The sequence below is a fragment of the Artemia sp. Qi Xiang Cuo genome, chromosome 2, assembly GCF_049724085.1.
Source record: "Artemia sp. Qi Xiang Cuo chromosome 2, ASM4972408v1, whole genome shotgun sequence".
Classification (NCBI taxonomy): Eukaryota; Metazoa; Arthropoda; class Branchiopoda; order Anostraca; family Artemiidae; genus Artemia; species Artemia sp. Qi Xiang Cuo.
In genome coordinates, this window is record NC_142795.1 from 60016706 (window position 1) to 60160884 (window position 144179).

The 144179-nt window shown below is 35.0% G+C and overlaps 3 protein-coding genes across 4 annotated transcripts in view; 2 read left to right on the forward strand and 1 right to left on the reverse strand.

Annotated features, from left to right (window-relative positions):
- Positions 1-3176: 3176 nt before the first annotated feature.
- Positions 3177-33450, forward strand: LOC148955450 (uncharacterized). Its single transcript, XM_089108210.1, has 3 exons — positions 3177-3365; positions 14342-14540; positions 32389-33450. Exons 1-3 carry the CDS (start codon positions 3220-3222, stop codon positions 32872-32874), a joined length of 831 nt encoding a protein of 276 aa, XP_088964336.1. The 5' UTR covers positions 3177-3219; the 3' UTR covers positions 32875-33450.
- A 3183-nt stretch (positions 33451-36633) lies between these two features.
- Positions 36634-90246, reverse strand: LOC148955451 (SWI/SNF-related matrix-associated actin-dependent regulator of chromatin subfamily A containing DEAD/H box 1-like). 2 transcript variants are annotated; one of them, XM_089102313.1, is made up of 14 exons: positions 90148-90246; positions 88764-88946; positions 87222-87374; positions 85536-85694; positions 77499-77706; positions 74350-74613; positions 68793-69100; positions 64935-65166; positions 62291-62515; positions 53882-54128; positions 49394-49535; positions 45883-46094; positions 40530-40712; positions 36634-39071 (listed from the first exon to the last, which is right to left on the reverse strand). In XM_089102313.1, exons 1-14 carry the CDS (start codon positions 90157-90159, stop codon positions 38894-38896), a joined length of 2706 nt encoding a protein of 901 aa, XP_088958439.1. In that variant the 5' UTR covers positions 90160-90246; the 3' UTR covers positions 36634-38893. The 2 variants fall into 2 exon arrangements, with proteins under 2 accessions (XP_088958439.1, XP_088958443.1); XM_089102317.1 differs by lacking the exon at positions 90148-90246 and adding an exon at positions 89845-90110.
- A 48764-nt stretch (positions 90247-139010) lies between these two features.
- barc (RRM1_TatSF1_like and RRM2_TatSF1_like domain-containing protein barc) overlaps positions 139011-144179 on the forward strand; it is a 178427-nt gene continuing 173258 nt past the window's right edge. Inside the window, exon 1 of the mRNA XM_089102330.1 lies at positions 139011-139029. The gene's annotated coding sequence lies outside the window, so the exon portion shown is untranslated. The remainder of the gene's footprint in view (positions 139030-144179) is intronic.

The following is a 144179-nucleotide window of genomic DNA, read 5'->3' on the forward strand; positions in this document are numbered from 1 at the left end:
AAACTGTATTTACACTGAGCTGATCTGAATTTTGGAGCTTTTGAAAACTGGAAGATTAGAAGTTTCCACTGTGACCATGAATTACATAAAATTGACCGTTCTCGTGTTATCTGTTTTATCACGATTTGAAATTGAAAAAGCTCGAACAACGTTCAATTGCATTGGATTTTAATTATGCGTCAATAATTTTTTTGAATGAATTTCAAAAGAAAAGAATAAATTTGATTTTTAGAGGCTACCTTCGTGTATTTATCGCTTCACGTTATATTTTCTCAGTTTTTTGAAAATTCTGTCAAATAGAAAACATGGTCTTTAAATTGCAAGATTTTCTTGGACCTCCAAATAAAAGCCTTATTTACTTTTTTCATGGGATCCTTGGATTGACTTGGATTTTTCTTCCAAGTGGTTTTTGGGTGCCTTTTTATATCTAGACTTGAGAATAAGATTCCAGGGTAGATGTCTATGTAAGCGAATTTCTTCAAGCTTGGAAGCCCTTGTTCAAAGGGGAGAAATTGTTCAGGAGTACATCTGGAGTTTTAACCAAGGCCGGGGAAAGTGTTCTCAAGGATTGGACATAGAAGCGTGAAAACAGCTCCATATACCCTAAATGGGACTTTAGATTTATTCCTGAAAGTTTGTCATTTAGTTTGGGAATCTTTCAAGATAACCAACAGGCCCTCAGCTAGACATTTAAGATTCAAAACATGTCTGACTCGATTCCCATTTGTAAAAAAAATATTTTGGCTGGTAAGAATGTTGATTTGTTGTGGAAATATACAATTAAAGTATACCATTTGGAATGGTATTTCCAATTACAATATAGAAAGTAAAGTTTTGCAGATGTACTGAGGCGTCATTTTGGAGCGACCTAGCGGTGCGCTAAAGTGTGGCTTTAATTTTTTAGTTTTTAAATGTAACCCAGGATTAAACAGGCATGATTAATACTTGAATTTATCGTTGAATCTGACATTAAGCAAAAAATTGTTATTTTTACTTTAAAATATTTTTGAGATCACATAAAATATTTTACAGCAGCCTCTTATGGCAAGGAGAAATTTGTTATTATGATTATTTCAAGTAATCTCAATTTTACTATTTATGCTTAATCTCTTATCACTTTCTCAATGCTCATTTTTTTTTAATATATAATTTTGTTTCTATTAAGCTTGTCTGTAGCTTTAACATTGTGAATTATTGTCGAAGCTAAAATCATCCAACTTCAGCGTATTTTTTTAAAAATCTTCAGAATTAACCACATAATCGGGTGAAAGAGAACGAATATCGCTGTTACTCGCGTAAAATCATGGCTTTATAAACTTTGTCAAACAGTATTTTCCGTTGTTTTCCACGCATAATTGCTCGGTTTTGTTCGGAGCATAATTCATCCGTTGAGTTTATTTTTTTGCTTCTTGTAGTTGAATCTAGTTTCAATAACGTTGCTTCCATTTTTTTTCGCAAAACAGAGAAATGGATTGGATACGAAGCTCTGGAGTGATTTAAGACCAAGTAACAGTTACACAAACAAAGCAAGTTTTTTCTTGTTAGGCAACGTGCAAGTTGCTTTTAATGTTGTTTTTAATGTTGCAGTTGCTTTAAGTTGTTTTTAATGCTCTTATAGAGGAGGTCAGAGGAGAGAATTGGAAAATGTTTAAATCGTTGATGTAAACCAAGTTAGGAGACCCCTGATTTAGATACTATTAGGGAATTTCCTTAGGTCTAAAAAGAACATAAGTAATTTTGGTTCATTATCAATATTACAGTTTGTTTTCCTTGCCTTTTTTAACTAAAACGAATGGTTTTTATGGATACATATCATTTTTCGCAACCGTTCTGTGTTTTTTCTTATGCTTACGCAAGCGTTATGCTCAATATTTTTCATTATTAACTAATGAGTGTATGCACCACAGAGAACAAATTTACAAAGAGCTTTAACGGTTACCATGGCCGATTTGATCTATTAAACTTTTGAGATTAAAAAAGAAATGGATTTCTCTTCAGATTTGGGGACGAGTGAAAGGACTGTTATTTTGCTAGTCAAAGCCACTACTTATTTTAGAATATGGCTCAAACAAAACAAATTTTCAAGCATATATTTTAAATATTGCGGAGAAAGTTTTTACGATAAGCAGTTGCGCACCCTTTTGATTTAGCCGTCTTTCAACAGCCGCTAGACCGAGATACTCCTAGTTTGCCATCTACGCTTAATAATTTGAGTGACTGTCACTTTGATTTTTTTTTAGTTGAAGTTTATTCTACTTAGATAATGTCACTCAAAAATTGTGTTAGTCATCAAAGACTAACACAATTTTTTCTCCATAAACTGCTTAGACCTATATTTATAATATAAATAGCAAAACAAAATATTTTCAAGTTGATGATGAAAGGTTAAAATTTGTGTTACCAAAAAATATTGAATAGATTACTAAAATAATTTTTCTTAACCAGAAGTGAATTCTCACTCAATTTTCTTATTTTAAATTACACAACATCTTTGTTTAATGTCTACAGTTCTGTTTTTGATGTGTTTGGGCACTTTATAAACCTATTGACTTGTCCATCTTCATTTTGTTAATCTGATAAGTTTTCTCAAAGAAAGAAACAATCAATATGAATGCCAAAAATATGCTGGAAACACATACAAATAGTATTTTCTTATGCTTTAAAAAAGATGAACATTAATGTTTTCCAGGCAAAGAAAGAGACCGTAAGGTCTGTGTCTGACTTATGGTTCGTTTACACATTGCGGAAATCCATGCGGAAATCCGTCCGTTTCTGTTCGAACTTTGGCTAAAATAACGCTGCATTTTAAGGCAAAGATTTCAAATTATTGCAACAGCATGACCTATGTTCTTACCCTCTTCTGAAATCTGTTGAGCAATAGAGAGACAAGTGACACCATTTTTTTAGTTTTCTTATAGCCTGGGTGCACAGGATCATAGAAGGTGAGGTAGCCTTGAACCAAAGTTATAAGGTCGTGTAGTTTTTGATAATCCATACTCATGATTTTATTCATTTAAAAATCTTGCCAAGATCCTGATTTGACCAAAACGCTGCGGAAAGCTAGAGATTTTTTCTAGCACGAAAACGGACGGAATTTCCGCATGGATTGCTAAATCCGCATGAATTTCCGCAATGTGTAAACGAACCATTAGTGCTGTAACAATCCGGAGAGCGCTAGCTAATATATTTTGAAAAAATTGGCTTTATATCGATAGAAAAATGAGAGATTATTGTGTTCTAGCTGAATTTTCAGAAATTCATGGTCCTTCAACGTTAATTTGTGTTCCATCTGACCCACAATTTCAGTCGAAAATCAACTCTATAGTATTAAGAATTATGACAGTTGACTATCAGCCTCCTGGAAGGTAAGTTAAGCATAGTTCTTATATTTTTTCTCAACAGCTAGACCTACTTATAGCCTGATTCTGTTTAATCTCTGAATGGTTGTATCTGTGCATTGTGTATAGGTTGTAGTTTAGCTACTTTTTGCTATCTTGGAAAAGGGGTTAAGTTAGGAAAATGAAGCTTTCAGGGATAGGTATACAGACTAAAATATGTCCCAGGAAGGTATTTTGAAGTAGCCTACCTACCCCCACTCCTTTCCCTTCTAGAGGGTTCTGACCTTTGATGACCTTAAAAATATTTGTGTTTTGAAAGTGAAACCTTGTAAAATAGATCTTCTGCTTAAATGAAGTATAAAAATCTAGTTTAGCTACTCTTTGCTATCTATCTGCTGGCAAATCTAGCTTGGTATAAATGTATGACCATGCCAGGTTGTAACTAGACATGCTAAGAAAACAATTCTTGCTTCATGATATGCAAAATTATCCTAGTTAACACATTTTTCAGGAAGATCACCTTTATCCTCACTATTTTCACTGTTGTACAATTTTTTTTATATAATTGTGAAAAATAAACAGATTTCACTGCATTTATCCATTTTCAAACAATCTATTTATGAAAATTAAACACCATCACTGCCATCTACCAAAAAGATACAAATAGGCAAATATTCATTAATTTAGGTTAAGTTAGGTTTGATTAACTAGATGGCTCTTAGGTGTTTGTCTTATAAACAATTTTCAAGACTTAGAGAATAGGCATCAAAATGAAAAATATGATTGAAAAACAAGGAAAATAGTGAGGATAAAGGCAGGGATATCCTGAGGCTCATATTATTTGGGGGGCAATCTTCATAAATTTTACTGAATTGCTACCTGATGTATGCTGAATTTTCTACAGAAATCAAGAATTTTGCTAAATTTCAGCCATTTTTGCAAAATTTCTGCAAAAATTTTCACCTTCGGCAAAAATTTTACTGAGTGTCAAAAAAGGTGAGGGGGGCAGTGTGCCTCCTCCCCCTCAGGACACCCCTGGATAAAGTTGCTCCCCCTGGAAAATATGTTAACTAGTATAATTTTGAATATTATGGAGTAAGAATTGTTTTCTTAACATGTCTCCTTATGACCTGGTGTGGTCATACATTTGTACTTCTAGCTCCTCTCCTTTGTGCTCAGATTCTGATTCAGGTGACTGTGCTTATTCTGAAGCCCCCCCCCAACAAAAGTTCTGGATACATTCCTAAGGATTATATATTAATTTCTACCTCCAACCTCTCCTTGTCTCTCCCTTAGAACTAATTCTGTATTTATCTTAATATTCTTTCAAATCAACTACTGAAAAACAACTCAGTTGTTACTGACATAGTCAGTAACAACTCATTTAGTTACAATTGGTCAAAAAGCAGGCTAAATCTTAGAAAAGAGTGCTGGACTTTTCAATTGACTGAGCCCCCTCCAAAGTTTATTCAACCACCCCTTCAACATGAAGTGCCTATAGGAAAAAATAAATGAACAAATATGAATACTTTGAACCCTTGTGTGTTTTTAATATAGGCAATGCTATATAAGTGCCTCTGACTTAAGCAGATAAGTAGAAATTTCAATTTCCCTTCTAATGAAGACTCAGAATTATCCAGGGGGAAATAGTGGGGGCATTTTCCATGGTGGAGGGGATAAATATCAGCTCCAAGGGAGAAATGACATGAATACAAGATTACTTTGGGATGTGAAATTAAAAATAAAGATATTGATTCTGTTTAGGCCCTCCACATCATTAAAAATCTAGATCATTTAGTTCTTTTTGATGAGGCAACATTAATATCTGAAGCAAATAGCTTCCCACATTCTTTTAGGAAGGCAATTGAAATTAAAAAGTCCATAAATAACAGACCTTGCTTTAAATAGAGATACTAGAGATATCTCTATAAACCCAATTTACAATAACTTAAAGGACTTAAATAACATTTTTTCTTCAGTTTAAATTAAGATCATATGACCACACTTTTAATCAGAATTAGGTCAGTAGACAAGCTAAGTCAATCACTAAGCAGAAAATTTGTACCCAATCTAAGATGAATAGTCTTTCACTTATTCTGGCTTGGCTTGTTTGATTCAGTCTTTCCCCTGCTATGTTACTTCAAAAGGTTAGTTTTCCTTTAGACAGAAGTCCTTGACAAAATATATGCTTTTGTCATTTTATCTTCTTTTCTGTCCACAGGCTGACATTACCCTTGCTTTTCTCAGCCATTTAATTTCATTATTTTTCTTGTTTGTCATATGCCAATCCTGCTTGTAGCCTTTTCTGTCTTTAACAGCTCACATAAGTAATATAATTTTATTTTGGCTAACATTTCACCATTTTAAAATTATAATTACTTGCACTGTAATACATTTTATTATTCTAATATCAAATGACAGAAGTCAGACAGACATCCTTTTAAACTAGGTAGTACAGCTATACACAAAACAAAATCATATCCAAACCTGTTACTGTCAGCCTGTTTGTGCTGTGAAAATTGCAAGCCCTTGTAAAATATGTAACATACCAGTAGAATAGGTAAAATGCCAGTTTTACAGGGATGTGTAAAATTAGGGTAAAATACATAAAATACCCTATTTTAGCAGCTACAACACTACCCCAAACAGCTGATGTTTTTGGACATAGGTAAACATCTGATGCCTTTTTTAAACTGGATAGCTCATTCTTTGTAAAGCTTAGAATCAAGTTAAATCCCAGACACCTGTTTGCCTACATGTAAGATTAATTATTCCAAAAAGCCTATTTGAAAACATATATAAATTTTAAATGCAATTTAAATTTTATTTTAGTGGCTTGGTTTCATTCATGCACCATGAAACTTGAGGGGTTTTTGTAAATTATTGTGCTTCTGAAATTCATTTGTGTAAGTCTTTTCACAGTGATGAGGGCCTCTTCACATGTTGGGGCTATTGTTGGCCTTATCTAGATTTTTCATATGGTGGTAGCAACAGCAATCATTTCTCTGAAAATAAAAATATATCATTATAAACAATTAAACATATAAGGAATAAAAAGTCATCTGTTTTACTTTTGATTGATTTTTCTATATAGAAGTTGGGCAGTATAATGTTTTCTGTATAACATTTAGTGCATTGTTTATATGACAGCAGTGCATGACTTTATTTATATTGCTTTATAATAGAATAAGGTATTAAAAATTCTTCTGTATGACTTCATTTAGGCTGCTTTATAATATTACAAGGTGTAAAAAGTCATATGCAAGACTTTCTTTTATCCTTATCATAGACAGCACAATAGCACTGCCTAAGTAAAGAACAATGTTGGCACAATGTATTATTGATACTTTTTTATTTTATTTTTTGGTTTTAGACCAGGGCACCTTGTATCAAAGGAGTTGTCGTAGAAACTTTGAAAGGGGCTCATTTGACTGGAAATTAGATTGGCTTGTGCCCTTTTTAATAGTCAAAAGTGATTGGAAGGTAACTAAAACACCTTCCATGCCCACCATTTCCCCAAACACATTGCATCAAAATTTTGAGATAGCCATTTCGTTCAGCATAGTTGATTTCCAAATAGAAATTATATTTTTGGGGAGAACATTCCCCTACAGCCCTCATGGAAAGGGTTATAAGTTCTGCCCTGGGGGCACATAAGGTTTTTATAGAAACCATAGTCGTATAAACTTCAAAAAGGGCTCATTCAAGTGGAAATTCAAAGGGCTAGTGCCCTTTTTAATAGTTGAAAGTAATTGGAGGGCAACTAACCCCCTCTCACACCCATCTGTTCCCCAAACACATCCAATCAAAATTTTGAGATAGCCATTTTGTTCAACATAGCTTAAAGTTCTGAAAATTAGGTCTTTGAGGATGACAACCCCTCCCCCCCCCCCCACGGCCCACAGGGCAAGGGTTGTAAGTTATGCCCTGGAGGCATATAAGGTTTTCATAGAAAGTGTTGTTGTAGAAACTTCAAAAAGGGCTCATTTGATTGGAAATTGAAATGGCTAGTCCCCTTTTTAAAAGTCAAAAGAGATTGGGAGGCAACCAACATCCCTTCCATGCCCACCATTTTCCCAAAAACATCCAATCAACATTTTGAGATAGCTATTTTGTTAAATGAAGTTGAATGTTCTGGAAATTATGTCTTTCAGCAGGAGACTCCCCCCACAATCTTCAGGGCAAGGGTTATAAGCTATGCCCTGGGGGCATATAAGGTTTTTATTGAAATCTTTGTTGTAGAAACTTCAAAAAGGGCTCATTCGATTGGAAATTCAAAGGGCTAGTGCTCTTTTTAATAGTTGAAAGTGATTGGAGGGCAACTAACCCCCCTCTAACGCCCACCTTTTCTCCAAACACATCCAGTCAAAATTTTTAGATTGCCATTTTGTTCAAGGTAGTTGAAAGTTTTGGAAATTAGGTCTTTAAGGATGACAGCCCTCAGGGCAAGGGTTGTAAGTTATGCCCTGGAGGCGTGTAAGGTTTTTATAGAAAGTGTTGTTGTAGAAACTTCAAAAAGGGCTTATTTGATTGAAAATTGAAATGGCTAGTGCCTTTTCTAATAGTAGAAAGTAATTGGAAGGCAACTAACCCCCCTCTTACGCCCACCGTTCCCCCAAACAAAAACAATCAAAATTTTGAGATGGCCATTTTTTGTCAACATAGTTGAAAGTTCTTGAAATTAGGTCACAACCCTCAGGGCATGGGTTGTAAGTTATGCCCTGGGGACATAGCCTATATGGTTTTTATAGAAAGTTTTGTCATAGAAACTTCAAAAAGTGCTCATTTTGAAGTGCTTCAGAAAGTGAATGGAGAACAACTACCCCCCCCCTCTCATGCCCACCATTTCCCCAAACACATTCAATCAAAGTTTTGAGATAGCCTTTTATTCAACATAGTTCTAAGTTTTGGAAATTATTTATTTGAGGATCAAAAACCCCCTACAGCCCCCAGGACATAGGTTTTAAGATATGCCGTAAGGGTTTATAAGGTTTTAATAGATAGTATTGTCGTAGATATATTAAAAGAAGCTCATTTAACTAGACATTGAGAGGGCTATTGCCCTTTTTAATAGTCAAAAGTGGTTGGAAGGCAACTAGCTCCCCGCTCACGCCCACCATTGTCCCAGACACATACAATCAAAGTTTTTAGATAGCAAGTTTGTTCAACGTAGTTGAAGTTCTGGAAATTAGGTCTTTGAGGATGACACTCCCCCCAGAGCCCTCAGGGCTAAGGTTGTAAGTTATGCCCTTGGGGTATATAAGGTTTTTAATGAAAGCTTTGTTGTAGAAATTTGAAAAAGGGCTCATTCGACAAGAAATTCAAAGGGGCTAATGCCCTTTTAAATAGTCAAAAGTGATTGGAGGGAAACTACCCTCTCTCTCACGCCCACCATTTCCCCAAACACATTCAATCAAAATTTTGAGATAGCTTTTTTTTTTCAATGTAGTTGAAAGTTTGGGAAATTAGGACTTTGAAAATTACACCCCCCCACAACCCTCAGGCTAAGGGTTGTAAGCTATGCCCTGGGGGCATATAAGGTTTTTATAGAAATTGTCTGTAGAAACTTCAAAAAGGGCTCATTCAATTGGAAATTGAAAGGGCTAGTACCCTTTTTAAATGTCAAAAATGATTGAAGGGCAACTAACCCCCCTCTCACAGCCATTATTTCCTCAAACACATTCAATCAAAATTTTGAGATGGCCATTTTGTTTAACGTAGTTTCAAGTTCTAGAAATTGGGTCTTTGAGGATGACACCCCCCCCCCCCCAAAAAAAAGACCCTCATGGCAAGGGTTGTAAGTTATGCCCTTGGGGCATATAAGGTTTTATTATTATGGAATTGAGAGGGCTAGTGCCCTTATTAATAGTCAAAAGGGATCGGAGGGCAAATGCCCCCACCCCATACCCATCATTTCCCCAAACACTTCAGATCAACATTTTGATATAGCAATTTTTTTGAATGTAGTTGAATGGTCCGTAAATTATTTTTTTAAGTATGACAACCCCCCAGAGCCCTCAGGGCTAAAGTTGTAAGTTATACCCAGGGGGCATATAATGTCATAGAAAGTGTTGCTGTAAAAACTTAAAAAAAATGCTCTTTCGATTGGAAATTGAGAGGGCTACCTTTTTAATAGTCGAAAGTAATCAGAGGGAGAATTGCCCCCCCCCTCCATGCCCAACATTTTCAATCAACATTTTGATATGTCCATTTTGTTCAACTTAATTGAAAGGTCTGTAAATTATGTCTTTGAAGATGACAACCCTCCCCCCATAGCCCTCAGGACAAGGGTCGTAAGTTATGCCCGGGGGCATTTAATCAGAGGTAGAATCGCCCCCCCCTCCATGCCCAACATTTTCAATCAACATTTTGATATGGCCATTTTGTTCAACGTAGTTGAAAGGTCTGTAAATTATGTCTTTGAAGATGACAATCCTCCCCCCCATAGCCCTCAGGACAAGGGTCGTAAGTTATGCCCTGGGGGCATTTAACGTTTCTATAAAAATTTTGTTGTGGAAGCTTCAAAAAGGGCTCATTCAACTGGATATTAAGAAGACGAGTACCTTTTTTATTAGTCGAAAGTGATCAGAGGGCAAATGTCTCCCTCCACGCCTATCATTTCCTCAAACACTTCCAATCAAAATTTTGATATAGCCATTTTGTTAAGCGTATTAGAAAGGACTGGAAATTATGTCTTTGAGGATAAAAAATCCCCCCAGCCCTCAGGGCTAAGGTTGTAAGTTATGCCCTGGGGGCATATAATGTCATAGAAAGTGTTGTAGTAAAAACTTAAAAAAATGCTCTTTCGATTGGAAATTGAGAGGGCTACCTTTTTATTAGTCAAAAGTAATCAGAGGGAGAATCGCCCCTCCCCATGCCCAACATTTCCCCAAAAATTTCCAATCAACATTTTGATATGGCCATTTTGTTCAACGTAATTGAAAGGTCTGTAAATTATGTCTTTGAAGATAACAACCCTCCCCCAATAGCCCTCAGGACAAGGGTAGTAAGTTATGCCCTGGGGGCATTTAATCAGAGGGAGAATCGCCATCCCCCCTCCATGCCCAACATTTTCAATCAACATTTTGATATGGCCATTTTGTTCAACGTAGTTGAAAGGTCTGTAAATTATGTCTTTGAAGATGACAATCCTCCCCCCCATAGCCCTCAGGACAAGGGTCGTAAGTTATGCCCTGGGGGCATTTAACGTTTTTATAAAAAATTTGTTGTGGAAGCTTCAAAAAGGGCTCATTCAATTGGAAATTAAGAAGACTAGTACCTTTTTTATTAGTCGAAGGTGATCAGAGGGCAAATGTCTCCCTCCACGCCTATCATTTCCCCAAACACTTCCAATCAAAATTTTGATATAGCCATTTTGTTAAGCGTATCAGAAAGGTCTGGAAATTATGTCTTTGAGGATAAAAAATCCCCCCAGCCCTCAGGGCGAGGGTTGTAAGTTATGCCCTGGGGGCATATAATGTCATAGAAAGTGTTGTAGTAAAAACTTAAAAAAATGCTCTTTCGATTGGAAATTGAGAGGGCTACCTTTTTATTAGTCGAAAGTAATCAGAGGGAGAAACGCCCCTCCCCATGCCCAACATTTCCCCAAACATTTCCAATCGACATTTTTATATTGACATCTTGTTGAACGTAGTTGAAAGGTTTGTAAATTATGTCTTTGAAGATAAAAACCCTCCCCCCACAGCCCTCAGGACAAGGGTTGTAAGTTATGCCCTTGGGGCATTTAACTTTTTTATACAAATTTTTGTTGTAGAAGCTTCAAAAAGGGCTCATTCGATTGGAAACTAAGAGGACTAGTACCTTTTTTATTAGTTGAAAGTGATCAGAGGGCAAATGTTTCCCTCCATGCCTATTATTTCCTCAAACACTTCCAATCAAAATTTCGATATAGCCATTTTGTTCAGCCTATCTGAAAAGTCTGGAAAATATGTCTATAAGGATGACGGATCCCCCCAACCCTCAGGGGAAGGGTTGTGAGTTATTCCCTGGGGACATATGGGTTTTTTATAGAAAGTGTGGTCATATAAACTTCATAGGGGGCTCATTGGATTGGTAATCAGACGCTCTAGTGCCCTTTTTAAGAGTTAGAAGGGATGGTTGTTTAACTTCAGAAGAGGCTCAAGCTTTCTCCCTAGAAAAGACTATGTCAATATAAAACAAACAGAAATTAATCGAAAAAACTTTTCGCACAAAATAAATTTTTCGAAAAAAAAGTGAAGACCTCCATTAGACCAAAAATTAGCTAAAATAGGATAAGATAATTCACTAAGCACACAGATACACCAAGTCAGTAGCGATAAATAAATAAAACCCAGAGCATATAGAAATTAAAATGAGTGTAACTACAAGCAAGACATAATAAACCTCATTAGATTGTGGAGCCCTCTGCTTTTCAAAAGTCATAATTTTATTTTTGGTTTACTGAAAAATATCCTTTTAAATGTTTTCACTTTTATAACTTTAAGAAATCAAAAATTAATTAGGATTTTAATATACAGCATATGTATATTAAACTGACAATGCACATTTTTTTCAGTAAATTCATTTGAATTTTTTTGTAGCCCAGGGCTAAATATAGGCCCATTAAGGGGGGGGGGGCGGGGATATAATTGCAAAGCAAGTAATTATAATATTTAGAAAGATCATTCATTTTTTTCTGTCTTATAATTTAAATTTACCAGATTAGGAGCAGTTTTCAAGATTTTTTGGCAGTTACCATTTGGTGGTTCTCTGACTTAGGTGCAATTGAAAGTTAGGCAGAAATATTTTTGGTATTACTCTACAGTTAGGCCCACTCAACAGAAAACACAATAAAATTCTGAGAACAGCTTTAAAAAATCCTGAAATAGTTACTTATATCATTCCTAAAAACACTTTACTTTACCCCCACCTTAACATGTAATTATATAGCCCAAATTATATATTTCCTATACATTTTTCCATTTCTTCATTATGTCACTCTTTTATTCAAATATTTAATGGCAAAGAAGCAGTGTTGTGAAAATCAAGCAACAAAAGCATACATGGGAAATATTTGATTTGGGCTATATGTTTGCACTTTAGGAGGTGGGTGGGAGCAATTCTTGGGCAAAGGAGCGCCCCCCCTCTACAAGTGATCATTTCTTGCATGTTTGTTTATTGAGTATTAATATTAACACTGCAGTTATTTTTTTTTTACCATCTTTGAAAGCTAGGTAAAATAAACTTTAAGAAAGGATCTACAACCCAACATTGCATGCAAAGATATTTAGTATAGTCAGGATTAAACAGCTGCTGCAGTCAACAATCTTGGCTGCTGATCAACCATTTATTAGTAGATAGCATGTCTGGCCTATAAATTGTATGCTAATAAATAAACATATGCTTGATACCATACTTGAATACAGAGAGCCCCCCCCAGAGATTTATCTATTTGACCCCCTCCAAGAAATTTGAAATAAAATGCACTGTTTTTATACCTTTGGACCAGGTAAGTTTGGCTCTGGATCCTTTTTTCTGCATGCACAAATGAAAGTAGATGCCATGGACCATGCATGCTGAGCATTTATGAAAATGGAAACAAGCACTAATTGACATTTGTTTCGTTAATTCATTTGTTTGTGTTTAATAATCTTAATTAGGTGAGATAAAAGAATAAAATTGCAAAAAATCAGAGAAGCATGATATACAACAATCTTGACAGGTTACAAACTATTGGCTATTGGCTTGCCTTTCTGGTGTATAGTTTGTATGTTAGTACATGAACATGTATCTGATATCTTAAATGGATGTAAAGGGAATCCCTTCACAGATTTATCTATGGGACCCCCTCCTGAAAATGTGGCATAGAAGACTGTTTCGATTTTTACGTAGGCTATAACTACTATCCTACAAAACCAAATACAGGCAATATTTTCCCTATAAGGCTGTTCACTCTAGTCACTTACTCTTGATAAAAATTATGCAATGAAAACATTTATTTATAAATTTAATTTAATTTTATTTCCTACTGATATATCTATCTGATTCAAAAACCCAAATTTTGGTGAGTCCTTAAAGCCTTGGGTTTAAATATGTTAATTATTGCTATTATTTACATTTACTGTAGTAGCCCTGTGTAAGTATAATCAATGCAAGAGCATTGCTTGACAAATTCGGTGTTCTTCCTCCTGAAAGTTTATTTTAGCACATCTTGTTTTAGATACGAGTATTTTACTCATTCCTGATTTTTTGGTTATTCTCAGTTTGCTAAGTTTCTTAAAGGATGCACCAATGAAACTTACATTATATTGACTCTTGGAGCACCAAAAGAGTTTAATGCAACATTATTTCATGGTTTGTAGTAGTATTTCATGGTTTGTACATTATGTCAGGCACTGTAGTAGCCTTTATGTTGCAATGTGAAAATACCTTAAAACTGATAATTGAAGTAAAAAGCTAAAGGTGTTTTGTTTGGTAAATTTTACTAAATGTAATTGCTTCATTAAATAGAACCAAAAAGTGAGGGCTTGAAAAATATGGCTGCTTTAGTCAAATGAAGTAATTCTGGGCTTCTCTCCAAATTTAAGGCCTTTTCTATACCTGTCACATGATGTTGAAAGTGTCTATTTTAATTTTGATGTATCTATTTGTCTACAGAATTTGCTGAGTTCAAAAGAATGTATACAAAATAGTTAGGAAGCTCTTTTCTAAAGTAGTCAAAGTGTTATAATTTTCTTAATTAGTTTGAGTCATTTTTTGAACCTGTCCCCCAAGTAAAAATCTTGCAGCCCCTCCTCCCTAAAGGTTGAACCTGTATTTAGCTATGTTTATGACCTTGCTTACACATAGATTGGGTTGGGCAGGTCCTCACTGACACTGACCCAAAGGCTGAAAAAATGCAGTCTAAAAATGGACTCTTAAAATTTTCACCCATCTCATGGATCAGACCTGTGCATGCCCATGATTATGAAAAATTTCTGTGAATTTTCGTGAATCAAATCCCATTTTTGCGAATTTTCCAGGTTGCACTCTCGCCTACTGTACAACACGTATGCTCTTTTGAATCATATCGTACCTGGGGTAAATGCGTTCGTCACATATTTTACTCTTTATGACCCTGATGCAAGAGGATTTGTTCGTCCAGCCTGCCTTCTATTTCTTTCAAAGTGCTACGAGAAACTAAGTTTTGTTATGAAGGAACTACGTGCTGACATGGTCAAGGTCTGATTTGTTTTCTCTTTATTCATTTACTTTTGTATCCTACCCCATTGATACATATGCAAAGAATTTGACTAAGAGCAGCTAAAAATCGGATTTTTGATTTTCATCAAGTTCCTATCAAGCAACTTATTCAAATGTAATGTGATGGGTTTTCTGAGCCTGTCCAATGCTTAAGTAAAAAAAAGGCATAAGTGCACCACCTCCAGAGGTTTGAAAATTTAGTATATTGAAATGTTACATTATGTATTTCCTAACCCTGTACAACTTTTATAGTTAGACACCTTAAGTGTGTTACAGCTGTTTCTACAACAAATACAAAAAGTTGCACTTAAAAAAAAGAAAGAAGAAGCTTCATAGCACCAAATGATGAATTACAAAAGTTAGTCTCATGTCCTCAAAACATTTGCTCTTTCAATTGCCAATGCTTAGAATTATTGTATACACGGCAATACAGAAGTTATAAAAAAAAAGAAAAAAGAAATGCTTTGAATCATGCTTCAAATACTGCCATGGTCTATCTTAATGCTTAAACCATGTCTCCATTTTTTTTGCTCTATGATAGAGATGCTGCATGCAGCAAAAGTTTGGTGACAGATTTGAGGGCAAAATCCTTGTGCCTGATTTGAGAGACTTTTGTGTGAGGATTTCTTGCAAGATAGTTTGTTATTAGCATCGGTGAATGCATCCTAAACCTGTCAAAGAGTTCTTGTCGAGGCTCATTTGGAGGAAACATGGCCGATGCAGATCCAGAACAGGCAAGGCCGTACCCAGAGGGGGGGGTTAGGGGGGTTTAAACCCCCCTAACTTAAGGCAACATTTAGTTTTTAAACATAATGGGCAAATGAGAGGGTGGGCGTGGGAGGGGGATTAGTTGCCCACAAATAATTTTCGACAATTAAAAACTGCATCAGCCCTTTCTATTTTCAATCGAATGAGTCATTTTCGAAGTTCCCACGACAACTCCTTCGATACGAAGTGCCCTGGTCTAAACAACAACAACAACAAAAATAATACACTATACCCACATCGATCTTTACTATAAAAATGTCAAGCATACATACCTTCCGATACCTTCATACACATACCTTCCGATCCATCATATTGAATGATAATTTGAACAACGCATATACTTTATCAGGTGGGTTTCAGTTTTTCATTATTGTTGACTAAGACTTGATTCTTCATTTTCTTGTTTTTTAAGTTGTATTTTTCATTGAAATGGATTAGTTCATAAGTAAGAAGTTCTTCTGTTTATTTTTTTTTTATGATTAATCCAATACTTTGTTGTCACTTTCGACTATTAAAAAGGGCACTAGGCCTTTCGATTTCCAATCGAATGAGCCCTTTTTGAAACAACAACGCTTTCCATAAACACCTTAAATGCCCCCAGGGCATAAATTACAACCCTTGCCCTAAGGAATGTAAGGGCGGTTGGCCTTCTCGTAAACTTAGTTTCAGGAACCTTTCACAGCGTTAAACAATAGATCCATATCAAAATTTTGATTCAAAGTGTTTGGGATAATGGTGGGCGTGTGTGGGGCGGTAGTAAGACTTCCTTCATTGCCATCTACGAAGAAAGAAACCATCACTTGGAATTTTCAGTCAATTGAGCTCTTTTGAAGTTTCTACGACAACACTTTCACTAAAAACCTTATATGCCCTAAGGCCATAACTTACAACCCCTGCCCTGAGGGCTGGGGAGGGGGTGTCATTCTCAAAGACCTACTACTTTTATCCCGGTAGCCATCTGAAAATGTTCATTGAATGTGTTTGGGGGAATTGTGGGCGGTAGAAGTGGGGTTAGTTACCCTTCTAGCAATTACACCTATTAAAAAGAGCAATAGTTATATAGGTGACAACTTTACCTCGCTTCAGTTGATGTCTTTAGCGACAACTCTATCTATAAAAACCTTATATGCCCTCAGGGCATAACTAACTACCTTTGCCCTGGGGGCTGTTGGGGGTTTGTCATCCTTAAATGGTGGGCGTGAGAGGAGGGTTAATTACTCTCCACTCGCTTTCGAATATTAAAAAGGGCAATTTCAATTTCTAATCAAATGAGTCCTTTTTGAAATTTCTACAACAACTTTCTATACAAACCTTATATGCCCCCAGAGCATAACTTAAGACCCTTGCACTGAGGGCTCTGAGGGGGTTACCATCCTGAAAGATCTAATTTTCAAAAGTCTCAACTAAGTTTAACAAAATAGATGTCTCCATACTTTGGTAAGATGTTTTCGGGAAAATAGCGGGCTCCAGAGGAGCGTTATTCACTCTTCAATCACTTTCAACTATAAAAACAGCAATAGGCCTTTTAATTTCCAATTAAATGAACCCTTTTGAAGTATTTCCAACAAAGGTTTCAATAAAAACCTTATATGCCCCCAGGGCATAACTTACAACTCTTGCCCTTAGGGCTGTGGGGGGAGGGGTTGTCATCCTTAAAGACCTAATTTTCCAAAACTTTCAACTTCGTTGAATAAAATGGCTATCTAAAAATTTTGATTGGATGTGTTGGGGGAAAAGGTGGCCATGAGAGGGGTTAGTTGCCCTCAAATCGCTTTCGACTATTAAAAAGGGCACTAGCCCTTTGAACTCCTAATTGCATGATCCCTTTTTAAGTTTCTTCGACGAAGATTTCAATAAAAACCCTATATGCCCCCAGGATATAACTTACAACCCTTGTCCTGAAGATGTGGGGGGAGTGTCCTGCTCAACGGTATAATTTCCTGAACTTCAAACTGGGTGGAACAAAATGACCATTTTAAAATTTTAATCGGATGTTTCTGGGAAAATGCTAAGCGTGGATGGAGTGTTAGTTGCCTTATATTTATTTTTGACAATTAAAAACAGAGCTAGCCATTCCAATTTCTAATAGAATTAACCATTTTCGGAATTTCCATGACTAAGCTTTCTCTGAAAACCTTATATGCCCCCAGGTAATAACTTACAACCCTTGTCCTGAGGGCTGCGGGGGTTGTCATCCTCAAAGACCTAATTTCCAGAACCTAAAACTACGTTGAATAAAATGGCTAGCTCAAAATTTTGATTGGATGTGTTTCGGGAAATGGTGGACGTGGAAGGGGTGTTAGTCGCCTTCCAATCACTTTCGGCTATTAAAAAGGGCACAAGCCACTCCAATTTCCAGTTGAATGAGCTCTTTTCGAAGTTTCTACGACAACTTCTTCGACACGAAATGCCCTGCTCTAAAGGAAAAAAATAATAAATAATACATTGTGCCAACATCGTTCTTACATACCCCATGGGCATAACTTAAATCCCTTGCCCCGAGGGTTGTGGGGGAGTGTCCTCCTCAAAAATATATTTTTATCCAGAAATCAACTACGCTGAACAAAATGGCTTTCTCAAAATTTTGATTGGATGTGTTTGGGGGAACGATGGGCATGGGGGGGGCTAGTTGCCCTCCAATCACTTTCGACTATTAAAAAGGGCACTAGCCACTCCAATTTCCAATCGAATGAGCCCTTTTCGAAGTTTCTACAACTCCTTCGATACGAAGTGCCCTGGTATGGAAAAAGAAAACAAAAAAATAATAATACATTGTGCCAACATCGTTCTTACTTAGGCAGCGCTATTGCCCTGCCTATGATACGGTCAGTCAAATACGGTTGCGCTGCCTATGATACGGTCAGCCACGCTTCAGAACCATGCTTGACCACTGTCATCACTGTATCTTCCAATAATCGAATCTTGGTTTGTTGACTTATCTTCCTATTTTTCCATTTTTTTTCAACTGTAAAAAAACAGCCTGGGCATTCGCTATTCTACTTTTAACATATTCATTACATTCACCATCTTTACTAATAATACTACCTTGGTAAGTGAATCTGTCCGCATGATCGATCTTCTCGTTACCCAGCATAAGCTCTTGACTTTCAGTTATGCCTGGTCATAGCGACTTAACATTAATTTCAAACCTATTCTTGCCCCCTTATCTCTCAAAACCCCAAAAATTCATTTATCAGTCTAACATTTTCATTTAGGATGCTTAAGTAATCGGCAAAATCCAAGTCTAGTAGGGTTTTACCTCCCTAATGTGGTTCCGTGTTCTTCCATTGCCTTTGCTGTGCTCCTTACGACAAATTCCATCAAAATGGTCCATATAAATGAGGATAGAACGCCTCCCCGCTTAACTCCTGATTTAATATGAAACCAGCAACTAAGCTCATTTCCCACCTTAACCACAGCAATGCTGTTCTCGTACATAACACTAATCACTTTTATGTATTTATCTGGTATACTATATAAAGATAAGAACTTTACTGAAGCTACCCTATCAGCCGAATCAAACACTTGCTCATAATCTATAAAACTAAGGACTAGAGGGGTTTGATGACTCAGGGACTTCTCCTGTATTAGTTTAAGAGTGAAAATTTGGTCAATGCATCCTCTGCCCTTCCTAAACCACGCTGTTCTTCTCTTAAAATTTTATCTACATAATCTCTAAGTCTAAAATGTATCGTCATGCTATGTAATTTGCTTCCTACAAAAACCAAGCTAATGCCCCTATGATTTCGAAACTCACTCTTATCACCTTTCTTATAGAGAGGTTTAATTAAAGTTTTTTCTAAATAGCTAGGTACTTCCCCCTTTAAATTTTTTTTTTCATAATCCTCAGTAATTTATCTGTAACTTCACGACCACCATATTTAAAATAACTCATTTACCACTCTATCTGAATCTGGGACCTTATTTATTTTTTTTAATGTTTTTATTACTGTCACTAATTCATCATCACAAAATAAATTTCCCTTTACATCCGAAGTGTCACAAACCTTTTCATTCTATTCTATATTGTTTCCTGTAACTCTATCATGGTTTAGCACATTTAGCACTCTTGAACCCTTCCCTTATCACTAATTGTGGCGCCTCTTCTATTTTTAACTGGGAAAAAGTCCAGATTGACTAATCCCTCTCAATTTATTAATATGCCGGTACAATATTGTTCTATTATGCCGCCAGGCTGCATCTTCCTGATCCTCAGCAATTTTATCCCCGGCCTCCATTTCACGGCCTTTTTACTTTCATATGATCTATCACTCAAATAATTTTTGTATAAGCCACTCCTCCACTCCATCAAACTTAAACCATTTTCACTGATGTTCCCAGCTGCGTTGCTAACTTCATTCGCTAAGACTCCATCAGCGACTTAACAAACTATTTTCATAAAAATACTCCATCCATCTTCTATATTGTAAAATTTTAGACTCTTGAGTTTAGTATTCAACTGTTCCTGGATATTGTCTCTCAAATTCTCATCCTGGAGTCTACCAACGTCATAGGTTCCAGGAAGGTAGTTACCCTTCCTAAATTTCAGGTTAGGTTAACCCTAGATACCACTAAATGGATCTTTACTTTTAACATCAATAACAGCATTCTTTTATACCCTAGTATCTTTTGTCGGTCCAACGGCCAGTCGTTGGTTTACAATAACATAACCAATAAGGTTATTCGAATGCCTTACCATCATTTGAATACCATGTTAATTTATGGGCCGTTTTATGATCAAGTACTGTATTGGTTATAACTAGATTGTTATACCTACAAAATTGCAGCGGTCTATAATCATTTCTGTTTTCTTCTCTTGTACCAAATTTACCTTGGCTAGGATACCGTCTACGTATTCTAGGATACCAGACTAGGATCATATGAATACCAAGTTAACTTATGAGCCATTTTGTAACCAAATTGTGTATTGGTTATAACTAGATTGTTATACCTACATTTTGAGAATGTGCTAAACTGGGATAGAGTTACAGAAGAACATATAGAGGAAAATGAAAAAGTATGCGACACTTTGGATGTGAAGAAAGATTAGTTCCGTGAGGAAGAATTAGTGACAGTTCTAAGAAGATTAAAAAATAAGAAGGCCCCAGATGCTGATAGTGTGATAAATGAGTCTCTTAAATATGGTTGTTATGACGTTAGAAATAAGTTACTGAAGATTGTGAATGTGGTTTTTGAAAAAGGGGAGGTACCTAGTGATTTTAGGAAAACCCTAATTTCCCTGTATAAGAAAGGTGATAAGAGTGAGTGTGGTAATTATAGAGCCATGAGCCCGGTCTCTGTACATAGCAAATTACTTAGTATGATGATACTTTTTAGAGTTGAGATACTCTAGACAAAGTTTTAAGAGAAGAGCAGTGTAGTTTTAGGAAGGGTAGAGGATGTGTCGGCCAATTGTTTCCTCTTTGGCTAATAATTGAGAAGTGCCTGAGCCATCAAACACCTTTAGTCCTCAGTTGTATAAAACCTGAGCAAGCGTTTGATGCAGCTGATACAAGAGCTTTAGCAAAGGTCTTATACTTGTATGGTATACCAGACAAATACATTAAAGCGATTAGTGCTATGTACGAGAATAACCCTGCTGTGGTTAAGGTAGGAAATAAGGTTAGTTGCTGGTTTTGAATAAAATCAGAGTCAAGCAGGGCTGTGTTCTATCCCCGTTTATATGGATCATTTTGATGGACTTTTTTTTAGAGAGCACAGGAAAGGCAATGGGAGAACACGGAATCAAATGGGGAAGTAAATTTTCCTGGACTTAGATTATGCTGATGATTTAAGCATCCTAGATGAAAGTGTGAGCAAAATGAATGAACTTTTAGAGGCTTTACGTGTTCAGGGTGCTAAAATATTTTGAAAATTATTGTTAAGAAAACTAAGTTGCTAAGACTAGGAATAAGTCAAGGTGAAAAGGTGATGCTGGGTAACAAAAGATAGATCAAGTGGACAGCTTCACTTATCTTGGTAGTTTTATTAGTAACCACGGTGGGTGCAGTGAAGATGTTAAAAGTAGAATAGCCAAGGCCCAAGGCGTTTTTTCGCAGTTGAAAAAAGTTTGGAAGAATTGGAAGAGAATTCTGCGAACCAAGATTAAAATATTGGAAGCTACAGTGATGACTGAGGTCAAATATGGTTCTGAAGCGCTTCTGGGCGCTCCCAAAAAAGGAGGAAAATTTGCTAGACGAAAGATTTGCCTACCAAAGACCAATTGACTACCCATTGTAGTTTTGGGTACCCCACTCACTGACCCTATTTCAAACAGAAGGCTTTACGAAAAGTGTGGTTTATAACCGCTTTCTAGTGATATTAAATAAAAAAAACTAGTTTTTTTTAACTGAAAGTAAGGAGCGACATTAAAACTTAAAACGAAGTCCCCTCCTCAACGCCTTGCTCTTTACGCTAAAGTTTTTTATTGTTTAAAAAAAAAATAGAGTTGTGAGAAAGTCAAACTTTAGCGTAAAGATCGAGGCGTTGAGGAGGGGACAGCCCTTTTCATATACGGAATAATTTCTGTTCGTTTTAAGTTTTAATGTCGCTCCTTACTTTCAGTTAAAAAAACTTGTTTTCTTTATTTAATTTATGAACGTTTTTGACAAATTAAAACAAAATTTATTTTAATAATTAAAACAAAATTTATTATAATAAAACAAAATTTAATAAAATTAAATTTTTAAAACAAATTATTAAAAAAAAATTCATAATTAAAACAAAAATTTATATATTAATTTACTTTTATTTGGTTAAATGGCTTTCTCGAAACTTGTTTCATTTTATTTACGAACGTTTTTATTAGTAATAAATATACGTAACTTACGAATTAATTTACGTAACGAACTTCTATATTCATAAATTTTAAATACGTATATTAGTGGGCTCGCCCCTTAGTCAATACCTTGCTCTTTAAGCGAAAGTTCGAATTTTGTTCCAATTCTCTAAAACTAACCGCTTAATCACAAATGCCGTTAATTATAAAAAATAGCTCTTATGAAAGTACTAAAAAATTTCTGGCTTAAAGAGTGAGGTGGTGACTAGGGGGTGAACCCAATCATATATGTAATATTTTTTGTTCGTTTAAAGTTTTGATGTTGCTGCTGTTGCAGTTGAAAAACTTGTTTTTTTATATTTAATTTCTGATCTTTTTTTAAATAATGCTGGGACGTCCGGCGTCCCCTTCATAGCAATGACCCTTCCCCCATTAAAAATTCCTTCATGAAAAGATCTTCCTACCAAACCACCGACCCCCTCCCCACTACCAGGAAAAATCTCCCCTGAAAACGTCTGTACTGTATACTTCCCAATAACCAATACTATATGTTAATATTGGGTAAAGTTCATAACTTTCAGCCCTCCTCCCGGGAACTTCGGGGGATTAAGTCATCCTAAAAGACATACTTATAATATTTTGGAACATGGTGAACAAAATGACTGTCTCAAAATTTTGATCAGATGACTTTGGGAAAAAATGAGCGTGGGAGGGGGCCTATTTGACCTCCATTTTTTTTGGTCACTTAAAATGGGCACTAGAGCTTTTGATTTCCGTTCCAACGAGCCTTCCCATAATATTCTAGGACCACTGGGTTGATATGATCACCCCTGGGAAAAAAACCCAAATGAACACGCATCCGTGATCTTTCTTCTGGCAAAAAATGTAAAATTCCATATTTTTGTAGATAGGAGCTTGAAACCTCTACAGTAGGGTTCTCTGATACGCTGAATAGGATGGTGTGATTTTCATTAAGGTTTTGTAACTTTTAGCGGGTCTTTTCCCCTTTTTTCGAAAATCAGCCAAATTTTCTCTGGCGCGTACCTTTTGATGATTAGGATTAAACTTGATGAAATTTATATATTTGAAATCAGCATTGAAAGTCCGATTCTTTTGATGTATCTATTTGTATCAAAATACCGTTTTCTAGAGTTTCGGTTACCATTGAGCCGGGTCCAAATAACCAATACTATATGTTAACATTGGGTAAAGTTCATAACTTTCAGCCCTCCCCCTGGGGGCTTCGAGGAATTAAGTCATCCTAAAAGACATAGTTATCATATTTTCGACCATGCTGAACAAAATGGCTATCTCAAAATTTTGATCGGGTGAATTTGAGAAAAAAATGAGCGTGGGAGGGGGCCTAGTTGCCCTCCATTTTTTCGGTCACTTAAAAAGGACACTAGAACTTTTAATTTCTGTTCCAATGAGCCCTTCCATGATATTCTAGGACTACTTGATCGATACGATCAACCCTGAAAAAAAACAAAAAATAAAAAGGCATCCGTGATCTTTCGTCTGGCAAAAAATGGAAAATTCCACGTTTATGCATATAGGTGCTTAAAACCTCTTCAGTACGATTGTGTGATACACAGAATATGATCCTGTGATTTTCATTAAGATTCTATAATTTTTAGGTTTTAGATTTTTATACTTTTTTGAACATCTGTAAAATATTCTCAGGCTCGTAACTTTTGATAGTTAAGACTTAACTTAATGAAACTTATATATTTGAAATCAGCATTAAAATTTAATTCTTTTGATGTATCTATTGGTATTAAAATTTCGTTTTTTGGAGTTTCGGTTACTATTGAGCCGGGTCGCTTCTTACTTACAGTTCGTTACCACGAACTGTTTGATAATGAGAGAAAGGTTGAGATGGCTAGAGCGCATTCTGTGGATGAACGATGATATATTGCCAAAGGTTGTCCTTTTCGGCCAACCATCTAGGGATAAACAGAAAGCAGTTCGTCCTCGGTTGGTGAGGGAGGATATCAAGATTTAAGGGAAATGAAAACTTCTTGGGAGGATGTAAAGAGGGAGTCTTTTAATAGATTGGGATGGAGGAGGAGCGCAAGTAGCTGTGTTGCCCTCAGGCGACTTGGTGCTGTGGTGAGTTGTTAGTAGTAGTAGTATAGCTACAAAATTGCAGCAGTCTATAACTATTACAGTTTTCTTTTCCTAGAACGAATTTACCTAGGCTATGATACCATCTATCCCTATTTTTAGAGACCTGGCCATTTTCTGCCATATCTTTCTGCCTTCTGTAACTGTAAGGAAAATTCATTTGAGTCACTACTATCTTTATCAGTCGGTTCTACTGGGGCATATACTACTATGACTGGTACCCTGCACTTTTTAGTCATAAAACGAGCAACTGGCATTCTATTTTTAATAACTTCCCAACCTATACAAGACTTAGCAGTTTCCTCATTCATCATGAGCCCTACTCCCTGCCTATGCACTCCATCCTTCCGAGTAAATAAAATTCTATATCACCTAATTTCATGTTTCTTACCCCTGGGATATAAGTTTCTGAAATTCCTAGAAGTCCGGTTCGAAGCGTCTGAATTCGTCAGTCAAAATGAGGATACGGTAGCTGTTTTTTAACGTTGTAACATTCCAAGTTGCAATTTCAGTATTCTTTAAAACATTAAAATTATTATGACCACAGGAAAAGCAATGGTCCCTGAATCAGTGCAGGACGGGGACTAAAACATCTTCTCAAGTCTACACTAAGCGCTTAAGCCGGCAAACAACTAGACAGCAAGAAGTCCCTGGGACCTCCACTTGAATAGAGGCTCTGCGCAATCCTGGGCCTATCTTGGTCATAGCATGGTTTTCCATACTTGGCGATGCTGTTCTATCATCAAGAGTCGAAATCCTGTACAAGCAATTTCAAGCCTATTTTCTCTGACTCATTATGTATTCATGCCTACAAATAATATTCTACTACGGGGAGGCAACCTATAATAGATAAATTAGCTAGGAAGAAATTTTTCATCCCAAAAGCCCGGCAAAAACAGGCCAAATCCAGAAGAATTATCTGTTTATCAGAATCCTTTGCAAAGGCTGTTTCATTTACTATGCTTTAATTTCCTCGAGGGGTTCCACTCCTCAAAGTCACCCTGCAGCGTTGTAAACAGTCACGGTTTTGGTCCAGAAAGCTCATGAAAGCTCCACCCTGAGGCCACGTAAGTAGGATTTCCCTGTCAGGGATACGGACGAAGAAAGGAGCATATGATGGAGCAGAGACCCGAAACAGCTCATACCACCGAAACAGCTCCAACCTTTTATACCCAGCCTATCCTCCTCAGGCCATTCGTCAGGGATCCATCAGATTGTACCTAAGAATTGTAAGTCCCCTATCAAAGGGATCCTGATGTGGAATAATCATTTTAGTTTGTCAGCATGGGCCCACCAAAAATGGGACCTTGCAAATGGATTTTTTTTTTGGATCTGCTTGAAACTTTTATAGTTAAATCCTTGGGCAATAGGGATCTTATACAGAAAAAATCGATTATCCCGAAACTGGCGCAAGAAACAGAGCCCAAAATTTTTTTTTTTAGCTAGGACACGCTCCGCCCCCCCCCCCAAAAAAAAATATTTAAGCTGAAGAAATGTAAAAGTTTTTTTTTGGTTGACTGAAACTTTTTAAGGGTTGTTGTGTGGGTTAAGGGGGGCAAAAAAGATTTTCGGAGGGAGAACAGTGTTGGGGGGGGGGGAGCTGGAAATCGACAAAAACTCGTTTCCTCTAATCAGTTTGAACAGCCATAAGTCAAAAGAATCTAATGTAAAAAAAAAATAGAACCTAATGTAGTGGGCCAAAGGGAACTTAATGTAAAAAAAAGTTTAGGGCATGCTTCCCTCCAAAAAGGCCCAAAACATTTTATGATCGGTTCGAAAATTATAGCCATAAGTCCTTGTGTCAAGGGGATTTCAATGCACAAAAAAGAATATTCCTCTCCCCCTCCTAAAGATAATTGTTATTAAGAATTGTTGAGTGGGCTAAGGGGGGGGCAGAAGGGTGTTGGGGGCCTAGAAATGGAGCAAAACAACTCGTTATCTCCAAATATTTTAAACAGCCGTAAGTCCCTGGGCCAAAGGCATCCTAATCTGAAAAATGAGACCGAAAACTCTTTGGGTCAAGAGGACCCCAATGCACAAGAAAAAATATTGCCGATCCCCCCAGAAAAAGGACAACAAAATATGAACTAACCTGTAATAACTGTAATCTGAACGCTTTGTTTAGAGGCGTCCTTTCAAATTATAAGTCTTAAAAGGGCTATAGAATCATATCTCAGCAAGCACAATGTTTTGCCGTCAAACAATTGCCTTCAATTAAAACAATATTCTGTAGTCCATTCTTTATTAAACACGCGGCTTTCATCCTCATTCCCCCCTTTTTTAAATAGCACTCATTGTTAATTAAACGTATATGTCAATCCATAACTATATAATACTTACATACACTTTTCAACATAAAGCTAAACCCATGCTGTACGTTATTTTGTACTGTCAGTTGAGTAGAAATGCTTTCAAACTGTCACAACTTCCGAAATAACTTGTATGGTTCTTGGTAACACCCCCCCCCCGCGGCCCCCGAGATAAATTACTGTGTAGCTAGCTTTAATTGCTTAGCTTATGTGCTTTTAAAAAATGAAGTAAGAATTATATCCTAAAATTATCGAATAAATCCACAAGGAAACACACTTTAGCTCTGAACTGCTAAGACTTATTTTAATTGTAAGTATGTCAGACAGCACATAATTTAACAGACTCCACAGTAAATTGAGTTATAGAACCCAAGCTTTCAAAACCTTTTTTGTTTGAATGCATTTGAATATATATTATTATTATTATTATTATTATTTTTATTACCCATTATTAAACATACAAATGTTGTAAATGGAGTACAAGAAAAGAAAGAAAAAAGAAAAATATCCGTAGAAAACTCCAACTACAGAAAAACAAGATTAAGAACATTCCTACGACAAACAAAAAAGGCAAATTTAAGTTATTGCGACATATAATGAAGAGAGGCTTGGTTCAAACGCCTTTGCAAATTGAACACGGCGATTCAGTACAGCTATAAGTGGTTCGGCTATGCAATACTTCAGATACATTGAAATTCCTAATCCAAACCGGAAGACGAAGCAGATACTTGCCATATCTGTAGAAAACAGACCGAATATTGCGGTGATCAGATAAGGTAAATATTTTCCAAAACGGGGATAGGGCTAGCACATGTGGCAGAACAAAAGCATTATATACCCTTGCAAGTAGAAAACGGTTAAAGTGGCTCTTCATTGAAACGAGAATTCCATAAGCTCTGCGTGTCTTTACAGCGAACAACGAAACAAGGCAATCGCGGGTTTCTTTAAGATCGCTACAAATTGGAAGGCCGAGGTACATAATCTCAGACGAAGACTTAATCGTATAAATTCCGAAAACAACATCAACTGGTACACTATCTTTAACACGGCTATTAAATACGAGAACTTCACTCTTCTGGGGATTGAAAGAAACACCTATGTTACCATACTCCTTACTCAAAATACGGAAAGTCTCTTAGATGCCTATAAGTGTTCTACTCGCGTTCAAAATGTCGTCGGCATAATCGATCAGCGAAACATTGATACCTCTAAAGATACATATAGACTGAAACAGTTCTTGCGATGAAATAATACTATTATTGAATGGCTGTGGTGAAGTAAGTGCTCCTTGGCGTATTCCCTTCTCTACGGGTATAAGACTAGAAGATAGGGTTAAAGCATTAACACAAGGTACATTTACACGCACTTTTAAATTACTATACATATTCCTCAGTGCGCGTATAATAGACTTATCCACGCCACGTTCCGGGCCGACAACAATATCTGAGGGTGCACACCGGAATCAAACGCGCGGTTGACATCGTGACCGGCAAAATACAAAGTCTCATTTGAATCATCGGCGTCAATCAACAAATTAGCAATCAAATAATGCGCGTGTTCTCTACTCATTTGCTTCTTGAAACCAAATTGGTTATCTGGCGTGTTACATGTAGCACTAAGCATATTTACAACAAGCAATTCAAATAACTTGCACATTATAGGCGCGAAAGTTATCGGGTGGTGAGAAGAATACTGCCCCGCGTCTTTTCCCTTCTTTAGTACAGGAATAATCATACCTATGCAAAATAGGTCTAGGGTAATCCCAGCTTTACAAATCATTTGGTAAAGGGAACAAAGGTGCTCAACAGGGTTCTGAATTCCCACTTGTAGATACACTCCACACAGGTTATCTACCCCCCTCGACAACTTCATCTTCAGTTTCGAGAGCGCCTAACCGACTGACGAATTAGACACAACAAAACCAACTTCCCGTTCACATTCCGCAAGACTCGCATCGAGCTCAATAGAAAATTTATTTTCCAGATCAGTATTAGGTGATGAAAACTCGTGCGTAAAATATTTAACCCAATCACTCTCACTGGGCAGAACATCAACTTATTCTTTAAGTTTCCTCTTTTTTAGGAATTTCCACATGCGATTGGGTTCTTACTTTATATATTTATATCCGATTCAGTAATTTGAGCATAATGTCTACCGAGGGTTTTTGAAAAACTTTGCATAGTATACAATTGGAGAGAGATCACTATACAATGCCTTGATTGGTCATTATCTATTTACATTCTTAACCAGAATTTTGCGTCTGCATACGCATCTACAAGATCCGAATTATCGGACCAGTGGGGTATTTCCGAGCCAATCTGAACACGACAAATTGGTACTACAACCTTTTCCGCAAACTGCAGGGCATGAACTATTTCGCCACAGTGTATATTGATCAGTACTTGTTTATCACTTCCTACAACTGAAGAAGATTTATGATGTAGATTGTAAGGGACGTGAATTATTGCTAAAATATCGTCAAATACATTCTGGTACAATGGGGTATTAATTTGAGCCCACATAGCATTCTTATCCTATTTTCTTCCACTGGGTGGATCAGGGTTGTAGTTTGAAGATGTACTAGGTGGGAAAACATAACTAACTGGTAAGTGGTCAGATGCGCAGATAGACGTATCCACATGTGACTGGCAAAGGGCAACTGGTTGATGAGAACACATTATAAAATCAAGAGATGAAGTTGCCCAGGAGTTATGCACATCCGTGAAATTGAGATCATTTTCTATTATGTTTAGACCAGCGCATGTAGTCGAGAGCACTTGGGATCTTGGGCTTTCCGGATTCAACTAATCACAGTTCATGCCACCAGCACCAATGTATGATAAATCTTGGGTGTGACCAGTTGCAATAGCGTTTTTTAATTTCCGACAAGCACTAACGAACTTGGAATATGATCTAGAGGATTTGTAGTCCGTAGGCACATAAACTAAGAAGATTATTGTCCGTTTAACCTTAATCGCAATAAATTGATCGGAAACTTGGAAAACTGTCGCGCGTAAAGACTTTGAAGCAAGGATGTGACACCACCTGACAGCCGGCCACGACCCCTTGAGTTCACACCAACATCAAAGAGATAGATTGAATCAACAATATTTAAAAGTTTAGTCCCATCATAAATCAGGAAATGTTCTTGGAGACATACAATGTTATGATTGCGAATTAGGTTTTCGAGGATAGGCAGTTTGTTGATTACATTTCCGTTAATGTTCCAAGTAATCAGACTTAATTCGCGAATCATTTTTTAACTGCAAGTAACTTTTGTGCTTCCGGACAGCTGAAACTGTAACAAGGATGCTTTTCCGAACCACAGAGTGCACATTTGATCGGTTTGCTGCAAGGGTTGTCCTTAGTGCTACTGTGGTTATCCCCACATCTAGAACACTTGGCTTCGTTCTTGCAGAATTTGGCCGCGTGACCAAATGCTTGACAATTGAAACATCTCATTGGAAGAAACAGATATTCAGAGATTTGGATGTGTTCGTAATGAATCACTGGGGGTGATTTAATGGCATTTTCGAGGTCCACTTTGGAAGAAAACTGAAGTTTGAACGACCTAGAATTACCCAACTGCAAAGCTCTCAAACAGTTTAGAAGGATCTCGCAAGTTCTTCATTGCTCATATCAGCAGGAACGTGACATTCCGTAGAAATGTGGTTGTTCCATTTTTGCCTCTACAGATTTATCGTTAGCTCATAATGCCTGCGCAGCTGCATTGGCAGACTTCTTATCGGCTAGTACCACGCGCCACCCACTCTTCAACGTTCGCAGTTCAACAATACTAAAGGAATTGTCGCCACATACCTTATCCAAGTACTCCTTTCTCATTTCTGGGTTCCTCTATTCTTGCGGGGGGTTCTTTAGAACAACTGTGTACGTCGGCTTGAGTGTGGGGGACGGCCTCTGAAACGAGGATCCAGATACGGTTAGTGGCAACGGAGCAGGGGGACGATTACGCTTGATAAAACTATCTAGCTTAGAACCCATTTCGTTTACTTTCCCATCAATAACAACGCTTACGTTCCCAGGGACAAAGGGTACTTCATCTGGTTCATAAATGACGTATTTTGGGAGGGCAATTTTCTTTTCGTCGCAACATTTGAGCAATTTCAGAATGTCAGAGATATTGTCAGTCATAATAACTTTCATGCTTATACGAGTACTAATAGCAGAACCCCTCCATATTAATTCTTTCGCCACTTGGATTTCATCTTTCTTGAAAAATTCTGCCGCTGTTTTCGTAATTTCATGAGACTGATTACCAGATATGATAGCACGGGAAACAAAATTCAGTAGTGGGTTAGGCACAAGCTCTTCGCCAGCCATCGTGGGTGGTTATATTCATGGATGCACTCGTGCTCGCCGTAAAATCGGGTCTTATACGTCGAGGAAAAACGAGGGAAGCTTAGATCCCCGCTACCTATTCCCCTCAGTTCAAGGGCCAAAGGACCCGGCAGGTACCTCACCGGCCGTTGCAGCAGGTGCCCTCCCCTCTTCTGCTCGTTTTCCTCCCAAAAATAGAATATGCGTGAATATCGCCGAAAATGTGCAAAAACGGCTGAGACAAAATGATCAGTGGCAGTGGAAATTAGCACCTGGCAACTGTGCACTATTGAAAAACACTAAATTGGAAGAAACAGAGTCATTTTCAATATAGCCTGTTAATTGTGTTTACAAACAAAAAACAGCTGCTTTTTATTTGTTTAAATTAGAATTGAACACAAACGCTAATACCCATGGGAATAGAAAATAAAATATCTCCAGCTTCAGAGTCCAGGTAAACCAAGTCCAACCATAAGGGAATCCACTTAAGATAATACTTAAGGATAAATATAAGTAGAAAATGCTGTATATAATTAGAAATAAATGTTTTATCTCACAAAATCATCAAAAATTCTATTTTCAAATTCCAAACCACCAAGTTGCTGTTCATTTTATTCTTAAATATTCGAGTGAATTTGACGATTTTCTGGCAGCTAACACCTTTCAAAAATTTTCTCCGTCTACAAAGATTTTTGCTACCCCGCATCCTCAGGAAAACTTTATGTGCTTGCTTTTTGTCGTCTAATTTTTTCCACACTTGCGCCAAGGCATATTTTTAAAAACGCTAAAATAACAGAGAATTCATGTTGGCTCACACAACATAATGGAAATTCTTTAGGTTAAATTAAAAAAAAAAAAACGAAAAAGATTTGGTTGTTTTGCATCGAAAAACTAATGTGATAGTGCTATAAATAAAATATACTACTTTGAATAAAACATACTTAATGTGGGCGCATAATTTTAGAAAAAAATATGTACGGTATTAAGTGAGTCAGGGTGCCTATCGTTGGTTTCCTGCGAATTCTCTTTTTCATTTGGTTATTGTAAACCTAGATTTCCCTTTACCTCAAAACAAGACATAATAAGTTCAACATTCATTACGTTCTTCGATGTATCTCTACTTATTTTAATGATGGATCGGTAAGGCTGATTTCTCTTGTGAATCGCCTGGCAAGAGCACTTATTTCTTATTTTGTTTCTACAAAAGACACAATTGAGAAAAAGCATTTGGTTTTGTATTTAGTTTGGTAATTCTCTGGAATATATTTATACCAGATAAAAGTTACCCGTGAGCAAGTCTTTCTTTTGTGCATTGCTAATTATAAATCGACGCAGTATAAGGGGGGGGGGGTCTTCCCTTTCTAAGATTGGTCCAAGGGATATTTTAGGTAATTGTACAATCTTCCCCCTCAGAGAAAATGCCTGTATGTCCCTAATGATTGGACCTATTTACTGTGTATTGACTGATTAGCATTATAGACTAATAGAAACATGTTTTCTCTTATAGATAATTGATAAGATGAAGTCGGCAAACTGTTCATTAATTCAGTGTCACCCTTTAGCTACAACAGCGTTGTTTACAAGCACATCATCATTTCAGACAAGTGACTTGGGCTCAAGTTTTGTCTCTGGAACTATGCACGAAAGTACAAAATCTACGCAGCGATTAAAAAGCGTCACTGACCTGCCAACAACCAAAAGTACAAAAAATAGCTGCTCAAAGCGATTTAGCCTCGATTCTTCTATAGGGGGGACACTGGATTCTTCCAATTCTATGTTTACATCCAATGACAGTTCAGGAATTTCTTTTCAGAGTACAGATGTTGTGCAACCAGAATATGTCAAGACAGAAAGTAGCCCAAAAAAGAAACCAATTAAAAGCTTATTTGCTACTTGTGGGATATCTAAAAATGTGATATTGCCTTATGTGATTCGTTTGCATGGGAAGTATTCGAGAGCTTTTGAAGAAATCTTTCTTGAAGCACATGTGTAAATGCGCTCTATACCTATTAGATTACGTAGGCTAATTTCATAATCAATACTATCAAAGAGAAAAAGAGAGATTATTGTCATATACTTCCGAGTTAGAAAGTGTACTTTCGTTCCATTGGTTTATTTTCATCACATCAATTGTCACGTTTTTCTGAACCAATCACATGCTTTTTTAAACGTACACCAGAAAACGAAGCCAAATAACCCCACATTTTTAACTATTGTCGTATTTTATCTGCTGTTACTATGACAAATTTGGAGCCAGTAAGAAGAACGGAAAGTTTTCGAGTCACAGCATTCTTACAAGTAAACTATCTCTTTCTCTTTGGTACAACGTTTGACTTTGTTCGTTTTCGTTTCTGATAATAATTTCGTTTTTTGTGTGCGTGTGAATATTTTGGATCAGTTTCTTTCGTAGATAATTGCCTTGTCTTTTTAGTAAGATTTATTAGCATGAACTATTTTGGTGTTCTGGATTTCTTATTACTGCCATCTTTTGTGTGGTGTTCTGCCTTACTTTTATCACTGATGTTATCTGTATTCATTTTTTTAAGTTTTGGAATAAATTGAAATGAAAGTTTGATCTTTTACTCTGAAGATAAAACCGTCAACAATCTGTGCCAGGTCAAATCTTTATATCAAGTAAATAGAAAGAAAATAGAACAACACAGTATTTTTTAGCCTGAAGTATATTTTCAGGAATTCTTTTCTTTTTCAGAATGAAGTAAAACCATTGAGTCGTATCCGAATCCGTGCTGGTTAATTTTCATCATTTCTTATTTGAAAATTATCCAATTGACTTCGAAGTTTTTTTTCGGGGGGGGGGGGGGTCATATATATATATATATATATATATATATATATATATATATATATATATATATATATATATATATATATATATATATATATATATATATATATATATATATATATATATATATATATATATATATATATATCGCTCTCTCTAGGATCTTTTTTTACCTGCTTCTGAATTTCGTAGTCTTCTCTTCTTCCTGGTAATCTTGGTAACCTATAATTGATAGTTTTGAAGAGGCCGATTGAATTTCATGGACTTAAAATTTTCTCTATCTGAAGAGCTGCATAGCAACATTTGCATACTGAAGATAAGGACAAATCAAATAGTTGGTGGTAACGAATAGTAAATAAGAAGCGACTTTTGCTAATAGTAACCGAAATTCCTAAAAGGGAGTTTTTGTAACAATATACCCATTGAAAAATCGTCGTTTTTGAACAATGCAAATACGTAACATTCATTAGGGTTAAAGTCACTTATCAAAAGTCACGAGCCTAAAAAAGCCTAATTTCCGTAAAACGGGGAAAACATCAGAACAACGGGAGTGATGTTGATAAAAAATATACTATCAAATCCTTCATCATAGAACCCCTAAATACAACAAAACAATATTTCCTAGAATTTAGGTGGGGGGTAGAGATTATTGAGTTGCTGACGAGTAATTCAGCGACTTATATTGATGATATTAGACAATAATCTGGATGAAAAATGTATTTCTATCTCATTTTTTAGGGCCATAACTAAAGAAAAGTTAAGATAGATAGGCTACAAGATAGATATGGATGGATACTTTTAACAAATGAACGATTACAGGTATAAGAAAAAGTCCCCGAATAGGGTGGGAGGTCATTAGAAAAAAATGGAAGAAAACATGAAGTTCATAAGAGGTGCTAAAAAGCCCTGACCAGGATTGGATAGAGGACCCTGCTAAACTGTGTTGACGTTAGGATAAGTTGTCATTAGTAGTCAATCTCAGAGAGTCAATGCATTAGTTTGTTTTTCCTATGATGTGTTTCACCCTTTCTCACTTCTTTTGCATCCAAATCATATAAATCTTTATGATTTAAGACAGGGGTGTCGTTTGGGAGGGCAGCCCCCCCCCCAAAAATATGGAGACAAAAGTATCATTTATCCCATGCCCCTTGACTATCTGGATTTGGACCCCTCTTGCCGTCCCCAATAAAAATGCTGGAAATTCGTCGCTGATTTAAGAGAAAAGAAGGCCTCAGTAGCATCTAATTTTGTCTGAAATTCTGATTATTCTCCTTTACTTTAAAAAACGTTCTTAAAATTTATCAGCATATCAAACAAAATTTGTGATGTCATTCAAGCTTCTTGATTGAACTGCTTACCATTCATTAGGTTGTTTCCGAATATTATGACGATGAGTTATTTTGTATTATGAAAGTCTAGAATAGATGTTGAAGTATCAATGAAAACGCAGTTTTTTTTCACCCAGCGAAAACCCTCAAATTGATACATGGTTGTTTCCCTTTGATTGCAAGTGAATAGGAGAATGAATTATTTTTGCAATATTTACTCAAAATGCTGGTTGAAAAACAATTACATCGTTATGAGGAAACTGAGAGCTGCATCCGAGCGAATGGGAAACAGAGCACGTAATTTATCATCAAAACTGGTGTGCGACAAGTTTGCTGTCACCCCAGAATTGTTTAACTGTGTCATAGACCACGATATGGCTCGAATAACCGATCGATTGCCCTTTGGCCTCGAATTTTGAGACTCCATATAACAGCTGATAGATGCTCTGAATGTCTTACCGGATTACGCTGTAAAAGTCTGGCTTAAAGTAAATTGGCAAAAAACAAAAATAACGGCAGTCGAACCGCCAGACCCTGTTAGGCCCCCGGAATTCAATACAGTTTGTTGAACCCACGTTGGAGCTGTTACTAACTTCACCAATCTTGACTTTGATTTCAAATGATGGCTCCGTGGAAGCACAATTATGCAGCCAAATCGCAAAAGTTTCCCCTGTAGTCGGAGGCTCAATGAACAAAAGTGTTATCAAATACATGAAATGAAATTCCTACCGTCAAAACACACAACGGGAATGGTGGTCCCGCACTACTACATATCTGGTTACTATTCCAGCCCCCCCCCCCTTTAAAGAAACCTGGTTTTGACGGCTAAAAGTAATTTTTATCTAAAATTTGACAGCTTGTTTCTAAAACAAAAGACAAATAGTAGGTTTCTAAGGCAATAAGTTTTAAAAAGCTTCGTTCGTCAATCATCAGCCTCGGTTTTGACATAAAAGTATACTACAAAATATCAAAATACAATCTTCAAAAATAGTCCCATGGCCTAAAGTAAAAAACAAAAAGCTTTCTTATATAAAAGTCAAAATGAGGTTAAAAAGATCGAACAAAAGGCCTTAAGCACGAGGGTTTTTTGCGTCAATCTCCCATTTTGTATACTGAAGTTTAGCTACTTTCAACGAAACGCTCTAAGAATCTACATACTCATTGAGGTACTCCGAATTTCTATTACCCTTTTAAGAGTCAAAATAATCTGAGGGCAGCTACCCCCCCCCCCTCAACACTTCGTGCTTTCCCGAAATACATCGAATAAAAATTTTGAGACAGTCATATTTACTTTAAGCAAAGGCAAGAGATAAATAGAACTCTTGCGATCACCAATCGGCCATATTTATTATATTGTAATAAGCTCTGAAAGAACAACTGCTGAATTCAGAGAGTTATCATCATATTGAAGGTAATTTCCGTTTATTTTAGGCTTTACTGTCACAGTCTTATCTGGAAAAGCTTATTCTTTTACGATTTAATTTTTTGTCTGTTTTTAATTTGTTTAGTTGCAAGTACATAATAGACTGCACTATAATATGCTTAAAAGTACGCCCTTGGAAACTGGTAGATCTTTATAAGCCTCTTACAATACTCACACGAAAATGGAAGAAACACTTGGCCGAAAAAAGATTCTTGCTAGCATAAACTGAGATTTTTTATTGACAGAAGTTGAATTATGTGACAGAACTAAAAAACTAAATAAAACACTTGAAAATACCATAACATTGTATAAACAGAACACACAAACTAAATATATTGTTGTTTGTTCTCATCGTAGAATAAACTGTAAAAGTATCCCTTCAAATACTAATTCAAGGAAATACGTGACCAGAACTTCGGTCACTACATTTTTCTAACCATAAGTAAAAGATAATATGCAATGAGATAAGTAAGTCCCAACCCTTAACTGCTATACTATATCAGTAGCGGTCAAGCGGAGTGGATTAGAACTATATTGTTAAATTCCCTCGTTCTTTCCTCCCTCACGATTAACAGCACTATCTTGAAACTTGTCATTCCAAAATTGACTTAAAAATATGGATGGCAGATCTTAGGACACGACTAATTCTTTATTTGCGAATCTGTGTGAAACCTTATCGTGAAAAAGTAATTAATTAAAATTAATTGATCGTGTAAAAGTAATTAATTTTGTTTCGCATAAAAGTAGTCTCGAACGTCACGCTAGACACGTGTAATGCACACTTTTTTTATTTACTATGTTATTGCATATGACTTTGATCGCAAGGTAACAGATATGACTGGAAATGTATAAAGTAGAACAGTGTTGCAACAAAATAAAATTAGCAGTAATAAAAAAAAAACTTGTAACTAAAAACAACTATCATTCAAAACGATCAATATTTTTCACCTAAAACTCTTACACATACAAAGAACAAAAAAAGAGCAAAAAGCGAATACGTTGGCAAGCAATAAAACAACTTTTGTATTAATGTCATAATATTTTGCTTTTATGGATTTATTTACTGTTTATACTGAAAGCAGCTTACAAAAAGACCCGAAACTAACCAAAATATGGGGGGGGGGCGGGTGAGATCCGACATATTTTCAAGCCTATTTTACAACTTCTACCTACTGTCTTACTGACAGATATCGGGATTTCGGTAAATTGTAACAAATGTTAAAACAAATCAAAGAAAAAACTTCTCTATTTCGCTTAATATTTCCTGATAGGTAGAACCAAGACCATATCCAGGTTAGGAATAAGTTACCATGACTCTAATCCCTACTCCAAAAGTTATCTTTGGTGCTACATTTGACCCCTGCTATTTCTTGAAAACTTTAAAGGTCCAACTAATTGCAAACTTAGTAACCCAGTATAAAAAAGAAAAGGAAAAACAGCTACTCAATAAAATTAATTTACCCAAAAAACCTTTAAAGGCATGGTGCAAATTGCTCTTTTTATCAGTAACGAAAACACAAGGAACAGAAAATTGTCCAATAGTCAACAAAGAAACAACAGAACCTGTATTTAATACATCAAATACCCTGTATTTGCATATTTGATGTATCACATAGGAGCATTTCTGGTAAATATCTGGCAAAGAAAAGCAGCTAATGCATTAAAGTAAGTACAAAACAAGTAAATACTTGATGCTACGTACTATGAGAGGTAGAGAAGCGTACCATTTAGATACAACCTAACCACAGTTAATAGCCTGTTTTCTTCAGAGATAAAGAAAAAACAGATACGAAAATATTTACACATCAATTTATGCTTATAACAGCGCATTGATTATGCTGCCCTGCATGGTTCAGTACGGTATCGAAATAAAGTGGGGGTTCTAAAGCAGCATTGAAGTTTTTTTTTATTGGTTTAATCGGTTTTCAGCCAGCAAGAAACAAATCTTGTGCCAGCTTCATGTACACCCAACCGTATGAAAGTGCTGATAGTGCTGGTTATTTTCCCGTCGGCCTCTGTGGCTTCCGTTCTTCTATTGGAATGCATTAAGGGCTCCTTTCCTATTCAAAACTAGGAGCTTAGATTAAAGATTCACATCGTGTAAAACATAACCCGAAACATAACAGAAGAAGAAACTATAGAGAGAAGGAAAGTGATGAGGAAATTCTATTACTGAAAGCTTTATATAGAAGGATTCGATTTTGAAACTTGAGCGCTGATTACTGGAGCCAAATGAATCAGAGCATTAACTAATTCAGCAAACCATGACCCCGACACTAAACGGTACTTTCCTTTCAGAACGAGTGGAAAATAACTGTACCAAGAAAATAGGATTAGCCTCAGGTAAAATTCTATCAAAAACAAACGCAGGAATTAGCTGTTTTTTCACACATCGAAATTCACGTGCCATTAACTTCATGTCTATTGCCTATAAAAGAAGAAAAAGTCATTTTATTTAAACATCAACTCGAAGAGCATACTTCAAGAGATTGGCTACATCTTTCCTATTTTGTACTACATTTGAACTTTCATCGCTGCTAATATCTTTTTCTAGTCGGAGTTTATCTTCAGCTACTTGTAACATACCTTCTTCAATTGTTTCTTTACTGATTAGCCGAATCACCTTGACTTCCCTGTAAAAGAGAATATTCACTTAGCAAATATAACTAATTTTTACATAGGAAAACTAAAAACCTGTTGATGGTTACATAGGAAAACTAAAAACCTATTGGTTATTTAGCTATGCTAAACCATCTTTAGGTGTTAGTAAGTTTCAACTCTTTATGAAAGAAATGGATCCATATCTCTTGGTATATTTACCATGAAAAAGCGGCTTGGAAAGCATGGGCATTTCATCATTGACAAAAGCCATATAAATAGAAAAATTTGACTGAGCAGCACACCAAGGGATTGTGAAATGGCTGAGTGAGATGGCCGATCCCACCTCACCCTAGATTAGCCATCTAGGGTAGCCATTAACCGTCTAGATAACCATAATACTAGATTAACCATGATCATCTTGAAAGATGGTCAAAGATTTCTAAACGAGAGGAGATGAAGAGAAGAGTTTTGGTCTCATGGCAACGAGTTTCTAGTAGAAATAGCTTAGCTATCAACTTTCTCACAAGACTCATGTTATATAGGTGGGCATGGAGATAACAAGCCTTGCTCATTGAGATCAATCAATACGTATACTGGAAGGGGTAATATGAGCGTGTCTCAGCGTAATATACTTGACACCAATAAGGCACATTTCCAAGATCCTAGTGCTAAAAATCCATAAGCCTATTTCTAGCCATCGAACCTGCGACCTATTAGGAAACGGGATTTTCAGTGCTTAATAACTTACACACCTCTTATATGACATTTTTTTTTACTGTTGGCACATTCTCATATACTTTTCAAGATGAACTTTATGATATACTTATAAGACTTTCCTTTCTTGGATTTCTTAACGAGAATATGCTAATGCCTTATTTGCCTTGATCACTTTTTTTCAATAGTTTCTTTTCCACTATTGAAACTGGTGCATAATATTGATGCTATTCACATGACTGATTCAGTCATATCGCATGACTGATTCATATGAGGATTATGCTGATTAACATTATTGACATTTAGTCTAAAAGTAATGCCAAGTTCCATAAGTAAGCTCTCTGGGTTTTGTGTAATCAAGGAAAATGCTATATCGCATAGCATTAGTAAAAGAGCTCCCAAAGAATATTAACTAAGTCAAAATAAGAAGACATAAATTGATAAAATAACAAAAAGACACACACATTAGTTAGTTTGTCACAGGATAAAGAATGATATACAAAAAACGTAATTAGGTGAAAAAATTAATAAATAACGTAGAACGTCTTTATAAAAGACACAGCGTTAAATAAAGTAGAACATTGTTATAAAAGACCAAAAACATACCGTTGAAAAAGGGTAGCAATACCCAACAATTCAAACCACAGCGTTCAAGTCAAGTGCCTAAAATAGTCTTTAGAGGATTTTAAAGGGATAATAAAAAGAGATTGTTCTTATAACTTTCTATGATTCTATCTTTTCTAACCCTTAGCAGGAAAAGAGAAAAAGAAGCTAACCTTGTTTGTCCAAGACGGTGACAGCGGTCTTCGGCTTGTTTATCATTGTGCGGGTTGAAGTCAATATCGTGAATAATCACCGTATTGGCTGCTGTAAGATTGATTCCAAGTCCCCCAGCTTTGGTTGACAGCAGAAAGATAAATATGCTAGGATCATTTGTATACTTATCTATCAGGGTTAGTCTGAAAGTATAGATACAAAATTAACATAGAAAAATAAGCAGCACTAAGATAGGAACAAAATTATTTGGAAGCTTGAAGCCCCTAATGAATAAGTAATATGCTAGGCATATAGATCCCAGCATCAAAAAAGAAATAACGCAAAAGGTCGTACAAGTCAAGATCTCAGAAGTTGAGTACAAGTCAAAAGTCACAATACACAACTTTACACCTTTAGTCCAGCAAAAATACGGTTTTGACCTAGAATTTGAGCTACAAAAATGTTTTGCCACCAAAATGTTCAGAAAAATTCTGAATTGACCAAAATCACCGGCGCAGATATACCCCTTTTTTCAGGGAAAAGAGGGAAAAATCTCGAAATTAAACTTCTGCAATATTTCCTGGATTGAAAGGTCGTTTCCTATTAATCCAAGTCCAGGAGACCGATAAAACACATCGAAATTTGAAAATTCCATCACTTAGCAACCCATTTCCACCCTAAACGAGGTCAGAGGGGGACGAAAAATCAGAATTTTCAATTCCGATGTCATTTTCAACCTCCCCGGAATTAAATTAATAGGAAACGACCTTTAAATCCGGGAAATGTTGAAGAAATTAAAATTAGAGATTCCCCTCCACCTTTTCACTCAAACAGGGGTATTTCTGCACGGGCGATTTCGGCCGATTTTGTATATGTTACATTATGATGCCAAAAAAAAAAAAATCTGTTTATCAAATGCCAAGGTTTAGTCGTTTTTTTTCGTATTTCTAATGGTTCCTTTCTGAATAAAGAAAAAACGCAAAAAAGGCAAAAAAGGAAGGAAGAGTATATTGGGAGAGGAGATAGAAATAAAGAGAAAAAGGAGATAAAGAAGAGAGTTAAGAAATACTTAGGAAATACAATACGATTTCAGTGCGCATAATTTTAGTTTTGATCAAAACATGCGATTATTATCTCATGGCATCAAGCAAGTGTGCAAATTAATAAGTTTAAGTGCAAAAGATTCAATTATCCTTATCATGCAGGCTTTGATAGTTAATCAATTAGCTTCTTTTCTAATTTTGTTTTTCAGCGTTAAAATACTTGACTGGCGTTTATCTTTGAGCTTGCATAAAGAAATCCTCTCTAAGCAAGAACTACTGTTCAAGAACGTCCAAGTCGTAAATAAATAATTGTGTTCCAGCAGCTATAATCTCGTTAGTTTCATGTATTTTCTTATTATTTTTTTACATATTCAGCAAAGTCCAGTTTACTGTGAGAAAGTGTTGTGGGTACAACCCCGTGATTCTTCCCAGTGTGGTTTGCAGGCCCCACAGCTTGGGAATGGCAATATTTCGGTGGGTCATGGGCAAGGCGAACACCCTTCGACTATCCTTTAGAGCCTTAATTTTGAAAAAAAAAAACAAGAACAAAAAACGCTTCAATGTTAATGACGTCACATTCAAATGCACTTAAAGAACCAAAAATATACAAGATAGTATTGCAAAGACGTTATACATCGTATAAAAGGTGTTATATTCAGAAAATATTTTTCATTAACATAAAATATGGCTAGAGGACGAACCAAAAATAGATTCCAAGTTAACGGTCTTTTAAGATTTTGAATACCAAAATTTAATTATCAGGAGGGGGCATCAGGATTTTAGAAATACCTAGATGGCACATTGCCCAAAATCATTTGGGAACAACTGGTCTAACCTCTGCAGTTTGTACTGAAAATTTGGACCCTAAGCCGGATTGATATATGTTACATTGCATTTTGCAAAGCTATGTACATTTCTTGCCTGGGGCTAAAGAGGGCTGTCTAGAGTGATTCGTAGAAGCTTCCGTTTCTTTGTCATTTGTCTCCTTTTTGGGCGGAAATCTCCACGCTAGCAGGCAAGAAAGGATGTACTAGTAGTAGAAGCGGGCCCAGATCTATTGGTACTTTGCTTGTGCGACGGTTCACTCACCCATCGCCAATGCAATTTCGTAAAATACAGACTAGGACAATTCAAAGATAAAAAAAAATGCATTTTTCCATAGCTCCGAAAGTGCTACAATCCACTATTACAAGCAATTTCTGTCTCCGATTTCAATAGAGTTTGTTTTTAACATTCTGCATTTTCGACTGAGATAAAAGAATGGCATCACATATGCCCCATTGACTTTAAATGCTATCTCATTTGTAAATAAATTAGAGCTTACTCTTTGCTCTTTTTTTGTTAGAATTAGAAAGTTGGGCAGGTGGAAGATTATCAAATTTTGAACAAGAGAGAAACAATAAAAAATCGTTCACGTTACACATAACTTCAAAAATTGAAAACATTCGTACAAATCAGGAAAAAAGATGAGACAATGATTCCTGATTTGAAGAATCAAAATGGACTACGGCCAAAAGACTAAATAGATTTTTACTAAATAGGTAGGTACGTAGCACCTTATTTAAACTAGAATCATACAAGTATTTTTCATCAGCATATTAGAGGCACAAAGTGAGCAATTTGTCCCTCCAACTTCCACGCATTGGCATTTTTTTTTTTTTTTTTTTTTTTTTTTTTTTTTTTTTTTTTAGCACAAATACAGGCATATTGCAGCGCACAGATTTGAACATGTATGCTAAGATTTCAAGACCAAAGTAGATCAGTAACCCAGCAATGAGGCGTGTTGCACCTTCTTAAAATAAAAAACTTGCGTTGTATTTTGGGGCAAAGTAAGTCTATACGGTGTATTGTAGAAGTAACGATAATGATTGGGCGTCTAGCGATGTAGCTAGACGGCTACCATAAATTGAGTCAATAAATTAAGAGGGAGTAGTCAATCCAAAATTAGCGATAAGGAAAGAATTAAAGAGAGATGGAAAGAACATTTTGAGAATTTGGTAAACCGAGATAGAGTTGCATGATAAGATAAGGATGAAAATTAATAGGGTAGTGATACTTGGATGTGAAGAAAGATTTGTTTTGTGAAGGAGAAATAGCGACAGCACAAAATAGACTAAGTAATAAAAAGGATCCAGGTGCTGATAGGGCAGTAAATGAGTTACTTAAATGTGGGGGCTCTGAGGGTAGAGATAAGCTACTACAAATTATGAATATGATTTTTGAAAAAAGGGAAGTACCAAATGATTTTAAGAAAACATTAATTAAACCACTTTATAAGAAAGGTGATAATAGTGAGTGTAGTAATTATTGAGGCATTAGTATGGTCTCTGTAGGTAGCAAATTACTTAGTAATATGAAACTTATCAGACTGAGAGAATCCGTAGACAAAGTTCTAAGACAAGGAAAGTGCGGTTTTAGTAACGGTAGATGAGCTTTCGACCAGATATGCAGTCTTAAGTTAATAATTAAGAAGTCCCTGAGTTGTCAAATACCTTAGATCCTCAATTTTATAGACTATGAGCAAGCGTTCGATTCTGTTGATAGAAAAGCTTTAGCATAGGTCTTATCCTTGTATGGTACACCCGACAAATACATTAAAGTGATCAGTGCTGTGTACGAGAATAACACTGCTGCGGTTAAGATAGGAAAAGAGGTGCGCAGCTGGTTTTGTATTAAATCAGGAGTTAAGCAGGATTGTGTTCTATCCCCTTTATATGGATTATTTTGATGGACTTTGTATTAAGGAGCACAGGAAAGGCAATGGGAGACCACGGAATCAAATGGGGAGGAAAGTCTCCTGGAATTGGATTATGCTGATGATTTAAGCATCCTAGAGGAAAGTGTGAGCAAAATGAATGAACTTTTAGAGGTTTTGCGAGTTCAGGGTCCTAAAATTAGTTTGTAAAGTAATGCTAAGAATACTGGCATTAAAGCTAGGAATAAGTGAAGATGAAAAGGTTACACTTGGAAACAAAAAGGTTGATCAAATAGACAGCTTAACTTACCTTGGTAGTATTATTAGTAAAGATGGTGGGAGAAGTGAAGATGTTAAAAGAAGAATAGCCAAGGCCCAGGGTGTTTTCTCACAATCAAAAAAAGTTTAGAAGAATAGGAAGATAAGTCTGCAAACCAAGATTAGAATATTAGAAGCTACAGTTTTGTTAGTAGTCAAATATGGCTCTGAAGCATGGGTGCTTCAAAAAGCACATGAAGATTCGCTAGATGTTTTCTAGAGAAATTGCTTAAGGATCGTTCTAGGCACCCGGCTAAATGACAGAATTTCAAATAATAGGAATTACGAACATTGGAGTTGAATACCGCCTTCTAAGACTACAGTAAAAGAAAGATTGAGGCGGCTAGGATAAATTGTGCGGACGAGAGATGACAGATTACCGAAGATTGTTCTTTTTGGCCAACCGTAAATCGCTAAACGAAAAGCAGGTCGTCCTCGTCCGGGGCGAGAGGACGTCATAAAGAAAGATTTAAAGGAAATGAGAACTTCCTGGGAGGGTGTAAAAAGGGAGGCTTTGAATAGATTGGGATGGAGGAGCGTGTGTAGCTGTGTTAGCCTCAGGCGGCTTGGTGCTGCGGTGAGTTGTTAGTAGTAGTCTAGCGATGTACAATAAAGTGTTGGTTTTAAGCACAAACAGCGCATTTTGAGACCATATTTAGGATTTCCACTTTTATACTATTTATTTATTTTTCTTTAAAGAAAACATTCTTCTTAGAACAAACCATTTAAAAATTCTGAGGGATCGGCAACTAAAGCCTCTTATCAATAGCAAAACAACATAACCAAAGCATTGCCCGTAGAACACTTTGGCCAGTGAAGTCAACAAAAGATTGCTGCAAAACATTACGTTGGACAACGTAAATCTAGTTATTGTTCAAGAACCAATTTTACAAACTTCACACAAAGATGTACTTAATAGATTCTCTATTCTCAAACACGTATACAAACGCAAAAAGAAAAATAACCCTTGAATATTTTCTTTCCACTAGACGATAATAAAAATTCCACTAGAAACACACTTATGATTTTGATCATGATCGAATACAGGATTGTATACTCTTTGTCAATATTCTCCGTTTTTTTTTTTTTTTTTTTTTTTTTTTTTTTTTTTTTTTTTTAATGGAATTATTTTATTTAGCAGCTGAACTTCTCACAGGCACCTTAGAGTCCAAATCTCCTTGAAAAGGCGACCTTTATCTGCTGTCTATAATCTTACTACAATACAGAAAAACCACCGAAATTCCAAGCTAGAAAGAGACAAGAGTTTAAAGTAAGGAAACGAAGATAAGGGCGAAACCTTGGTAAATGATTACTTACCTTTCGGAGACTGGCGTGGATCCATCTAAACGGAGGTATTTATATTTTCTGGACTTCAAATATACTTCTAGGATGTCAAGCATTATGACAAACTGCGAGAAAAGAAGGACTCTAGATTCTTCTTCCTTCATGCTCGGTAGCAAAACATCCAATTGTGCAAATTTCCCAGAGATAGCAATATCTTCCGTTGATAGGATGAAATTTTTGATAGTCTAAAAAGTCAAAATTACAATAAAATATGTTATTGGTGATAAAAAAATAAATAAAATACACAAGCCATAGAAAACACAAAATTTACTCTTTAGCGATAGTAAAAAATAACGAAAAGCATATAAAGCCATATGACTTTACTCAAAACCCAGTCAAACCCATAAAGCCATATGTGTTTGACTTTACTCAAATCTGACAATACAAAACGCACTTGGGCAGATCCATGAATGGTTTTTGGGTATACAGGATATTCACCGTGGAGTCACAACGTCAAAGCGAGATCATATTCCGTAAGAAACACCACAATTTTGGAGATCTGCCAATTAGTACAATTTTTTCTGTTCTTCAAATGGTCTCTGTGGGGACTCTGTACGACTCTCTGTTGCTTAGCAATGGGAAATCCAGCTTTATCCTAATTGACACATTAACACTTTTCCTGAGAGCAAAATTATCCTAGGCTGCTTATTTGCTTTCACTAACATTAACGGCCGAAGATAAAATGAAGCTGATAAAACTCCATTAACTGGACTACGGAGAGTTCCAAAAGAAGCGTTCAAATCATTAATAACTTGAAGCAAGCTGACCTTTGTCTTATGGATTAAATGCTTACCTGATGGTGACTTGAAGTGTGTCCAGTTCGGCTGCTATTTAATAAAAAGAGTAGATGACGTCTAAAGTTAAACTTAGATGTATTTTGAATTTAAAATTTGTCGTCACTGAGAGGACAGGAGGTAGGTTTATTAAAAAAAAAAAAAAAAAAAAAAAAAATGCTTACCTCTGTCAGCCCTCAATTGTTTATACTTTTCTTATAGGAGGCTCTCCAAGCCATCGAAAAACAAGTTCCGGACATAGTTAAAGGAATAAAAAGACTATCAATGTCACTTTCATCTTTAAAGAGATTCCTACATGAGTATAAAACACCAGTAAGGTCAAACAGGTCATTGTGACAAATTAAAAGTACAGGGCTAACGAAATAAAAAAGGGCTAATTGAAACTAAAACTCCATAAAAAGAGATTTTGAGAGTAAATATACATAAAAGAATCTACTTTTCATGCTGATTCCAAATATATAAAATTCATTCATCTTAAATTACCTACAGAAATAAGTAGCCTACTGAAATGTTCATGAATTTACAGAAAAGGAAAAATAGTAGGTCCGATCTTGATGAAGCTTGCACCATAAAATTTATAGTTTTTAAGGACATTGGAGCAGAGCTTTGAAGCCCCAGCTTACAAAAATATGAAATTTCGTATTTTCCCCGGAAGAATGATCACAAATACATGTTTTTTTTCACGGGGTGATGCATCTATTCAGTTGTCGTAGAATATTTGAAGATAGAATAGAACGTTCCAGTGACCTTTTAAGTAATACAAGAGATTGCACCACAGCAAAGTGGTGATTTTGCCATTTTGTGCTTCAAAATAATAATTTAGATCATCGCCACCAAAATATTATCCAATCACAATTCTGACAATAAATCAAGAGTTATCAAAAAAGAATTTATTAAGCTTCCCGATTTCAAAGGCCGTGCTACCATAAAGAAGCGCACCCGTCCCTAAACATATTGAAAGCCTAAGCAAATGAAATCTTGGACAGAAATACTAATGGTTATACAGAGCTGCATACTACACACCAGTTATTAGGAAGTAAATTGTTGGATTTTTTTGGGGAGGAGGAGGGGGTGCCCAAGGCCTCAAAACGCCAAGTTTTTAGGTCCCAATTTTAAAACTTGATTTAAGACCCCTATTTTCCTCAGTTTTTTAGACCCCGATTTTCCAACTTTTGGGTTAAGGTCCTTCGACAGTGGATTTTACCCTAATTTACATTTAATCGGAGTAAAATATTAGAACAATTTCAATATGAATGCTGATGGTGTACAAGCTCTCACCTTATTACAAAATATTTTGAGCGTGAAAAAAAGAGGATTATATTGATATATTTTTCTGCACAGAAGGGGAGAGGCGTCTTTACTCCATAAATAATATTTTTCCAATAACCCCCCACCCTCACAAAATTTAAAAACTACCCCTAGAAGATTCTTCTTAGCATTTTTACCCTAAAACTCCATTTCAGAAATGTCTTAGAGGTTGCGCTTTTTAAGGGGTGATTATCATTTCCAGACTATTGCTATGCAAAATTTAAACTTCAGCGTAAATAGCGGGGAGTTGAGGGGGGAGAAAGCTTCCTAATATAAGATAAACTTGGATATAAAATTAAAAAAGAACATGAATTAAACGTAAAAAAAGTTTTTTCAATTAAAGTAGGAGCGTTGTTATAATAGAGTTTAACCAATGCGTATAAATATAATCTATAATTTCTCAAAACTTTAGTGAAAAGTGAGAGCTTAGAGAGGTGGCAGAGGCCACCTCTCTAAGAGGATAGCTTCTGTTCATTTTAAGTTTAAACAACATTTCTAATTTTAATTCAGAAGATATTATCTTCTTTTAATTTATTCGCCAGAAGGAGTCAAGTTTTGTTTAAAGCATATTTTGAATTGTAGTTGGATTGGATGTATAAGAAAAGAAGAAGTTGAAATAGTTCAACTTTAACTATTTTCCCCTTGGCTGTATATGTTTAGGGCAGAACATAAACTGCCGTTTCGAAACATATATATATATATATATATATATATATATATATATATATATATATATATATATTTATGAGAATCATAAACCCTACCGAAAAACCAAATCCAACCAAGGACAAAATTGTTGTTTGCACTCATGTCTGATTTCAAACTCTGATAACACGCATCGACATACCGAATATCTGATACCGAAGATAACAAGTGTTTTTTTTTCTACTATGTCATTTGTACGCTAATATCAAAACCAGCAAAGTTAAGTTATTTCATATGGAAAAAACCTTTATTTTTTTAATACCCCCCCCCCTCCCTCTTTCAATTACCCCCACCGTTGAAAATAAAAAACTCGTTGGTATCTCCATTACACAAAAGCAAAAAAAAGCTCCCTCCTCCTCCCTCATTTTGAAAGACACGAGTTTTTTATTTCTACACTAAAAATCGAAAAAAATCGTTATCCCCCCTCTATGTTTTTCGTTTCAAATTTTAAATTCTTCGATGTCCGATTCCAAATTTTTCGCTATATAATCGAAGAAGCAGCTTGCTCTCAGAATTTGCAGTGTATCGCTAATTTCTCACAAGAAGCAAAGTGAAAAACGATTTCAATAAGACTACAGATAAAGAAAAATTTTAACCTATCCAGATTATCATGTATTAAATTCAATTATACATGTTCAGGAAAAATGTCAGTAGATACAAATTAAAAATGCACTTACTGGATACATATAGCAGGTATTGTGCAATTCAAAGTCGGACATGCTTTTTAAGTCTTCCAAAATATAATCTTCACGTGCCTCAGCATGTATAGGCTCCTTCATTAGTTCGTGTGCCATCTTCTTCAAGATGGTGTCTATGTATCTAAAAGAAAAACTAAACTAACAAAAAATATTGTCTTTGGTAGCTTTGGGCCTCGTACAGAACACTGCTTTATTCTATAAAAAAAAAACTATATATTTGAAAAAGGAAAAATAAACACGTAGGCTATATACACCTAACTCTTCACCTTAAAATATCACCATGCCCAATACAAAGGCATCTCTCACTTTTTCGACATCCAAGACAAGAGCAAAAACAGGAGTTTGAAGCTTATTGGGGGAAGGGTTGATTTTTGATCGTTTAACTAAGAAAGAGATCTAGAAAATACACAGCATCATTTCGATGACACTGATGAAAAAATACACAGTGTCGTTTTGACAAATAATATTCACAATGCTATCAGGTAATTTTTTAGGTAGAATTTATGGGGCACTTTCAGTATTTAAATTTGACAGCCGAATAAGGATCTCCTGGAGGAGTCTTAAGGTCATAATGACTCGTTTTTTCAAGCATGAGATTTGTACTTAGGTTTTGAAGAGATTGCATGATCACTTTTAAACGAAGTCTAAATCATAATGAACTTTTTAAATATAAATTGAAGAATTAAAATGCAAGCAATAAATATAAAGAATTTTGGGACTATTTTGCGTTATATTTCATTTAAAATTCTGAAAGGGCGAGGACAACGAATGGCTAGCTTTCATTCTATGAGAATTTTGATGTCAATGCTGAAGCATTAATTTGTGACACTATTAAACTTGTCAATGTTAATGCATATCTTATTACTCTTTCAGTATTGATCAATCAATATTCTATTTCTATGACTATTATTGCAGCAGACTTGTAGCAGCACTAAGCAATATTAGACAAAAACGCTAAAAAATGCCCCTCCTTCACTATCTTCATTCTGGCCCAAGTTTAAATTGTTTAAAAGTTCCTGACAACCACCACAAACTGTTTGTCTGTTATGGCCTTGGTAAGCTGATATAGGTCAACTAGCAATTTTGATCCTCTTTAGCCTACACTGTATTTGGCTTCTGGTGTTTTTCCATTTCCAATGTTTTATTTGTTACCTGTTTTCAGAAGTCCCCAATAACGAATCTATTTTCGAAAAAGCGACATTTTTATTTGTTGCATTTTGAGAACCGATGGGAGAAGTAAAAGAAAATATTTACTTGTCTTAAATAATCAGAGTATAGAAAAAAAAACTCTTGAAAAATTCACTTCTCTTTCAAAACGTTACTACACACCCGAAGAGAGCAACCCGCATCCGTGGTTAGTCAACTCAGTGAATTTAGACAAAAGAATAAAACTTCTCCAGATCCAGTGATGACGCATAGGTCGTCCAACCGATGTTCCAGATCCCGCGATCTTTTGTACCGGGACAAAGAGCAACCTTGTCACCCAATGTTAGGGTAGCTGGAATCAAACCCCGTTTTTCCAAGCAGAGCACCAATCCACTGTGCTACAAGAGGCTTAATAAAATGAGAGCTTGAGGAAAATATTTAGTTAAATTTATACTCCTTTTAACATCGATTCAAAATATTTGACCTTTATCAAGATTAGTGCTATACGATCATACAGCAACAAAAAAGAGTTTTCCGCAATTTTCTGCCACATTTTGACAGATTTGGCCCTTAAGTCCTGTACGGGTATCAGATAGAATTTAGAAGAACCAAGCAGGTCTTATGACATCGTTATAGCTCTATGTTATATTTCAGCACACATGCTTCCGCACGGTGACACAAGATGTCCATAGGTATCTGAGAACAATCCCTCAAAATCAACGGTTTCCTTGGTCTGTAATTTGAGGTTTCATTTTAGTTTCCGGAGAATACGGCAGGGTTACAACATTTTTAAGGTTGACCACATCAGTCACATATCTAAAGGTGATTCCCTGCAAACTAGGCCGTGGTTGGAGAAAACACAGAACAGACTGGATGAAAATCCTGACTAAGCACTATGATCTGAACAAAGCACAAGAAAGCAAGCCCCCCTGATCCGAACTAAATATGTGAAGGGTCTTCCTCCATTCAAGGCAAATTAAGAAGATTTAAATGTAAAAAAAATTATATATTGAGTAGCCATCTCTAGGTACATTTATCCACTCAATAAAAGAAAAAAAAAGGTCAATCGAGTATGGCAATGTACATAACATTTTAGACCGAGGTATATACAAAGCTCTCTTGCAGTTTAGAGCTGGAAGATAGGCTACACAAGAACCTATATCGGAGAGTCTTGGCAGGAGAGCGGGATTAAAATCCGGCGGATTATACGAAAAAATACTATGAAAACTGGCAGAAAATTGTAAAAACTTAGAGATGTCATCAAGATTGGGTCCAAAGCCACCTCCCCTCCTATTAGGTGCCTCGTTTAGGGTCCGGAAGCTTTGATATAGTTAATTTGGACGTATTTGATATGGGAAATATTTGTAACTATGCATAAGTATATTTATTTTGGATTTAAACGTAAGCGCAGTGGAAGTAAACCAAAAATTAAGACTTTTGTTTACGAGAGTTACGACCACTTAAAACTCAAAATAAGCAAACATCATTACGCATAACAGGGTTCCCACCTCCTCAACCTCCCACTAAGCGATCTAGAATATAGTTTGCCCTTTACTTAAAATGACATATAAAAAATAAAATAAAATAGGATTCTTACAATTTTTTAAATTCATTCTTGTTTTAAGTAAAGCACAAATTATATTTCGGCACGTTTAGCGCGGATCGAGGGGACAGAGGTCCTTCTAATTCGTGGTAATTTTTGGTTTTTAAAACATTAATCACTCTCTACCCGTAAACTAAATTTTGTTTGTTTAATGTACTAGAATTATACTTTTAGTTCATCATCAATTCGCAAGTCATGATAAACATTGGAATATTAAATTTACTAGCATTTTCAATTTTCTTCACTGTTAGCTGTCGTTTTTGACAATGATAGAGACGTGGTAGAAACCTCAGTATTAACAGAAAAAGAGCTCTTTCTCAATGCTGATATTGGTCGAATGCCCCTGCTAGTCGAGACATGTTGCCTCCGCTAATCTAGCGATAATATTTAAAATCAAATGAAAATATGAAATATTATATTAAATTGTACTCATAGACTTCTTTCACCCCTGTATTTGTGAGGAAACAAGAAGTCTGTATATCTGTACCTCGTCAAAAAAAACTTATTTTTTCTATAAAAAAAAGATAAGCTGAAATATATAAAGAACTAAGATGGATGCTAGGATTATTTTTTTTTTTTTTTTTTTTTTTTTATACTGATATTCATTGTATTCGAAGGAACGTTTAACGATGTATACTGAAAAAAACAACAACATCAGCCTCCATTTCATAAGGACACAAGCCGCAACTTAAAAAATCCTTCGTAGCAGCCTCTCTAATCTCTGAATGGAGATTCCAAGTAAAAACAGAAGAAGAATAAAGCCAATTTTTTTTTAAAATTGATTAGTAATTATAGTAGCAACAGTAATAACAAGCGTTGCTTATCCCCTGCTTTATTTCTATATTCATATTGAAGATTACAAAAAAGGCCCCTTTTCTTCTGTTTACAAGTGGGGCGGACAATTCTAAACCTTATAAGAAGAGAAATTCAACTAAATGTCAGAAAATGCAAAGGACAAACACCCTAACAAACACACTGAAGTTAGGCGTTTTCATCAAATCCAAAAAAATTCGGATATCTAGAATCTATCAGCCTCAAAAGTTTTATCTTTGTTCTATAACTCTTATAAAATTTCAATTCCGTAATAAAATAGGCTTCAGAAGGTATTGTTGAACTTTGATTTCCTTGCCATATTCCTTTAAAAATAGGAAACGTAGCAAATATTGAAAATAATAAGAGGCTATTAAAGTGGGCATATTTTACTTTTATAAACATCAATTTTAAAGAAAACATAAACAAGAAAAGGAATTCCAAAGCAGGGGCGTCCTTAGCAATGGCGGATCCAGAGGGGGGCAAGCGCCCCCCCCTAGCTTCGTCTGAAGTAGTTTAATTTACTTCATTAACTCAAGTTTGCGTTAATTAGACTTGCTCCTAACGCAAGTTTATCGGATCAACCTATTTTGCGCCCCCCTCCTAAAAAAAACAATGGATCCTGAGGCTAATTTTATTGCTGGGGGGGACCTTCGTAAATGGTACCGAATCGCTACCTGATTTATGCTGAATTTTCTGCAGATGTCAAGAATTTTGTTAAATTTTGGCCGATTTTGCAAAATTTCTGCGGAAATGTTCGCCTTGGGCAAAAATTTTACCGAATGGCAAAAAGTTGAAGGGGCTGCGCGCCCCTCCCCTCAGCTTCCCCGGGAAGCCCCTGTTCCAAAGTACAAGGCAACATTCAGGTGACACATCAGCAAACAAAGGATCTTATTTATTCTACTTACTTGTATCGGAGCAATAAAGGGTGATTAGCGAGCTTCCTGAGGTCCATCAGCATATGACCACCAGACGACATCCCCTTCTTGGGCTTTTCCTCTTCAACACCTTGTAAATCCGCAATTTCTTCATCGATAACAGTACTACCTCTTTCTTTGACCTGCTTCGAAAATTTGTTTACCAATTCAGAATAATGTTTCTGTTGATCCTCCGCCATTGAAACTCGAATCACTTTTTCCGTTTTCTTTGGTAGATCTAAAAAATTATTATTACAGTTTGATACTGATTACAGCTTAGGTGTAAATGCAGTAGGTGCCTTTGGCTGTCGCTAATTTTGCGTTTATCGTACAATACAAAAAAAAACTACGAAATATATAAAAAATTTAATAAAGTAAAATTAAAAGACCATTGGTCAATTTCAGACATATGTATTAAAAGTAAGTAATAAATCGATAAAAATTAGAATTATACAATAATTACGAAGAAACGAAAAACCAAATTAAAATTAAGAGAGTATATGGAACTGAAACACGGTAAGTAATTTATAAAGGAGTTCGCGCTAATCATGGCTATCCAAAATGGTATGGCATGGCTAGCACTGCACCAGTTGGGGCAACCTAGTAAAGAACAAACCACGACCCGTATTAGATACAAAAGGGGATACGACATTCCTCTAATGTCATTTGCAATGAATTGGAGGGATATTAGGGACCTTTTAACATTTTATGCTTGAAAGGTGACTCCTGATCGGGTTGTGGGTGGGGGGGGGGGATAGCGCCTGCGTCCGTGGAAAATAAAGCCTTTCGACAAAATCGAATGGAAAGGGCCTCACGTCTGTCATTCAGGGTGATTAAACATGCCTTCCTTAAAGGATAATCACAAAGTTTTAGCATTTGTGCTAAAACTATCTTAAGAGTTATTTTTTGAATTGCTTCAATTCTATGTTTACTTCCCTTAGTTAAAAAAGATAGAGAAATAATGAGGTGAGAACTGAGAACCCATTTTTAATTAATTAAAAGTGAAAACCAAGGATCTATTCTCGTTAATTTTCATATTGCTAGAACAACATGTACTGGAAATGTCATTGGGAACATCAAATGCACAACTTTTATATTTTTCTTTCAAAATTAAGAAACAAGACATCATCAACGTGATATTTAGCGTTGACTTTCACAATTACCAGTAATCATAACAAGGAACAGTAAAGGGCCAAGTAAGGTTTCTGGTCGCAAGCCACAAAAACAGGTAGAAAGCTAAACAAAAACTATATTGGTGTCGTCATATTAACAATAGTCTTTACAGGAAGGATCCAGTAATTCTTAAAGGGTAAAAGATCAAAATGAAATCAATTTAGAAGTTTACCCATAAGTACTTTATGATGAAATAGATCGAATGCTGGAAAGTCAACTAGAATAGTATGAAGGCAATTATTTGGTACTTCAAATCTGTATATATGACATCAAGAAGATTTACTAAGTATTTCCGAGCTGTTTATCATCTCAAACGGCATAAATTTCCTTTTAAGCCAATCTGTTAGAACTTCTCATACAGCTTAGCGAAACTGGGCTAAGGGTAATAGGTCGAACTCCTTTAAAACCTTCACCATTGCCCATATTTTTTATTGGTGTGACAAAGCCTTGCTTCCACAGTTCAGCGTAAGCACCTAAACTAGATATTAATGATGTTAGCAGCGGAAGTAGGCTGTTTCAAGTGGAAAGCTTTGAAGAATACCGGAGAAACATCAATCAATCAATAAATCAATTTATTAATACAAAAAAAAAATAAAACAAATACAAACGTAAGGTTTTTACACGCCCAAGAAGCTCAGCTTGTAAAGGGCCAACAAAAAAAAATAAGACACTATTATAAAGCACATAAAAAAAAGATAAAAACGTACATATACAAAAAAAAAAAAAAAAAAAAAAAAAAAGACACTGGATCAAGAGACATTTATGAAATAGGGGATTTAGAAGGAAACTTAAAATAAAACTCCAAAAAAAATATTTAAACAAAGAAAAGAGATTAAAAATTAGGATTGAATAATAATAATAATGATAATAATAATAATAAAAAAAAAAAAATCAGAAAAATATATTAAATGAAGAAAGAGAGACATATAAATTAGGATGGAACATCAAATGCACATTTCCAAAAAGTTCTTATAATTGTAATATAATTTTTTTTTCATTTTGCTACTTCGACAAATTTAATATTAGACTACGAGGTTCTTTTTTTCAATGTGAGAACGGTGTACAATTGAATAAAAATGCAAAGTCAAAATTTAGTCAATCTGCTCAGTCAATTAGAGCAAAAATTCATATCACATAATTGTTTCCCACACATACGTTTAAAGTTACCATATCATTTCTTGTGATTGTGTTAATAAAGATTAGCAATTTTGGTTTTACAAAAGGTTGCAGCAGTTTCTTTTCTTTTTTACTGATTTTAGATGCCTCAATCAATTCACCCTGTTTAAATAGTTTAATTTCTCCCTCTACCACACTCTTCAGTTTCTGAATTACATCAGGCTTCTTCAATTTCAAATTAATTCAATTTATTCGAATAGAACATAACATCAATAACAATAAAGATCCTAGAAGAGAACTTGTTAAGAACCATAAAAAAATAAAAAAAAAATTAAAAAAAAAAATTCTTGAAGTATATTATTCTTCTGGGAGCCATTTTGAAAATCCTTCAATGGTTTTGCTTGAAAAGTTCAACCTTAGCATCAAGGGAATCCCTATTCTGTACACCAATACAAAATTCATTGAAAATCAAATTCTCAAAAGATAGTAATCGGTTAGTCAGTAAAACTACACGTTGAGTACATCTGTTTGTCTTCAGTTTTAGGTTGCATTTCAATACAAAATAATAGTCCCACCTCAATGGAGACAAGAGTGGTGGTTGGACAACAGTAAGTATTCATATTAATGTAAATTGCATCAAGGGACGTTTCTAGTTTTGAAGCAGGGAAGTTATCCTTATTTCTTAGATGGGGACTCTTAGAGAAGTAATTAAAGTTACACAAAAGATGACCGAGAAAGAACATTTGGCTTGGACAAGGTCGACGCTAGATTGTGCTATTTCTGCAAAATTTATTTTTTTAATTTTGTTTTTTAATTATGGGCAAAACAAACACAGCCAATTGAAATGAAGAAAAAGCATCTGTTTACTATTAACCCGGAGGAGCTCATGACGATTACTAGCACCAGATCTAAAAATTAAACTGGGAAGAAAGTGATCATATGAACGGAGCAAAGTCCCCCTCCCCCTTTTGTTTACCATAAGGGTACTTTTTGGATGTAAGTTAAATTAAATTTTATATCCAGGAATTTCTAGTAAAGCATGTTTCTTATAATGAACTTCTGTTACGGCGATGATATCACATTCCAAAGAGTCTATGGCATTCTGAAGTTTCATTTCCTCTAACTCAAGGCAAAGTGTTTTTATAGAAGGTTTAAGAGATGCCCACTTTTCAATTTGTTATTTTATGGTTTGGTGAAATATCAGTACAGTCAGTCTAAGGTTTAACCTAAAAAAAATCACAATAGTTTTGATTTTTGTCCCTTTCGAACCGGAAATTTTTTTTCTACAACATATAAAAAATCGCCCAAAATCGGTCGAGGCAAACTTGATCGTTTTTCGCCTTTTGTTCTAAAATCATGACTTTAAAAACAACTTAATTTGCAAGTATAGAAAGTCGGTAATAGGTAAATCTGATATGTAGATCACGAATATGCAACTTTTTTTGGTTCTGAACACTCAAGTTCAGCCCCCCCCTCCCGGTCATAAATCAAGCGTAGATATAGGTCTGAGAGCAACATTACATGAAGTTGAATTCATACAGGAAAAAATTGGACTGCTAATGCAGAAAAGAAATCGTTTCCATGTCAATTAACCACCCACCCCCCAAACTCCACCCTAAACGTGACTATCCCGAATTCTTACAATCCAATAAACAACTTTTCACAACTAGCTAAATCATTGCTATTAATTGGAACAAAAAATCACAGATAATTTGAAATTACAAAGGGTTGGAGATTAATCACATTTATTTAGTTATTCACATGTCTTCTTCGTCTTTGATTTGGACCTGAGCATTAGAGCAACTAGTTCCTTTGCAGTATTTGCAAGCAATGTCGCATTCGATGCTATTTTGATGACAGCTGCACCGGTCACTATCACAGGATTCCTTACAGCCACACTTCACGGCGGTGAGAATTTTCTTTGATGGCCCTGGAAGATCCGTGAGGATGGGGTACAGCCTGTCTTTCTTAAGTCTCAGTTCTCAACATCAATGGCAATTTTCTGAATCTCAATCCAATATAGTTCTTAAAGATATGATTAGAAATAAGGGCATTACTCTATTACGTAAGTAAAGGGCAGATTTTGGAAATTAACGAAAGTTGTAGATATAGTTACTTACTATTTAAAAACTCGGTGTCGGTAACTGTCAAGCTTGTCAGTAGATTTTCCACCGTAGAATTTAGAAAGTGCAGCCTCTCCCACTGCTTTAACTTCTTCTTTCGTAGCATCAATTCTACAAAACATTGAAGCATTTTACCTACCTGTTCGTTGTTTCTCAACCGTTTAAGCGCAACCCCTTCGCCAAGTCCATGTAGACGGGAAGTTGTGGCGCAGCCGCGAATTGCGTGAGCAAAAGGAAGCAGTTTTCAGATTTCAGTCCCAATCTTCTTAACAACGGCTTCGATGTCCCAAGTTAAACCTTATGCTCACTGTGCAGGCAGACCTTGTTGTGCTCAGGAATAAAATGATAGAGCAACAACACCGACAAGTCGTCATCGTCACCGATAACTACAGTGTCCAAAGTCTTCGAACACTCAACCGCAGTATGCACAATAGCCAAATTTGCATCAGCTTTAGCTTGGATGGTTCTCAAATATTTGCCTCGTAAATAATCAGAAAATACATTGACGAAACGGGCTTTATTCTTTTTGCACAAAAGAAATTCCTTCTTTTTGGTAGTCAATCTCATTTCTGGGCTAAATAGTAATCCCGTCCAGTGACACAATTTCGCTTAAGACGAGTCATATCTTTTGTCGAAGCAGCGGTGTCGTAGCCATTAAAGACAATAATGGTGTCTGGATATTTGGCCAAAACGTAGTTCCAGTATCGGTCTAAGATCTCCAAATATGTTTCTTTCTTCGCCCAGGGAATCCTGTGAAGCAAATCAGCCTTGTCTAAGACGTAGGTGCAATTCAGACTAAGTTTTCCCCAGTAGTATCAATTTCTGAAAGTCATTTGATAATTTTTGCCATCTCTAGTTTATTTGGCTTTCAGAACGTGCCAGAACCACCAAAAAGCAACGCAGCATAAGAGAATAGTTCATATTTAAATGAAGATTCTTCTTCCATATACAGTCTTTTGGATATATTTAGAAGACGCTGAAACAGCAATGAAGGGTCTAAACGATGGATCTCTCCCCCATTTTATTTGCTTCACCGTCACAAGGGCTGCCTGATCCTCCCGTTTGAACGAACGCTCCCTACCATTTTGTCAAGAATCTTCTTCCCGACTTCCACTGCTTTGTTCCACTGTTTTTCAGAAGTCAAGCCAGTAGCAAGGCTTCGAAACGATAGGGGATCACCCTCGAAAGGAGACGACTGCTCAACAAAGTCAATAACTATTTGTGTGTTTTTGCAGTCCCTCTGCTGCCTTGAAATACCAGACTCTTTGTGTTGGTCGCTTGTTTCCGGTTCAACCCGACCTCCCATGTGTAAAACCGGGTTTCACGTGCATTAGGAATACTGCATTAGAGTATGAATAACACCAATCTCTTCAGATGCTTTTGACAGCTTCACAAGGCATTCTGGTCATACGTATACGTATAATTATACGTATAATTATTAAGTTGTGATTATCCCCCATACATCTCAATCATTCTAGTAGAGAAAAGTATTTATTGACAATAAAATGTATCCTTACTTTTGATGGGTCATAATAAGACATACCCATCACGTCCTTACACTATTTAGCTATGCTCTGATTTCAGCTTGGCAAAACCTACCTTAGATCTTGAATGTAACTAGAAAGTTAACTAGGAGCCAAAATTGAAAGAACATTGCAGATGTGAGACAATTTGAGATGTATACAAAACCAGATTGGGTTTGCGTGGGCGAGGGGGAGAGGAATATGGAAGATACTAGGACACGGCTTTTTCCTAGCAATTCGGCATAGGAAGTATAAAGGTTCTCTGCGTGGATCCGACTACGTGTAATATCCAACTTATATTAATGCACGCTTTATTTCGTGTGAGTGTGTGTGAGGGAAGGGGGGTCAAACGACTTAGGGATGGCAAAACACAGAACTGAGTCCATATTCGTGATCTATGTACCTGATTTTCCTATCATCGACTTTTTATAAGTGCAAGTTATTTCTTTCTTAAAGTCGTTATTTTAGAATAAAAGACGAAAAAAAACGCCAATTTCGACCCTGACTGATTTTGACCGATTTTTTATATATTGTAGAGATTTTTTTTCCGGTTTGAATGATACCAAAATCAAAATTATTGCAATTTGTTTGCGGTAACCTCTAAAATTAATTTAGATTGACTGTACTATCAGTGGGATTAAGATCATTGGATTATAGAATTTGCTGAACCTGAGTTACCAAAACCGCTTTACCCATTGATGAATAAGTGACGTACAAAGCAAAAATAAATTAATATTTTACGATTAACCAACATATACATAATAAATACGAAGCTTTTCAAAGCCATGAAAAGTTTAAACTAAAAAAGTGAAACCTTAAAAAAAAAAAAGAAAAAAAAAAGAAAAAAAAAACAAAACAAAAAAAAAAAAAAAATTTCAAAACTAAAAGTAGAGAACTGAAGATAAATTGAAAAAAAATGTGATTAAACAAAACAAAAAGATAATGAACAACAGGTTCAGGACAACCTAAGGGAAAGAGGGAGTGACGTCAACAGGTGTTTTAAAAACGGGCTAATAAGCTTCTTTTATAGCTTTTATAGCGTATTCTCTCTTTGTTGCTAGCTTTTCCCCTTTTAGGAATGTTTTAAACTAAAATTCAGTTTGAAGCTTAGAATATGTGGTGATCAGTTTTTGAAAGAATATCATTAAGGAGGCTTTATACCCTTTTTCTAAACGCGTTTTTTTTATTTTGCTCTTTTTAGTGTTTGGTACTGCTTTAGAGACAGGAAAGTGAATTTTTTGATATTTCTTCCTGGCGATTGTCATACCTACAACAGTCGAGTGTACCACTAAAGGGATAAGAAGTAAAAAAGTGTGATAGTTAGTAACCCCGAAAGGTTTGTATTTTATACTAACAGATCTTCTATGCTAGGTTTTGAACAATACCTTTTTGTATTTTTTTTTTAAAGAAAAAAGTCACCAAAATTCAAGATTTTAATTTTTTTTTAATTTTTATACTCCCACATTTTCTTGAATTGGCGCAGCTATACATCATCAACGTTTTATAGTTTCATAGCAAAAAGCGCAATAGTGAGTTTGTTAAGGGACATCACTGTAGTAACAATTGACCAGACAGACGGTGCTTTACAACAGACAAAGAACGAACTTAAACAGTTAAGTAAAAGAGTAAATAGAGAATAAGGAACGAATCAAAGAAGTGAAAAATGATTACAATAGTTACATAAATCAAGGATAAACAATGAATTAGAGAAGATAAAGAATGGACAAGGAAAATTGAATAATTAGCTGAGTGGTAAATATTGGATTAAAAAGAATAAAAGTGAATTAGGAAAGATGAATACGAAACAATATCCATTATGTTTGAACTGGTGGGCAACTGTGTCTATTAATTTCCATAGCTGAGGAAAACCACAAAAGCTAAAAAAAATATATCACAAATAGGAAGAAACAACGCATAAAAAATGGAGAATAATAAAATAGAAATTTTTATCTAACTCTATTTAATTGGTAATGTTGTTAAATCCCAGACAATGACAATACAGGTGGTAACTAAGACCTATTGGAAGATGTATCACCTTACCTGAAGCGTCAGTATGTTTCTGATAATCATCAAAGAGTATTCAACGGTTTCTCTTCTCTTTTTATGTTTGAAGGGAAGGAAGAACTTTTCATCATACAGATAGCAAAAAGATTGGTTTCATTCAAAGGTAACAAATTTTGTATTTTCCTAACTCTACGTTGATCTTTCTTGGGCTGGGGAACCGACTTGCAACTTTCAGGATTTTTTTTTTTGTGTGTGTGTGGGGGGGGGGGGGTTATGGGTTCAAGGGCTTGAAATTTAGTGTTTAGAAGAAGAAGGCAAAATATTTACTCCCTAGCCTCCACCTAAAGGTAAAGACTCCATTTGTTTTTCTTTTTTATGGCAGTCGTCTGAGAGGCTTTTTGACTTGAGAGAAAAAACGAGGCTGAGAAAAAAAACCCATAAAAAAAAGCAAAGAGACACACCTTGAAGTACTTCACTTTTCAACCTCCTTAAGAAAAAGGGCTTCATAATGTTTTTGGCTTGTGCTATTCGTTCACTTTCAAACTTGGTCTTCTCTCTCTGTTCCACGCCTTTTGGGAACATACTAAAAACGTTTTTGAGAGTTTGCATTTTGTTATGAAACATTTCAGGCATCACAAACACCAGTAGAGACATCAGTTCTACTAAACTATTCTGTAGCGGAGTACCTTGAATAAACGAATAAAACTAAGAACATACACCACATACATCAAAACGCAAATATTATTTCGCGGCTAGTCAGCACAACCACTTTGAAAATGGAGAATAGAATTGTATACAAGATGGGAGTATACACTAGGGTGACCGCAAAAAATCGATGTCGGAATTTTGTTTGTCTCAACCCCACAAAACGATTCCCCTTTCTAGATATTAAGATGGCCGTAATTTGAGCTTGATTAAGCAACGTTAACCCGTGCTGCTCGTCGCTCAAAGTTTGAAAAATTCCAAATTTTGGCCAAAAAGCTGAAGTATGGAGCCATAACTCCAGAACAGTAATTAGTAAAAACACGCTTAATCTCTCAAAAGAAAGCCAATTTTGTTTATGAAACTTTATATTCCCTACATAATTGTTATCATTTTAAGGAAAACAGAGTCACAACAGTCTTTAGTCCCAATAACGCGACCTGGTACCTTTAGGAGCCAGTTTGGGGTATTCGAAGAATTTTACGGGTTTTTGCATAATCTGTCTCGGAATTAACATTTTTTTATTAAAAAGTATTTTGAAACTCAATTATCAAATATAACGATCCTTTTATTCCAATTTAGTATTTTATTTTATGGGGATTACCTGACTAGTTTACCAAAGAAAGTTCTGTTTGACAGGTAAAGAGGAAAAGGAAGCACAGCATAAATACTAAAACTGGTAGACAGCATCTACCAGGAAATTGGGATCTTGGAGGAAATGAACGTCCCTGAAGAAGCTGTAGAAGATCCAGGACCATCTGAAAGCAAGAGGATGAAATTTTTATTTGCAAGGGCTGTTAAAGACGTTTTAAACATGAAATTGTCCATTTTGTTAGATCGATAATCTTAACCCTCTTGAGTACAAAGTCTCGAAAACTTCATTAAACCATAGAAGGCAAATGTTCAGAGAACAATATACTAAAGAAATTTGATAAAGTAAATATTCCTAAAAAGGAGCCCCTGGTTGTCCATTGGGACGGTAAACTGTTACCGGGTGTTTATATATATATATATATATATATATATATATATATATATATATATATATATATATATATATATATATATATATATATATATATATATATAATATATGTATAAACATATATATTTAATTCAACTGTACCATTAAAGTCATACATGCATGGTGAAGACTAGATTTTTACATTTTAGAGAGCAGACCGTTTTAGAGCTCCAAAACAAAGAGCTTCGCGCTCAGCAGAGAGCAGTAGGTCCCATATTTGCGCTTTGATAAACTTTGAAGAGCTCAGAAAAGGAATCACACAATAACAAGTCATACATATCTGACATAATGTTTACTTTTTCCTACTGAAATTTTTTCATGCTGATTACAAATATGAAGTCTTTTGCTTGATAACGTCAGATATTCAAAACGTCACCAAAAAAACACTCTTTTAATCCCCTTTTGTAAGATTCCGTTGGATGAAACATCATAAAGAGATATTTGAGCGCTCATTTGCACACTAATTTTTACATGAAAATCTTTTCCTGATGCAATGTTTTATACTGATTAAAAACCTGAAAATCTTTTTGTTCTATCACTTCAGGTTTTTAAGATACCAACAAAAACGGTTATTTGAATAGTTGAAGCAACTTCGATGAGTGTCAACATGTAAAAATGATTAATTTCAGCTATCTAAAAAATGGTGGGTGATTGAGACAAACGGTTTGCGTATTTTCAACCAGCATTTCTCGATTACCTTAAAACAAGTTTGGGATACAAAGATATAACGCCAAAACTTTTTTTTTGTAACCGGAGATCTTATTAATTTTAAAAGATTAATTTGAACTAAACACAAAATAGTGTTGAATAATAGAAAATAGCCTTTGAAATTGCGATACGATTCAGAAACGGAGAAGGGGATGTTAAGCACCTTTTTGATCGATTAATTTTTCTATATACCAAAGGGTTTATAATAAAGTTCTCTAATTTGCCTAGTATCATCATATACAGAAAAAATCAAACTTGGATTCGGGCTAAATCCACTACTAGATACTAACTAAACATTTTTTAGGAATGTGTTTAGAATAGGCAGATTTCCAAAACTGGGGATCATATTGGCTTTTGCTAAGCTTCATTTGTCCAGAAATAAGTCTGAATTACAACTAAATTTACTTACAAATAGCTGGAGGTTTATACAAGAAAGCTGTAATGAAATGGATTAACTTATTGTAAATTCAGATTCTCTCCAAATATTCATCTTGTTTTAACCTTATTACCATAAAATTACCTCAGGTCAAACTAGCTTGAGGGGAATCCAACTTCTATGTTCAAATGAAATCCTGAATAAAAACAGTGCACCCCCCCCCCCCCTCCTTCTGTTCGGGTATGACTAATACGATTTTTTTAAATTGGACTTATTTAAAAATGAACAATCAAACCTGTCAACAAAACTCGCCGAGGAGCACGGACACGCATAAGCTGCTCATAGCGTTGAGTTCCCATATTTTTTAGCATGTGAGCCTCATCGTAAATGACATATTCAAATCCCATTTTTACAAAAAGTTTACGGTCGTCAGGACTGGATATAACCATGTTATACGTTGACAAAACTAACTGAACGTTATCCAGATGTCCGTGCATGTAATCGACGCGGATCAATCTTCTTTCTTCCTGAAAAGATGAATGTCGTTTTTTAGCTTATAAAATAAAGTAAAAAAAAGAACAAGTTTTTACATTTGAAGTAACAAGGAACATTAAAACTTAAAACAAAATGAAGGTATCCGATATATGAGGGGACCTTCCCCTTTCTCCTTAACCCTCCCTTTCTTACCAGTAAAGTTTTTCAAGTAGTTTACTGAAAGCAGTATTGAATGCAACAAAGTATTGTATTACACAACTTTATTAAGCAAAAGGACTTTATTATGGATTAAAGAATCCAAAGTGTTTTAATTACCGATTTCCTTTCGAAACATCTGAAATGAAAATAGTATTGCTTAAAGTAAATGGACATCGATAAGCCCTTCCATTCTTGAAGCACTTTTGAAATTCTTTTTGTACCATTTCCCTTGCTCTTGTGGTAGAGGATTCACTCATGAAGTACTTGGGAAATCAGTCAAAAGTTACCGTAAAGAGCAGCGGTTGAGGGGCTGGGAAAACAGCACCCCTCGTCCAACAGATAATTTATTAAGTTTTAATGTCGTTTCTACTTTCTTTTGAAAAAAAAACAAAAAACAATAAGTTTTTCAATGGAATTTCTGCTCAGTTTTCGTACTATATCCAGGGTTATCCTAGACAGGGCACCCCCACTATTTAAATTTCTGTTTAACTTTTAAATAACAATTCATTGAAGAAAAAGGACCATTTATTGCACTTGCTTTTCAAAATATAACGTGATTTCCATAAATAAAAGGAAGTCCAGATTCTTTTGGGTACCCGTCCAACTTACCACATTTTAAATAGAAAGCTGTACAAAAAAATAGTCCTATTCCATTTTATAGGCCAACGACGAGAGAAAGTTTTGAGATGGCGATGACACATTCTGCAGATGAAGGATGACAAATTGTCATAAGGAAAGACTGAATAGAAATTCAAACTTCTTAGGACGGTGTAAAGAGGGAGGCTTTGAACAGATTGGGATGGAGAAGGACCGTGCGTAAATGCGTTGGCCTTGGTACTGCAGAAAGTTGTTAGTAGTAGTTCATCCATCAACAACCATATATATATATATATATATATATATATATATATATATATATATATATATATATATATATATATATATATATATATATATATATATATATATATATATATATATATATATATATATATATATTTTGTAGGACATCAGTTCTAGAAATCAAAACTTTATTGTGCCGTGATCCCTGATCCTTGTGCCGTGTTTACTTAAAAAAGGCAGTACATCTTCGAATTTTTCGTTCGAATGAGCCTTATCTCGACAATCTAAGACAAGTAGTTCAACACGATTACCTTCAGAAAAAAAAACACACACGCATGTGTGATCTTCCTTCCTTGAAAAAATGTGTTGGTGTTCAGGTAATAGACTCAGGGCTGTCCTACGTGCCTACATGTTGAATTGCACTGCATAATTTCATCAAGATCACACCTTTTCAAGGATGCTATCCTCCGTGCTAAAATTGGCCAATCTTAATATCCTAATACCTTTTGACGAAAAACCTTAGAATCAATGAAAATTGCACATTTAAAATCAGCCAAAACAGTAGATTAGACTGTTGCATTTACTTTATCTAAAACTTAGTTCTTTTTTATTTTTTAGTTTCTATTCAAAGAGGTCACTGTATTTAAAATCTCTTACTGAAAACTGTTTAATCCAGGGCTCTCATAAATGTGAAGGAGGCTGCCAAACCCGTCGTCTCTCATTTTTAAATTTAAATTTAATGTTTGTATAAAGATAGTTCGATAATCCCTAAAATATTAGACCTAAAAAATACTAAAAAATAAGGAATTTACAATGAGGGAAGTGGGTCTGAAATATACTTATTCTTCATCTGAATTGTTTCCAGAGGAAGTTCTTCGAAGAAATCTTTTTCATACGGAATCCTATTCCCCCCCTTACCTTCCCTTTCTGTACAGATATGCATATGTACGTAATCTTTTATAGAATGTTTGAAACGCTAAGAGGGAAGCTGTCACCCTGCAGCACCCAAATTAAGCACTTGGTCCAAATATATTCCTCGGAATGAAGGAAGATTTGAAGTAAAATTCTCCCACCTCTCTCTCTCAATCTATATTTAATTGAAAATTCACTGAAAGTAAGGAAATTTGTACCTAGAAACGCACATTTTGAGACTTCCTTCCCACTACATGCAATAGAAAGACCCACTGAGCCTCCCCCCTCCAATAGCTGATACACAACTATACATTACTGTACATAATTCTATGAAGCCTCAAACGAATGAACAGATTTAAATGAAGCTTAAAATAACTATCTATATTAACTGTTTATTTGTATGGACTACATACTACAGCCAGTGCGCCACCTGCGGCATTACGGCCTCTGAAACCAGGAAAATGAATATATAGCTTTACGACAATTATAAATCAATCGGTTATTTTGGATTTTTTCCTCAACAGCATTTTTAATCTCTTGAAGCAAAATTCATTGTTTCACTTAACAAAATGACAGAAAACGCTACTTTGCAGTTGCGCCATCTTTTTTTCTATTAAAAGGGGTACTAGAATTTTGAGTTTCAGTTTGAATGAACCCCTTCCTGATATTTTAGTAACTGTGATTGGATAAGGCTGTCTCTGGTACAAAGAAGAAAAAAAATTTACACGCATCCGTGACCATCCTTCTAAAAAATCCACGTTTTTGTAGATGGGAGCTTGGAACCTCTATAAAGTTCAGAAACTTCTAGGTCTCATCAGTATACTGAATATCTCGGTGTAATTTTCATGAAGATCACTATTTTTGGGGGTACTTTCCCTCTTTTCTAAAATCAAACGAATTTTCTTAGGATTTTAACTTCCCATGGATAGTTTTAAACCTAAAAAAATTCGCACATAGAATCTCCACAAAAGGTTCTTTTTTATGCATATACTTATCAAAATGTCATTTTTCAGAGTTAGGGTTACTATTAGTGCAATGTGCCATTTATTTTCGGATCATTAAGACGAACTGTCTGGTTTAATATAAGAAGTCCAGAGTATTCGAGTTAAACACGAAAGCCACCATTATAGTAGTGCATTTTTTTTTATTTTATTTTTTTTTAAGAGAGATAGTAAAAAAAAGATCACGAAACGAAAGTTCAATGAACAGTGAGGAGAGAGAGAGAGAGAGAGAGAGAGAGAGAGAGAGAGAGAGTGAGAGAGAGAGAGTGAGAGAGAGAGAGAGAGAGAGAGAGAGTTAGAGAGAGAGAGAGTGAGAGAGAGAGAGAGAGAGAGAGAGAGAGAGAGAGAGAGAGAGAGAGAGAGAGAGAGACAAAGAGAGAGAGAGAAAGAGAGAGAGAAAGAGAGAGAGCGAGATGAGAGCTATCTACAACTACCTGTTCCTACGAGGTGGAAGGGTTATTGTTTGGGTAAAACAGAAAAAATAAAATTTAATATATCTTAGGAGCTTAACATTGATCAGACAGTTATGTGTAATCAATCTCAAAATCGAAGTTACTTTTTAAGAAAAAAAAAAATAATACCGATCAAAATTATAACCAATATAATAATCAAATATATTTAATCCAAGCAAAAGAAAAGAAAACAATATAATAATCGAAGCAAAACTCGTTGGATTTTAAAACTGGGTTTCGAAACTTACTAACCTGACTTCCATGATAAACAAGAAGTTCTACCGAGGGTATCCATTTTCGAATTTCTCGTTCCCAATTATCAAGAGTACTAGAAGGAACGACAATAAGATGAGGTCCTTGGTGACCAGCCTCTAACAAGTATGCCAAAAACGAAATAGCTTGAATTGTTTTTCCTAGACCCATTTCGTCAGCTAATACCCCGTTTAAGTCTTGCTTGTGCATCAAAACAAGCCAATTGAGGCCAATGACCTGATAGCCAGACAGTTTCATTTCTTTGGGTAAAAGGGCTGGTTGCTCAACGAACTGACTTTTCTTCCGACCTTAAATGTGTAGAAGGTAAGTAAAAAAGAACCGATTAATAAGATATTTATTTATTAAAAGAAAACTGCTGTAAGCCCAAGGCTTGTTGTAAAAAAAAGATATGCATGAAACGCAAAATGTTAAAAACAAATTTATTAAGCCATCCAGAAAAAAGAAAGGAAGGAAGCAGACATATATTAACATAATTATTATACTGAATAAAAAACTTTCTCATTAAATGAAAATTGCACCAATTTACGCTTAAACCATTCAATATTATTAACGGAACTGCCAACATGGACAAGTAACTCTTTCCTGCAAAGAAAGTATTGATTGGTAAGCCACGCTGGAGTTACTAAGAAGCGTATCAGTGATTTTTCTACTGAATGCCAAGAGGCTTCCCATCTTTGGTTCCTTTCCGTTTGTCCCGTATTCTTAGTTGTCGAAGTCTATCTTTCTTTCCGTTGTTTACTTTTAGTTTTTCTTGCTTTTGCTTTGTCTTTTATAAGATGAGTTATAAATAAGACGGTGATGATTATGATTACTGAAAGCGATGTCCAATTCTTATACACTCAAATAATAAAAGAATATTGACCAATTATTTTATATGATACACGAAACACAGAAGCAGAGGCAAACAGGTTCATTTGGCTAAAACATGTCAATGCAAAAAACTAGACGGCCCTAAAATGACATGTCAGTATTATTTCTTAACCCTTATCAAGAAGCGTGCAAATGCATAATCGTGAAGACATGAATGTTCAGTGGCTATTGGTGTAAATATCTGGACTGCAATAACCATTTAATTAAATTAATTAATTTGAGATAAACTCATGTTCAGGCTTTGTGGACCATCGTATTACCACCCCAAGAGAGTTTAAAATAGGGGTAAACCTTCAAAGAATCGGGAGTACAAAAAAAAATAATTAAATGTCATAAAGAGCGTCTTTATGGCATTCCCTGTCAGGACGACGCATCATTGATGATCTAAGCAATCTTTTATTTGCACATCACTCTAAAAAGAATGTAAAACCGGGCAAAAACTGATAACATCAGCTATCCAACTAAGCGATATTGTACCAACAAATGCAATGTCACTAGATGAGTAGTTCCCATGCGCCTTATTATTCAACAGAAAACGTTATATTTGACGGTTGTATTAGGACAATATCTTGCGCAAGTAGCACTTAGGCCTATTTTCTTTGCTACTTAGATAATTTCGGAGACCACACTGCCTTTCCACGACGATACAATAAAAGTTCAAAATAGGGATAAAATCCTTTTTAATAGACAGTGTGTAGAAAATTCACAAAAAATACCAGATATTTCGGTCACATATACAGTGACCGTCAGTAGTAAACCTAAACTAAAATAATTTAAAACAAAAATTTATATACGAAATCAAATAAAACTACATATTGTTTAAATCTCTAATTCTTTTCAAAGCAAAGGCGGAAGCTAGCCTCTTTGACCTTCTTGGATTCGGTTCATTAGCGTCCAATGATATAACATTTGGACAAAGGTCAACTACACTGGATGAATTGAACTTTACTCTGTTAGATTTAAATAAATTACCGTAGATAAAGAACAACCCGAATTAAGCTGTATCCCGATTCTAAGCAACGCTCCTGAATTTGATTTTCTTTGATCGAAGATCTTCACGAAATTTGGTTTTAAACCCAGATCCCTAGGAATAAAATACACATTTTCGAACAAAATAAATTACATGAGAAATTGTAATTGTATACTAAAAGTGTCTAAGCAAATATTTCCGAACAAAAATTTTACTTTAGAGCCAAAAAAATATAATAGTTATGCTGCAATAATATCATCACAAGACTCTCTTCAGTACGTCCCGGATATGAGCTTCCTCAAGTATATGGGATCTGATAAATCCCACTTTGTTTCCCCAATGAAATTAGATCCTTCCCAGAATTGAGAAAACTACCCAAAGTATTATTACTCTTTAAAGCTCCCCTTAGACCATTGCTTTGTAAAATTCTTTCACGTTTTTCACTTAGTCTGGGTTTAGATGGTAAGAAACGAAAAACATCATTCTCCTGAGTAGTGTCCAAAATTTCCTTAGAAATCATTAGAAATCATCGCATTGTTCTTGAGAAACTCTGGTTAATTAGCCACACTGAATATATGTTACCTATTTGCATTTTTCTTAGGAAAGACAACTCCTCAAACATTTTTGGAGAGCAAATACTAAACATCTGGTCAGTTAAGGAAATGATCAAACCAATTTTTACTTGGCGAGCGTGACCGGAACTATAAGACAAAATTCTATTGTTATTTGTCGGTTTTCTGTAAATTTTAAAATCCAGACTATTTTGATTTTTCAAAAAAAGAACATCAAGAAAAAGAAGTTTCCCATTCTCTTCTATTTCAACAGTAAACTTTAAATCCCCCCCCCAAACAATTAAGATGTTCCAAAAATCCTTTTGATTCATCTTCCCCATAATCCCATACTGAAACAATGTCATCCATATACCGGCCCCAAAAAACATGTTTTAAAAAATAGGAATCTAACGCAATTGTTTCAATATTCTCCACAAAAATATTAGCTAACAAAGGGGATAAAGGGGCCCCGATAGGTACACCATTTATTTGTTCGAAACACTCCCCTCTGAATTGAAAAAAATAAGAGAACTTATTGCACAACCTTACTAAATACATAATAATAGAAGCTTCCTAATCTGTTTTTTCATTAATCAAGTCCAAATTTCTTAACAGATCCACTTCTAGCGGAGTTTCGGCTAATTTTACATCAATATTTGCGTACATTGATACAATGTCGAAACTTGAAAAAATCTATACTTTTTTTTGTTTTTTAACCAAAGTTGAAAACTTCTCAACATACGAAATTTGTGGAGACAGATGCGGCCTAGAGATTGACACTAATCACTTGCCCAAAACGCTTGTTGGTGACCTTGTACTTAACGTAATTGGTCGTAAAGATAGGTTAGGCTTATGAATTTTGGGAAGTCCTTATAATTCAGGGCATAAGGAACTGCTTGGAAAGTATTTGTAATTAAGTTGAGGTTTAAGTTTCCTTTCATCCTTTAAACGCTTTAATTCGTTCTTAAACTAATTTGTAAAAGAATCAGCTGTATTAAACGACAGGTTTTTTGGAGCGTTTGCATGTTTTAGTAAACTCCCTAATTCAGATTTGCAGTCCTCAATATTTATGACAACTTAAGTGTTACTCTTATCTCCTCTCGAAGTGATGGCGGAGCTATCACGTTTTAATTTCCTTAGATATCTTATATCTTTGATGGTCGTACTAGAATATTCTGATTTCAATATAAAATTAGACAGGTTTTTTACGGTAGAAGCTCTTACTAAGCTAACATCTTTTATTAGATTTGCGTTTTTATGCAAAGATGTTTCTATTGAAGAGATAATGTCTTCAACGGGGACTTTATCCGGTTTAAAACAAAATTTCGGACCATCTTTAAGCACCGATTGTTCTTGCATCGTTAAAAATCTTGATGAAAAATTAACCACACCTGGTCCAAGAATTGACGAAGGTATTACCGCATTATTTATTGATAATTTCGAAAACTTTTTTAGCAATCTTTCTCTGGAAAGGCGAAAGTCATGATTGAAGTGATTTTTTCCTGTTTGGTGGATAAAACAAAAGTTACTTATACTAACCTTTTTTGATATCAGATTTTCCAGGGAAAGTTTATCTCTCACTATTAAAGCTCTTTTTCGACTTTTATCCTTAATAATGTGATTTAAAGTCTTGAAATGTAAGCTTCGTTCAAACTTTTCTTCCTTGAAAATGTAAATCGAATTTTAGTGAAGGTGGCACACCTTTGCTACTCAAAAACCTCAGTAAGACAAAGCTTAAGTTAAAAACAGTCCTGTGACTGAAGATGCTCTATCACATCTAACAAGAAGAAAATTTATCGCTGGCACTCTTCGGAGCCTGATTTACCAAAACATAAATCTTAAAAATCCCATTATTGACACCTCTTGAGCGGGCGTCTGTCAAATTTTTTATTGAAACAGTGAGAACCTGTCAAGGCCATTCTTATTAGGTGGGTAACATTTATTCTAAGAATTTTTTCAGACAATATGCGCAGTCGTAAATTTACAACCTGGCAAAAAGAGAAGCCAAATTATTTTCACTCTATCACAACTTTAAACTTCTAAATCTTTTAATATTTATCTTTGAGAAACAGAAAGTAATACTAAAATAATGAAATTACCAAAACAGCAACAGAACAGGGATTTAAATTTAAAGCGCTTTGAGAGCCAATATATGATACGGAAGAGTAGTTTGAACCATGCGATCGAGCCTGCTGAATTTAAAACCATTCAATACCTTAAAAATCATTTTGCAAACCCCGGCGGCGATTGACCATCTCAAAGACAAAGAGCACATTAGCAAATTTCCACCGCACTACAGGGAACTCCCAAAGCTATCAAATTACTCTAATGATATCTCCTTAGGACTTTGGTAAAGATCGATAGGGGATTTTGAATGTGTCAACATTTCGAAAAGCTAGAGAGGCTAAATAAATAAAGAAAAACATAATTTCTAACTAATTCTTAAGTAAAGTGCCGTCTATTCAATGTACCTGTAGCATAAAAAATGCGTCTCCTTTGACGGCAAGGTTTTCAATCAAAGTGGGTAGTACCAAAGGGAACTCCCAAAGCTATCAAATTGCTCAAAGGATAATTCCTTAGGTTGATTTTTAACGTTTTCCTAGCAGGTATGCAAAAACCTTTTTAGGGACTGCCCTATCCTAAACTTTAAAAAGAAAATTCTATTCCGTTTAATCGATAAAACATAGTTTAGTCTTTCTAATGATGCAAATTTCATTAAATGTGAATATCTCTATCTCCGGCCCAGAAGGGGGAAGTTAAATGGTTTCCTTGAGATTTCTGGGAAAGTAGCTGTCGGCTTTTAGTCTTCTATGCTTTATTCGGATCTCTTTTCTAAGCTCTACAATTTATTCCAAGATTGCCAAATCAATTCTAAGTGGTTTTGACCATACAAACTAAGAAAGTTTATATTCAACGAGAAAGGGCGACCCTTTAAGTTGCTGTATCGTTTTAAGGAGGTGGACAACAAAGTTATTTGGCCAAATAACAACTCGGTGACCTCCAGATCAGCCAGAAGCCCATGTATGAAACAAACAAAAACGTCAAAAGGTTCGGCATACAAGTGATACAGCAAAGGAAAAAATGAATGAACTTTTTAGTGTATTTAAAAAGTTTAGTACTTTAATAGAGACAATAAAGTGCTTACCAGAGGTGACGTCTTCAACCCTTTCGAGCAAATTGGCAGAAATTTTTTCGCATCTTTTCATCAACTTATCCACATCATTATGCATCATAATCACATCAATCGCTGCATTTAACATATCTGTGGTTAGTGTCTTTGACTTCTTGAATTTCTTTACGAGTTCATTCCAGGTTGCAAAAGGCCTCATTTCAATTATCTTTTCAGCCTTCTTCTTTGAACACCTGGGCACGGCAGCCAACATATTTAATGTTGCTTCGTTGTAAAATTCTTAAAAGAAATAGAAATGTATCAGATACAAATATGCAAGTTTTAATAGAGTAAGAAGCAAAAATATCATTTCCGAGACTTGTGTCATTTTAGTATAAAGACCCTATCTACTTTTACTCACCTCAGACTTTTTCATCTAAAAACATAAAGCAAATCCACCTGGGCTAGTATAATTGCCACTCGAATGGTGAAACTGGCTATTCGGGTAAATATTTCACAAAATAAGGTGGTTTAAGTATTGACAAAATAATAGGACTTTGTTAAGTTTAAAAAAAATTCAGTGCGCCCCAAAAGAACAACAATTACGCCAACAATTCAAGCCCCCCCCCCCAAAAAAAAACTCTACACATAACAAGATAATTTGACAAATGCGTGAATTCCAGGAAAGAATAACCACTTGATCCCACAGTATTGTTTCCGGTACATCACCCTATTTGATACAGCGATATGACCGTGGCGTTATATCCATTCTAAAGTCATTTTGGTTAGTATTAGTGGTAGCTTTTGCTCATTAAAAGAAGCACCAATTGTAAGTTTATCTTTGGTAAATAAATAAACAAGGCTATGACCAAAGACAGAGGTATTGGAAGATTTTTCCCACACAGTGCCTAATACTTTAAAAAGCTGCGTTTTTCGAGCCTAACTATCTGGATCCCCGTGAGTTTTACAATTCTTTTCTTTATATTTTTTTTTTTATTTCAGAGAGTTACTTAGGCAAATCATAGAACGATGGCACACTCCATCAATGCCGTGTGCAATTATGATTACTCACAAGGGCTTTATGTCCCCTATCTCAGGGGGATAAAGGACATGAAATCTCCTATAAACCACCAACTTACTGGGAAGGGTGATTAAATTCGAGAAATTGGCGGGTCACGTTTTCAGTTACGCGTCGCACAATGTGTCCAAACTAACTGAGCCTTCTGTTCTTGACAATAACGTCAACTGCTCTGCAACATGTACATAGCTTGGATGGTTGATTCAGTGAGGAATGTGCCATCATTGGCGTATTCAAGATCCCCTACTTTCTCAAAGCTAGTTATGTCTTGTAAACCAAAAAAGGATTAGAAAATGTAAATATATATTGTGCTGTCTTGGGAGCCTTTTGTCTATTAGTAAATCCCTTTCTTTAGAGCAATTGGATTTTTTTAAAAGCTTGTTGAGCTTCATAAAGTCATTTGCCTAAAATCCAATTAAGTTGTTTAACAACAGAATTGGAGCTTTGACAGTTTGGCATATATATATATATATATATATATATATATATATATATATATATATATATATATATATATATATATATATATATATATATATATATATATATATATATATATATATATATATATATATATATATATATATATATATATATATATATATATATATATATATATATATATATATATATATATATATATATATATATATATATATATATATATATATATATATATATATATATATATATATATATATATATATATATATATATATATATATATATATATATATATATATATATATATATATATATATATATATATATATATTTTTATATATATATATATATATATATATATATATATATATATATATATATATATATATATATATATATATATATATATATATATATATATATATATATATATATATATATATATATATATATATATATATATATATATATATATGTATATATATATATATATAGACTACACAAACTTGAGATTTTTCTGGAATAAAATGGAGGTATCCCAATTCAAGATTATTAACTTAGATCTACTCAAAGAATTCAACCACTACTTGAACGAAACTTCCAGGAGTGGATGTGTGGCCTAAATTAGAAGTAACTTAATAATAAGAGTTGAAATATACTGTGAAGACACGTCCAGTACCTGCTTAAAATTTGAAACAAAAAGGATTCAGCTCGAGCTACGATCTGCTCTCCTTTATCTGTTGACTACAGTAAAGTGGTTCCATGAACTTGAGTCAGATTCTAAGCCTTTTTTTTCTTAATTACGACCAGAACCTTTCTAGCCCTACATGTACAGCTAAAATCCCTTAAAACAAATTTGCTCTACAGTTGTAATTTTCAGTATTTTCTATTCTATTCTGGAAGGGAGGCGGTAGGAACTCTTAAAACTTTCCCTTTCCTTAATTTTGGCTGAAGATCCATTCTTGGAGATCCGCTTTCTGATTTACAGACTCTGCTCCAGCTTCACTGAATAAAACGGTATTGCAAAAATTTGGCAGGTATTTTAAACTTTTTTCTTTTTTTTTATTATTGTGTGACAAATGGGATGAAAAGGAATACACAATTTACTATCTAGATAAATAGAGTTACACGACCAAAATTTAATGGGAATAATATTAATGAAGCATTTATGGCGCTATATTTAAAAATCGCTTTGTTCATCACCTCATCTACAACCAAGGCCGTACCCCGGATTTTTTTTTCGGAGGGGGTTTTACTCAATTTTTTTTTTTGGGGGGGGGGGGGTTTACACAAAAAAAAATAAAAAAACGCATACAAAATTAGTTTATATCCATTTTTATTACGTTTTTACGAGTCAGAAAAACATTTCGGGAGGGGGGGGGTACAACCCCCCCCCTGTACGGCCTTGTCTACCACATCAGAAGTGCTAGAATTAACACCAACTACCAAGCCCTAAAAAAAACTTTTTTTTCTCTCTCTTACATGAGAAATGTAGCTATACACGATCGAAATATCTAGGAAATAATCAAAATTTGTCCTTAATAAAAAAAAAAAACATACATTACATAACTGATCTAAAATAAATTCGAAACTACAGTTTCGTAAGATACATCCTTTAGACCAAGTAGAACAGAATATGAGAAGTTGTAAATTGAGAATTTACCAAGAACAGTTTTTCTGTGACCATCTGTTTGGGTGTGGTTGTGGTTCTTCTTCGAGACATCATTGTCTTCATCTTCGTCACTGTTTTCAGAAAAATACACTTTTATTTTGGCATCAAAGGCTTCAACTTCCTCCTCATCAGATTCCATGTCCACTTTCACACGTTTACGTTTGAGCTTTTCATTTTGAAACATCGGGCGGTATCTTTTCTAATAGAATACAACAAATTAATCATCATTAAACAAGCAAAATCGTCAGGAGCATACTCTCAACACACATAAAGGATACATCTTAACTTTTCAATATGCATTTCTAATAAAACTGTCATGACGACGAAATCATGTTAAAATCGTCAAAAACTAGATAATGTGTCTAGTCTGCATTCAAGAAAGAATCCCTTGAAATATCTCCTGTCCCACCACCCGTTAGACCATGGTTCTATCCACATAAAATCCAGTTTCACTAGGATCAAACGAAACCCATACTTGCCATTTTTTCGCATTTGAAAAGCGATTAACAAAAAGTAAATTGATATCAAACTATTTAATAGTATCATACAGTCTCATATGCCAAAATAACATATCCTGCCTCGCATATTTCTTCGGATTTTATGTGTATATCCAAATCAAATTTTGAATTTCTAGTTTTGCTCAAGAAACTTTATGGCGCCATTCCTATGTTTGTTTTCAGAATTTTTATTTTCATTATAGGTTTCCACATTCAAAAGTTTGTCTCAACCCATTTCGTACAATAACAGGCGTTCTAAGAGATTTCCGAAGAGTCCAGCTTGAGCTGCTAAGGAGTTTATCAGAGGAAGGGACAGAAAAACAGGACGACCAAATGAAATGTTGAATTTCGGGCTTCAGTGTTTCCGTCACAGCAGCAACTTTATAAGAAATTTAAAATAAATTTTCTTGTGAAATATTATCGCATTTAATCAGCAGTTGTACCAACCCAATCCTGCTCAATTCATCTTCAAGGCTATACTGTGGTGTTTCTCCTCCCCATAGTATAGTGCAGACGGTTTGATATCATTCTATTATCCCTTCTTGTTTTTAGTTTTGTTTAAAGCCTTTTCCAATAGGCAATGATTAGAAGTCCTCCAAAAAAAAAGTCCCCCCAGATCCCACCTCAAATGCCAGTGAAAGTGATACCCATTTCGGCTGGTCAAGCACACTATCTCAAAGTTCAAATGATAGCTCCAATTATGAGAATAGGACAATGATAAGTGTAGGGGCTAATGTCACCATAAATGATGATAATGGGTTTCAAGAGGTCCTTTCTAGAAGCTCTAAAAAAAGGAAAAAAATCTCCCCAATCAAAAGCATTTCCCTTCTCCCTGCCCAAGATCCTCCCTCCAAAAACTTAGGAATTTACCTTAAAATTACTCCTACTACCCTCTTTGAAATAAAAAAGATTACTGCAATAAGAGTTGCAATTTTTGAATTGCTAAAATCAATGTTCTCTCTTAATATTCACCGTGATGGATCTCTGCTAATAGCTGTCCAAGATCAGAAATCAGCAGACACAATAATTAACCTAAAATCCCTTCTGAATACCAAAAATTAATGCATCTAAATGGAACCCAAAACAATCACCAACAAAAATAGTAGTTTATAATGTTCCCCCAGAGATATCCATTCAGGAGTTAAAAGAAGGGCTCTCAGATAGGGCTGGCAACACAATCCCAGTTGATGATGTTACCCAACTTGTAAAACCTAACTAATGGCGTAAAAACTAGTAGACCCGTCTTATTCACACTGAAGGAAAAAATTAGTATCCCAGAAAAGTTCTTCCTATTTAAGAAATTCATACCACACAAGGACTACAAATTTAAGTCTATCCAGTATCAGAAGTATGACAAACTGGGACACGCAACGAACAGATACAATGAAATTCTCCTATAGCGTAATAATTGTAAAGCATACCATCCTAATGAGTCGACAACTTGCAAAAACACTCAGTCTATATGTATCAATTGCAAAGGCACACATGAATCTAAAAATAAATCACTATGCCCTACACATAAGAAAAGAGCTCTAAAACTCCAAATAGTAACAGAGAAGGCCATCCCATACCCCTTTGCAGCAATGGAAGCAAATGCTGCCCAACAATACCAAATAAAGCCCATAATAAAACCAACCAAAACCCCCAATGCATCAAGGACCCCGTATAAAACACCATCTTCTAAGCCCCCTAGCTCACATCCCTATCAGAAGGAATCACCAAGTCAACAAGCCTCCTTGTCCGGTCGGTGAGATGAGGTCAGCCTGGCCCCCCCTCCCAAGAAGAAATAAACCAGAAACACTACCAGGAATTAATCCCTTAACTGACAAACAGGATGCACAACCAAAAATGCAATCCCCAAATATATGCTTATTCATTCTAAACTGTAATGCAGTTCAGGCCATGAACATACATCAACAACAGAAAACAAAAATCATTGCAGAATTGGCAAAAATCTACATCCCTGATGATATGCTCATTCAAGCAAAAAAAGATCTTGCTTTACTGTTAACAAAGCTGAACATTGATGCACAGTCATATGAAAAATAAATCAACAACACAACACATATCAATACTCCAGTGGAACGTAGGACCACTCACAGAAAATAAGCTAAATGAACTAATATCTTTTATGAATAATAATTCCATTGATATTCCTTGCCTCCAGGAAATTCATTTAATCCAAAATCAACAAGTTAAGTCTCTGGAATATACTATCCTGAGAAAGGATAGATCAGCTGAGAGAAAAGGAGGTGGAGTAGCTTTATCGGTTAAAAATAATATAAAATTCTGTGGCATCAATTTTCCAGATTTAGCTAATGATGTTGATGCAATTGGTATCAGTGTTTGGCTGAATAATATAAAAACCTACATAATAAGCTTTTATAACCCTAATGGCCAAACTACAGATGCCATGGATTTCTTTAATTACATAAGTAATTCTAATATGTTAAAAAATATCATTATTTGTGGAGATTTCAATACCCACAGCCTTTTGTGGGGGAATAAACAAGCAAATAAAGCTGGTAAATTGATTGAGTATATGACTTCAAATAATAATGAATTAGCTGTTGCTACCCCTCCGAACCTGAATACTTATTTCAACCCACAATTGGCAAATTCTCCACATTTGACCTAAAAATTGTGTCATTAAATATCTTGAATAAAATTTATACGAATAAAATTGATAGTCTGTGTACTGACCAGTTTGCTATAGTGTGTTCCCTAAATGAACCTGCTGAAACTCTACCACATACCTCCAAATATATCAACACTAAAGCAAATTGGTCCATGTTCAAAAATAAGCTAAATGGTGAAATCACAAGTTTCACCCCAAAATTCATACATTTCAAACACAACAGTTGACACACATGCTGAAGTATTGACATCTTTACTAATAAATACAGCTAATCATGCTATCCCCAGGACAACACCTAAGAAAACCTACCCTAAACACATTCCTATAGTCTGGTAGACAAATGAGTGCCAAAAAAAATGGAAAATAAAAAAAGCAGGCAGGACCGAGTTCATTAAAAAAAAGCCATCACATACTGCATATTTCGAAAAATTAAAAGCAGAATCTAATCTAAAAAGTACTATAATAGATGCTAAACATAAGTAGTGGAATCATTTTGCAAATAATTTCTCCAGAGAAACACATGAGCCAATTATACATAAAGTCATAAGCCACATCTGGGGGAAAAAGATTTCCCCCAACCCACTCCTGTATGAGCTTATACATAATAATACCCACTATGACAATGATAATGAAAAAGCTAAGCTATCTGCAACTCTTTTTGTTAATAAGCTAACATCAAATATTCGAAGCAAAATGTCACCAATTCCTATGAACCCAAGTTACCAACCTTACACAGGATCCAAGTACATAAGAAGTCCATTTTCTATCAAGGAAATGGATAATGCAATACATCATATTAAGACCAAAACCAGTGGCAGCTATGACAATATACACCCTATATGGATAAAGAATCTCGACCCTTCACACAAACAGGAACTACTAAATTGTTATAATCACGCTTGGGCATCTTTTAATTTCCCCAATATATGGAAATGTTCGTCCCTCCTACCAATCCTAAAGAAAAATAAACCCAAAGAGAACCCTGAGTCCTATAGGCCCATAATGATTACTCCTGTGATGGGGAAAATAATGGAGAAAATGATCTATCACAGACTTCTCTGGTTTGTTGAAAAAAACAATATGATCCCTCACACTCAAACTGGATTCAGGAAACACCACTCCTCAACAGATGCTTTCATTTTGCTAACAAATGCAATAAATGAATCATTCTCAAATAATAATGTCCTAGTTGCAGCTTTCCTAGATTTTGAAGGGGCATATGACAATGTGAACCACCAAATCCTTTTAAATAAACTTGCAAATCTTGGACTACCCCCCAAGCTAGTATCTTTTATAAAATCCTTCATAGAAGTGCGAAGTTTCATTGTTTGTATTGGTTCAGCCTCTTCACTCCCAAAGACAATAACCAAAGGCCTACCTCAGGGAGCAGTCCTCAGTTGCCTCCTGTTTGCCCTATATCTCTGGGACATGGACCTACCCCATACGAATCTACAATATGCTGACGATCTGGTGCTACGGTCATCTGGCAACACCTTTGAGATAGCACAGTCAAATCTGCAAAAGTCACTTTTCCAATTTGAAAAATTCTCTCAACATTCAGATTTATCCTTTGCACCTACCAAGTCAAAAATAATCAAATTTCACCGATAGCAAAACCACGTAAATGCAAAACTAACTCTAAATAAAACAACTATTCCAGAAGATAATCATATTAATTACCTAGGTCTCATGCTTGACCAAAAACTTAATGTCCACATCCACATATCAAACAAAATAAAAAAATTATATAGAAAAAAAAATATACTAAAAAGACTACTTTCCACACCCTGGGGCTCTAAGGAAAAAACCTTACTCCAGTTTTGTAAATCACATATAAGACCCTATATTGACTATGGGCTCATCGTATATGGTGCATGTGCAAAGACCCAGATGCAAAAAATTGAAACAACTCAAAATGATATAATACGTCTCATATTTGGTCTTAGGAAACCCACAAGCACCAAGTTTCTGCTTATGAAGAGTGAATTAACAACAATAAGGGAGAGGCGTAGCTTTCTCTTGACAAAACATCTTACAAAAATTGAATCAAATAGCTCACACACCCTACATAATTGGTTAAGAAATACAGCCATGTATAGAGGAATTGCAGATGAGTATGCCAGCATTCAGAAGAAGTTCCCCGTACCAGCAAAGTCTATTGCACCCATTTTCCCTCAATCCTCTCCATGGAATTGGTCAAGTCCCATTATAAATACTGATTTCTCAAAGTGGACTAAGGATTTAACCCCATTGCTTTTGCCCAGAAAAAATTTACTGAAATTAATACAATTACCTATAAAAATCCCTTCCAAATATTTGTTGATGGGTCAAAAATGAATGAGAAGGTAGCAAGTGGCGCTTTCCTTCCTCACCTGAAAATAGCAATGGGCGAGAGATTATATATTAATTTATCTATAATGTCTGCTGAGGTAAATGCCATAATCATAGCATTAGAACACATTAAGGAAAAGCAACCTTTGGTTGAAAATTCAAATAACATTATAGTATAGTCTGACTCTGTATCAAGCCTTAAGTTGCTGGGCTCAGCTCCTCCACATAAGTTAGACATTGACACTTATCATTGTCTCAGTATTATAGATAATCTTGCATCAAGTGGCATAAAAACTTATTTTCAGTATATTCCTAGCCACTCTGGCATAAGTAGTAATCATCAGGTTAATGAAATAGCAAAAAATGCAATAAATATTGACCAGCCAAGTGGGAGACCAATCCCGAATAGAGATATTTACCGATGGAGGCTATCAGATATTAATTTTAATAAGATTAATCCTATCCTTTCCCCCTTTCCCAATAAGTATCTTTCTAAAATTTATCATAGAAGTCGCTCCGGAACAAATGGACTAAATTTTCTCGCATTTTCGTATGAGTTTTCTAATTCAAGTGGTTCAATTCCCCTGTCCCCTCTTTGTAGGCATTGGAATATGAATAATGAAGCAATTGACCATTGCCTATTTGAATGTAATATGCTGACGTATGCACAACATACCTTGCTTTGCAAACGGTTAAAATGCTTGAAACACCACAAAATCCTACTATCAGCCAATAGCCAACTATACCTGCACACAGAGCCTAGATTGAAGTCCTAGAGTCAACATATCTACTGAAAGATATCTGAAAATATCTAATAATCATGAGGCAATCAAGCCAGTAGCTCTGTAGCCCACAGAGTGAAGCAAAAGGAAAAGGGCTAAATAGTATCACTGAAAAGCCCGCCTGCTGTCAAATAGAAGAAGAAGAAGAATGTTGAATTTCGGGCTTCAGTGCTTCCGTCATCCGTAATATCATTTAGGTGCAAGTTTTTGTATTTTTTTTTCTTTCTATACTCTCCTCTATTCCCCAGCAAAAGTTTCAATAAGAGAGATTCGCCCATTTCCACCATACGTCACTGAAGTTAAGAGAGTGTAAATGAAGTATGTTAAACATTACGACTACGATGGAAGTCTTTATATATAGCATTCTACAAATCAGGAAAAATCAGTTGAAGAAGATGAGGATCCCTTGCAAAGAATTGTACATTTCTTTGCTGAAGTTAAACAGACATAGGTTCATTTGACAAATTCCTTTTCAGACGTGTGGCATGAAAGCACAAAGATTTTATACTAACATTTTTTTTGTCCATAATATCACCCTTAGAGACAAATCATAACTGGGTAAATCTACATGAGGGTTTCAACAAAATATGAGTCTAATTACTTATAAAACATAATGTATTTATTAAACAAGCCATTCTATTAAACATACTGTGTATTAAACAAAAACATAAAGATTTTACCTTTAGTTCTATCAATCAACTGGAAGAATAAGTGCTAGTCAATCATTTCAGTACGTTCAAATCGAAAAATAATTTATTAATTTCTTTATCCTGCTTTTCAAATCGACCTGTTCCACTCAAGATATCGACCATTAATTAGATATGTTTTGGAATAAAAGCTTTCTTCCGACAGAGGCAACGCAAATGCTGTACAACTCATGGGGAAAATATTGATGCCGCCAAACTGAAAACTAAGACCCGAGTCTAGTATATTCTAAGCTGGCCTTTTTCATTGAGTTTAAAATCTATTTTAACTAGAAAACGGAATCACTCAAATGCCCACTACGACTCTGTTGACAAGGACCAATCCAAAAACAGGCAGTTCCGTTGATTTTGTACATATTGTTAGATTTATCTCAGCAGCTGGAAGCCAGTTATTGCCCCTTTGCCCCCAAAAAAGGTATGATCAAGTGAAATGACATAATCTTGGAGGACAAGATTTTCTCTGCTTCTGACATGTGACCTCGTCTTCATAGAAAGTATTCAGACATACTAACACACCACTTAATTCTGGCAACAAAAAGTTACTGAATTTTCAATTGCATTGCTCTATTGTTGGCAACTCTCGCATTTTCAGCATCAAATTTGAAGGAATGTCACCCTAAATATTCAAAATAATCAAGATGCAGATCAAACACTGACCTCAGAGGGATGAAGAGATCATATATAAATCAAATGACGGTTTCCATCATCCCTGATACGAAAATTTTACTACAATCGAATCCAAAATAGACCAGTCATTAAAAATTTGAAGGATATGTTGGGGGGAACAGTTGCTGTAAAAAGGGTTTCTGGTTGGGAATTTCATAACAATCACGAGACCTCAACTTACTAATTGCCATAATATTAGCTGAATATGCTGAGCTGCACTTAATATTCTAAAATTTCCAGAGGATTCTCAAGAAATCAAAAACCATACAAATTAATGTGATTGCTTTTTATAAAGAAGGTGTGATATTTGGAAAAAACTAATTTTTAAATCAAGACTAAGAACACAAAATAAAAATTCATTTTTAACCTCTAATAAGGATTCTTACTTCTTTTTTCTCTCAAAATATTACCTTTGATCCAATGGATGGACTTGAAGACGAAGAGGTACTGGTTTTGGATCCGAGAGAGGCTGCATCAAAACTCGTATGCGTCTTACTGTTTATCTTTCCTTTGCTCAACAACATATCTGAGGCTTCATTCAAGTCCCACTTGCTCTTGCACAAAACATCCTAAAATTAATTTTACAAAGATGCAGCAACATACAAGATAAAGAAAAAAAAAACATGAAATTTCATCAAGACAAAGGCTAAAATGATAAAGAAAATTTTTCATAGTGCTTGTAATGCCCATATCACTTGTTATTTGTTTGAAAATACCACTTGGGATGGTTATACAGGATAAGCTTTACAAATAATCTTTAATACCAAAATTGATATTTGATAAAGGATTCTTCCTCTACCTAGTAAATGACTCGGAAATATTGCAGCCCAGAAAAGAAGTTATAGCTTAAAACCCTCAAATTTTTGCCCTGGAACCCCTGGAAGAATTCTCTGACCACCCTCCTAAAGGGTAAAACAGTGTGTGCCTGTTATGTCCTATATGACATACAATTAACTAACTTTGCTGTTAAGAATAGCATGAGCATTCAAGATGGGACAGGAATTGTTTTATCAGAATTTTTATTTTATCCATCCTCAGCTAATACAATCAAAAACAACCATTATCAAATACAATAAAAACAACCATAATCAAATACAATTGAGCAACTGAAATCCCAAAAACGGAATTTTAAGAAACATTTTTCTACATATAGTATCACATTGTAAATATTTAAGTATAGTAAAGTCTATCCTAGAAGCACAAGAACCAGACAGTTGATGATTAAACAATGACCTATTGCTGGCCTTCCTTTCTCCATGTTTGGCCAACCACTTCATTTAAATTCCAAGAAATTACTTCTAAAATAGTAATTTCGAAATAAAAGCAAATAGTTTAGTAATATAAAATGATTATCTTAACTCAAATATCCTATTTTCCAATTAGTTGAAATCTTCTGCTAGCATGAATAAAACACAAGATTACTTAAAGAAGGCCAGAGGTTTTAAAAAAGTAAATATTTTGAAGACAGTTGCTATATTGGCATTTTAAAAGTGTCCATGGAAATCGGATGGGCTATGAGTTGTCTCTCTGGTACCAGGTGAAAGTCCATACCTAAGCTTGATTGCCCCCCCCCCCCCAAGAACCTCCCTTCCATTGATACTAGAGTTGAAATTGGAATTTGACAACAAATAAAAAAATAAAATTTAACCAAAGTAAACCCGTGTTCAAATCAACTTATAGACAAGCCATAGAGGAACCAAATCTACCACTTCTGCTTTAATGTAAAAAACATTGCAGCAATTTATACAAAAAAAAAAAAAAATTATTTTGCTATCTTAGCTTTTACTTTTCATCCAAGCAATTCATATGTATATTTTATACAAACAAATCTTGCTTGTACAAGTTCATTCTAAGACCTGGCCTATATCTCATTAAAAAAATAGCCTTTGCTACATGAGCATATATGATGATTGCAATATATGCAAGTAGATATTGCAATTTTTAAAATATATAATCCTCTAAACATAGAGGACTACATAAAAGCATAAAAAACGCATTGTCCCCTAAACCTGTTAGCCTACATTCTGCCTATCATTAAGATTCTCAGCTTACCATAACTGTGTTTAATTCAATGGTAATAAAGGACTGCAATATACCTGAATATCTAGTTCGTCTTTGCCAGGAAATATTGATTTAAGTTTATTGATTTTCTCTTGGCATTCTTCAGCACTTTGGCTAGATAGGGAAACCAGTTCTTTGGTAGGACTTCCACTCTCAGACTCACTTGGAAATTTTTGAATGCTTCCAGTCTGCACAAAAAAAATGGAAGTTTATTGTTAGTATTTTTTGTCACATCAATTGCACATACTTCATTTTTTTTATAAATAGCACCTTATATAAATTTAAAGAAAACATTTGAAAAAACATGCTGGTTATTTTTAAAGAATAGCATATGAAATCATTCTTTAATTTCGTCCTTTTTATCAGTCCTAAAACTAAAAATCTGTGTTTTTTTTAATAGAACAACCAGAAGAGAGCTGGCAGTCTATATGGCAATATAGGAAATGACCACTTTTGGGGGCATGTACATCATAAGAAAATTATTCTCTTTATAGAAATTTGTCAGCTAGTAAGTCTCCAAAAACACTCAATAGACTTTAAACCTATAGTGGCTCTAGACCTGGCCAGGGGGGGGGGGTGTTGGTGGTGGTGTAGATACCTCCTCTGATTTATCTGACATTAAATTCCTTTTATTCTATATTTTTATGTTCCTATGGAATACCTTGCCCCCCCCCCCCCGGCCTGACCAGATTTGGAGGCCTAAAACTGCTACTGTTTAAACCCTAAATGTTAATAGTGTATATCTGCTCATTAAATTTAACTGAATATTATTTTCATATGGAGGTGAATAATTTACCATTAAAGTGGACCAAGTTCATTTTTTGCCCTTTTACAGCAAATGCTGAATCAAAATGGATCAACACTGGTATTTTTCAGCATACAGTTGTCTTTTTGTAGAATAAAGTTTTATTTTGTGCATTAGTCAGAGTACTTTAGCAGTTGACAAAATGTTCTAAATATCCAATTGTGTTTTATAGCAACAACTGAAAGTAAATCCAAACAACAAAAGGTAAAGCAATGGGGAATTAATCTAAGACAGTGAAATTTTTAGCCTTAAATGAATATTCTGGCTGTATATCCAGGGGCTCAGTAAAGCACAAGTAAAAATAAAATAAGACTTACAATAAAATGCAATCCTTAAAACTAAAACTGAGAAATAAAACTGAATCAAAAATGAAAGTTGAATCCTGGTTGAACTTTCTTGAAGTAATGATTCTGGGACTGTTTTAATTTTCAATTTTAGTTTTAATGGTCACCCATTTTATTGTAAGTTATTTTATTTTTACTTGTGCTTTTCTCAGGACAGCCCTTGGAAATAGAGCTGAAATATTCATTTCAGGTTAAAAATTTCACTGTTTCAAGTTAATTCCCCATTGTTTTACCTTTTTTTGTTTGTTTGATGGATTGGCAGTGTGATCTTTGCTGTTATTTATGAAAGTAAATGATAGAATTTAAGTAAATTGACTTCAGCAGACCATATCTATTTATTTAGACTTGGTTCACTTCAATAATGAAACACCAAAATACTGTCCAAAGCTGAAGATTTACTAGTCACTTTAAAGTAGCCTACAATATACCTTCTTAAGCCCATCAAAGCTAGCATTTTCATTTCCAAGACTTTCTGCACTAGCACTGGTTTGGTAATTCTCTTTATTTGATTTTAAACTTGAATCTTCCTCTTCATCTGAATCAATGAATGGCTCGATAGATGACGGCTTTATTCTTGAAAACTTCTTCAGTTTCACAGAAATGTCAGACATCTAGAAAAAAAAGGGAGTGCAATTTCCAATTTCATTTGCCAAGCAAGAAAAACACAGGTTAAATGGCTCACCAAGACAGCATCAACAGGTATCTTCAGGGGTGTCCCAAGGGGGTTGGGGAGGGGCACACAAACCCTGCAACATTTTTTGCAGAAGGCAAAAATTTTTGCAAATTGCCCAAAATTCTTGATTTCTGCAGAAAATTCAGCATAAATTAGGTAGCAATTTGGTAAAATTTATGAAGATTGCCTCTCCAATGAAATGAGTCTCAGGACACCCCTGGGTACCTTGTCTAGGCAAAGCAATCAACATTATCTGATCAACTTTTTATTTACTTTGCTCTTTTGGCACAACTGAAAATTAGGATAAATTTTGTTTTCTCAAAATTTCAATAGGTCATGTAGGCAAATTTCAGGACTCTCTAGAGGGAGAAGGATGGTCAATATATACCAAATCATATTATTGAGTCAGGACTAAAGTGAATACACAATTCGATGCCTTTTTTTATGCTGATAACAAATATAATAAGCATTTCTATCGCGAATGAGTTTCAGCCCCCCCCCCCTCTATAGGCTAATTCAGTGTTTGGTCTCGCCGCTATAGGGGGGGGGGGCGTTAATTACTTACCATTAGAAATTATTAATACGTTTATAATCCGCATAAAAAAAAGGTATTGAATGTTGCATTAACTTTATTTGAAACTCAATAATATGATTTGGTATATATTGACCAGAAGGACTTAAATGTAGGTACTTCAAAATACCTTCCTGGACATACTTTAGCATGTAGCCTAGAACCAACCCTGAAAGCTTCATTTTCCTAACCTAACCCCTTTCCAAGATAGCTAAAAGTAGCTAAAGTAGGATTTTACCCAGTTTTCTTTAGTATGCCTATTTACTTTTATAATAGCAGGCTATAAATCATCTTCATAGCCTAGTACTTTCATGGCACCAAATGGCTCATTTTTCCATTTTTACTGCAATTTTCATTTGATTTGGGAAAATTGGCTCCAATTTGCCCCCCTCCACCTCCAGGATTTTGACGAAATTACGCCACTGGGTCCAGACTTGCCTAGTTCAATAAAATAGCCTAATGTTACTTTTTCAAGGAGCAAAATTACAAATATATTTCGTTATTCGCTTTATTCAGAATATTCCTATTTATTATATAGCCTAAGTTAAAATTGAAAAAACTAGGCTACTTCAACTTTCATAAGCTATCAAGCTCGGCTTGTTATAGTTGTTAAGTAAATCTTCCACGGAAACTACAACTTTTAACTTATTCTATAGGTAAAGCCCCATGAACTTTCATAACAAGGTCTGTCGAATTAAAGATGGCAATCACAACGTGACGGATTTCTTTTGGTCTTAGTTGCTGTACTAGCCTAGTCAGACCTGCCGAAGGGACAGTTTTAGTACTTTTTGAGACTTCCCTCTTGGTTAAACCCGGAATACTTTAGAAAAAAACAACTATTTTTGAAAAAAGAACACTAATAGCATTTTTCATCGCAATCCTTTGTTAGCGTTCATTTTCGCTCCTTCCTTGGGATTAAAAAACAAAATAAATTGTTTAAACTGAAAGTAGGGAGCAACATTAAAACTTAAACAAACATAAGTTTTTCCTTTGATGAGGGGACTGCCCCTTCCTTTACTTATAGCTCTTTTCGCAAAAGTTTGACTTTTTTTTCAATCCCTTAAGAACGACTCCTGAAACTCAAGGGTCGTTTGATCGGAAAGCCTTTTTAAAGCACTAAAAAACATTAGCATAACGAGTGAGGGTTGAGGAAGAAGCAACCCTCCTCACTTATGGAATAATTTCTGTTAGTTTTAAGTTTTGATATTGCTCCTCAATCTCATTTAGAAAAGCTTTTTTTTTTTAATTTAATGCATACATAAGTCGATCAAAAGAGACCAAGCGCAGTGTTCTACTTTAGCGTGCTAATAATTTTATTCTTGTTATAGCCCAAAAATGAACGATCCATACTACCACTGTTCACCAGTTAAGACAAACCACTACACCAATTAAGACTGCAGTATACACATGACTGCTGTGATCTGTAATAAATTCTCAAAGCTGTATTCCCTTTAGTTTGGTAACGTAGTGTCTTATTTTGAATGTAGATTTTAGAACTACTGAATTTTTAGAAAATGATCCATCAATAGAAACCATCTAACATGACATAAGGAAAGTATTTATTTATAATTCCAAAGACAAAGACTATTGTTATCAAGCAGTTTTGATTATGAGCAAGAAAAAAAAAAATTTTCTTACCAAATAAAGCGTTGAACAGAAACGACTGCAAAAGAATAAGTAGAGAGCGGCCAGTTGAAAATTATTGAATCCCAAAAGCACTGGCTAAGTAAAAAGCAGCATGGGTACAATGGGTTATATGTTTTTCCTTTTCAACAGGCAGCTTCAAACTGAAGGAGGGGTCACAGAATCTTGGATTTGGCTCATTCTGTTGAAAACTGAAAATACTAGTGTCCTTTAAATGAGTCGAAAGTGATTGGAGAACAACCCATGGGCACCCGTAAGGGGGAAGGGTAGAGAGGGTGCCAGCCCCCCTGACTGAATGATGCTGCCTTATATATGTATTAATTACAAAAAAACTTTCCACAAAACAAGCTTTTCAAAGAAAAGTAAAGAGCTCCATTAAGCCAAAAATGGGCAGAAATAAAGCCAAATAATCTTCTGAGCATAAAAATATCACAAATCATTATTAATAAATAAATGAAACTCAAATCGAACAGAAATTAGAATAAATAGTAAAGTCAAACTAAAAACGAGCAAAAATTAACAGTATTAGGGCTGACAACCCACATGCCTTTTCAAGACCAGAACACAATTTAGGCTTTACTGGAAAAAAAAAAGAAGCAAATGACCGTGGATTGTCAAATTGATATATATATATATATATATATATATATATATATATATATATATATATATATATATATATATATATATATATATATATATATATATATATATATATATATATATATATATATATATATATATATACACACACACGTATATACACACACGACGCACACGCACACACACACACACGTACACACATTCACACACACACACATTCACACATGCGCACACACTCATACATACACACACACACACACACACAACACACATGCGCAGACACCCACACATGCACACACACTCACACACACTTACACGCTGAAATATTCTTACAGGTTGAAATTGCGTTTCTAACCCCTTAGCCTATATTCTATTAGCCTATAACGTGCTGCTGAAACAGCGTCAGATAGAAATGCGCTGTGGAAACAATTTATGCGATTTTTCCTGTGTTAATATCTAAGATAAAAAACATCCTGTTATTTAAAACTCCGACTTTGCAGCGAGCGATTAACATTCAAATTATACCTGCTGGATTAATATTCAACCTTTCCCGATGGGTTATTTTGATAATAGGATTAAATAGGCGCGAAGCTAAGTGCAAAAACATATCTTAGTTTAAGAACGCTTGTTCAACCATCAAGTGTGAAATAGTGATTTGTTTAAAGAAATAATTGGATTTTTGCCTTAGAAAACATCTTGCTTAAAAGAGAAATTATAGGTAAGGTTTTATAGAAAAGTATGATAAGCTATTTGCTAGTTCTGTGTTATAACCACTCTTTTATATACTGCTAATTTGGTTAATGGTAATTAAATAGTATTATTATAGAATAGTTTAGAAACAAATTTAAGTTTTACTCATCGAAAGTTATGCGCTTGAGAAAATTTGCCTTATTTTTGAAAATACGGAAAGAAAAATAATTATATATATACTTACAAATTCTGACTGGGCTTCTACACCTGAAGTCCCTGGCAAAGCATGAAGGGGGTCAACCTCACGATCTTGAGTAGACTAGGCTGAGGCATTATGAGAAGCCTCCCACTCTCTTTTCAATTTCCTCCCAGGTTGCGTAGAGGTTTGCGCAGAGCTAACACTGGCGTGAGAGGCTCCCGGCATTAAAAGTTGCGTGGTCATTGGCTGGTCCAGAGCATGTTTAATTGAAGCAGCATATTTGATGATGGAGGGCCTTGCAGCTTGCATCAATGTGGCTTCGTTCCATTTTGGTTTCTTTTCCGGAGGGGGGTAATTGCAAGAATGTTCCTCCACCTTAAAAAAGAAGAAAAATTTAATAATGTAATAATAAGCCCTCTTTTAAAGATAAATTGCCCTCGACCCCCAAGTCACTATACCCCCTTTAACTGAACCCTCGTGCAACTCAACCTTCCCTTTTAAGCCCTCTCTGAAAGTTCCAACTTAATACACAAATTCCTTAATGAAGAAATAGTTTTTTTTTCACCTTACAATGAAAATGCTAGAATTGATACATTGACCCCTTCCCTGTCTTAAATTTTTATAAAAGCCACTTAATCATCTGTTAAACCCTTTTTTCTTTCATCAAATACGTCTCGTTTAATTTGGGCATAAAAGGAAACTCTTGAATCGCCCATACAAGAATCATTTATTTAACAGAAATCCACGCTTTTGAATACCCACCAAATGAAGATAAAAACACACAGAATGTGTCCTTGTTCCATCTTGCCCCCCCCCCCGCCCCCACGCAAGCTTTTCATTCAAACCGGAAAAATACAGCACGTTTGGAAAAAGGTTGTTTCTGAATGATAAAGAACTGTTTTTCAAAACAATTAAAACTTGTAAACATAGCTGTGGAGGAGAGATTTTATTTACATAATAGAAAAAAGCGTGCTTTGCCGTTTCTATCGAATATACGCATCATATTTTAAGCTTTGTGTTGTTGGAGGGGAAGGGGGCTAAGTCCCCCTGAAATTTGAATTTACTAGTAAAACGATTTTTTTTTTTTGGAAATAAAGAATGAAAGTATAATAACATTTAAAATAGAAATATCCATTTTTTTCAAATTTAATAATATGTAGTGTACTATAATCAATGTGTTAAAAAACAATTAAGATTAAATTCAAAAGCATGAAAATTTTATGCGAGGTTTCAATGACTATTTTTTAAGCAATTATCTATGTTTGGCAGCCTAAAAAACAAGTGTTAGCTCGAAAAAAAAACCACTCTGGTTGAAAAAAAAACTTTGATTTGAAAAAAATTTTTTCTGGGAATCCTCCAATCATACTGCTATCTTTTTAGCAATGTTTATGAACAGGCAGGGAATCCCTAAAAAACCAAACCTGACTATACCCATCAAACCAGACTATACCCATCAAACCAGACTATACCCACCAAACCAGATTATACCCACCAAACCAGATCCATAGGTACATACACTGGAAAGGTGTCATGGAATAGATTATACCCACCAAACCAGATCCATAGGTACATGCACTGGAAAGGTGGCATGGAATGTAAAGGCCGCAAATAAAACAGGATGGAACATAAAGTATTAGAAATATAACATTGATTACTACTGAGGAGGTGAGACTGAGACCGAGCCAATCTAAAATATTAGACAGAAAGAGAGCGATTAAAAGTTAGTTTGGGTGTTTTTAAGAAGCTGGATTTATCAAGATCGTTTCTATTGAAATTTAACAAAAAAAATCTAGTTGGTTATCTTCTTTTCTGAAAAACTCTAAATTGTCTTGTGTTTATTGATGTAACTTTTATCTTGTACGTGTTACTCATCAACTTTTGGTTTAAAAGACCAATAATGGCAATAAAAAACAACAACAACAAAATAAGCAAAATAGAAGCCTGGGGTTATATACATGCATCGGGGGAGGGGGGAGTCTTTCTGTGGTGCAGGTAAACTGGAAGCAGCACTTACAGTTGAATAAATAGGAATTTCCAGTAGAGGAGGGGGTACCAACCCCATCCCTCACCCCTGCTGCCACCTAAAATTTAGTCTAACTCTGTCAGTACACCAAATATGGACATAGATTCATAAGGGAGAACACTTGGTTAATGGGGTCAATGACCTCTTTTTCCAATATCAATTTATTTGTTGTTTATGTGTGTAATAGCTCCGGGGCGAAGGTTGCACATGTGCATTGAATTCTAACGGGAACAATGTTATTGATCTTGGACTCGAGGGGGAAGTGAATTTCCGAGAACTTGATTGCATAATCGATCGCAATTGTCATGGTGTCCAGAAATAGTATTTGTTGTTATTTTGGTCATGTACATGCTCGAGGCGAATTTCATGGTGTCCAGAAATAGTATTTGTTATTGTTGCTCTCGAGCCAAATGTTATGAGTTTCCCGGAAACAGTTAGATCACGTGTTTCCTTCTCAGCCAATCAGCGGGTCGGTTACATCCCCCTTCTCAGCCAATCAGAGGGCTTTGTTTACATAGCAGCGGCGGTGTGAATATAAAGAAAGGATTTTTGTTATAGTTTTATTAGTCTGTGAATAGAATTCACTAAGTTTTTAGTTAGCAGTGTAATAACATGAGTGAACAAGTTGAGTTAGAAATATCCTTTTATTGCAACTGTTTGTAAAGGACATTTTCATGATTTTGAGTATTCACATGAACCTACTGAATGTTTAGATAGCTTAGAGGTAGAGACAGATGAGAAGAATCTGGAGGAAACGAGAAGAAAAATTATATGTGACATGGAGAGAAATTTATATCGATTGCAAGTAAGCTCAGATAAAAGAAGGATTGATATGATAGAAAAGGAGAATCAAAAGAAGAGACTGGTAAAAGAGGGCTTTCTCTATAGTGTAAAAGACAGCAGCGAAAACCCAAGGAAAAATGTGTATTGTGCAAGATATAACTCGGATTATTATGATGATTATGCTCCAAGAGAAGAGAAAAAGTGGCCCTTTAAGAGACAACATAAGAGGTCATTCTACGAAAAGGATTTTAAACAACGGAAACCATAGTGGAAGTGTTCTCATATAGCATTTTACGATAAATCCCATTTTTGATATGCTTGAAAAGTTTTATACCATAATCATACAATAAATTTGTTTCTGCTATTTTTATTTTCTCATACTAGATATGTATAGAATAAGGATACAAGCAGAGACTTCTGTACATGAATAGTTCAGTTTCATTAAATCACTCCAAATAGTAGGCCTACTATCAGTCCACAGCCAAGTTTTTTATCAATGTTATAAAAAAAAATCATTCTTCTATATATTTTTATTCAACTGTCAAATCAATATATAATACTTTTTAAATATATGACTTCATCATCCTCCACTAACTCGTCCTCAGTGGTAATTTCTTCAATTTGAGGTGACGGTATTGTATGTAGTTGAATGCTATCATCATCATCATTTTATGTTTCGATATTACTCAGAGTGGGCATATTAACATATAGACGATCATCATCTTCGACACACAGTCTCCCTGAGGGTCCCCTCCTCACCAAATCATCTGATGTATACGATAGTCCAGATGATGTATAATGAACTTCTACCACGTCGTCATCATTATCTGAACTAACAATCTCAGATTTACACAAAAGAAGCTCCTCATTTTCTTTGAGCTCCCACTCGGCCCATACATCCTAAAAAAGGTTGAGAACACAATGGTCAAAAGCTCTGTGGAAAGGTATAGTCTTCATGAATATACTGAGGGGTGTTCTATAAATGTAATAAACAGGGTTACTTATTATTTTTCATTTTATCTATAATTTTGTATGTCTAAAATTCATCAATTAGCCAGATGTCGGTTTTTATATTATTTTTTACATACGGAGCGAGATTTAATGTCATTGATAGAAGCCTGTATGAGATTTAATGTCTGTGATAAAACTAGGAAAAAAACCTTTCCAAGAACTATGTTTTTCAATGAAAAGTAAAGAGCTACGACGTTAAATCAAAGAGAGCAGAAATAAAGTTGAATAATTGCTTAAACGTAAATTTTCTGTAAACATACTTCTAATTAATCACTACTAAAAAGGTAAGTATAGACCGCCCATCCCCTATGGTGGGGGGGGGGGCCTGCACAGCTGGGTCCTTCTCGGTCGACGAGGTGCCGTAGTGAGTTGTTTTTAATAGGAGTACATTATTTTTGAAGATTTAAATTAATAAGATTAGTTAAACAAAGCTTATAAATAAAAATTCTATTAACAGTTAATTTTGTACCGACTACATAAATATTTAAGACCAAGTGTACCATGATGCACCATTGTGGTCTGAGAAATTCAAAAACTCAGAAACTCAATAAATAGTTTTCGATAATTTCAAGTAGATTACTATCTAAGAATTTTATTTATAAAACACTTAGACCTTCCTTAGGTTGAAGTGCAGTTTTACACCACAAAATGGTATAAAATACCGCTTTACTTGAGTACATTATACGTTTCGCCTCTTACAATTTGCCCCATTAGCTTGATATGTTATCTCGTGAGAAAAAACTATCAAATAAACACGCAAACTAAACTTGATGAAACTTATATATTTGAAATCTGCATTTAAAGCTGATTCTCTGATGTATCTATTGCTATCAAAATTCCGTTTTCTAGAGTTTCGGATACCATTTAGCTGGCTCGCTCCTTACTTACACTTCGTTACCAGGAAATGTTTTATTAATTAAAAAACTTTCCACAAAATAAGTTTTTCAAAGAAAAGTAAAGAGCTACTAAATTAAATCAAAGATGAACAGAAATAAAGTTAAATAATTGTTCAAACGTAAAATTATGTCCAATACAATACTAGTTAAAGTGACAAAAACTCTTTCACACAAGAGGACACTTTTCAACTAAAAGTAAAGAGCTACTAAATCAAAGATATGATTAAATAATAACGAATAATTCTTCAAACGTAAACTTATGTTTAGCGATAAACCTATTAGAGTGATAAAAAACTTTTTCCCACAAGAGGACTCTTTTCGAGCAAAAGTAAAGAGCTACCAGACTAAACCAAAGATATGATGAAATAATAATGAATAATTGTTCAAACTTAAATTTTCTATATTATTGGAATAGTTTATTTTCGAACCAATATATCTACCAAAGGTTCAATACCTGAGTTAAACTAAGAGGTTTCAATTTCAGGAAAAAATTAAATTTTGACAACATTTGACAATTTACCGAATTTAAAGTTTTGTTTAGTTTCAAAACGATTTCTGTCACTCATCATCTTTTAATCAGTACCATACTAAACCAAAGATATGATGAAATAATAGCGAATAAGTGTTCAAACTTAAATTTTCTCTATTACGGGAATAGTTTATTTTTTAACCAATATATCTACCAAAGGTTCAATACCTGAGTTAAACTAAGAGGTTTCAATTTCAGGAAAAAATTACATTTTGAAAACATTTGACAATTTACCAAATTTAAAGTTTTGTTTAGTTTCAAAATGTTTTCTGTCACTCATCATCTTTTAATCATTCACAAACAATACTACAGAAAACCACTTCCCACGGTTTATTGATTCTAAATTATTAAGAAGGCTATTATTTCATTGAAATATATATTTTACATTTTTAAATTTCATGATTTTGACAAGTATCTTGTCCTTTTGGTGTAAATTGCAGCTGAAGGCTTATAGCAAAATCACTGTTTCTAGTTTTTTCACAATTAAAGGATACGAATTAGAACCATAGGAACGTAATTTCGTCGTATTTTGCTTATTTTCGTTGGAAAAAACACTGAAAAAACCATATTAAGAGCTATATTTATGAGTCTTTCACTGAAAATTCCTTTTTCGTACCAAGTCCCGACCCCCTAATTAAAGGATATGAATTAGAACCATGGGAAACGTAATTTCATCGTATTTTGCATTTCCTACAAGAGGAACACTTTTCGAGTAAAAGTAAAGAGCTACCAGACTAAACCGAAGATATGATGAAATAATAACGAATAATTGTCCAAACTTAAATTTTTTTAATATCTCTGAGACAAACTTTTACAGTGTTGAAAAATAGTGAAAAAGAAAAGACTAAAAAACATTGGAAGAAATAGATTGGTAAGAAAAAATGCTTACATTTGCATAATCCGTCTGGGCTTGGGTGCCTGAAGGACCAGGTAGTGCATGTTGGAGGGTGGAGGGACCGGTGGCGTTACATTCTTGTACAAATTGGACTGCGGCTTGTACAGGCAGTGTCGGTCTTGAATAGTCAATATGAAGGTTGGATTGACCAGTTTATTTAGGGGGCTTCGGCCAGTGTCCATACTGCACAACTGTTGCCTTCACAGGGGGCGCATTATTGGCCCTCGCTCTCCTAGTGGTTGGCGGTGACAGATATTCTTCATAATTGGCCTTAAAAAGAAGAGAAAAAGTTAGTATTGAAATAATTTGCCCCTTCTCACAGAAGGAAAAATGAAGAATTCATATACATTTTCAACTAGCTAAAGGTAAGTGTTTTAAATATGAGCCATTCTGTCGCGAAAACACACAAAAGTTAGAAAAATACAAAATATTCCTTTATTACCTCAACAATACGGATAAAAATAAAGATTTCATACACATTTTAAACTAGCTAAGGGTGAATGTTATAAATATGAACCATTCTATCGAGAAAACACACAAAAGTTAGAAAAAATACAAAATCTTCAGTTCTTACCTCTGCAAAACGGCTAAAAATGAAGAATTCATACCCATTTTCAACTAGCTAAGGGTAAGTGTTTTAAATATGGTCCATTCTGTTGCAAAAACACACAAAACTTATAAAAAAAATAAAAAATATTCCTTTATTACATCTGAAAAACGTCTAAAAATTAAGAATTCATACACATTTTAAACTAGCTAAGGGTAAGTGTTTTAAATATGAGCCATTCTGTTGCAAAAAAAAACAAAGGTTAGAAAAAAATAAAAGATATTCCTTTATTACCTCTGAAAAACGGCTAAAAATGAAGAATTCATACACATTTTCAACTAGCTAAGGGCAAGTGTTTTAAATATGTGCCATTCTTTCGCGAAAACAAACAAAAGTTAGAAAAAATACAAAATATATGTTTATTACCTCTGAAATACGGATGAAAATTAAGAATTCATACACATTTTCAACTAGTTAAGGGTAAGTGTTTTAAATATGAGCCATTCTGTTGCGAAAGCACACAAAATTTATAAAATAAAAATATTCATTTATTACATCTGCAAAACGGCTAAAAATGAAGAATTCATACACATTTTCAACTAGCTAAGGGTAAGTGTTTTAAATATGAGCTATTCTGTTGCGAAAACACACAAAAGTTAGAAAAAATACAAAATATTCCTTTATTACCTCTGCAAAACAGCTAAAAATTAAGAATTCATACACATTTTCAACTAGCTAAGGGTAAGTTTTTTAAATATGAGCCATTCTGTTGCGAAAACACACAAAAGTTAGAAAAAATACAACCTGACCCCCTAATTGAAGGATATGAATTAGAACCATGGGAAAGTAATTTCATTGTATTTTGCATTTCCCACAAGAGGACAGTTTTCGAGTAAAAGTAAAGAGCTACCAGACTAAACCAAAGATATGATGAAATAATAACGAATAATTGTTCAAACTTAAATTTTCTGTATTACGGGAATAGTTTATTTTCGAACCATTATATCTACCAAAGGTTCAATACCTGAGTTAAACTAAGAGGTTTCAATTTCAGGAAAAAATTACATTTAGACAACATTTGACAATTTACCAATTTTTAAAGTTTTTGTTAGAACCTTGGGTATGCATTTTCATCATATTTTGCTTATTTTCGTTGGAAAACACACTGAAAAGACATATTATTGGACTCACATTAAACATTGCCGGATTTGCATTTGAAGAACCTTCCATTATTTTCTATCTTGTCCTCTATTTCAACATATACTGACTTTTAAAGCTTTTCAAAGCTCTTAAATATACTTACCTAACGGTTATTTATTTACGAAATCGTGCAAACTGTTGATTTAGAACAATAATTACCTTTCTATATATCAATTAACACTCACTAGAATTGCAACTTTTCACTCGCGGAGAATGGTTTCAAAACAATACTTCTTACATTGCATAGACTAATTATGTCAAACGAGACATCTACAATGCAGATTAATTAATTGTTACGTTCGATTTTGTTTTGGACATAGGAGTGCATCAATGGGAAGTGAGAATTTCTATCAAACTATCAAAGATTGATCAACTCGGAGATTTCACACTTCTTGTGTAATCAGAAAGAAAAAAGAAGAAAAATTGATAAAAGATATTTTGAAATATGACCCAAAATCAGAGCTATTACAACTTAAATGACGCGAGGGGGCGTGAAAACTATGGTTTTTAACTTTGATATGTAAGACTAGACAGAAAAGTCTATAGGAGTGGGACTGCCACCCGCCTCAACCCTCGCTCTCGAAATCCCCACCACCCTCTTCCCCCAAACTCAAATTTTCCAGAGGATTTTAAAATCCCCCCTTCCCCCCAAACTCAAAAATTTATCGTAACTAATTTTCATCTTATTTAATTTTTTTCGTTGTAAAACCTGCTTGCCTAAACTATAAAAAAAACGGAACTTTAGTAGCTAGTACGTATTTTCATAGTATTTTAAATATTTTCGTTGTAAAACACACTGAAAAGCATTATTAAGAGCTATATTAAGAATAACAGGTTAGGATTGGTTTGGTTACCATCGCTCTTGAAATCCCTCACACCCCCTCACCCAAGCTAAATATATATATATATAAACTATAAAAAAAAAAACACGGAATTTTATTAGCTAGTACATATTTACATCGTATTTTAAATATTTTCGATGGAAAACACACTGAAAACCAATACTAAGGGCTATATTTGTGAGGTTAGGTTAGGTTAGGTTAGGCTTGGTATAGGAATAACAGGTTAGGTTAGGTTAGGTTACCATCGCTCTTGAAATCCCCACCCCCCCCCACCCTCCTCACCTCAAACTCAAATTTTCCAGAGGATTTTAAAATCCTCCACTGAAAAGCCATATTAAGAGCTATATTCGTGAGGTTAGGTTAGGTTAGATTAGGTTAGGCTAGGTCTAGGAATAGCAGGTTAGGTTAGGCTAGATTAGGTTAAGTGGCCGACCCCCACCCCAGGGGTCACAGGCCAAAGGCGGCACAGTCGGGGTATCCCCCCCCCAGGATAGGTTAGGTTAGGTTAAGTGGTCTTAACCTAACCCAGGTTAGGTTACCTAACCTAACTATGGGTTAGCAGGTTAGGTTAGGTTAGGTTCGGTTAAGTGGCCGGCCACTTAACCGAACCTAACCTAACCTAACCTGCTAACCCATAGTTAGTTTAGGTAACCTAACCTGGGTTAGGTTAAGACCACTTAACCTAACCTAACCTATCCTGGGGGGGATACCCCGACTGTGCCGCCTTCGGCCTGTGGCCCCTGGGGTGAGGATCGGCCACTTAACCTAATCTAGCCTAACCTAACCTGCTATTCCTAGACCTAGCCTAACCTAATCTAACCTAACCTAACCTACCCTCACGAATATAGCTCTTAATATGGCTTTTCAGTGGAGTATTTTAAAATCCTCTGAAAAATTTGAGTTTGAGGTGAGGATGTTGGGGGGGAATTTCAAGAGCGATGGTAACCTAACCTAACCTAACCTGTTATTCCTAGACCTAGCCTAACCTAACCTAACCTAACCTCACAAATATAGCCCTTAGTATTGGTTTTCAGTGTGTTTTCCATCGAAAATATTTAAAATACGATGTAAATATGTACTAGCTACTAAAATTCCGTTTTTTTTTTTTATAGTTTATATATATATATATATTGAGCTTGGGTGAGGGGGTGTGAGGGATTTCAAGAGCGATGGTAACCTAACCTATCCTAACCTGGTATTCCTAATATATCTCTTAATAAGGCTTTTCAGTGTGTTTTCCAACGAAAATATTTATAATACGATGAAAATATGTACTAGCTACTAAAGTTCCGTTTTTTTATAGTTTCGGCAAGCAGGTTTTCCAACGAAAATATTTAAATAAGATGAAAATTCGTTCCTAGAAATTTTTGAGTTTGGGGGAAGGGGGGGATTTTAAAATCCTCTGGAAAATTTGAGTTTGGGGGAAGAGAGTGGTGGGGATTTCGAGAGCGAGGGTTGAGGCGGGTGGCAGCCCCACTCCTATAGACTTTTCTGTCTAGTCTTGCATATCAAAGTTAAAAACCATAGTTTTCACGCCCCTCGCGTAATTTAAGTTTTAATAGCTCTGATTTTGGGCCATATTTCAAAATATCTTTTATCAATTTTTCTTCTTTTTTCTATCTGATTACACAAGAAGTGTGAAATCTCCGAGTTGATCAATCTTTGATAGTTTTACAGAAATTCTCACTTCCCATTGATGCACTCCTATGTCCAAAACAAAATCGAACGTAATAATTAATTAATCTGCAGTGAAGATGTCTCGTTTGACATAATTAGTCTATGCAATGTAAGAAGTATTGTTTTGAAACCATTCTCCGCGAGTGAAAAGTTGCAATTCTAGTGAGTGTTAATTGATATATAGAAAGGTAATTATTGTTCTAAATCAACAGTTTGCACGATTTCGTAAATAAATAACCGTTAGGTAAGTATATTTAAGAGCTTTGAAAAGCTTTAAATGTCAGTATATGTTGAAATATATGACAAGATAGAAAATAATGGAAGATTCTTCAAATGCAAATCCGGCAATGTTTGATTTGAGTCCACTAATATGTCTTTTCAGTGTGTTTTCAAACGAAAATAAGCAAAATATGATGAACATGCATACCCGAGGTTCTAACAAAAACTTTAAAATTTGGTAAATTGTCAAATGTTGTCTAAATGTAATTTTTTCCTGAAATTGAAACCTCTTAGTTTAACTCAGGTATTGAACCTTTGGTAGATATAATGGTTCGAAAATAAACTATTCCCGTAATACTGAAAATTTAAGTTTGAACAATTATTCGTTATTATTTCATCATATCTTTGGTTTAGTCTGGTAGCTCTTTACTTTTACTCGAAAACTGTCCTCTTGTGGGAAATGCAAAATACGAGGAAATTACTTTCCCATGGTTCTAATTCATATCCTTCAATTAGGGGTCAGGTTGTATTTTTTCTAACTTTTGTGTGTTTTCGCAACAGAATGGCTCATATTTAAAACACTTACCCTTAGCTAGTTGAAAATGTGTATGAATTCTTCATTTTTAGCCGTTTTGTAGAGGTAATAAAGGAATATTTTGTATTTTTTCTAACTTTTGTGTGTTTTCGCAACAGAATGGCTCATATTTAAAACACTTACCCTTAGCTAGTTGAAAATGTGTATGAATTCTTCTGTTTTAGCCGTTTTGCAGGGGTAATAAAGGAATATTTTTATTTTTTAACTTTTGTGTGCTTTCGCAACGGAATGGCACATATTTAAAACACTTACCCGTAACTAGTTGAAAATGTGTATGAATTATTAATTTTCAACCGTATTGCAGATGTAATAAAGAGATATTTTGAATTTTTTCTAACTTTTGTTTGATTTCGCGACAGAATTGCTCATATTTGAAACACTTGCCCTTAACTTGTTGAAAATGTGTATGAATTCTTCATTTTTAGCCGTTTTTCAGAGTTAATAAAGTAATATTTTTTTTTTTTTTAAAAATTTTGTTTGTTTTTGCAACAGAATGGCACATATTTAAAAAACTTAACCTTAGCTATTTTAAAATTTGTATTAATTCTTCATTTTTTGACGTTGTTAATAGGTTATAAATGAATATTTTGTATTTTTTTTATATGTTTTGTGTGTTTTTGCAACAGAATGGCCCATATTTAAAAAACTTACCCTTAGCTAGTTGAAAATGGGTATGAATTATTCATTTTTAGCCGTTTTGTAGAGGTAATATATGAATATTTTGTATTTTTTCTAACTTTTGTGTGTTTTCGCGACAGAATGGCTCATATTTAAAACACTTACCCTTAGCTAGTTGAAAATGTGTATGAATTCTTCATTTTTAGCCGTTTTGCAGAGGTAATAAAGGAATATTTTGTATTTTTCTAACTTTTGTGTGTTTTCGCGACAGAATGGCTCATATTTAAAACACTTACCCTTAGCTAGTTGAAAATGTGTATGAATTCTTCATTTTTCCTTCTGTGAAAAGGGGCAAATTATTTCAATACTAACTTTTTTCTCTTCTTTTTAAGGCCAATTATGAAGAATGTCTGTCACCGCCACCCACTAAGAAAACGAGGGCCAATAATGCGCCCCCTGCGAAGGCAACAGTTGTGCAGTATGGTCACTGGCCGAAGCCCCCCAAATACACTGGCCAATCCAACCTTCATATCGACTATTCAAGACCGACGCTGCCTGTACAAGCCGCAGTCCAATTTGTACAAGAATGTAACGCCACCGGTCCCTCTACCCTCCAACATGCACTACCTGGTCCTTCAGGCACCCAAGCCCAGACGGATTATGCAAATGTAAGCATTTTTTCCTACCAATCTATTTCTTCCAATGTTTTTTAGTCTTTTCTTTTTCACTATTTTTCAACACTGTAAAAGTTTGTCTCAGAGATATTAAAAAATTTTAAGTTTGAACAATTATTCGTTATTATTTCATCCTATCTTTGGTTTAGTCTGGTAGCTCTTTACTTTTACTCGAAAAGTGTTCCTCTTGTGGGAAATGCAAAATACGATGAAATTACGTTTCCCATGGTTCTAATTCATATCCTTTAATTAGGGAGGTCAGGACTTGGTACGAAAAAGGAATTTTCAGTGAAAGACTCATAAATATAGCTCTTAATATGGTTTTTTTAGTGTTTTTTCCAACGAAAATAAGCGAAATACGACTAAATTACATTCCTTTCGTTCTAATTCGTATCCTTTAATTATGAAAAAACTTGAAACAGTGATTTTGCGATAAGCCTTCAGCTGCAATATACACCAAAAGGACAAGATACTTATCAAAGGCATGAAATTTAAAAATGTAAAATGTATATTTCAATGAAATAATAGCCTTTTTAATAATTTAAAATCAATAAACCGTGGGAAGTGGTTTTCTTTAGTATTGTTTGTGAATGATTAAAAGATGATGAGTGACAGAAAACATTTTGAAACTAAACAAAACTTTAAATTTGGTAAATTGTCAAATGTTGTCAGAATGTAATTTTTTCCTGAAATTGAAACCTCTTAGTTTAACTCAGGTATTGAACCTTTGGTAGATATATTGGTTCAAATATAAACTATTCCCGTAATACAGAAAATTTGAGTTTGAACACTTATTCGTTATTATTTCATCATATCTTTTGTTTAGTCTGTTAATGATTAAAAGATGATGAGTGACAGAAAACATGTTGAAACTAAACAAAACTTTAAATTCGTTAAATTGTCAAATGTTGTCAAAACTTAATTTTTTAATGAAATTTAAACCTCTTAGTTTAACTCAGGTATTGAACCTGTTGTAGATATATTGGTTCGAAAATAAACTATTCCACTAATATAGAAAATTTAAGTTTGAACAATTATTCATTATTATTTCATCATATCTTTGGTTTAGTCTGGTAGCTCTTTACTTTTACTCGGAAAGTGTCCTCTTGTGGGAAAAAGTTTTTTATCACTCTAATAAGTTTATCGCTAAACATAAGTTTACGTTTGAAGAATTATTCGTTATTATTTCATCATATCTTTGATTTAGTAGCTCTTTACTTTTAGTTGAAAAGTGTCCTCTTGTGGGAAAGAGTTTTTTTCACTTTAACTAGTATGGCATTGGACATAAGTTTACGTTTGAACAATTATTTAACTTTATTTCTGCTCATCTTTGATTTAATGTAGTAGCTCTTTACTTTTCTTTGAAAAAATTATTTTGTGGAAAGTTTTTTAATTAATAAAACATTACATGGTAACGAAGTGTAAGTAAGGAGCGAGCCAGCTCAATGGTATTCGAAACTCTAGAAAACGGAATTTTGATAGGAATAGATACATCAAAGAATCAGCTTTAAATGCAGATTTCAAATATATAAGTTTCATCAAGTTTAGTCTGCGTGTTTATTGGATAGTTTTTTTCTCACGAGATAACATATCAAGCTAATGGGGCAAATTGTAAGAGGCGAAACGTATAATGTACTCAAGTACAGCGGGGTTTTCTACCATTTTGTGGTGCAAAACTGCACTTCAACCTAAGGAAGGTCTAAGTGTTTTAGAAATAAAATTATTAGATAGTAATCGACTTGAAATTATCGAAAACTATGTATAGAGTTTCTGAGTTTTTGAATTTCTCAGATCACAATGGTGTATCATGGTACACTTGGTCTTAAATATTTATGTAGTCGGTACAAAATTAACTGTTAATAGAATTTTTATTTATAAGCTTTGTTTAACTAATCTGATTCATTTAAATCTTCAAAAATAATGTACTCCTATTAAAAACAACTCACTACGGCACCTCGTCGATCGAGAAGGACCCAGCTGTGCCTGCCCCCCCCCCACCCGAGGGGCTGGGCGGTCTATACTTACCTTTTTAGAAGTGATTAATTAGAAGTAGGTTTACAGAAAATTTACGTTTAAGCAATTATTCAACTTTATTTCTGCTCTCTTTGATTTAATGTCGTAACTCTTTACTTTTCATTGAAAAACATAGTTCTTGGAAAGGTTTTTTTCCTGGTTTTATCACAGACATTAAATCTCATACAGGCTTCTATCAGTGACATTAAATCTCGCTCCGTATGTAAAAAATAATAAAAAAACCCACATCTGGCTAATTGATGAGTTTTAGACATACAAAATTATAGATAAAATGAAAAATAATAAGTAACCCTGTTTATTACATTTATAGAACACCCCTCAGTATATTCATGAAGACTATACCTTTCCACAGAGCTTTTGACCATAGTGTTCTCGACCTTTTTTAGGATGTATGGGCCGAGTGGGAGCTCAAAGAAAATGAGGAGCTTCTTTTGTGTAAATCTGAGATTGTTAGTTCAGATAATGATGAGGACGTGGTAGAAGTTCATTATACATCATCTGGACTATCGTATACATCAGATGATTTGGTAAGGAGGGGACCCTCAGGGAGACTGTTTGTCGAAGATGATGATCGTCTATCTGTTAATATGCCCACTCTGAGTAATATCGAAACATACAATGATGATGATGATAGCATTCAACTACATACAATACCGTCACCTCAAATTGAAGAAATTACCATTGTGGACGAGTTAGTGGAGGATGATGAGGTCATATATTTAAAAAGTATTATATATTGATTTGACAGTTGAATAAAAATATATAGAAGAATGATTTTTTTTATAACATTGATAAAAAACTTGGCTGTGGACTGATAGTAGGCCTACTCTTTTGAGTGATTTAATGAAACTGAACTATTCATGTACAGAAGTCTCTGCTAGTATCCTTATTCTATACATATCTAGTATGAGAAAATAAAAATAGAAGAAACAAATTTATTGTATGATTATTGTATAAAACTTTTCAAGCATATCAAAAATGGGATTTATCGTAAAATGCTATATGAGAACACTTCCACCATGGTTTCCGTTGTTTAAAATCCTTTTCGTAGAATGACCTCTTATGTTGTCTCTTAAAGGGCCACTTTTTCTCTTCTCTTGGAGCATAATCATCATAATAATCCGAGTTATATCTTGCACAATACACATTTTTCCTTGGGTTTTCACTGCTGTCTTTTACACTATAGAGAAAGCCCTCTTTTACCAGTCTCTTCTTTTGATTCTCCTTTTCTATCATATCAATCCTTCTTTTATCTGAGCTTACTTGCAATCGATATAAATTTCTCTCCATGTCACATATAATTTTTTCTTCTCGTTTCCTCCAGATTCTTCTCATCTGTCTCTCCCTCTAAGCTATCTAAACATTCAGTAGGTTCATGTGAATACTCAAAATCATGAAAATGTCCTTTACAAATAGAACAGTTGCAATAAAAGGATATTTCTAACTCAACTTGGTCACTCATGTTATTACACTGCTAACTAAAAACTTAGTGAATTCTATTCACAGACTAATAAAACTATAGCAAAAATACTTTCTTTATATTCCCTCCGCCGCTACTATGTAAACAAGGCCCTCTGATTGGCTGAGAAGGAGGATGTATCCGACTCGCTGATTGGCTGAGAAGGAAACACGTGATCTAACTGTTTCCGGGAAAGTCATAACATTTGGCTCGAGAGCAACAACAACAAATACTATTTCTGGACACCATGACATTCACCTCGAGCATGTACATGACCAAAACAACAACAAATACTATTTCTGGACACCATGACATTCGCGATCGATTACGCAATCAAGTTCTCGGAAATTCACTTCCCCCTCGAGTCCCAGATCAATAATATTGTTCCCGTTAGAATTCAATGCACATGTGCAACCTTCGCCCCGGAGCTATTACACATAGAAACATCAAATAAATCGACCTTGGAAAAAGAGGTCATTGACCCCATTAACCACGTGTTCTCCCTAATGACTCTATGCCCATATTTGGTGTACTGACAGAGTTAGACTAAATTGTAGATGGCAGCAGGGGTGAGGGATGGGGTTGGTACCCCCTCCTCTACTATTTCCTGATGGTAAAGAAGCATGAATTTTATTATTGTATACTTTTTAGGCACCTTTTAAAAGTTGGAGGGAGGATTTTTAATGAGAATACGTAAAAATATATTTTCAAATTATACAGGCAACAAATATCCACTCTCCCCTTTAAGTACCGTTCTTGATAGCAAAATTAAGGCACCCTGTCTTAAAAAGAGACTTTCCAACATAAGTTCCGAAAAAGTGACGTTTTTTAGAGTTTTGACGTTACGAAATTTTTTGGTCTGGTGGTAACCCTGATGCTGAATCTGATGGAGTGATTTTCATTAAGATCACTTGATGTTTTGAGGGCGTTTCCCCCTTTTTCAAAATTGGGTAAATTTTCTCAGGCTCTTAACTTTTAACCATTAAATTTGCTGAATTATACGTATTTTGAATTAGCATCAAAATTCGATTCTTTTAATGTATCTATTGTTATCAAGACTCTGTTTCCTAGAGTTTCAGTTACTATTGAGCCGCATCGCTCCTTACTTACACATCGTTACCACAAACTGTTTGAAAATAAAGAAAAAAAGACAGCAAACCAATAAACAAATACCTGTGACCTAAATTCTCGGAGAAATGCAAAATAATATGTTGTGACCCATAACCAAAGGCAATGTCTAACATATTTATGATTGTGACTTATTTTACTCCTACAAATCTTCTAAGCTGTCAAGAGCATAGGTGTAAAGTACCAGGTGGAACAGCCGGGCTGTTCATAAAATCATAAAATCTCAATCTGAGTCTCCCAATCTGTCCTCCCAGATTGGGAGGACAAGTCTCCCAATCTGAGAGATTTAAAACAGTTAAAAACGTTTTAACGGCCCTATGGGCGTGTTTTCCAAGAAGAAAATACAGAAGAAAATTTTTCCAAGAAGAAAATACATGCATACACAAGCTGCCCTCCTCCCTTTTGTTGCTGCATGCATCACGGATGATGGAATCATTATTTAGTGCATTAAGAACACATTTAGACGTTCTACGAATGAACGAAGCGTTGGATCGGGTGCTTGAGTGGGCGTGTCTTTGACCTTATTCACTCACAGCTCTATTTTTTGCTAAGCGTGGGCATACCTCAGCCGTAAATAAAGGGTTGACTTCCTGATTCAAAGACAAGGCCAGAACTAGTGTATAATCTTATTTTACTGAATGAGACGCTAATACAAGATAACATTCGTCTTAGCAGTAAGCTACCTTTTCACTGAGCATCTTATCGAATGGCTACTTTAAGTTTTACTTATTGTTTCTAGCCAAACAGTCAAGATTTTGCAGGTTTCCGGGGGTGCTGGTAGATGGATGAATGTTGACATCTACTTTAGGGCAATTAGAAAATAGATGATGTTATTGCTTATATGGAATTAATGGCGACATCATAGAAGGGTAATAGACAGAGGACCACTTACCTTAACAGCTAAACTGATATTGTCTAAGGGTAATTTAAGCCTTTACTACTCAAACTTGAAGATTTTTGATATGGTAACAGATTTTAAATTTCGTGACCTAAGAACGAAGCTATTTAATTTTCTCTAAATTTTGGAGTTATTCTCAGTACGTTTTAATGTTGCTCTATCTTTTCATGTGAGATGTAATTTCTTAAAATTAAAAACGAGCAATTCTGTTGCTATAAGCTTGTTTATGTGCATATATTTCACAATTTTATGTATCAGAAACTTTTTGGTAAAGCTCGTATTTTGATTTCCAAGGGAATTTTATTACTGAAAAAAAACAAAACAATTACGCAATAGTTTATTCAAATTAAAGAACAAAAGCCTTGCAGAATTTATTCAAAACATTTCCTGAAATCCGATACATAATTACGTATTGTACGTGACTTAAAGGTTTACTTTAAAATTAAAAGTTGTATATAAACGTGGAGCTCTTTTGCACTTGCACAGTTTCAATCTTGGCCAAAATGAGGACACATACCATATTTTGTGTTGCTGTTTCTTTGCGTAAGTTGTTGATACCACACTTTTTGTTCTTGTCCTTGTCCGAATATGTATTTTTTTACATCTTAATATAGTCTTAAAATTCTTAGACATTGAAATTCAGTTCTAAAATTGTTTAGCTCTAAGATCGGTTAATTTATAACTTTTCTTAATTCTTTCCAAAAAAAATATTAATAAAAGATGTTATCAAGGTAGTTCAATTGCGTGTGCAGATCAAAATGTAGGATAGGTTAAAATGCAAAGATTTTCATAAAAAAGATGGGTTATACTGGTTTAGAGCTACCATTGCCCTCAAGATTACCATTTGGCATTTGACTAACTCGTCTTAAAAAGTATTTCTTTATTGCTTTATTAGTGAAAACTTATTTGCTTCAATGATGCAGTTCTGTGTAAATGCATACCAGGGATAAATAAAAATTCTTTCATTTGGTCAATCGTTTTTGTTCTTCCCGGTTGTTTTAAAATATATCTAAATAACACCCTAACTGATTATTTAAAACGAAATATTCTTTAGAGGATCAAGTAGAGATGAGCTCATCCCAATAGTACCTTGCCTGCCTCTCAAGTGACAGTTTAGATAAAGTTTTTTGGGGGCTGTACATAGAATCTATGTCAAATAATATCAAATCGTTCGTCTCAAATTACATCTCATTTAAATCGAAATACCTGTAAAAATGTTCTTGATTTTTGTTTATTTAACTTCCATTTTCGCAAAATAAGTAACGTAGGAATGTCACTCCTTCGAAGTTTTCTTAAGTAAATAATTTCTGAGACCATACTGGCTAATCATGGCAAAACATAAAATTACGAAGAAAAGAGAAAACGAAGACAACAACAGCCAGTGAAAAACAGAAGAAGAAACTAAAAGACTATGCCAATATTTCGGTTGAGACCTCCGCTTAACCGACCCCAGTGCAAAATAATAAAAAATGCAGGTAAAAGTCCAAAGGACAATATAAAAAACCAAACCTCAAAATATACACAGAAACCAAAATAAGAACCCTTTCCAAGTAACGCTGAAAGGGTAAAGAAAACGATGGAAAGGGTCCTTATTTTAGTTTCAGTGTATATTTTGAGGTTGTTTTTTTATTTTTTCCGTTGGACTTTTATTTGCATTTTTTATTATTAATTTTAAAAGCTTTTCCACAAAACAAGTTTTTCAAAGAAAAGTAAACAGCTCTATTAAGTCAAATATGAGCAGAAATAAAATCAAACAATCTTCCAAGCGTAAAACTACCACAAATCACCATCAATAAATAATTGAAACTTAATACGAACAGAATTACAGTAATAGTCAAACACAAAACGAGCAAGAATTAACATTACTAGGGCTTATAACCCCCATACTTTCTCAAGACCAGAACATAATTTGCGCTTTACTGAGAAAAACAAGACAAAAAACAAACAAACAAATGACCGTTGTTTGTCAGTTTAATTGATATTTATACTGATATTTATGATACAGTTTACTGATATTTATATCCTTAAATTTTTTATATTTTTTACTTATGAAATTAAAAAAAGGAAAAATATTTAAAACATATTTTGTTTTCAGTACAGCACAAACTATATTCTCGTCTTGAGAAGTCATGGGGTCTTTTTGAGAAGTCTTGAGCCCTACTTATGTTAATGTTTGCTCGTTTTGAGTTTGACTCGGCTATTTATTGTAATTTCTGTTCGTTTTGCATTTCATTTATTTATTGATAGTGATTTTTGGTACTTTTACACTTGAAAAATTATTTGACTTTATTTCTGTTCATTTTTGGCTTAATAGAGCTCTTTACTTTTCTTTGAAAAACTTGTTTTGTGAAAACAATTTTTAAATTATTTTATGTTTCTTTTTTTATTGACATAGTCTTTTTCATGTAAAAAATAAAACTTTATGTATTTTCTGTTTCTTCTATAAGAATCTATAGTTTGGGTTGCTATTTGTATTTTGGAAAAAAAATCAACTATTTTTAATCCTGGCACAAACAGTATATTTTAATCTAATTTTATAACTCCCAAAGTTAACCTGAAAAATAAAACTTGATTTCATTCCCATGTGATTCTATCTGTGCTCTTTGACAATCTGGATACACTTGCACTCTTTTTATTTATTTAAATTTTAAGAGCAGAAGTAGTAATAGTAGTAGCCCCAAAATTTTTAACTTAATACCCGCAGTCGTTCTCGATATATTGCTGAGGAGTCGTACTGGAAACCATAAACACAATGCGTTTTGATTTAGTTTACAGCAAAATTTAGTTTTAAAGCATAATGGGCCAATTGCATAATAGGGGGCATGACATACCCTATATCCCTAAGGACATAGTTACTTGGCCGTTTCACTATGATGAACAAAATTGTTGTCTCAAAATTTTGACTGGATGCGTTCGAAAAATGAATTGGCTTGAGGGAAGGGCTGCTTGCCCTCCAATCTCTTTTTACTCCTAAAAAGGGCACCGGAACTTTTAATTTTGAATTCAATTAGCTCGTTTAAAAGTTTCAATCATATTTTTATCAATTATTGAGTCGTATTGCCTGTGATATTGCTTATAAGCCCTTTTGAAAATCTGCTTGCATACAGTTTTATACAGTTTTTCGTTTGATTAAAACTCTTCCTAAGCGTTCTTTAAAAGTTTCAACTGAATACCCTTAACGTCATTAGTTACAGTAACTGTAGTGGTAGTATTAAAAGAATACTCATAGCGCTTTCTGGCTATTTCAAAATCATCCACAACGTACCCTTAAAGGTCTAGCTTAATAATATATGCTGTTCTTCATATATTGCTTTGTCACCTTTTTGAAAATCCATATGCTCATATTTTGTTTAGATTTCGTTCAACATCCGCCTAAATATTCCTTAGAAGCTTAATTTTAATACCCTTAGCTTGTGCTGTAGCAAAAGTTGTTGCAGCATTAGTAATAGTATGCGCATAGCAGCTTTGGTTTCTTCAGCAGCCCCTTGAATACACGCTGAAAGTTTCAGTTTAATACCCTCAATCGTTTCTGAAGCATTCCTGATGTGTCTGCTTGACAACCTGTGTGGACATAGCGTGTTTCAAATTAGTTCAATACAGTTTCCAAATATCCCAAAATTTTCGTCTCAATACCCTTAGTTATAGTAGCCGGAGTAGTAGTAGCAGTAGAACTAATAGTAGTAGCCTAAGCTTTAGTGGTAGTAGTAGTAATAATAGTAACAGCAGTAGTAGTATGAGTAGAAGCAGTAGCATTAGTATGGAAATATTTTATTTTGGTTAGGTCAACATCCCTCACAATATGCCCTGTTAGCATCAATTTTACACACCAACTGTTGCTAAGATATTACTGTTATACCTTTTTGTTAACCTGCATACAGAGGGCGTGCTGTGATTAAGTTCACCTTTGCTCCTCAAAATTCCTTGCAAATTCCACCTTAGGCATTAGTCGTAACAGTGATCATAGTAGTAGTATTGATATTACTGGTAATAGATTGAATAGCGGTAGTAGCATACTACTAGCAGCAGTAGCATTAACATATTGCCTTTTGGTCAGTAGAACATTTTGACAACCTCTATGTTCATATATTTCTTGAAATTTTCATTTCAATGCTCTTAGCCTTACAAGTAGTTGCAATATACGTAGTAGTAGTAGTAAATGTAGCAGTAACAGTAGAATTAGCAGTAATATGCACATATTGCTTTTTGGTGAGATGATCTTCTCCTTTAAAGTTCCAACTTAATACCCAAATCAATTCTTGAGATACGCTATTTTGACAACGTACATGCACATAGCTTCTTTTGATATAGTTCAAATTTGCCTCAGTACTGTAAGTGGAGTTGTGTGGTAGTAGTAGTGGTGGTAGCCGTAGTAGTATTGGTAGCATGCAAATATTCTCTTTTTTATCATCTCCCTAAGTATTTCCTCAATTTTCCGAATTAATATACTCAGTTATTCCTGTGTTACACCCTTTTGACAATCCGTAAACACATAGCGTGTTTTGATTTAGTTCAACACTCCCCTTAACATGCTCTGAAAGACTCACCAGAATGCCCTTCGACTCCTTGGAAAATTAAGTTCAAACATGCATACGTTTCTCAATAACACATACTACGTGTAAACAATGAACGAATTGCATAACTTACTGACCTTCTCATGAGGACTGTGGGGAGGTTGACTTCACCAAAAACATAATTACTGGACCTTTGAACAATGCTGAACAAAATAACTGTCTAAAAATTTCAACTGGATGTGTTTTGCGGAATGATAGGCTTGGAGGGGGGCTGATTGTCCTCCATTTACTTTTAAATATTAAAAAGGGCCCTGAAACTTGCAATTTGCAATCACATGAGCTCCATCCGATCCAAAGTTTATATGACCTCCCGTTCCAAAAAACCTTATCTTCCCCGGGAAATAACTTCAACCCTTGCCAATGGGCTCTGGGGATTGTGTCCACCCTAAAGACATTGTTATAGGATTTTTGGACTACTGGTGAAAAAATAGCTATATCACATTTTCAATTGAATGCGTTTTGGGAAAAGAGGATGTCAGAGAAAAGGTGCTAGTTGCTCTCCATGTTTGTCTCTGAAAAGGGAACTACAACTATATTTCCAATCAAATGAGCCTCTTCTAAAGTTCACGACCAACCTTCTATGAAAACCATATATGCCACTGGGGCATAACTTACAACCCTTACCGCCAGACTCTGGTTGATTTTGTCGAGCCCAAAAGTCTTCTTATATGATCTTTGGACTATTTTTGTACAAATGGCTATCTCATGCATTTGGGGAAAAGGCGAGGTGGGGGGGGGCTATCCCCTGATCACTTTAAATTTTAAAAAGGGCACTGGAACTTCTTACCAATCCAATGAGCCAGTGATTACCAATCCAAAGAGCCCCCTACGAAGCTTATACGACCACCCTTTCTGTAAATACCATATATGACCCCAGGGCATAGCTTACAACCCATGCCCTGAAGGCTGTGGGGGATTTGTCATCCTCAAATACATAATTTACGGATTCTTCAACTACATTGAACAAAAGGGCTATCTCAAATTTTGATCGGATGGGTTTGGGGAAATGGTGAGCGTGGGAGGGGGGTTGGCTGCCCTCCAATAACTTTTGACTACTAAAAAGGGCACTAGCCGTTTCAGTTTCCAATCAAATGAGTCTGGATAGCAATAGATACATCAAAAGAATCGAATTTTGATGCTTGTTCAAAATATATAAAATTCATCATGTTTAATGTTACCCATCAAAAGTTATGACGCTGAGAAAATTTGCCCAATTTAAAAAAAAAAGGAAACACTCCCAAAACATCAAGTGATCTTAATGAAAACCATATCATCAGTTTCAGCATATCAGAAAACCCTACTGTGGAGGTTTCAAGCTTTTATATAAAAATGTGGAATTTTGTATTTTTCGCCGGAAGCTAGATTACAAATGCGTTTTTATTTGCTTGTCATTTTTTCCAGGGGGGATTGTATCGAACCAGGGTCCTAAAACATTGGGAGAACTCTCGAAACATCAAGTGATCTTAATGAAAATCATATCATCAGTTTCAGCATATCAGAGAACCCTACTGTGGAGGTTTCAAGCTTTCATATAAAAAATGTGGAATTTTGTATTTTTCGCCAGAAGCTAGATTACGAATGCGTTTTTATTTGCTTGTCACTTTTCCAGGGGGGATTGTATCGAACCAGAGTCCTAAGAAATTGAGAGAAGACTCATTTGATCCAAAATCAAAAGTTCTAGTGCCCTTTTTTAATGGCCGAAAATATTGGTGGGCAGCTAGCGTCCCTCACACGCCCCTTTTTCCTCGAAGTCACCTAATCAAAATCTTGAGATAACCATTTTGTTCAGCATAGTCAAAAGACCTAGTAACTATACCTTTGAGGGTGACTTGATCCCCCACAGTCCCTGGGGGAAGGACTGCAAGCTATGAACTTTGCCCATTGTTTACATAATAGTATTGATTATTGGGAAATATACAGGCATATTTGGGGGAGAGGGCTGGGGGGGAGGATTACTAGGGAGGGTCTTTTTATGGAAGAATTTTGGGGGGAGGGGAATTTTCCATGGAGGGGGGGCCGGATTTCCCAGCACTATTTAAAACGATCAGAAATTAATTTCAAAAAACGGGGTTTTTGAACTGAAAAAAGTAAGGCGAAACATTAAAACTTAGGAGTAACAGAAATTATTACGTATATGAGGGGGGTTTCCCTACCCTCAATACCAAGCTTTTAACACTAAAGTTTTTTTTAAGAACTTTTAAAAATGCTTATTGTTCTAATTAAAAGGCTCTTGGTTTTCAGGAGTCATTCTTAGATAATTGGATAAAAGTCGAACTTTAGCTTACAGACAAAGGTATTGAGGAGGATATGACCCCCTCTTGTGCGTAATTTTAAGTCTGTTTATTTTAAGTTCTAATGTTTCTCCTTACTTTCATTTGAAAAAGATTGTTTTTTCAAATTAATTCTTTCCAAGAACTCTTCAAGACATTAATTTTCAATAAAACGCATATGACGCAGTAGGCTATAGACCTTCACACTTAGGGAAGGGGCAGGGGTGTCGTTTTTTTGGGGGGGGGGCAAGTGGGAAAAATTGTCACCCGAACAAATTGGGGAAAATACTATTATATAGCCTATTTCCCTTGACTATCCAGATATGGGCCCCTCTTAACCCCTCCCCCCCACCCCAATAAAATGCTGGAGCTATTCCCCTGGGAAGGGCGTAGTAGCAAAACTCTTGTTTGTAAGGATTTTTGTTCGTTTTAACTTTGACTTGCATACTCAATTTAAGTCTTGCTCGTTTTAAGATTTTTTTTTTATTCATTTACATTAGTACCTATTGTATGTTTGTTTGGTATGATTGTTTATTTAATTTCTGTTCGTTTGGGTTTCAGTTATTCTTAATAGTTTTTTTCTGGTTGTGTTTCGGTCATTATGGGAATTTACTTTGCTGGTCTTAAATTTAATTATCGCTCTTTAATTTTCTTTGAATAACTTCTTTTTAGAAAGTTCTTTTTTTTAAATAATATTAATTAAAAGGCAAAAATACTATTAACTTATAGGCACTGTCAATTTGACATTTAAGCTTTGTCAGTATTTAGCTGCTTCTAGGTGCTGTTTGCCTTTTTATAATTTGCGAATAGTCTTATTTATTTTTATAAGGCATGGAATATTCTTTTCATAGGCAATTTTTAAAATTAATAGCTTGGACATATTTGAAGCAAAAATAAAATTTAGGATGCTAGGCATTTTCCCTGGAAAATTCGCCCTGGGAAATTCCCTCTGTGGGAGGTTCCCCACGGGAAAAATTACCCCTTGGTATTCCCCCCACCCCTTGCGGAAATCCCTCCCCTCCAAAAAATTTCCCAGGACAATTCCTCTGTAACATTTTGTCCAAATGTAAAATTGTGCATCCAAAGATAAAGAAAGGCAAATCCAGAATCCAGAAAAATTCCTCTCCAAAAATATTTTCCCCAGTAGAAATTATTCCTGTGGGAATCCCCCCAACCCTTGAAAACTCCCCCGTGAAAAGCGTTTTTCCTAGGGACTTTGGGGGTCATGCAATCCCCAGAGGCATATTTATTGGACCTGACCAATTAAATTTCGATTTTGCATAACCAAATGGTTGTCTCAAAATTTCAGTCGGACATCTTGGGAGGAGAAGGGGCATGAGAAGAGGGCTAGTTGCCCTCCAATCTTTTTGGTCACTTAAAATAGCATTAAAACTTTTAATTTTTGTTCGAATGAGCCCTCTCCCGACCTTCTAGAATTACAGCACTCGTTCAATACGATCATCACTGGACGAAAAAAAAATAACAAATAGCACAAATCCGTTATGTTGTTGTACAAAAAAAATTCAAGTTATTGTTGATGAAAGGTTGGAACGTCCACAGTAGGGTTCTCTGATCGGTTTGTTGTTAAGGAGGGGTACAGATGCCTCAAAGGGTGTAATTTTTGTCCAAACATCCTAACTCTCATTGAGCCCTCAGGTAAATGCATAATTGGTCTTAAGAAATGGGGAGGGTGGAGGTGGAAACTGACACTTATACATTCCCAATTGATTTCCGGGAGTATTTCTGGTCTACGCCATTGTTATGAAAGTAAAGAGTAACATTAGCCTCTACATTAATCAGAATTTATTCCGAATAGAAGGGGGACTACCTCCTCATCATACCGAACCTTCCCCTCTTGGTCGTAGAAACTTCGGATGAAACTCATTCGATTGAAATTAAGAGTTCAAATACCTTTTTTAAAGACAAAAGTGATTGGAGACCAATCAGCCCATGTCGTAGAATCGTCTCTGGTATCTAGTCCTTTTAGTCCGCCTTATGGCATCTGATCGACATTTCGAAATACTTAATTTGACTTTCTCTGTGGCTACTCAATTTTTCCCATGGGAGAAATTTCCGTGAGAGGGAGAGGGAAATCTGTCGGGGGACGGAATAACCCTCGGGAGAGATTTTACAAGAAGAATTTTCCGGGGGAACCTTTCACGAGGGGAATTTTCGGCTGGGGGGAGTTGTCAGGAGGGAATATTCCAAGAGGGGGGATTTTTTGGAGGTAGTGGGAACGCCAGCCTCCAAGTTTAGATTATTTATATTTATCTTTTATAATATCTTCAAAGTGTCAATGACTACTCAATGCTATGAAAGATTTGAAACACGACGACACCAAAACCTTTATTTGCTTGCTCAATATAAAAAAAACATGCATCAGTTTTTCTTCATTCCCACCTACCTGTTCTTTAAGTTAAGATAACCCTAAAACGGTGTTTTTTTATTTTTCAGTTGCGGTTAATTCAAGCAGTGGAAGTTCATCAGGTCATCAGTCTCAAGGACAACATTCCACTTTGACTTTTGATGGACATTTTGCGAAAGGAGATTTGTTTGAACCTTCTTTCCCGGAATCAGGAAGAGGCGATATCGATACTGAAGCACATCAGTTGTATGATATAGAAAAAATTAGCTCAATCTGTCCTGAAGGGTATTTTCTGTTAGAAGGAAAATGCTTAGATTCTTCTACACAACAAAGAAGTTTTGAAACTGATGTTGATGGAGACAGCCTAGGTGAATCACACAGCCCAACAAGTAATACAGATAATGAGGCACATCAATTGGATGATACAGAGGATCTGAGCTCTCTCTGCCCTGAAGGGGAATCTCTTTTAGACGGAGAATGTTTATCTACTTCTAACCAAATGAAAAATCTTGAAACTGATGTCGCTGAACACATCCCAGGGAAATCAGAGAATGCAATCAGAAATTCAGCTGTTGAAAGCAAATGGATGATTTATAAGGGTAAACGATGCATCAAACGTCGAGAATCATGCGACGTACATAACGACCGATGTTGTCACAAAGATGAAAGAGGCTGGTGTCGCTGCAATTGGTTTGGAGTCAATTGCAAATGTTGGAATAGTATATCATTACTGTTCAGATATCTATTTTGGGATTTAAGACCTTACGCGTAACTTTGAATTGCCTTTTAGTGAGAAATTGCTCTGATTTAAATTGCAATTTTTTCTTGATTCTTTCTAGCACTGTGTAGATGTTTCACAATTTGACACCGGGGTGAGTTTTCTTCTTTGTTGTTGTTTTGGTGTTTTTTGTTGGCTGAAATTTTTCAATAAACCATATAATAGAATATTTCTTTTTTTTTTTCTTTTTTTTGGAATAACCACTTATGGTTGGGTCGGTCTCATTTAAGGTAAATAATTTTCGCTTTACAGTCTATACTTGCTGTCATACATATCAGCTAATTGAGGACAATTACTTCATATTTAGGTATTAATGTCAAAGAAAAAAAGGTCTTCTATTAGTTACATAAGGCTCGATAGTAGAGAGCAAGGAATGAGAATGTGCGTATTACTTAAGGTAAGTCTAAATTAATTCTCACACACTTATTCACATATAAAAAAGTGAATTTAAATGATTATTTATATTTATCTTTTATAATGTCTTCAAAGTGTCAATGACTACATGCTCGTCTATTAATGTTGTCACAAAAATATAAAAAAGTACGCTACTAAATCACAAGTTTCAGAAAATCCAAAACAGATTTATTAATTCAATAGGAATAATAGAGATGTGGACCCCCCCCCCCCCAGTCCGAACTGAGGACCATGCAAAAAAGGTTGTGTGGAGCTCTAGTTTGACCCTTGTAACATGTTAATTCGCAAACTATATTAGACTAAAAGGTTCTGTGCTAAAAATGATACAGAATTTAGACAGTAATATTGCAAACTTCACGGCGTTTGTATTCTTTCTCACACACTTATTCACATATAAAAAAGTGAATTTAAATGATTATTTATATTTATCTTTTATAATGTCTTCAAAGTGTCAATGACTACATGCTCGTCTATTAATGTTGTCACAAAAATATAAAAAAGTACGCTACTAAATCACAAGTTTCAGAAAATCCAAAACAGATTTATTAATTCAATAGGAATAATAGAGATGTGGACCCCCCCCCCAGTCCGAACTGAGGACCATGCAAAAAAGGTTGTGTGGAGCTCTAGTTTGACCCTTGTAACATGTTAATTCGCAAACTATATTAGACTAAAAGGTTCTGTGCTAAAAATGATACAGAATTTAGACAGTAATATTGCAAACTTCACGGCGTTTGTATTCCTTTTGCAGTTTCTACATTTAATATATAAACAGATATATACATAGGAATTCATTCTTATAGGTAGATATTTATTCAGACATTGGCTCAGACCAAAAGCACAATATTTCCAGCTTGTTATTTAAAGTATCTATCATCAAAATATCTTCACTTTGCTACTTTAACCTGTTGTTTATTTTCCAGGATACTCCCAAAACTTTTCAATTGGAAAAGATCAAACAATCAATCAATCAATTTATTCAATCAATAAACTCAACAAAATACACTTCAATATAAACTCCCCCGTAAGGCTCTATGGCGAGGAAAAAAACAGGGGTGAAACAAAAATGAAACAAATACATAAGAAACAAAAACATTTTAAACATCATACATTCACGTCTTTAAGAGACTCAACACAAGAGAAAAAAAAAAAAAAAAAAAAAAAAAATACAATGATCCAAATAAAAAAATAGAAAAAAATCCAAAAATCAAAAACTAATTAGGGGACTACCAAGCAATCAATCAAACAGTCAATTTGTTCCGTGTGGACTACCCTATGATCAATCAATCAATCAATCAATTTATTCAACCAATAAACTTACGACAAAAACACTTCAATGTAGGATCCCCCGTAAGGCTCTATGGCAAGGAAAAAAACAGGTGAAAAACAGAAATGGCATAAATACTATATATTATATATATATATATATATATATATATATATATATATATATATATATATATATATATATATATATATATATATATATATATATATATATATATATATATATATATATATATATATATATATATATATATATATATATATATATATATATATATATATAAAAATGGATTTTCAATATAATGTATTTCAACCTTTCAAAGACTCATCACACACACACACAAAACAAAGAAGAGGAAAAAAAAACCAATAATTAAAAGACCCGAACAAAAAGCGATTTTATGAGACCCCCCCCCCCCCCAAAAAAAAAAACAGTAGAACAATCCAATAAATTAAACCAAATTCCAAATATATATTTATAACCAAGCCACAAAAAATATTAGACAAACTCAGTACCCCTCACAACAAACGTTTTCAATCCAGGCTAGGGTCACCCGCCTCCTCCCCCAAATAATAATAATAATAAAATTAAAAAAATATATTTAACATGAAAACTCAAGACATTAAAAAAATTCTTAAAATTCTTTTGAAACTACCAAACGAGTGACATTCTTGAGCTGACTCAGGTCGGCTATTCCAAACGATATGACAAGAAGCTAATGGATTAAAGTCAGATCTCACCGATGGAGTAAATAAAATATTAATATTCCTTGAATTGCGAAGATGATGCGAAGACCTATCAGTGACGAAAGAAGGAGTAGTTTAAAGGGCTGTGGGAACATCACCATGAATTTGATGAAAAGTGAAAGACGCGCACGAAAGAATGTAGAGAGACTGCAAATCAAATAATGGGCTAGTTGGGTCAGTTGTAGAACAATTTATTTCCTGTATAAGCCTTCTTGCATTATCATATAACTTAGAAAGTGGTTTCAAAAAAGAAGAAAAAGTTGACATCCATATTTTAGGGCAATAAGAGACGTAGGACTGAACTAAGCAATGGAACAGAATTTTTAAAACTGATCAAGCAAAAATGTGTTTTAGCTTCCTCAAAATTCCAAGACTCCTTGAGATCTTCATATTAATTAGTCCAATATGGTGCTTGAATGAAAGGTTTTCATCGAGAAGAATACCGATATATTTCCTTCATTGCTACAGCTCTTTATGACTTTTTCATTTAACCTGGGCGATTTTCTTATTGCCCTACTCTTAAAATTCCCGCCATAAGGTCAAAGAATGAGAAAAAGGTTTCTATTCTTCTCAAAACGTGGAATGCTATCATCAGACGGATGAGACATTTCAAATGAGCTGTCACTCGCCACAAATCGGAAAACAATCAATTGTATCACAGCAGAGAAGATTCTAAGGGGTTAGGCTCTTCTTTTTTGGACTTAACCTTATCTGCTTGACTAGTAGCTCATTTTAAAGCCCGTTTTTCTCTTATTCATAATGTATACGTCTTACCGTGTTTAAAATTCTTGAATTCAATTTAGTTTCCAAATAAAGTTTTTTATGAAATTCAAAATCTATATCTTACAAAAAAGCGAGTGATTGTGTTGTTTTGTCTTGCTTTGGCTTTTTATCTACTATAGAGTGTTTTTATGAAGTTAGATTAAAATCACAATAACATTAGTATAAAATTAAACATTTTCGTCATTGCTACAACTCTTTGTGATTTTTTTATTTAACCAGGGCGATTTTCTTATCGCCCTAGTCTTAAAATTCCAGCCATAAGGTCAAAGAATGAGAAAAAGGTTCCTGTTATTCTCAAAACGTGGAGTGCTATCATAAGACGGATGAGACGTTTCAAATGAGCTGTCACTCGCCACAGATCGGAGAAAAATCACTATTGACTAGCAGCAGAGGAAATTCTAAGGGGTCAGACACTACTTTTTGGGGCTAAACCTTATCTGCTTGATCATTAGCTCAATTTAAATCCAATTTTTCTCTGATTCATAATATATACGTCTTACCGCGTCTAAAATTCTTGAATTCAATTTAGTTCCCAAATAAATTTTTCTTATGAAATTCAAAATCCTTGTCTAATAAAAAAGTGGGCGATGGCGTTGCTTTGCTTTGCTTTTGCTTATTATGTCCTATACAGTGTTTTTATGAAGTGAAAAACAATTTACCATAACATTACCATAGCATTCAATATTTCCTTCATTGCTACAACTCTTTGTGACTTTTTCATTTAACCAGGGCGATTTTCTTATCGCCCTAGTCTTAAAATTCCAGCCATAAGGTCAAAGAATGATAAAAAGGGTTCCTATTCTTCTCAAAACGTTGAATGCTATCATCAGACGGATGAGACGTTTCAAATGAACTGTCACTTTCCACAAATCGGAGCACAATCACAATTGACTCACAGCAGAGGAGATTCTATGGGGTCAGACACTACTTTTTGGGACTAAACCTTATCTGCTTGACTAGCAGCTCATTTTAAAGCCCGTTTTTGTCTGATTTATAATATTTACGTCTTACCGCGTTTAAAAGTCTTGAATTCAATTTAATTCCCAAATAAAGTTTTTTTTATGAAATTCAAAATCCTTGTCTTACAAAAAAGTCGACGATAGCGTTGCTTTGCCTTTCTTTGGCTTATTATGTCCTATACAGTGTTTTTATGAAGTGAAAAACAATTTACCATAGCATTACCATAACATTCAATATTTTCCTCATTGCTACAGCTCTTTGTGACTTTTTCATTTAACCAGGGCGATTTTCTTATTGCCCTAGTCTTAAAATTCCCGCCATAGGGTCAAAGAATGAGAAAAAGGTTCCTATTCTTCTCAAAACATGGAGTGCTATCATAAGACGGATGAGAAATTTCAAATGAGCTGTCACTCGCCACAAATCAGAGCACAATCACAATTGACTCACAGCAGAGGAGATTCTAAGGGGTCAGACACTACTTTTTGGGACTAAACCTTATCTGCTTGACTAGTAGCTCATTTTAAAGCCCGTTTTTCTCTGATTCATAATGTATACGTCTTACCACGTTTAAAAGTCTTGAATTCAATTTAGTTCCCAAATAAAGCTTTTTTATGAAATTCAAAATCCTTGTCTTACAAAAAAGCGGGCAATGGCGTTGCTTTGCCTTGCTTTGGCTTATTATGTCCTATACAGTTTTCTTATGAAGTGAAAAATAATTTACCAAAACATTACCATAACATTAAATATTTCCTTTATTGCTACAACTCTTTGTGACTTTTTCATTTAACCAGGGCGATTTTATTATCGCCCTAGTCTTAAAATTCCAGCCATAAGGTAAAAGAATGAGAAAAAGGTCCCCATTCTACTCAAAACGAAGAGTGTTATAATCAGACGGATGAGACGTTTCAAATGAGCTGTCACTCGCCATTTTTTCCAGGGGGGATTGTATCGAACCAGGGTCCTAAAACATTGGGAGAACTCCCGAAACATCAAGTGATCTTAATGAAAATCATATCATCAGTTTCAGCATATCAGAAAACCCTACTGTGGAGGTTTCAAGCTTTTATATAAAAATGTGGAATTTTGTATTTTTCGCCAGAAGCTAGATTACGAATGCGTTTTTATTTGCTTGTCTCTTTTCCAGGGGGGATTGTATCGAACCAGGGTCCTAAAACATTGGGAGAAGACTCATTTGATCAAAAATCAAAAGTTCTAGTGCCCTTCTTTAATGGCCGAAAATATTGGTGGGCAGCTAGCCTCCCTCCCACGCCCTCTTTTCCTCGAAGTCCCCTAATCAAAATCTTGAGATAGCCATTTTGTTCAGCATAGTCAAAAGACCTATTAACTATGCCTTTGAGGGTGACTTGATCCCCCACAGTCCCTGGGGGAAGGACTGCAAGCTATGAGCTTTGCCCATTGTTTACATAATAGTATTGATTATTGGGAAATATACAGGCATTTTTGGGGGAGACGGATGGAGGGGGAGGATTACTAGGGGGGTCTTTTTATGGAAGAATTTTCCGGGGGGAGGGGAATTTTCCATGGAGGGGGAGCCGGATTTCCCAGCACTATTTAAAACGATCAGAAATTAATTTTAAAAACGGGGTTTTTGAACTGAAAGTAAGGCGAAACATTAAAACTTAGGAGCAACAGAAATTATTACGTATATGAGGAGGGTTTCCCTATCCTCAATACCAAGCTTTTAACACTAAGTTTTTTTTTAAGAACTTTAAAAAATGCTTATTGTTCTAATTAAAAGGCTCTTGGTTTTCAGGAGTCATTCTTAGATAATTGGAAAAAAGTCGAACTTTAGCTTACAGAGAAAGGTATTGAGGAGGATGTGACCCCCTTCTTGTGCGTAATTTTAAGTCTGTTTATTTTAAGTTCTAATGTTTCTCCTTACTTTCATTTGAAAAAGATTGGTTTTTCTGATTAATTCTTTCCAAGAACTCTTCAAGACATTAATTTTCAATAAAACGCATATGACGCAGTAGGCTATAGACCTTTACAGTTAGGGAACGGGCAGGGGCGTCGTTTTTTCTATGGGGGGGGGCAAGTGGGGTAAATTGTCACCCAAACGAATTGGGGAAAATACTATTATATAGCCTATGCCCCTTGACTATCCAGATATGGGCCTCTCTTCCCCCCTCCCCAATAAAATGCTGGAGCTACTCCCCTGGGAAGGGCGTAGTAGCAAAACTCTTGTTTGTAAGGATTTTTGTTCGTTTTAACTTTGACTTGCATACTCAATTTAAGTCTTGCTCGTTTTAAGATTTTTTTTTATTCATTTACATTACTACCTGTTGTATGTTGGTTTGGTATGATTGTTTATTTAATTTCTGTTCGTTTTGGGTTTCATTTATTCTTAATAGTTTTTTCTGGTCGTGTTTCGGTTATTATGGGAATTTACTTTGCTGGTCTTAAATTTAATATGGCTCTTTAATTTTCTTTGAATAACTTATTTTTTAGAAAGTTCTTATTTTAAATAATATTAATTAAAAGGCAAAAGTACTATTAACTTATAGGCACTGCCAATTTGACATTTAAACTTTGTCAGTATTTAGCTGCTTCTAGATGCTGTTTGCCTTTTTATAATTTGCGAATAGTCTTATTTATTTTTATAATGCATGGAATATTCTTTCCATAGGCAATTTTTAAAATTAATACCTTGGACATATTTGAAGCAAAAATGAAATTTAGGATGCTAGGCATTTTCCCTGGAAAATTTGCCCTGGGAAATTCCCTCTGTGGGAGGTTCCCCACCAGAAAAATTACCCCTTGGTATTCCCCCTACCCCTTGGGAAATTCCCTCCCCTCCAAAAAATTTCACCTGACAATTCCTCTGTAACATTTTGCCCAAATGTAAAATTGTGCATCCAAAGATAAAGAAAAGCAAATCCAGAATCCAGAAGGGGCATGGCAAGAGGGCTAGTTGCCCTCCAATCTGTTTGGTCACATAAAAGGGCATTAAAATTTTTAATTTTTGTTTGAATGAGCCCTCTCCCGATCTTCTAGAATTACAGAACTCGTTCAATACGATCATCACTGGACGAAAAAAAATAACAAATAGCACAAATCCGTTATGTTGTTGTACAAAAAAAAATCAAGTTATTGTTGATGAAAGGTTGAAACCTCCACAGTAGGGTTCTCTGATCGGTTTGTTGTTAGGGAGGGGTACAGATGCCTCAAAGGGTGCAATTTTTGCCCAAACATCCTAACTCTCATTGAGCCCTCAGGTAAATACAGAATTGGTCTTAAGAAAGGGGGAGGGTGGAGGTGCGAACTGATACTTATACATTCCTACATGATTTCCGGGAGTGTTTCTGGTCTACGCCATTGTTATGAAAGTAAAGAGTAACATTCGCCTCTACATTAAACAGAATTCATTCCGAATACAAGGGGGACTACCTCCTCATCATACAGAACCTCCCCCTCTTGGTCGTAGAAACTTCAGATGAAACTCATTCGATCGAATTTGAGAGTTCTAATACCTTTTTTAAAGACAAAAGTGATTGAAGACCAATCAGCCCATGTCCTAGAATCATCTCTGATATCTGGTCCTTTTAGTCCGCCTTAGGGCATCTGATCGACATTTCGAAATACTTAATTTGACTTTCTCTGTGGCTGCTCAATTTTTCCTGTGGGAGAGATTTCCGTGAGAGGGAGAGGGAAATCTGTCGGTGGACGGAATAACCCTCGGGAGAGATTTTACAAGAAGAATTTTCAGGGGGAACTTTTCACAAGGGGAATTTTTGGCTGGGGGGAATTGTCAGGCGGGAATATTCCAAGAGGGGGATTTTTCGGAGGTGGAGGGAACGCCATCCTCCAAGTTTAGATTATTTATATTTATCTTTTATAATGTCTTCAAAATGTCAATGACTACTCAATGCTATGAAAGATTTGAAACACGACGACACCAAAACCTTTATTTGCTTGCTCAATATAAAAAAGGATGCATCAGTTTTTCTTCATTCCCACCTACCTGTTCTTTAAGTTAAGATAACCCTAAAACGGTGTTTTTTTATTTTTCAGTTGCGGTTAATTCAAGCAGTGGAAGTTCATCAGGTCATCAGTCTCAAGGACAAAATTCCACTTTGACTTTTGATGGACATTTTGCGAAAGGAGATTTGTTTGAACCTTCTTTCCCGGAATCAGGAAGAGGCGATATCGATACTGAAGCACATCAGTTGTATGACATAGAAAAAATGAGCTCAATCTGTCCTGAATAATATTTTCTGTTCGAAGGAAAATGCTTAAATTCTTCTATACAACAGAGAAGTTTTGAAACTGATGTTGATGAAGACAGCCCAGGTGAATCCCACAGCCCAACAAGTAATACAGATAATGAGGCACATCAATTGGATGATACAGAGGATCTGAAATCACTTTGCCCTGAAGGGGAATCTCTTTTAGACGGAGAATGTTTATCTACTTCTAACCAAATGAAAAATCTTGAAACTGATGTCGCTGAACACATCCCAGGGAAATCAGAGAATGCAATCAGAAATTCGGCTGTTGAAAGCAAATGGATGATTTATAAGGGTAAACGATGTATCAAACGTCGAGAATCATGTGACGTACATAACGACCGATGTTGTCACAAAGATGAAAGAGGCTGGTGCCGCTGCAATTGGTTTGGAGTCAATTGCAAATGTTGGAATAGTATATCATTACTGTTCAGATATCTATTTTGGGATTTAAGACCTTACTCGTAACTTTGAATTGCCTTTCAGTGAGAAATGGCTCTGATTTAAATTTCAATTTTTTTTTGATTCTTTCTAGCACTGTGTAGATGTTTAACAATTTGACACCGGGGTGAGTTTTCTTATTTGTTGTTGTTTTGGTGTTTTTGTTTACTCAAATTGTTCAATAAACCATATAATAGAATATATAAACCATAATAGAATAAACCATAAACCATATAATAGAATATTTCTGTTTTCTTTTTCTTTTTTTTTGAATAACCATTTATGGTTGGGTCGGTCTCATTTAAGGTAAACAATTTTTGCTTTACAGTCTATACATATCAGCTAATTAAGGAAAATTACTTCATATTCAGTAATTAATGTCAAAGAAAAAAAGGCTTTTCTATTATTTACATAAGGTTCGATAGAAGAGTGCAATATGCGTATTTCTTAAGTTAAGTCTAAAATAATTCTCACACATTTATTCACATATAGATGTGGACCCCCCTCCCCCATTCCGAACCGAGGACCATGCAAAAAAGGTTTTGTTGAGCTCTAGTTTAACCCTTGTCATATGTTAATCCGCAAACTATATTATCCTAACTAGTTCTGTGCTAAAAATGACACATGATGGGTGCCCATTATTTTTGTAGTTCCAGGCCGCTAAGGACTCAAGGTCGTGGAATCGGTCGGCTAATTCCATAGACGACAACCCTTGGCCCCCTTCTCACACGCTTGTCTCGTCAAACGCTTGACGCTTGTCGATGTGTCTCCCCAAATCTCACACGCTTTTTCCCTCTTCCATGGTTAACATTACATTTGTTTTCTGTGCTATTTATGGACACCTGATCAAATTTTTTCATTGCTTCGTCAATTATTTACCTACGTTTCTACCAGGGTTATAGCCTGCTCGAGATTTTCAGAATTACATGATAATATTAGTCTTAGCAGTTTTTTGGTAGCCCATGTGTAAAGGTATCTAATTGTAATTTTTGTACAGTATCGTCTCTTCCGCCTTCTCCCAACTGTAAGCATAGAGACAGACAAATCTTGTTTGCATACTCTCGAATACTGGTTGAGGTATTGAATGTAACTACCTCTGTTCTTAACCTCTCAGAAACACTCGTTTCTATGAACCTTGTTTTAAATGATTCTATTAGAGTGTTAATTTCTTTTGCCTCTTTTTTTTTGCAATTGATTCAAAATATTTTAGAGCACTTCCCCTTAATCTAGCTGCTACGCATTGCTATTTGGCTTTATCGTCAAATTTTTCTGTTAAATCGTCGAAAATTTTCAATTTTTCGATGAATTCATCGACATCTGAAATTCCCTCGTATTCTGGTATATTTTTTGCAATTTCCAATACCGTTGTTAGGGAAGTCATTGTGATTTCTGATAAAGTCATTTTTGTTTTAATCTACCACTCTATTTAGCCTTCTCGACCCAGTTTTCCCGCAAGCCACCAGTTCTAGTAAAGAAGATTTTTGATAGTACTATAATGGGTTGTTAACTTTGCCCTTGGAGGGTGCGTGGGTGCTGTCCTAAGGTGATTAAAGCTTGGGTAGCGTTTCAATATATATATATATATATATATATATATATATATATATATATATATATATATATATATATATATATATATATATATATATATATATATATATATATATATATATATATATATATATATATATATATATATATATATATATATATATATATATATATATATATATATATATATATATATATATATATATATATATATATATATATATATATATATAATATATATATATATATATATAAAAACATAATTTATGCCCTGACCACACGTTCTGTTTAAGGAAGTGGTATTACAAAATCCAATATATCCACAGAAATTCCTTCAGCTCCTAGTTTGGTGGTCAATTTCAAAACTTCTTATCTAGAACCCATTATTTCCAAACTTCTTTAATAAAAATGCAACAACGCAAATTATAAAACATAAAGAATCTTTGTTTTATAATTTGCGTTGTTGCATTTTTATTTGGTTTTATTAAAATTAATTTCTGACTTAATTCGTCAGTCTACAACACTTTCAACTTTGCTGAACAAAATGACTATCTTAAAATTTTGATCGTATTACTTTAAAAAGAAGAGATGTGGGAGCGGCTAGCTGTCCTTCAATTTTTTTAGCTTCACTGGTTTGGTACAATCATCCCCTGGGAAAAAAAGAAAAAACAAACAACAGCTAATAAACACGCATCCGTGATCTTCCTTCTGGCACAAAATGTAAAATTCCACATTTTTGTATATAGGAGCTAGAAATATCTACAGTGAGTTTTCTGATACGCTGAATCTGAAAGCGGAATTTTTATTAAGATTCCTTGAATTATAGGTGGTGTTTCCCTCCTTTCTCCAAAATCAGTTAAACTTTCTCGGGCGTGTAGCTTTTGATAGGTAAACTAAACTTGATGAGTCTTTTATATTTAGAATCAGCATAATAAGTCAATTCTTTTGATGTATCTATTTATATCAGAAGCTACGTCGCTCCTTTCTCACAGTTCGTTACCACGAACTGCCTGATTTCTGATCATTTTTTAAATAATAACCTGTAACCCGTCTCCTCTTCACTGAAATTTCCCCCACGGAAAGATCCTCTGGACAATTCAATCCCGGTGACAATATACCCCAGAAAATTACTCTCAACATCTCCACATGTAAAATTGGGTCAGCAAAGAGAAAGTAAGATAAATAAAAAGAATTTCGGATAGGAATTCTAGAAAGTTCCCGCATTGTGAAATTTCCCTTAATTAATTCACCTGACAGAGACTTCCCTCTCCATGGAAAATTTTCCTCGTTGAAACCCCCCTAGCGGAAAAACTCCCCCTCTCCCGACCGAAAAATGTATGCATACTTCCCAATAACAAACATAGTACAGTCAATCTAAGGTTTAACCTCAAACAAATTGCAATAGTTTTGATTTTGGTACCATTCTAACCGGAAAAAAAATTACCTACAGTATATCAACCAAAATCAGACGAGCCAAAATTGACCATTTTTGTCCTTTCTTCTAAAATGACGACTTAAAAAAAACTTAATTTGCACGTATAGAAAGTTGATAATAGGTAAATCTGGTACTTAGGTCGCAAATATACACTTTGTTACTGTTTTGAAGGCTAATGTTCAGTTCTTCTCCCATCCTGCCAAATACCCAATTCTCAATATAGGTCTGAGAGCAAAATTACGTGGTTTAGTTCATACAGGAAAAAATTGGACAGCTAATGCGGAAAAGAGGGTGTTTCCAAGTCAATTTACCCCTCCCCCACCCTCCATCCTAAACGTGACCACACCGTGACCACCTAGAATCCAATAAGAACTTCTCACAACTGGCTAAATCAATGATTTTAGTTTGAACAAAAAATCACAGATAATTCGAAATTCCAAAAGGATTGAAGATTCATCACATTTCTTTGATTAATTACATGTCCTCTTCATCTTCGATTTGGACCTGAGCATTGGGGCAACTGATTCCTTTGCATGATTTGCAAGCAATGTCGCATTCCGTGTCATTTTGATGACGGCTGCACCGGTAACTATCACATGATCCCTTACAACCATATTTCACGAGGGAGAAATTTTTTTTCAGTCCTAATCTTCTTAACAGTTGTTTATGTGTCCAAAGTTGCACCTGAAGTTGCTGCCTTAGGCTCACTGTGCAGGTAGACCCTGTGGGGCTCAGGAATACAACGATAAAGTAACAACACTAACAAGTCGGTATCGTCACCGATAACTACAGTGTCCCAACTCTTTGAACACTCAGCCGCTGTAAGCCCAATAAGCAAGTCAGTATCAGCTTTAGCTTGGATGGCTCTAAAACCTTTGCCTCGTAAATAATCATAATGTATATTGACGAAACGAGATTTGTTATTTTTGCACAAAAGTAATTCCTCTTTCTTCGTGGTCAGTCTCACTTCTGGGCTAAACAGAACTACCCGTACAGTGACACAGTTTCGCTTAAAACGAGTCATATCTTTTGTCGAACCAAAGATGTCATAGCCATCAAAGAAAATAATGGCGTCTGCATATCGGTCTGGATATCGTAGTTCCAGTATCTGTCTAAGATCTCCGGATATCTTTCTTTCTTTACCCAGGGAAGCCTATGAAGCAAAGCACCCTCGTCTGAAAAGTAGGTGCAAGTCAGACTAAGTTTTCTCCCTATAGTATGAATTTCTGAAAATTGCCTGATATATTTGTTAGCTCTGGCTTATTTGGCTTTTGGAATCTGCCAGAATCATCAAGAAGTAACGCAAGATAGGAGCAAAGTTCATATTTAAATAAAGATTCTTCGTTCATATTCAGTATTTTGTAAATATCTAGAAGACTCTGAAACAGCAATGAAGGGTCTAAACGGTAAATTCCTCCCCAATTTTTTTGCTTTGCCTTCATAAAGACTACCTGATCCTTTTGTTTGAATGAATGTTCCTTTAGAGATTTCCCTACAATACTGTCAAGAATCTTCTTCCTGACTTCCTCTGGTTTTTCAGCGTTCATGTTTTCTTCAGCGGTCATGCCAGCAGCAAGGCTTCAATACTATAGGGGATCACCCTCGAAAGGAGACGACTACTCGACAAAGTCAATAACTATTTGTGTATTTTTACAGTCCCTTTGCTGCCTTCACATACCAAACTCTTTGTGTTGGTCGCTTGTGCGATAAAAACATCCGTCAAATCTAACATCAGAAAATTAACGTGATTACAGGCTGGACGTCCCATTAACAAATGCAGTCTCTGTACTTCCATCATTCCTCTACCTCCAGTCAATCCAGTTGCCATTTTCAGACTTTTCATCAGTTTTTGTTCTCTGGCCAAATCTGTAGATAAACTGACCTAGCATCTGTCTGATCTTCCCACGACGTGCAAGGCTTAGAAAGACTGGAAAAGCCTTGGGCTTGTATGTACAAGTCTGTTCATTTGCTGTAGGTACAGCCTTGTTGACTTCGTGTAGTTGTTGTGACCAGCTTCTGCGAGATAAGGGAGCATGTCGGAAATTATTTGCGAATGAAGTTTCCAAACACTAATGTTCAAGGTGCCAGAAAAAATTTACCAACCTAAAGCAATTTTTGCTGTTTAACTTTTGAAAAGAGCAATAAACTAAATTAGGAATTCTTCCATGAGACATGAACGCTAGATGGCATTCTTACTAGTTTTTGTGGAATTTTTCACCAAATGGTGTTTGAGTAATTGAGTGTCCGGTTCAACCCCCACCTCTCATATGTAAAACTGGGTTACACGTTCATTAGAAGCTGATCGTCTTAGAGTCTGAATAACATCAATCTCCTTAGATGCTTTTAACAGCTTCACAAGATATTCTTGTCATATCGTACGTATAATTGTAAAGTTGCGGTTATCCCCTTTATATGTCGATCATTCTAGTAGAAAAACAGTATTTATTGACAATAAAATGTATCCTTACTTTTGATGGCTCATAGTAAAAAATACCCATCACGTCCTTTGATTATTTAGCTATGGTCTGATTTCAGCTTGGCAAAACCTTCCTTGGATCTTGAATGTAACTAAAAAGTTAACTAGAAACCAAAATTGATCAGTAAACCTACTGGTTACCAGTTTACCATCAGAATTTGATGTAGTTTCGGCCCAATCTTCAGACGGACTTTTTTCATCCGACTCGTCAGGATCATCCATTTCAGATGTAATGTTAGCAGTGTTTTAATAAATGAAATCGGATGTGTCATCTACGGCTGTATCAATCTTTTGCTCTCTACTAGAGTCATTATTGTTATCAGATTCACATTCAACTAATCGATCTTCATCAATTTCTCTCCAGAACTTTTGAGAATTGATTATACAAAGATGAAGGCAATGACCAAAATATTTTCTCTTCAATTGCCTATTTTTAGGGCAATTCTGATAGCTGCGAGTATATTTTCAGCTGTGTGTCTAACTGTCAAGCGTTTGAAGAGTAATAAGGAACCCTAGACCACTTATTGTCCACTTATTTGCTTGAGATACACGATTACTGCCAGGTAGCCCACTCCTATTAATGAATAAAAGTCAAAGGTCAGCGAGACTTTTTTGGTCTCTCTTATATCTGCTTTCAACTTCATAAGTTTCTTTTTCTTTGTTTGAGAGACACGTCTCTTTATTGTACGAGTAGATGAAGGGAGAATATCACCGTTGAAACTTTTAACAAGTCCACTTTTGCCACCTTTATCCAATACAGGCAGAAGTATCCTGTCCACAAGTACTGCTCTGACGTAAAGCAGTGCGTCAGAGCAGTACTTGTTTGTCAAATTCTTTGTCAACTTCTTGTTTCTCAACGCACTGCTTTGTCAACTTCTCTAGATTAAAACAGTTGTGCAGCATCATAGACCAAACATGTTCAGTTCCTTTTTTTCCAATATTGCCAGGACCTCTTAGGATCTCTTGCTGTTCTTCCTACTTCTCATTTTCAGAAAGATAATCTTTTCTGTATGACAAACTGCAACTTTGAGATTCCTTGTTACAATATTTGTTTCTCATGCTGTTGGCAATTGAGAAAAAGATACTTTCACCTTTATTTTGTCAACATACTCAAGATGATTGATGAAAGTTTTTGTTTTTCCGAGTGATTGATCCATGAGCAAGTACAAATGGAAGATAGAAGATCGATTTTGGAATAGTTTTTGTGTTTTCAAGTTTTTTTGTAGAAATATTCAAAAAAAAGTATTAAAACTGCAAAATAAAGCGCCTTAGTAAATCAATCTTTTTTCTTCTTGTATATACCTGCACATGCATCAACCACTCAGATGAAATCACACTTTTGGGGGGAGTGGCCAGGCAGCTTTATCATGAATGTTTGTTTTATGAATGCAAAAAGAACTATTTAAGGCAATTCTAAGGTTTTACGTTCAGCTCACTTCAGACCTGGGCTGGCTAACCTTTTCTGATAACCTGGGTTTATTCCCAACAACGTAAATTCAAGCTTACGCTGAACCTTTTGCTTCTCTTGATCGCAAAGATAAGCAAAGATAAGCAAAAGGTTGAGTGTAAGCTTGAATTTACATTGTAGTGAATAAAACCTGGTGATCAGAAAAGGCCAGCCAACCCATGTCTGAAGTGACCCGAGCCTAAAACCTTAGAACATCCTCAAATAGTTCTTTTTGCATTCATAAAACAAGCATTCATGACAAAGCTGCGAGACCACTCTCCCAAATAAATATGTATTCTTCTGAGTGATTGATGCATGAGCAGTTATCTATAAGAAGACAAAGATTGGTTTACTTAGGCACTTTTTTTTTTTTTTTTTTTTTTTGCAATTCTTAACACTCTTTTTTGAATATTTCTACAAAAAAAGCCTTGAAAACACAAAGGCTATTCCAAAGTCGATCTTCTATCTTCCATTTGTACCAGCTTATGCATTAATCACTCAGAAGAACTCACATTTTTAGGGGAGAGTGGCCAGGCAGCTTTATCATGAATGCTTTGTTTTATGAATGCAGAAAGAACTATTTAAGGAAGTTCTAAGGTTTCACGTTCAGCTCACTTCTGACTTGGGCTAGCAAACCTTTTCTGATAACCTGGGTTTATTCCCAACAATGTAAATTCAAGCTTACGCTGAACCTTTTGCTTCTCTTGGTCGTCTAGTTTCTGTTACTCGAGACCACCCTTGACTTTGTTTCTTTTCTTTTCATTCTCTTCTTCTGTTGCACAGCGACTCCAACCTTTCACCGCCAGATCACGGCACAAAAGTTCGCTGACCTTTATCCACAAGAAAATATTGACAACACAAAAACTCAGTAAACAAAAAAAAAAAATAAATAAAAAATAGACAAAAAAGCTGATACGGAAAAAACCAGGTTAAGGAAAAACAGAACAGAAAAAGAAACTTTTGTGACAAAAAAATATTACCTGTTTGTGTTTTCTGTTCTGTTCTGTTTTTTTTTTGTTTTTTTTTTTAAACAGAAACAGAAAAGGGTTAGACAAAAACAGAAATAGAAGTAAAAACAAACAGTGCCGATGCTTAATACGAATTATCTAGGCAGGCAACTTGTCGATGTTAATACTGTTTCTGTTTTTTTTTTCTGTTTTTGTCTAACGTGTTTTTGTTTCCGTTTTTCAAAAAAAAAAAAAAAAAATACAGAACAGAACAAAGAAACAGCTAATCTGTTTTTGTAACCATTTTCTGTTTCTGTTCTGCTTTTCCTTAACCTGTTTTTTCTGTTTCTGTTTTTTTTCCTTTTTTCTGTTTTTTTTTTTTTTTTTTTATTTACCGATGGTTTGTGTTTTCACTATTGTCTACCAGATAAAGGTCAGTAAACTTTTTTACTTTTATCTAGCGGTGAGAGATTGGAGCTGCTGTGCAAAAAAGCGCCATAGTAAATCAATCTTTTTTCTTCTTGTAGATACCTGCTCATGCATCAATCACTCAGAAGAGCTCATATTTTTGGGGGAGAGTGACCAGGCAGCTTTATCATGAATGTTTGTCTTATGAATGCCAAAAGAACTATTTAAGGCAGTTCTAAGGTTTTACGTTCAGCTCACTTCAGACTTGGGCTGGCTAACCTTTTCTGATAACCTGGGTTTATTCCCAACAACGTAAATTCAAGCTTACGCTGAACCTTTTGCTTCTCTTGATCGTCTAGTTTCTTTTACTCAAGACCACCCTTGACTTTGTTTCTTTTCTTTTTATTCTCTTCTTCTGTTGCACAGTGGCTCCTACCTTTCACTGCCAGATCGCAGCACAAAAATTCGCTGACCTTTATCCGCAAGACAATAGTGACAACACAAAAGCTCCGTAAAAAAAAACAAAAAAAAACAAACAGAAAATAGGCAAAAAAACTGAAACGGAAAAAAACTGGTTAAGGAAAAACAGAACAGAAAAAGAAACTGGTGACAAGAACATATTACCTGTATGTGTTTTCTGTTCTTTTTTTATTTTTTTGAAAAACAGAAACAGAAAAGGGTTAGACAAAAACAGAAATAGAAGTAAAAACAAACAGTGCCGATGCTTAATACGAACTATCTAGGCAGGCAAATTGTCGATGTTAATACAGTTTCTGTTTTTATTTCTTTTTCTGTTTTTGTCTAAAGTGTTTTTGTTTCCGTTTTTTCAAAAAAAGAAAAAAACAGAACAGAAAACAGAAACAGATAATCTGTTTTTCTCACCAGTTTCTGTTTCTCTTCGGTTTTCCTTAACCTGTTTTTTCCGTTTCTGTTTTTTTTGCCTTTTTTCTGTTTTTTTTTTTTTTTTTTTATTTACGATGGGTTTGTTTTTTCAAAATTTTCTACCAGATAATGGTCAGTAAAATTTAGTACTGTCATCTAGCGGGGAGAGCTTGGAGCCGCTGTGCAAGAGAAGAAGAAAATGAAAAGAAAAGAAATATAATTAAGGGTGGTCTTGAATAACAAGGAACAAATGATCAAGAGAAGCAAAAGGTTGAGTGTAAGCTTGAATTTACATTGTAGTGAATAAACCCTGGTGATCAGAAAAGGTTAGCAAACTCATGTCTGAAGTGACCTGAGCCTAAAACCTTAGAACTGCCTCAAATAGTTCTTTGTGCATTCATAAAACAAGCATTCATGACGTAGCTGCCAGACCACTCTCCCAAATAAATATGTATTCTTCTGTGTGATTGATGCATGAGCAGGTATCTATAAGAAGACAAAACATTGGTTTACTTAGGCACTTTTTTTTTCTTTTTTTTTGCAATTCTTAACACTTTTTTTTGAATATTTCTACAAAAAAAAGCCTTGAAAACACAAAGGCTATTCCAAAATCGATCTTCTATCTTCCATTTGTACTAGCTTATGCATTAATGAATCGGAAAAACAAAAAATTTCATCAATCATCTTGAGTATGTTGAAAAAATATAGGTGAAAGTATCTCTTTCTCCAGTGCCAACACCCCAAGAAACAAATTATATAATTAGGAATCCCAAAGCTGTCATTTGTCGTACAGAAAATATTCTCTTTCTGAAAATGAGAAGTTGGAAGAACAGCACAAGATCCCATGAAGTTCTGGTTATATCTCAAGGAAGGGAACTAAAAATATTCGCTCTATGATGCGGTGCAACTGTTCTAACCAAGAGAAGTAGACTACTCAGTGCGTCACAGCGGTACTTTTGGACAAGATACTTCTGTCTGTATTAGATAACGGTGGTATAATTGGGCTTATTTAAAGTTTCAACGGTGGTCTTTTCCCTCCATCTACTCGTAGAATCAAGAGACGTGTCTTTTAAGCAAAGAAAAGGAATTTTATGAAGTGTAAAGCAAATAAGAGGGAGATCAAAAAAGCCTAGCTGATCTTTGATTTTTTGTGATGAACAGGAGTGGGCTACCGGGCAGTAATTGTGTATCTTAAGCAAATAAGTGGACAATAAGTGGTTTAGGGTTGCTTATTAAACTTCTAGCACTTTAAGGTTAGAGACACAGCTGAAAATATACTCGCAGCTATCAGAGTGGCTCTAAAAATATGCAACTGAAGAGAAAATATTTTGGTCATTGCCTTCACCACTATATAGTCAATGCTCTCAAGTTCTGGGGAGAAATTGACAAAGAGCACTTAGTTGAATGTGAATCTGATAACAGTTATGACTGTAGTAGAGAGAAAGAGATTGATACAGCCGTAGATGACCTACCCGATGTCATTGATGAAAATATTGCTAGCACCGCATCTGAAATGGTTGATCCTGATGATTCGGATGATGAAAATGAGTCTGACGATTGGGCCGAAGCTACATCAAATTCTGGTGGCAGCACTAATGACATAGTTCCAGTGTCAATAAATGCTGTGTTTCAAAAGTTGCGTAAAACCCTGAAGCTAAGGAAAAATCCATTATATCCATCATGACATATTTGAATGTCCATCATGACATATTTGAAGATCTTTGCCAAAAAATAGGGCTGAAGAGCACACAAACCAGGATTAGCTCCTCCCTCCAGAGAAAATCTACCCTTCAGAAATTTTATGACCTTAATGTTCGAGATATTAAGATTCATGGGCGCCCATATGGGGGGGGGCAGGGGGTGGGGCTCCCGCCCCCCTGGCTGAATGATGCTGCCTTATTTTTGTATTTTTGTGCTGAGATTTCTATTATATAGCATTAAAAGTGCCAATTAAATTAGGTTTGCCCCCCTGGAATTCAGTTTATGGGCGCCCATGTTAAGATTAGAGAACTGGAACTGTCCGAGTAGGAATGGTTGATCCTTCAAAGCAAATCTAGTTATTGGTGCTCTTTTTAAGAATCAGCTAAAATTACCAGTAGATCTACCAACACAACATAGATCAAAGCGTACATACTGGTGAAGGGGCTGGTAAGCTTATGCGAAGTGAGATCGACAAACCAAAAGTTAACTGTATCGAATACTTAGCAAATATCTATAAATACAGAGAAGGGTTTTTCACCTCTGCCCATACCACTATTAATCGATTCCGAAAGTTGTTGTAAAGCATTCGTCGTTGAGTCCCCATTGCAAAATCCAAATCGGGTCTCACTCAGCAAACTATTAGCCTGTAGGAAACTATATAGACGTTTATGAATAACTTTTTCTAATAATTTCGAAAACAAAGGAAGAATCAAAATCAATGTTCAATTCTCAATTTCCTTTTTAGTTCCACCTTTATGAAGTGGTATCACTTCCGCAGTTTTTTTGCTGATGGGGGAAAATGCCCTTTTAAGGGAACGGTTTTATGATAAAAGGCAGACAGAGTAGAATATTATGCATTATTTCCTTAAATGTTCGGGGAGATAAGCCGTCCATTCCCTCAGAGTTTGATTTTAGAACTTTTATTATCTTAAACAGTTTGTCACTTGTACACGAATCAAAGGCTAATCAAATACTCTAGCCTCTATTATCACATATATGTGTTTTTGAACCTGTTTACACATATTTTGTACACAATTTTCCACTTTAAAATCAACATTAGAGAAAAAACTACCAATCTTTTTAAAAACTCCGGACTTGTCATCACGGGGGAGCCCTTCAAGTTTTACTTCCTCCCCTCTAATTCCAGCATTCCCATCGATAACTTCTTTTATCAGTTTTTATATTTCTTTCATGTTTCCTTTACTATTGAAAAACTTACTATCATAATATTCGGCCATAGCTTTGCGAAATAATTTATTCACTAAATTGTGCTGTTTTTTTGTGAACAATTCATACGAACCATCACTTTCATCATCTAAATATCTTTGATAAAGCTCAGTCCTTCTCTTTGTTTCGTCCAGAATTTCACTCGTTATCCATGGCTTACGAGGTTCCTGTTTCTACACTTTCATTACCTTAATGGGACACGCACTATAATAAATGGTGAATTAGCAGACAATAGATTATCAAGTGCTCTCGTAGGGGATTATTCTTCAGAAAACATGAGGGTGCAATTGATAACACAAACTTCCACTACAAGCTTTTGAAGATTCTCTTTTTTCATTAACCGTGTCTTCATTTTCTTTTTCTTTGGTCTGTGCAACTGATACTTCACAACACTCTCCGATGGATGATGGTCAGAACCAGGAAAAGCCACGACATCAGCATAACAAAGCTTCAAATCAGCAGATGAATAAAAATATTATCAATTAGGGTTGCACTCCATCTAGTAATTCTAGTGGGTATACTCACAGCGGGTATAGGTGATTCGATATCACAAAATTCAAAAATCAACATTATGACAAATCAGGCAGGTTAAAATTAAAATCACCCATAACAATATGACTAGCTCCAGACAGTACATCCGAAATCAGCTGATTCATTTTTCCCAAAAAATAATCCAGTTGAGCACTGGGTGGCTTATACACCATACTAATCATATTCTTTTTCCAATCAAATCCAATTTCAATAAAAAAAAACTTCAGCCTTACCTTCAATCCATACACTAAGATCATCCCTTTCATCATAATTCAATCCATTCTTCACAAGGAATTCAACCCCCCCCACGGCCCATCATCAGTCGGATCTTCACACGAAGATCCTCATCATCAAATAAATACAGTGAGAGAGACTGGTTTGTACTAAAAGATGTTTCCCGTAGTTCTATAATATCAAAAGAAGAAGAAAATTGTTTAATTAATTCCAAAATTTCCAGATATCTCGTAGTCACGTGGACATTCCAAGACCATAGTTGCAGACATTTTTCATTTATATCATGATTATACGGCAGCCGAATATAATCACTCTCCCTCATAGGCTTTAGCTCAACAATCGGTATATAATCATCACCAGCAATACCTTTTGATAAATAATTCTGAAGAGTAAACCGACCTTGAAATGACATTATCATTTTCACACATAAAAGAACAAAAAATAGCACTTGAAAAAAAGAGGCAAGAGAAAAAAAATGAAAAAAAGAAACAATTTTTAAGCACAAATACCAAAAACAATATATTGGTTTGTCAATTGACCAGATACGCCTGATTGGAACAGACTCAGTTTCTCGCACAAAAATATAAATATGGCCTTGATCAGCACACACACTGCGATTTCCGAGCTTATCTCTTGAAACGCTCAGAAGATCGTGCTTACGTTTCGTAAGGTTCTCAGCAACAAATAAGCATGAGTCACTAGGCTGCTTCTTCACTTTAAACAAATGGCGAGCTATTTCTTTTATTCAAAAACTGGAGGAAGACAGGGGCAACTTTATTTGGTCTTTGAGCATTATTTGAGCCAACTATAAATCGCTCAACACTAAGTAAGTCTGAATCTGTAAAATTAGTCAGACCCATCTTGACAAACAATAAGTGTTTCAAAGTGTCACTTAAACTTTGCAAACAATCTGCTTCACGCTATTATATAGCAGGGAATCATTTCTCCCTTCCTGCTCTATGTCGTCTAGTTTGAGCTGAAGCTTATTAACGGGGCTTTGTAATAAATCAGTTACATGCATTCAGGTTTTTAGGTGCTTTTTAATGAGTTCAAATTTGAGATAAAATTCAACATGTTCTGCATCATAGATTTCTGAAACCATTGCTTCAAATGGAAACTTGGCATGAATATTAGCTGCAGCCTGCGAAGTTATTTTTTTTTTTGCTTTTCGTTAATTTTACACTCGATTTCTTTAGATAGATTTTGCTTTGTAGCCGCAAGTTCGTTATCTGTAGGAACTGCGAGTCCACGGATATCACGACCTAGTCTACGGGCCAGACTTACCTAGTTGGCTAGCTCAGAGCAAACAGAAAGTGACAGACGTGGTCTGTCAGGCACTTGGGCTACACTTCAGGGAAGACCTAGCGAGCATGTTGAAACAGTATTGCTTTTCTATAATCGTGGATGAAACCGCGGACGTGTCTGCTGATAAACAGCTGTCGATTTGCGTCACTATTGCTGATGGTGGGTTAGAGACGAAAGCTGATATGGTCAATATAGTCTCTTGTCCAGACAGTGTCAGTGTCACAAAGGGGGTATGTGACAAACTAAGCCACTGTTTTCAAGCACCGGAAAAGGAAGGCATTGACTTACGCAGCTGGGTCGGCTTTTGAGTAGACAGAACTAACTTTATGATTGGCTGTTGCCATTGTTTGTCAACACTTCAGAGTAAAGTATCCTTGGGTCGTGATAGTGACGTATTCGTACTATATTTGCTATTTGTGTGCTCAATGG

Excerpts from the sequence above, each read along its gene's own strand:
- LOC148955451 (XM_089102313.1), bottom strand. Across the intron at positions 46,095-49,393 it reads ATACCTGCTATATGTATCCA|ACTATCAAAAATTTCATCCT; the intron begins GTAAGTGCATTT and ends TTGACTTTTTAG. Across the intron at positions 39,072-40,529 it reads CACCGTCTTGGACAAACAAG|GGAAGTCAAGGTGATTCGGC; the intron begins GTTAGCTTCTTT and ends TCTCTTTTACAG.
- LOC148955450 (XM_089108210.1), top strand. The coding sequence starts at position 3,220 with ATGAGAGATTATTGTGTTCTAGCTGAATTTTCAGAAATTCATGGTCCT. Across the intron at positions 3,366-14,341 it reads GACTATCAGCCTCCTGGAAG|GTTGCACTCTCGCCTACTGT; the intron begins GTAAGTTAAGCA and ends CGAATTTTCCAG. Across the intron at positions 14,541-32,388 it reads TACGTGCTGACATGGTCAAG|ATAATTGATAAGATGAAGTC; the intron begins GTCTGATTTGTT and ends TTTCTCTTATAG.